Source organism: Xiphophorus couchianus, chromosome 17 (genome assembly GCF_001444195.1).
Source record: "Xiphophorus couchianus chromosome 17, X_couchianus-1.0, whole genome shotgun sequence".
In the NCBI taxonomy this organism is placed as follows: domain Eukaryota; kingdom Metazoa; phylum Chordata; class Actinopteri; order Cyprinodontiformes; family Poeciliidae; genus Xiphophorus; species Xiphophorus couchianus.
Window position 1 is genome coordinate 1,674,393 of NC_040244.1, and position 122,377 is coordinate 1,796,769.

At 45.0% G+C, this 122,377-nt stretch overlaps 8 protein-coding genes, 2 long non-coding RNA genes and 1 other non-coding gene across 33 annotated transcripts; 4 read left to right on the forward strand and 7 right to left on the reverse strand.

The window, feature by feature from the left end:
• Positions 1–6,133: 6,133 nt before the first annotated feature.
• On the reverse strand, positions 6,134–11,795 carry rpl18a (ribosomal protein L18a). The gene is made up of 5 exons (XM_028044483.1): positions 11,643–11,795; positions 9,697–9,876; positions 7,571–7,700; positions 6,372–6,481; positions 6,134–6,268 (listed from the first exon to the last, which is right to left on the reverse strand). The coding sequence occupies exons 1-5, from the start codon at positions 11,658–11,660 to the stop codon at positions 6,176–6,178; spliced, it is 531 nt and encodes a 176-aa protein (XP_027900284.1). The 5' UTR covers positions 11,661–11,795; the 3' UTR covers positions 6,134–6,175.
• On the reverse strand, positions 9,944–10,074 carry LOC114161295 (small nucleolar RNA SNORA68). The gene has a single exon (XR_003598979.1). It is a non-coding gene; the product is annotated as a small nucleolar RNA SNORA68 (small nucleolar RNA).
• Positions 11,796–12,511: 716 nt separating the features above from the next.
• On the forward strand, positions 12,512–20,026 carry xpot (exportin, tRNA (nuclear export receptor for tRNAs)). The gene is made up of 25 exons (XM_028044476.1): positions 12,512–12,705; positions 14,407–14,560; positions 14,649–14,731; positions 14,848–14,904; positions 14,978–15,047; positions 15,121–15,339; positions 15,410–15,594; positions 15,675–15,843; positions 16,016–16,252; positions 16,322–16,360; positions 16,438–16,500; positions 16,580–16,704; positions 16,776–16,920; positions 17,045–17,164; positions 17,235–17,329; positions 17,428–17,497; positions 17,582–17,820; positions 17,905–18,190; positions 18,256–18,445; positions 18,577–18,693; positions 18,777–18,892; positions 18,968–19,015; positions 19,085–19,156; positions 19,232–19,288; positions 19,355–20,026. Exons 2-25 carry the CDS (start codon positions 14,474–14,476, stop codon positions 19,379–19,381), a joined length of 2,916 nt encoding a protein of 971 aa, XP_027900277.1. The 5' UTR covers positions 12,512–12,705; positions 14,407–14,473; the 3' UTR covers positions 19,382–20,026.
• Positions 20,027–20,758: 732 nt separating this feature from the next.
• On the reverse strand, positions 20,759–25,045 carry rtcb (RNA 2',3'-cyclic phosphate and 5'-OH ligase). Its single transcript, XM_028044478.1, has 11 exons — positions 24,699–25,045; positions 24,166–24,244; positions 24,025–24,092; positions 23,703–23,959; positions 23,473–23,629; positions 22,859–23,018; positions 22,583–22,758; positions 21,481–21,669; positions 21,301–21,411; positions 21,105–21,224; positions 20,759–21,021 (listed from the first exon to the last, which is right to left on the reverse strand). The coding sequence occupies exons 1-11, from the start codon at positions 24,789–24,791 to the stop codon at positions 20,914–20,916; spliced, it is 1,518 nt and encodes a 505-aa protein (XP_027900279.1). The 5' UTR covers positions 24,792–25,045; the 3' UTR covers positions 20,759–20,913.
• A 1,609-nt stretch (positions 25,046–26,654) lies between these two features.
• Positions 26,655–41,289, forward strand: LOC114160608 (protein-methionine sulfoxide oxidase mical3b-like). Of its 9 annotated transcripts, none has more exons than XM_028043252.1 (35): positions 26,655–27,083; positions 28,266–28,607; positions 28,691–28,898; positions 28,970–29,086; positions 29,316–29,417; positions 29,498–29,653; positions 29,727–29,827; positions 30,154–30,411; positions 30,487–30,602; positions 30,668–30,794; positions 30,897–30,990; positions 31,489–31,636; positions 31,726–31,922; positions 32,036–32,136; positions 32,211–32,273; positions 32,390–32,548; positions 32,692–32,778; positions 32,977–33,063; positions 33,675–33,758; positions 34,215–34,374; positions 35,513–35,592; positions 35,663–35,723; positions 35,872–35,989; positions 36,942–37,084; positions 37,160–37,228; positions 37,857–38,408; positions 38,478–38,548; positions 38,826–38,909; positions 39,040–39,087; positions 39,150–39,392; positions 39,471–39,564; positions 39,712–39,762; positions 39,830–39,929; positions 39,997–40,070; positions 40,140–41,289. In XM_028043252.1, the coding sequence occupies exons 2-35, from the start codon at positions 28,344–28,346 to the stop codon at positions 40,313–40,315; spliced, it is 4,593 nt and encodes a 1,530-aa protein (XP_027899053.1). In that variant the 5' UTR covers positions 26,655–27,083; positions 28,266–28,343; the 3' UTR covers positions 40,316–41,289. The 9 variants fall into 9 exon arrangements, 5 of the variants coding, with proteins under 5 accessions (XP_027899053.1, XP_027899052.1, XP_027899051.1 ...); XM_028043251.1 differs by having other exon boundaries at positions 26,656–27,079; XM_028043250.1 differs by lacking the exon at positions 26,655–27,083 and adding an exon at positions 27,363–27,683.
• Positions 41,290–42,776: 1,487 nt separating this feature from the next.
• On the reverse strand, positions 42,777–47,857 carry lta4h (leukotriene A4 hydrolase). Its single transcript, XM_028043269.1, has 19 exons — positions 47,644–47,857; positions 46,796–46,926; positions 46,594–46,714; positions 46,214–46,282; positions 46,038–46,142; positions 45,859–45,911; positions 45,715–45,787; positions 45,483–45,623; positions 45,376–45,399; positions 45,213–45,283; positions 45,032–45,143; positions 44,806–44,950; positions 44,594–44,697; positions 44,095–44,165; positions 43,967–44,021; positions 43,434–43,532; positions 43,275–43,357; positions 43,095–43,199; positions 42,777–43,016 (listed from the first exon to the last, which is right to left on the reverse strand). Exons 1-19 carry the CDS (start codon positions 47,788–47,790, stop codon positions 42,878–42,880), a joined length of 1,848 nt encoding a protein of 615 aa, XP_027899070.1. The 5' UTR covers positions 47,791–47,857; the 3' UTR covers positions 42,777–42,877.
• A 9,755-nt stretch (positions 47,858–57,612) lies between these two features.
• Positions 57,613–68,625, forward strand: tbc1d30 (TBC1 domain family, member 30). 8 transcript variants are annotated; one of them, XM_028043256.1, is made up of 15 exons: positions 57,613–58,349; positions 59,618–59,782; positions 61,374–61,435; positions 62,237–62,302; positions 62,522–62,647; positions 63,047–63,232; positions 63,307–63,376; positions 64,541–64,639; positions 64,720–64,888; positions 64,963–65,068; positions 65,145–65,263; positions 65,354–65,493; positions 65,931–66,140; positions 66,212–66,298; positions 67,056–68,625. In XM_028043256.1, the coding sequence occupies exons 1-15, from the start codon at positions 57,929–57,931 to the stop codon at positions 68,000–68,002; spliced, it is 2,973 nt and encodes a 990-aa protein (XP_027899057.1). In that variant the 5' UTR covers positions 57,613–57,928; the 3' UTR covers positions 68,003–68,625. The 8 variants fall into 8 exon arrangements, with proteins under 8 accessions (XP_027899057.1, XP_027899059.1, XP_027899058.1 ...); XM_028043257.1 differs by having other exon boundaries at positions 57,616–58,349; positions 65,357–65,493; XM_028043258.1 differs by lacking the exon at positions 66,212–66,298 and having other exon boundaries at positions 57,615–58,349.
• A 188-nt stretch (positions 68,626–68,813) lies between these two features.
• On the reverse strand, positions 68,814–87,769 carry prkcq (protein kinase C, theta). 4 transcript variants are annotated; one of them, XM_028043265.1, is made up of 19 exons: positions 87,668–87,769; positions 81,931–82,273; positions 79,198–79,397; positions 78,239–78,299; positions 77,499–77,679; positions 77,385–77,416; positions 77,203–77,288; positions 76,988–77,117; positions 76,105–76,214; positions 75,511–75,594; positions 74,567–74,696; positions 74,325–74,491; positions 73,982–74,155; positions 72,967–73,058; positions 72,167–72,229; positions 71,935–72,073; positions 71,674–71,862; positions 71,113–71,241; positions 68,814–70,598 (listed from the first exon to the last, which is right to left on the reverse strand). In XM_028043265.1, the coding sequence occupies exons 2-19, from the start codon at positions 82,046–82,048 to the stop codon at positions 70,440–70,442; spliced, it is 2,244 nt and encodes a 747-aa protein (XP_027899066.1). In that variant the 5' UTR covers positions 82,049–82,273; positions 87,668–87,769; the 3' UTR covers positions 68,814–70,439. The 4 variants fall into 4 exon arrangements, with proteins under 4 accessions (XP_027899066.1, XP_027899068.1, XP_027899067.1 ...); XM_028043267.1 differs by lacking the exon at positions 87,668–87,769 and adding an exon at positions 82,394–82,468; XM_028043266.1 differs by lacking the exon at positions 87,668–87,769 and adding an exon at positions 82,358–82,447.
• Positions 87,770–90,054: 2,285 nt separating this feature from the next.
• Positions 90,055–91,622, reverse strand: LOC114160993 (uncharacterized). The gene is made up of 2 exons (XR_003598911.1): positions 91,500–91,622; positions 90,055–90,298 (listed from the first exon to the last, which is right to left on the reverse strand). It is a non-coding gene; the product is annotated as an uncharacterized LOC114160993 (long non-coding RNA).
• A 1,238-nt stretch (positions 91,623–92,860) lies between these two features.
• On the reverse strand, positions 92,861–118,514 carry sfmbt2 (Scm like with four mbt domains 2). 5 transcript variants are annotated; one of them, XM_028043985.1, is made up of 22 exons: positions 118,123–118,514; positions 113,108–113,240; positions 112,139–112,227; positions 110,514–110,754; positions 108,867–108,887; positions 103,530–103,618; positions 103,004–103,253; positions 102,782–102,879; positions 102,379–102,480; positions 101,393–101,623; positions 100,584–100,710; positions 100,395–100,508; positions 100,241–100,283; positions 99,748–99,809; positions 99,019–99,158; positions 98,834–98,943; positions 97,805–97,980; positions 97,505–97,656; positions 96,797–96,967; positions 95,978–96,103; positions 95,772–95,885; positions 92,861–94,448 (listed from the first exon to the last, which is right to left on the reverse strand). In XM_028043985.1, the coding sequence occupies exons 2-22, from the start codon at positions 113,163–113,165 to the stop codon at positions 94,311–94,313; spliced, it is 2,652 nt and encodes an 883-aa protein (XP_027899786.1). In that variant the 5' UTR covers positions 113,166–113,240; positions 118,123–118,514; the 3' UTR covers positions 92,861–94,310. The 5 variants fall into 5 exon arrangements, with proteins under 5 accessions (XP_027899786.1, XP_027899783.1, XP_027899784.1 ...); XM_028043982.1 differs by having other exon boundaries at positions 95,772–95,894; positions 118,123–118,512; XM_028043983.1 differs by having other exon boundaries at positions 95,772–95,894; positions 118,114–118,512.
• On the forward strand, positions 99,088–100,653 carry LOC114160994 (uncharacterized). The gene is made up of 3 exons (XR_003598912.1): positions 99,088–99,190; positions 100,290–100,386; positions 100,561–100,653. It is a non-coding gene; the product is annotated as an uncharacterized LOC114160994 (long non-coding RNA).
• Positions 118,515–122,377: the final 3,863 nt, after the last annotated feature.

The window sequence follows — 122,377 nt, forward strand, 5'->3', positions numbered from 1 at the left end:
ATGCTCGACTTGTCCTCCCGCCTGGATCCGATTCCAGTCGGCACCGGTCCGAAAAGCTGACTGCAGCTTTGATTCTGGAGGTTCCGAAGTTCTGCGAGAGGTTTTCTTTCCATGGCAGCTGTCATCGTTTAGTCTGAGACGTCAGTAAATGTCCATCACAGGTTCCTGCAGCCAAACTCCTCAAAGGCTCCAACGGAGCCCAAACATTCCTGAAAGTCCAACATGTTCCCTCCATTGGCTCCAGTTTTCCTGCTCCCAGTTCGCCTGTCAGAGGAGATGGGATGTCCATCCAGGAAGGTTTTTCTCTTCCAGGTCATGGATCCGTCAGTTTTCCTGAGGTTTCAGGCAGATTATACAGAATTAAAGGGATTTATAATCTGTAGATGTCAGGCAGGACCAGCAGGCCCAACTGCTGGTCCTGCCTGCAGTTGGGCCTTCATAAAATCAGAGTTTTATGAAGTTTGGAGGAACAGAACCGTGACTGTTATGGGGCCCGTTTGGTGAGTCGTTTAACCTTTCATAAGAGCAAGTCATATTATTACCATGTTATTCAATCTTTTACAAATGTCAAAGTAATAAACTACATTTTTAGTTAGCTAGTCAAATATTTAGCCTAAAGCTAAATATTTAAAAATTACCTAAATATATAACTAAAATATTTAGGTAATATGCAACTAAATATTTAGCTTGAAGCTAACTAGCTACATTCCTAAATCAATATCTAGTTATGATCTTGCCAAATATTTAGTTTGGCCAACAATATTACCTAAATACTGAGAGCTAAATATGTACTTGGACTGGCACTGGATCTTGATGCTGGGTCATTAAGTCCCAGCTGAAGTGGTTCTGGACTCTGGCCCAAACGGGTCAGAGTCCAGAACCTTTAGTAGTGTGGAACAGGAATGATCCTTGCAGGATTTGTTGTTTCTGTTCAGAGAACTATCCAGTAAATCCTCTCTGAGCTCTCTGCTGCTCACGCTGTGGTTCTGATCCAAACGATGATCGGTCCCACAGGGCCAGGAACTGGGCTGAGTTCGAATCATTGATCCTTTAATCGGGACGCAGAGCCGAGTTCTGAAATGTCTCCAGGTTCTTCTGGACCATTCTGGGTTTCGGTTCTGGTTGGCTTTCTTCCTCCTCCTCTTCCTCAGATCCAGTATCTGAACCGATCCAGATGGGCAGAAGGCCCAGATTACTTCAGAACAGAACCAAGAAATCAACTAACATGTTTTTATTTTATTCTGTTTATTTGGTGAATAAACAATAAAATAATAAATTTATGGTTTTTAGTTCAGGATGTTTACAATCAGAGCGGCGTGTGTGTGTGTGTGAGTGTGTGTGTGTGTGTGTTTGTGTGTGTGTGTGTGTGTGTGTCCTGCTGCCAGCTGATTGGCTGCCTCTCTGCTCCATTCAGGAAGCAGGAAGTGGAGGTGCATGTGGTTCTGATTTGGGCTGTTTTCATTGGCCGGCTGCCGCTGACAGACGCTCGTTTGTTCTCCGTCCTCTCCGGCTGCTAATTGGACCCAGTCCTCATTAAGGCAGGGCTAATGGTCCCGGTTCTGTTCCTGCAGGACCGTTTGCTGCTCACGGGGCTTTCAGCAGCAGAGGGAACCTCTGTTTGAGCTCTGCGGGGGTTCTGCTCATTCTGGGTCGTAAAACCCGAAGACAGAACATCCAGAACCCAGAAATAAACCGGCCGGACTTTAACTGCCGTCACACCTGCAGCGCCAACCGAACCGGGTCGAGACACTTTGAGAAGATCCACAACCTGACTTCTGCTTTATTTAAGACCATCAGAGGGAAGGTGAGCATAAATGCATTCCACACTTTTCAGATCTAACCTGTGACCTATGAACTGTCTCTGCTCTCAGCTGCAGTTCATGTGTTCATTCAGGGTTAATTTTAGACCGAGGGGTCAGAGGTCAGCGTTCAGAATCTGAGAAGAAGTTCTTTGTTCTGGTTCTGAAGAAGCAGAGCGGTCCAGAGTGGGCGGAGCATAAAGGTAAAGATCTTCTGGTTCCTCAGAGTGATGAGGTTCTGCGGGTCATGTGACCTGACCCAGTCTGCTAAAGGTGATGAATAAACCAAACGTTTGGACCTGAGACCATCCACTGATAACACAACGGTACCAACTGCAGTTCTAAAGGTAAACCCGGTCCAAACCAGGCGAAGGACCAGACCCCTGTTCCTTTAACTAGGCCATTCTGGGATCATCTGAATGAAAAGGAACAGTGGACGGTTTCTCCTCTCCTTCCCGTCTTCATCCCGAGACACTGAACGCTCATCAAAGCTTCATGACGCTGTGCAGTTTCAAACCACTTCCTGTCAGCGCCCGGCCACTTCCTGTCAGCGCCCAGACGCTTCCTGCAGACGCCGCTCAGGGCACAAAAACCCAACAGGCTCTGGATCACTTCTGCTTCATCCTCTGCAGGATGTTTACAGTCCAAACAGCATTATTAGTGATGACATCATGAGGATCAGAGGATCTGATTGGCTGATAAATTTATTTCTGCTGCTTCATCGTCTCGTCTGATGAGGTTTCCTCCCGTCTGCCGATCTGAGCGCTGATAGAGAGGAACAGAGGACGCCCTTCATCATCATCATCATCATCTGTTCTCGTCCCACATCGACTCCTCCCTCAGTCTGACCTTCAGCTGACCTTTGATCTGTCACATAGCACCTGCTGCATCGGACCAGAACCAACCGGGTCCAACCCGTCTGATCCAGTTCATCAGTGCAGAAACTTTCAGAATTTAATACAGTAACTAATTATGAAACAAACATTACATTTAGTCAAATATCATCAAATATATAAATATATTGATCAATGTTCCAGGTTATTAACCAAAGGCAGATCTACCAGCTTCAAACAAACTGAAGGCCCGCGGGCCAAATGCGGCCCGTCGGTCCTCCTAGAGCAGTGGTTCCCAAAGTGTGGGGCGCCCCACCTAGGACGGGCGCAGGATGACTGAAAAACCCCCAAGAAACAGTTACACAAAGTGTTTCACTGTAAAGATGGTTTGTAGTTTTGTTGCAACCTGAAAGTGAAATAAACTTCAGTGGAGTTTGAAAACAAAATGTGTGTTTAGGTTTATGTCTGGTTGAACGATTCATTTAAATTTTAACTTACAATCAGCAGCTGGTGGTTCTGTCTTCACTGACCTGAGTTGTGGTTCTGGTTCTGTAAGGCCCGGTGTCGGGGGGGTTCTGGGTGTGGGTGGACCCGCTCCGGTTCCTCTGTCAGGGCGTGGAGCTCGGCGCTGAAAGCTCCTCTTCCTTGTTTTGATTGTGAGCAGAGAAAGTTCAACTCTGCCTGGATCTGAGGCACGTCTGCAGGAAACGCCCAGACACAGCCTGAAGGTGGCGCCGCAGCGCAGAGCTCAGCAGTACCGTCGGTTCTGACTGGGTCTCACCGGGTCAGAACAGCAAACTACAACCAGACCTTCATCTGCAGCCAACAACCCCTGGAAAATGCTCGAAATTAATCATTTGGTCCAATGAGGAAAGAAACAGGAGTTAACGAGCTTCATGACCTAACGACCCCAACGAGCTACATGACCTAACGACCCCAACGAGCTTCATGACCTTAAACGGAACCAGAACCAGCTCAGACCAACTGGATCTTCCTCCTGCCGAATGCGGAGACGCTCCTCTTCCTCCTCCCCTGGGAGAACAGAGCCTCCTCTATTGAGGCTCCGCTGCCTCATTGGCGGCTGCTGACAGCCGGTGTCATCAGAATCGGATTTGTGGGCCCGGTTATCACCGGGTCATGCTGGCTGGTTCTGGGAGCGGCCTGGCTTCAAACGGACCGGTTCCTTAGAGCTCTGCTGTGACTGATGGCAACCTTTATGAAACTCAATCAACATCAGATCACCATGCTCTCAGGGGCCGCTCGGCCGCAGTACCGCGCTGCGGCCACCAGGGGCCACTGTTTCTCCTCGAGGCTTCCGGCCTGTTTAACATTTGGAACATTAACAGCGACGTGTTTCTGTGAAAACTGGAAAAATGTTGGGATGTTTGGTTCGGATTCTTCAGGGAACGTTTAGGTTCTGGTTAGTCTAAGCAATTTGATGTAACTGAAACAGCGCCCTCTGCTGGCCACACCTAACATCTTGTAAGTTACTTTTGGATAGTTTTTTTGTCTCTTCAGTAAATTATGAATTTATTCACACTGTGAATAAACTGAGTCTACTAACTAAACTGAGTTCACACTAACCCTGAGTCTACGGTGCCTCATCGCTGCCAAAACTCGTCACATAGCCGAGTTGGAGAGCAGGTGTGAGGTTGGCTAAGCAGTTAGCGAGCTAAAGCTTACAAACTGAAACTACACATTTATCTTGAAGCTAAATATTTAATTAGCAAACCAAATATTTAGCTTCAAACTAAATATTTCGATTGGAGCTAAATATTTAGTTTTTTTGCTCCAAAATATCTGGAGCTAAACTTTCCAACTAAATATTTAGTAAGCAAGTTAAGGCTTGTTACTTTACAAACGATTCCCCACAGATCTGCGTCCGACTCGACATTCCCATAAAACAACGGGAGAACCTCTGATCCTCACAGTCAGTAACGGCATAGTCCAATCATCTGTTCTGGCTGAACTGAAGCGGGTCGGACTGACGGTAGCCGTTAGAATCTGTTATTTTCAGGGTTTTGCAGTAATTCGTCTCTCTGCAGGGGGGCTCTAGGGCCAACAAGCTGCTGGTTCTGTCTGGATCTGATTCTGTTCACATACTGAAACGCTCCTGATCCAAATCAGTCCACAGAACCGGACCGGTCCGTCAGTCTGACTGGACCTGATGGAGAAACTCCATTTCACCTTATTCTGTTGGTTAAAATCTCCTGTTGATGTTGTAATTAGGCTTATTAAAACGTTTTTATATTTTATATTAATATATATTTGATGTTCCTCTGTTGACTAGAACCACAGTAACTAGTTACATTTACTCAATTACATTTACTTGAGTAACTTTTTTGAAAATGCTTACTTTTATAAGCATTTTTACTACGCTGCACTTTTTACTTTTACTTGAGTAATTTTATGAAGTATTTCTACTCCGAGTAAAATTTCTGGATTTTATACCCACTGAATGAGAAACAAAAACATTTTAAACCAAAAATAAAATTTTTTTTAATTGAACTGTTTTGGAAAAATGTCCTTTTGCCTGATTTTGTTAAATATTAAATGATTGATAATTTGATCACTTAGTACTCCAATAAACTTTTTACCAAATATTTTTTTACTCGAGAAACTTCTTGGACGGATACGTTTTACTTTTACTTGAGTAAAACATGTTGAAGTAGTTTTAATTTTTTAATTTTTGGTTTTCTGTCCAGCTCTCACTGCTCTACCGTTATGCCTTACAGACCAGCGCCTCCATGTGGACAGATGACGGAACTGCATCAGCCTCATTTCCCCAGGGATGGTTTTAGATGTGACCTTTATGGGTTTTTATTTTAATGATTAATATTCTGAATTAGTATCAATTAATTAATCAGAATGAATCAATTGAAATAAACTAATTTAGAAACTAATTAATCATTAACTGAAGCATAGAAACTTAAAAAGGACATTTGCTGAAACAGCAGAAATGAAAAGAAATCTGTAAAAAAGATAAACTCATTTAAATCTACCAGAAGTTTTAACCAGCTTCAATTAGAGAAAATCTTTTACATTCCTTTATTTCAATTTTCTGATGTATTTAAGTCTGTATGTACAGAATATTAATTAAATGTAAAATCAGCAGAATAACTGATTATTAAAATAACCGATAGCAGCAGTGACAATATTTATTATTTTGTAGATAAGTATGTGGATCAGTGATGAGATCAAATAAACTGCTCTTGATAAAAACTCAAAATTATCTTCAGAAACCAGCGACTAAAATACATTTAACCATATTTTCTAAATTATTGACGCTCATTGAATAAACAGTGGGAGAAATGATGAAAATAAACCAGATGGGTTTTTTTTTTAAACTTATCGTTAAAAAAGTTATCGAAACAAGTCAAAATTCTTCTGAAATTTATCAGGATAAATGTAATAAATGCCGTGGCTGCAGCCTCACATTAATCTGTCTGATATTTAATAGTGTGGACTGGATTACTCAGCTGCAGTAAAAACAGAGTCGGGTTTTTCTCCAGATTTCTTTATTCTCTGTATTTCTGCGTCTCCTCAGTAGAAGGTGTTGGGTCTCTTGGTGGTGAAGCGCGGCTTGTGCTGCCGGCGCAGAACCCGGTGGGGCAGCGGGAACCGGATCTTAGAGTCCTGGAACCAGAACCGTTCGGTTAGAATACATCAAGAACCAGAAAGGCTCAGTAGCCGGTTTCAGAATCGCCCAGGTCGGGTCGGTTTGGGTCGGGTCACTCACGTGGAACTGCTTGATGGCGGGTCGGCGGCACTTGTTGGCAGCGATGACCTGGACCTTCATGATCTGGATGGAGTGAGCGCGTGCACGGTGGCGGGCTCCCATGTCCCGGTCTGCAAACAAGAGGAAACGGGTCAGAACCGCCGGGTCCAGTCGGGTCAGAACCATGTCAATCCTAGGATTTCTCTGATTTAATATTTATAAGCTCCCACTGACCCGGGTTATACCATAAGATAAGATCAGCTACCATGACAACGCAGATGATAACAACTCTACATTATAATGTCATCAGGTGACCATTGACCCCATCCAATCACTGAACAGATGCTGAAAACAGAAATGTGTGGACGGGCCAAAACTTTCTGAACAGAAATTGAAGTTATTAAAGAGAAACGATCTAGAGTTATTGATCTAGAGCTATAGATGTAGAGTCGGCACAGGTTCAGTTCTTCCATCTGGAAACTAGAGATCAGACTGACCTCTGACCCTTGGGTTCCAAAGTGGGCCTTCTCCCAGCTGCAGAACATTTCCATGACCAGAGACTAAAGTCTCAGATCAGAGAAACTCATCCAGGCTTTAGTTTCTCTTTAGTGGCTTTGATTCCTGCAGCAGCGTCTTCACAGGTCTGATTGACAACCCAACGGTCCAGAACGCTGCTGCTGGAGTTCTGACTAGAACCAGGAGGATAGAGACACCACCTGGTTCTACATCATCTAGTTCTACATCATCTAGTTCTACACCACCCAGTAGTTTAAAAATCACTGAACAGAATAAAGTTCTGCTGCTGGATCAACCTGCTGGTTCTGCTCTGCATCAGAACCAGAACCAAATAGAGAAGCAGAATTTAGCTTCTAGGACCACAGATCTGGAACAAACTTCCAGAAAACTGAAAAATGGCAACAAAAGAAAAAACTGAGTTCCTTTAAATCCAGCTGGTTAGAGTTGCTATGGAAACATCATCAATGAAACACTGATCAATATCTGATCAAACTCATCAAAATATAACGTTTGATCAGTTGACTGACATTTTCTGTAAAACTTTGTAATTTTATGATGTCAAGCAACTAGAACCGCCTCACTGCTGAACCGTGTACACAAAGAAACCGATCGTCTCAGAGTGTGTGTGCCTGTGTTTCTCAGAGTGTGTGTCTCAGAGTCTCAGTGTGTCTCTGTGTGTGTGTGTGTGTGTGTGTGTGTCTCACAGCACTGGGTGACGGCTCCAGACGTGCTCAGGTCTCGGTACTCTCTGTACATGTTGTGCGTTCCGCTGCGGGAGTCGTAGCGCAGCCAGATCCCAAAGTTCTTCACCTTCAGAGGAGTCTTCTCATGGACCTGAACACACGGGTCAGAACCATCAGAACCAGAGCTGCAGCTTTCAGAACCAAACCAGTCAGCTCACAGGGCTAAACCAGGCCGGTGTTCTGTTTATCTGTGCTACCCGTAAAACCGTCCTACCTTGCGGTGATGACCTCATCGATGCTACGTCACAATCTGCTGACTCAGAAGATTTCTTATAAATACATCCTTTTTGTTTCATGTGTTTTATTTCATTTAAGATTACGGTAAGTTTTATTTAATTTATTTAATACCTGGCTTTCATTAAGCTGCTGTATTACTTCATGCTTTTACTTTACATGACAGGCAGCTTATAAATTTATCTATAAATGTCTTTAGTTTGTCGTCTGCAATGTTGTTACTGTAAACAAGTTATTATTTGGCGGTTAATCAGGCCAAAATACGTTGTTTTGTGGGCTTTTTTGTCTCTATATTTTAAAATACTTTAGATTAATTACACTTTTTTATTATTCAACTTTTCTAAATAGATGGTAGCGATGCTATGTGACATTGAAGCTATAATAGCCGTGTAATATTAGTGTATATTAATCATATCTCATCATTCCAGTGACACATCGTGGTTCTGCTGATAACAGACGGTATGAAATCAATTAATGTAGAAAAAAGAGTTGCGTTGATCTGTATTTATTTGTCTTTAATAAAGTCCAATAAAAACGTGTTTCTCTGTCTGATACCGTTTTATTCTTACTAACGCCTCTGTATTTAAAATATTTTTTAACCGGTAGGATATTGTAATAAAAGGATTAGTGCAAACACCTACAGCTTTTCATTTTAAACGGGTAGGATATTCAGATGAAGGAAGTGACCTTCTTGTGGTTTCGTGATGATATAAATTGTTCCGATGCTAAGCTAACCATAACCAAGCTTCTACTTCAGTCACTCAAATATTCTTATCCAATATATTTAACATTAATAACCCGCTATAGTTTGTAAACATGACAATAGCAGTTTTAGACGGGTAGCACCAACAGATAGACTTAGCCATCTATCCGAGCTATGGTAGGAAAATCTGACGAGGTAGCACTGATAGTCAGAACACCGGGTCTGAGCTGTGGCTCCCCCTGCAGGAAGCAGCTGAAACATCCTGATGTTTCAGATTGGTCCAGTTACCGGGCCTGGAACCAGAACAGAACCAGACTGAAGCTTTCCGTTTCACCCAACTGTAGAAAAATGTAGTTGAACTTTCTCTGATAAAACTTCTTACTGTCTCAGTTTCAGGTTTTTATGTTCAGGAAATAGTTTTGTTTATCCAGAAATGGAAACTATAAAATAATTCATGGATTATTTCATCCAGACGTTGAAAATCTGTTTCTAACTTTTACAGCTTTGGAAATAAAGTCAATACAATGAACTCCAGTCAGTTCCAGTTCATTATTATATGAAATAAATATCTGGTCCAACAGTAAACTCAACATTAAGGCTTTTAATTAGGACTGTCAACACAATTTGCTGAATGATTAATTTCCTCAGTGATTAATTACAATATTGTTGCTATGAGACCATTTTCAAGCAATATATTGATAATGACATAATACCAGTTTGTCCCTCAAAGACCAATTCTGATATAAGAACATTAAAAACCAGAAAATATTTTATGTTTCCAAAATACAGAAAAAAACACAAAAACAATAGAAAGAATTATAACATCTGTAAACAAATTTCCCTTAAAAAATTATTAATCAGAATAGAAATTATTGAGTTAATTTAATTTATTGTGTTATTAATTGACTTACTGGTTATTGTGACACTTAAGTTGAATTTCACTTAATTACCAAACTCTGCAGTTTATGAATAAAGAACTTTTAATTATTTAAACAGAAATCAAGAATTTTACAAACCTTGAAAACCTGATTTAAATTCAAACAAAACCATCAGAACCAGTCAGAGTGGAACCAGACAGATTGGACCCCCCCCGGTTCCCTTCTGACCAGGATCGGACCCCCCCCCCCCCCCCCGGTTCCGGTCCACTCACCAGGCCGCAGTAGACGATCTCTCCAGACGCCTTCTTCATCTTCCTCAGCTGGGACACGAAGTACCAGAAGCGGGACTTGGCCACCACGTGGTTCGGGGCGAAGATCCTCATGCGGTACAGCGGCGGGGCCGGGTTCTTGGTCGAGGGCAGCAGGCGCCCAATGACCTTATACTCCCGAAGCTGCGGGCGGAACCAGACGGGATCAGAAACAGAACCTCCCACACAGGACCAGTCGGGTCAAAGGTCAAAGTGTCGGACCAAGAATTCACTTTCAAAGACACCAGAGTCAGAGAAAGGCGACAAGGTTCTGGTTCTGTTTGCACGCCTGACAAAGTCCCGCCAATGGAGGACGGCGGGACCTTTGGGTTAGGCTGCAGGACCAAATCGGATGTTTGGGTCAGAACCTGACAGACCAGGACACAAACAGAACATCTCACTGATTCTTTGACTTTAAAAGGTTTAAACCGGAGATTTCTGAGACTGAAGCCAAAATCTGCATCATTTCCTGAAAAACTGATTTGATTCAGTAAAGAAACAGAAACAACAAAACTGATTCACCTGAAGGAGATTTAATGTTTACCAACAAATAAACCAGAAATTCACTGATTAGATTCTCTAACTCTGAGTGCAGCATCTTCTCCGCTGGTTAGCACCTCAAACACCTGAACTTTGACCCCTAGAGGCCTCCTCAGATTTGCTGGAACACTGACTGCTTCTGGAGATCTTGGATGATTTGAGTTAGTTTTAATTTTCCTTTAGGATACAGGTGTCAAACTCCAGTCCTTAAGGGCCACTGGCCTGCAGGTTTTAGATGAGCCACAGGTACAAAACCCTGGAATGAAATGTTTTAATCACCTCCTGCTTGTGTAGCTCAGTTCTCCAGAACCTTAATGACCCATTTATTCTATTCAGGTGCTGCAGCAGAGGCATATCTAAAAGTTGCAGGACAGCGGCCCTCCAGGACTGGAGTTTGACACCCCGGCTTTAGGATAAATAAAGTATTTTGGAAATGAATTTTTAGGATTGAACTGCATTTGAAAAGAAACCAGAAAGTTACCTTTCTTTTTTTTGTAAATAGCCAGAGTGCCTCTTCAGCCAACTTTAATGGTAAAATGTGTTTTACTTTAATTATCCTCACTTTTGGACTCAACAGAATGACTATAATTAAAAATTTAACCAACATAAGTTGAACCTTTCATGGAAACATAGGCTGGTAATAAATTTATCAACCCCCAGAGTATCTGAGTGATTATTTTACTGTTCTTCACTCGCCATCAAGCCTATTGTTGGTTATTTGAGCCGAACCGACCGTGATCTCCTCAACTAGCATCTGCTGGGTTCATGTTCCCCTCAGTGTTTCTGCATCTCGCCGGAACCGAACCAAGCCTTAAAACTGGAGATTTTTTAAAGGAGTTCTGCTGGGGATGCTAAACGTTTTCAAAACGATCCGCTCGGTTCCTGGTATTGCAGTTCCAGAACATATATGGGCTTTTTAAAGCAGGAGCAGAACTTTTAGCACTAATCTGCACTGATATAAACTATAATCCAGGAGCTGAAACTCGCGATACACAACTCGTTAAACTGGATCATGACGGCGGGTTTCTGCTTTAGTTACACACCTGAAAAATTCTAGCTTTGGTTGTGGACCAGGGCCAAGACCTGACCCAAACATTACTAGCCAAACAAATCCAAATTATGTGTTCATTTTAAACTTTGAGCCAGAAAGAGTCTCAGTTTATCTCTTAGCTGCTTTCCGTCCACATGGTGCCGCGGCAGCCATGTTGGAGCGGCAGCGGCGTGAAAAAAACGTTAATATTTCCCTTCTAAAGTTGATATTTGGCACAAATTCGCACAAGAACCGAACTAACATTACATCAGACTGCTATATGAGCCATTCGTAACCGTGTAAAACGCGCTAAAACTGCTAAAATGAAGGACACTCTTACTGTTCCGGACGCCTTCATGGTGTCTGTCGCTCAGCGCCACAGTGAAAGAGGAGGTAGCAAGGCGGATACTGCGCATGTCAAGTGGAAGGAGGTAATGAATCTACCCAGATACAGTTTACGACTCACACTGTGATAGGCTGAACTAATAATTACACGTTTACTAGTGTACATGTAATTGTCATTGGCTGAACCACGGACACGTGAATAGTTCGCCGTCTTAGTTTAAAAAATATATCTATTAATAATACGAGTAATAAATATAAAATTACACACATATGTCATTTTATATGTACGACTAATATTTTTAGAATTATGTTTTAATAATAATGATAAAATAATTCTGGTTCTGGGCGGTAACCGCCTACTAGATTACAATCGAACCCCCCCCAAAATGCATATTTTCAGGTAACGTTTTTTTTTTGTATTTTTTGTAGTTGAATTTCTCAGTTTTATTTATTTTAGCTCAGCCCACAGTTTTTTTTTACTTTGTCTAGTCAAAGTAAGCACAAACAAATGTGGCAATTACAATAGTGTCACTCTATAGAATGCATAGCAGAGGCAGACTTAGAAATGGGAACACAACAGCAAAATTGATATAAAAAATAAACTACGACAATGGGATTAATATTTTAGGATTAACATGCATTAGTGGGCAATTTCATTAATATTTCAGTCATGTATTCATATGTTTCAATACACTTCAGAGATTTCAAATATAACTGGAATTCAAATAAATAAACAAAAATAACTGGGGACGATCTTAGCACTTTGTTTATGAATAAAGAATTGTGTCAGACAAAATTACCAGAGTTCTATTTTGGGGTATTTTCAGTTAACGTTTCATGAATGTATTTGTATGTCTTTGGCTCAGTGCGCCCCCAAGAGGCCACAGTGAATATTACCCCCCTCCCTGGCCCTCCTGACCCGGATATAAACCCGCGGCGGACATGCTGGCTGCGCCGTGTGATTCCTGACGACATGCGGACGGTTTCTGGAGGGTCCCCCGTGATTCTGTGATAGCCCAGCGGGACAGAGAGCCGCGGAGGAGTCAGCCTTCAGTACGGTGAGTAGATCGGTTTCTCCGGGGAGACAATGAAGGGCGGAATGATCGCTTTGTGGGATGTTAGTGACCGACTGCAGCTAACGGAACCGGGCCGAGACACACAGAACTAAATAACACTTAGAAACTCCTGTGTCTGTCGGTTGGTACCGGCTCTGCTTGAACTCCGGGCTGATTTGAGCCCATCTGACCGCCTCTGGTTCCTACAGCAGCAGGTAAACCAGCTAGCCGCAGTCAGCTCGCTGTGTTTGGGCAAAAGTTTTAGCTTTCAGCGGTGATTCTGCGGCCTGAGAGGCTGATGGGGTGTTGATCCAGAGAGGGGACCTTGATCCAGCTGTCCGGCTCTGGTTGAACATGGAGGCCGATGTTTTCTCTGTTTACTGACTGTAAGCCCGGCAGTAAATGCCATGCTGCAGGTGTTGGCACCGTGTTGCATCATGTTGCTGTTAAAGCGATCCGTCTGTCCTGCCCGTCATCCAGAAACACGATCCGAACCGAACATCGACTGTCAGTAACTTCTGATCATATCCATAGAACCAACTACCGCGAACCGTCCAGAACCGGCGGTTAGAATCAGTGCAACAGTCCGCCTAAAGACCACAGAGTCCGGGATAAACAAAGTACCGGAGGCCGCTGACCCACCGGACACTTAGTACTAACTGCAAACTGTCATTAACTACCAATACAGACTAGTAACTGTCATTAACTACCGATACAGACTAGTAACTGTCATTAACTACCAATACAAGCTAGTAACTGTCATTAACTACCGATACAAGCTAGTAACTGTCATTAACTACCGATACAGACTAGTAACTGTCATTAACTACCAATACAGACTAGTAACTGTCATTAACTACCAATACAGACTAGTAACTGTCATTAACTACCGATACAGACTAGTAACTGTCATTAACTACCGATACAAGCTAGTAACTGTCATTAACTACCGATACAAGCTAGTAACTGTCATTAACTACCAATACAAGCTAGTAACTGTCATTAACTACAAACAGGCTAGTAACTGTCATTAACTACAAACAGGCTAGTAACTGTCATTAACTATCAATACAGGCTAATAACTGTCATTAACTACAACACAGGTTAGTAACTGTCATTAACTACCAATACAAGCTAATAACTGTCATTAACTACCAACACAGGTTAGTAACTGTCATTAACTACCAGTAGAGACCCATAACTGTGAGCTAACCACTTAGTAACCTGTGCATGGGTTAGATGGTCTAAGAACTAGTTAACCTTTTAGTGTTTTTCACTAAATATCCAAGATGTTTAATGGCCAGCTACTAACTATCCACTAACTTATTATATACAAAGAATGTTAAATAATCTAAGTAATGTTTAATAGCATGTCACTAACTACCCATCATGTAGCCTAAATACAGCTTTAACTAGTGGTGGTAACCAATACCAGGTTATTTCCCAGCCACTCGGTAACCATAGTAACCGGCACCAGGTTACTGTGGTGTGACAGCTGACCTTAGCGGTACAGTTGTTTGCTTCAGTAAACTAATAATAGTTCAGTCAGAAAGTTGGACTTCAGTTCTGGTTCTGATGAGTTGAGTCCAGCAATCACCAGAACTTAAAGCCCATAATTCATTCAGACGGGCCCAGAAATGGGCCCAGAACCCAGGAGTTGTGCTGACCGCTTGGGGACGTGGTTAACTCCCGGTTCTCCTGCAGATGTTCCACAGCTGTTCCGCTGCAGCACCGAGGAACCGAGCCCACCGTGAGGAGAGTTAACCCCTGCATGGCCTGCCAGTCTGTCTCTGCAGTCATGGACGAGCAGGCACTGCTGGGGCTCAACCCCAACGCCGACGCCCCCTACAGGCAGAGGGTGAGACTGCTCAACGGGCCGTTTTCTGTCCGCACAGACAGGGGGCGCTGTTCGCCTGCAGGGTAAAGCTTACTGTGTGTCTCTGCAGGCTTTGGCTTACTTTGAGCAGCTGAAGGAGTCTCAGGGCGCCTGGGAGGTCTGCGCCGACGCGCTGGCTAAAGGTATCTACAGGTGAGAGTCTGCTGAGAGCGCAGCACAGGATTCAATACTTCAGCTAAATCTCTGTTGCTCATCAAGGAAAGATTTACTGACACACACACACACCTGCTCACGGTTCTTCTCTGCAGCGACGTCCACGTCAAGTTCTTCTGCTTCCAAGTCCTGGAGCACCAGATCAAGTTCAGGTGAGGAGCAGCAGGTGTTCCTGGTGGGCTGTGGGCTCTGCAGGTCTTCTGACTCGTGTTGTTGTTGTTGTAGACATGCAGGTCTGAGCGCAGCTCAGCAGCAGCTCATCAGAGAGACGCTGATGAAGTGGCTGCAGACCCAGGTACCGTCACCTTTACCTAGGCTCCGTCAGAACCTGAGACATTCCTCCTGATCATGTTCTCCTCGCTCTGCAGCTGATGAATGCTCAGCCAGAGAAGGCCTTCATCAGGAACAAGGCGGCCCAGGTGTTCGCCCTCACCTTCGTCATGGAGTACCTCACTCTGTGGCCCAAGTTCTTTTTTGATATCCTGAACCTGGTGGGTCTGAACCCACACGGTGTCGACATCTACCTGCGGACGCTGATGGCCATCGACGCCGAGGTCGTGGACCGAGACATCGTGCACACATCTGAGGTGAGCATGCGCAAACGGGTAGGAGGCTCTGGTTCTGGTCCACACTCTGACCCGGCACCGTGTTCTGCAGGAAACCCGCAGGAATACGTTGATCAAAGACTCCATGAGGGAGCAGTGCATCCCCAGCCTAGTGGAATCCTGGTTCCAGATCCTGACGGCGTACCAGCAGACCCACCCGGAGCTCACCTGTCAGTGTCTGGAGGTGGTGGGCGCCTACGTGTCCTGGATCGACCTCAACCTCATCGCCAACGACCGGTCAGCGAACGCACCAATCAGCTGACCCGCTCGAGGAGATTCTGGATGGTTCTGTGGGTCATCGGTTCGTCTTGTTCTAGGTTTGTGAACCTGCTGCTGAGTCAGATGTCCATGGAGGACCTGAGAGAAGAGGCCTGCGACTGCCTGTTTGAAATTGTCAACAAGGGGATGGACCCGGTGGATAAAACCAAGCTGGTGGAATCGCTGTGCCAGGTTCTGCAGTCGGCCGGGTTCTTCAACATCGAACAGGTAGGAATCGTCCTCACAGCACCAACACAGAACCTCCTGGTTGAAGACAGGAATCTCCTGATATTGAGGGTGTAGGACCAGAACTTTGTCGTTTAGGCTCCAGGACCAGAATCTTATGGTTTAAGACCAGACTCTTCTGGTTCAGGTCCAATGATTTCCTCTGGTCCCTCAGGAAGAAGATGTGGACTTCCTGGCCAAGTTCTCCCGGCTGGTGAACGGGATGGGCCAGAGTTTGGTCCTGAGCTGGTCCAAGTTGGTGAAGTCTGGGAACGTGAAGGAGGCGACGGAGACTCTTCATGCGGTGGAGGCCAAGGTGCCGCTGCTGCTGCAGTTGCTGGTGCATGAAGACGACGACATCTCGACCAACATGGTGGGCTTCTGCTACGACTACCTGCACGTGCTCAAACAGGTGAGTTCCCCAGAGGAGGTGGGTCTGGATCCTTCTGCAGCAGGTTCTGACTCAGTTCTCTCTCTGCAGCTTCCTCAGTTGACGGAGCAGCAGAAGGCAAACATCGAGGTGAGTCACGATGGTTGAAGCTGGAGATGTTGGGGCTTTCAGCTACTGGTTGGTGTTAAAGCTCTGAGTGTCTGCAGGCCGTCATGCTGGCTGTGATGAAGAAGCTGACCTACGATGACGAGTACAACTTTGAGAACGAGGTGGGTGGTGTTCCTGTGTGGAGTTGGGGATGATGATGGTGGTGGAGTTGGGGATGATGATGAGGATGATGTGTTCCAGGGTGAAGATGAGGCCATGTTCGTAGAGTACAGGAAGCAGCTGAAGATGCTGCTGGACCGCCTGGCTCAGGTTTCTCCGGAGCTGCTACTGGAAGCCGTGCGCCGGGTCTTCACCAGCACCATGCAGTGAGTACAGGCGATGATGACGACGGCTCTGGTGCCGGTCTAGGTTCTGACCCAGTTCTGTGTACCATCAGGAGGTGGCAGACGGCGCCGTTCATGGAGGTGGAGGTGGCCATCCGGCTGCTCTACATGCTGGGCGAGGCGCTGCCGGCGTCTCATGGCGCTCACTTCTCCGGCGACTCGGCGAAGACGAGCGCGCTGCAGGACATGATGAGGACGGTGAGTCACATGACCCGACATCTGGAACGGATCAGAACCAGAACATCTACCGGGCAGGTTTCAGGAGGAGTGGTTCAGAACCAGAATCTCCTGCCGTCCCTCACTGCTCCCTGTCTCTCCTCAGCTGGTTTCCTGCGGCGTCAGCGGCTACCAGCACTCCTCCGTGTCTCTGGAGTTTTTTGAAACAGTTGTCAGATATGATAAATTCTTTATCGTGGAACCGCAGCACATTCCCAATGTTCTGGTGAGTCCGGCTCCCAGAGAACGGTTCTGATGATCCAAACTGCATTTTGATGTGGAAGTGTCTGTCTCAGATGGCGTTCCTGGACCAGAGAGGACTGAGACACAGTAGCCCCAAGGTCCGGAGCAGAGTGGCCTACCTGTTCTCCAGGTTCATCAAGACTCTGCAGTGAGTTCTCGGTCTGAAACGGGTCGTAAACGGGCCTGTCTCTGGGTCAGGACTGGGGCTCCACTCCCTGCTCTGACCACATGTCTATTTCTGTCCAGTAAACACATGACGGCGTTCATCGAGGACATTCTGACCCGGATCCAGGACCTGCTGGAGCTCGCTCCTCCTGTAAGCAGAGATACAGCTGTTCTCCTCTGACTGCCTTAGCCCTTCACCCTGACTACTTTGACTCCCTGACTCCTCCTCCTGCAGGAGAACGGCTTCCTGGCGCTGCTGACCAGTGACGACCAGCTCTTCATGTTCGAGGCAGCCGGGGTTCTCATCGTGAGCGGCGAGAGTCCGGTGGAGCGGAAGCAGGTTCTGATGAGGAGTCTGCTGGCGCCGCTGACGGACGCCTTCCGCCTGCTCCTCACCAAGCTGCTGCAGGAGAGCGTGGAGGAGCACCAGGCCGCGCTGGCCGACTGCCTGAGCCACGCCGTGGGATTCGCCAGGTCAGAGCCAGCATCTCTCCGGTTTAGGGAGGAACCGGCGGGCTCCTTCGGACCCGCCTGACTCCTCTTCCTTCGTCTCTGCAGCCGGACCAGCAAGGCGTTCAGTAACAAGCAGACGGTGAAGCAGTGCGGCTGCACCGAGGTCTACAGGGACTGCCTGCATAGCTTCCTGCCGGCGCTGAGCTGCCCCGTCCAGCGGGGGGCGCTGCGCAGCGCCGTGCGCTCCTTTCTGCATCGCATGATCATCTGCCTGGAGGAGGAGGTGCTGCCCTTCATCCCGGCCGCCTCGGAGCACATGCTGAAGGACTGCGAGGCCAAAGACCTGCAGGAGTTCATTCCGCTCATCAGCCAGATCACGGCCAAGTTCAAGGTACATCCGGAACCAGAACCCTGTGGTTCCCCGCGGCGCCTCGCTGACTCCTCCTCTCCCTGCAGCGCCAGGTGTCACCCTTCCTGCAGCAGATCTTCATGCCGCTGGTCCTGGCCATCTTCGAGGTTCTGGGCCGACCCGCGGAGGAGAACGACCAGACGGCGGCGCTGGAGAAGCAGATGCTGCGGCGGAGCTACTTCGCCTTCATCCAGACGGTGGCCGGCAGCGGCATGAACGAGGTGCTGGCCAATCAGGGTGAGCGCAGAGGCCACGAGATCACAACCGGTTCTGTTTGGGCTCAGGAAGCTGGAGGCGACCTGAGCAGCAGAACATTTGGGCTGGCGGTCCAGATGTTGGTCATGTGACCCGTTTGGTTCTGGTTCCAGGAGCAGAAAACATTGAGCGGGTTCTGTTCACCATCATCCAGGGCGCCGTGGAGTTCCCGGACCCGATCGCCCAGAAGACCTGCTTCATCATCCTGACCCGGCTAGTGGAGCTGTGGGGTGCGTCTCCGCACCGTGACCTCGGTTCTGGTTCCGGTAAGCCTCTGGGACTAATCTGTGTGCGGTTCTGATCCGATCTGCAGGCGGGAAGGACGGGATGGTGGGTTTCCCTGACTTTACCTATAAACACATCGTCCCAGCCTGCTTCCTGGCGCCGCTCAAACCGACCTTTGACCTCTCTGACGCCCAGACGGTTCTGGTGAGTCTGGAACCGAACCCAGTCTGAACCCAGTCACTCGACCCGTTTGGTTCTGATGGTTCTGTTGCTCCTCAGACGCTGTCGGAGTGCGCGCTCACGCTGAAGATGATCCATCTGAAACGGGTAAAAACGGTTTTGTTCGTCCCGGTTCTGAGGTTCTTAACGGGTTCTAAGGTTCTGTTTGCTCCTCAGGGGTCAGAGTTCATCCAGTTCCTGCAGCATGAGTACCTGCCGTCCCTACAGGTGACTCCGGAGATCTCACAGGTAGGATAGAACCAGAGCCGTGGTTCTGCTCAGATTCTGGTGTTGGTTTTGATTGCCATCTTGGTTCTGATCCAGGAGTTGTGCCAGGTCCTCCAGCAGCCCGATGTCAAAGTCCTGAAGAACTATATGAAGGTAGGAGGCGTTCTGACCCGGTTCTGGTGCCGTTGGGCTTCCTGTGACGGTTCCATCTGTCTGCAGGCGTTCTTCCAGAGAGCCAAGCTGTGATCCCGCCCGGACCCTGCTGGAGGTCGGAGCGCCGCTCTGACCGGACGACGAGCCGTCCCACAGAAACGGCTCCGAGGTTCTGGACTCGGATCGGAACCTGGGCAGAGCAGAACCCACTCCTTACCTCTGGAACCCAAAGTGGGAACGTTCCCGTGATCCGCTTGTTTTCGGTTTGCAGTGAAACATTTCAGTCTTCTGTCCGTCAGAACCAACGCCACTGGCTGCTCAACCAGGTTCTGGTTCTGGACGGTTTCTGATCCAACATAGGATCCGAGTGTAAATAAAAAAGATGTTAAAACTGTAAATAAAGATGCTAGCTTTAGTTTTTTTAAGAATTTGTCACATCTGGGAGCCTTGTACGGAAGCCCATCAATGCCAAGATAAAGATCCAGTTTATGAGGTAAAGAAAAAAAACTGGTGGCTGAACGTGACCTGATTTATTCTGGAAATGTTTACATAAAAATATTTTCTGTTACTAATTTAGATTTCAGTTAAACGCTAATAATCGGTTGAACTGCCAGGAGTTTTCATTTCTGATCTGTTTATTTATCATGTTTCTGTTTTGGTCTCATTGTCATTGCAGAATGTGTGACTCAGTAAATTTCCTGCAGATCTTATTTCATCATAAAAGCAGTTTTAAAAATATCTTTTTGTTTTTCTTCTACAATCTTTAAATATTTAAAACATCTGATTTAGTCTAAAATATTTTAACAGGAGTACAACTGATTTAAAAAGAATCAGTTGTTTTTAGATGTTTAAAACATCTCTATTTTATTACGCCACTGACTTTCCAAGCAGTTAAACTCCTCAGCCAATCATCTGGACAGAAGCTGGAAGCCTCTGCTCTGTCTTGTGCCCTCTAGTGGTGGTTTGACGCAATGACATCTTCATGTTTGGTTGTAGAAAATCCAAAACCTGCATTCCTGATGAGTCCTATATTTCTGATAAAATACCTCAGAGCAGAAAGTATTTCATGTAACTTGATCAAACCATCAGGAAAGGGAATATTCTGGGAGAAACATTGAATCAAAATAAGACATTCAGAGTTGGACAGGAAACCTAAACCCGCCTGGATGTTATGCAGAGTTTTCTGGTTAAAAATTTAATTCCCAGGCAGTTTTAGGTTGGGTTTAGGAAGAGACTGGTTTGAGATTAAGGTTGGGATTACATGAGGTAAAACTGGGATACATTTGAGATTAGGCTGGAATGAAGCTGGTTATTGATGAGGTTGAGTTGGGGGTGAAGTTAGAATGAGGTTGGGGAGGATAAGGTTAAAGGTGTGAAACCGTAGAGGTCGGGATGAAGTTGGAAAATCCTGTGGTGGATCTGGCAGGAGGATTGAAACAACGTTTATATAGTTCTGTATTATAAACAAACTTTTAAGCTTCATGTGATCGCTTTTATTTTGTAAACCAAAAACAGCTGGTCTTGGCGCAGAACCAGACTCTCAGCTTCATTTATAAACAGAAATGAACTGAACTGTTCAGAAGCAGAAAAAGGAACCAGTACAGAGTAAAGAGTCTGTAAGGTGCTCAGCCTTTGATCACAGCGATGGGCCTCAGTTTGATGGCCTTCTTGCTGATTCCTGCGTCATGACACGTGTTCACCACGTCCGTCACGTTCTTGTACGACTCTGGAGCCTGAAAGGAAACCAGATCAACAGTTTGCTTCCTCAGAGGTGTTTCTGGGAATGTTTCTAATCAAAGATCATTGTCTTCCTCACCTCCTCCATCACCAGTTTGGGAGACGCCACTCGGATAGCGATGCCCATATCAGCCAGTTTGTCCAGGACATCCTGGAAGTCCAGATTCCTGCGGGACTTTGCTCGAGAGAGGGCGCGACCCTGCAACAGAGAACAGAAAGTCAATCAAACATCCAGGTCCTCCCTGATGTCGGGAATCTCTTGATCAGACTCTTACCGCTCCGTGACACGTGGTGCCGAACGTTTCCGTCATTCCTTGATTGGTTCCTGTCAGGACGTAGCTGCAGGTTCCCATCGTCCCTCCGATGAGCACCGGCTGACCTGTGAGCTGAAGGAAGCAGGAATGTTTCAGAACAGCTACTAATGCCAGCGGCAGCGACAGGGGTCGGAAGAGTACCTGGTAGTCCACCGGGATCAGAGGATGGTGAGGAGGGAAGGCACGGGTGGATCCTTTCCGGTGAACCAGCAGCGTCCTCTGCTTCCCGTCCACCATGTGCTCTTCCACCTTGGCGATGTTGTGGGAGACGTCGTAGATGACGTGCATGTCCAGGTCGTCTGGCGTGGTGCCGAACACTTTGGAGAAGGCCTGGAAGACCGAATAAAGACGGACTGAGAAGATGTTTGGGCCTCTAAGTTGAACATAATATTAAAAGTGAAAGTGTTCTTCCTGTAGAAATGTTCAGATTTTCAGATACTCCATCTTTCACTCTTAAGAATTGTCCTCCAACTTGAACAGGAAGTGACCTCAGAAGGTTCCATCCAATCATCATTCTGTTTTGATCTACTCCCCTTGGACCAGTTGGTCATAGTTTGTTAGTTTGGCTGGGAACAAACCCAGCTTTTCATCCTAATCCACAGGTTTGAGGTCGAACCTTTGGTAAGGCGGTGCCAGGAGCTTAACACTGGCTCACTTCAGCCACTAAAACCCGTTCTGATTGGATCACGGCTCTGTTGGGACATCCAACTGTGCACCAGTTTCAACCAACCAGCTGTTGATTTGAAGTGCAATACAAAAAACATTTAGCTTTTAGTTAGTCACTCAAGGCTTGAGTCTTGGCAGGTTCTGGGTCGGTTGTGGACATCCTTTGCTCTGAGGTGGACCAGTTTGGGTCAGGTGTTTGAATCTTGGAGACAACTGGATGTTCTAACAGAACAATAATCCCAACTGGACATTTTCCTGGAATGACCATCCCAAAACTCCAACTTCAACCCAAATGAAAATTTATGGACTGCAATTAAAATCCAGGTCAGTACCAGAAAATCAAATATTATAGTCTGTAAAACTTTGACACTTTGTGGAGCCGAGCAATTAACTCAACCGAATGAGAACCAACTCGTTAACGATCGCATGAGTTATTAGAAACTTTGATCAATTCCTCAGATCAGCTGGTTGTGACTAGTCAGAGCCTACCTGAACTGACCCGTTAAGGACTAGTTAATCTTCGGGTAATCTAACCAAGCTGCTAGTCAGCAGGTGGGCCTCTGCCAGGTGAGCGTACCTGTCTGGTGAGGAAGGTCATGGAGGAGCGGTTGACCCAGGCGTAGTTCCCTGCAGCAGCCATTCCCTTCAGGTAGTCCTGGCCCTCCTGGGAGGTGATGCGAGCGCAGGCCAGCTGCCGGTCGTTCACTGTGATCTTATCCCGCTTCATGGCCTTCTCCATGGCAACCAGAGCATCTGTAAACAACAAACCCATTAGTGTCCTGATCAGGTCAAACCCAACTGGACCTGAGGTACTGCTGGGTGTTGACGCTGTCTTTTAGAAAACCGGGTGTACCTGTGGCGACCTGGTGTCCGAGGCCGCGGCTGCCGCTGTGGATCATCACGCACACCTGGCCCTTGTGGTCGATGCCCATCTTCTTGGCGGCGTACTCGTTGTAGATCTCGTCAACCACCTGGATCTCAGCATAGTGGTTTCCGGCCCCAAGCGTTCCCAGCTTCATCGCAGACACAGACAGAACAGCGGTTCGTACTTGTTACTCGCAGGTAAATGGTAAATGGCCTGAACGTGTATAGCGCTTTATCAATGGGACAATGGTGGCGACTGTGGCAGGAGTTTGTCTTGCAGTCTTGGACCTACTGGTGGAGGTCAGAGGGCCCGGTGGTGCCGGTGCACGGCAGCTTCGTCTCTGTCAGTATGTAGTATAAAGCACTTCACACTACATTCAGTCATTCATCTGTATGTCTGAATGGGTCGTATCGGGCTGCCAAGCACCGGCGCCACCGACCCTCTGACCTCCACCAGCAGGCAAGGTGAGTGAAATATCTTGCTCAAGGACACAACAACAGAGGCAGACAGAGCAGAGATTGAACCCACTGATAGCGAGGCGAACTCCTACACCGTCGCCACCATCATCCCAGTGACCTGTGGGGGCGGGGCCTGTGACGTACCTGTGGCAGGCCTCTCTTCTTGGCCTTGGATGACACCTTGTTAGGGTCAGCCTGTAGCATCCGGCCATACTCCTCGCAGTGCTCCTTGTCCTCGGCCCAGGCGTAGCCCTCCCTCAGGGACCAGTCCACCCCCATCTCCAGAGCCTCCTCCAGATCCCTGGGGACACACAGGTGAGACAGGTGGGCAAGGCCCGGCAGGGAACCCTGCCCAATTCTGGAGAACCACTCACTTGGCTCCCATTGGGATGACTCCTTTGGAGCCAACTCCGACCGGGATGTGGTCGAACAGGGACTGGGCCAGTTGCTCCTTCACCGGCTGGACGTCCCGCTCATCCAGGTTGGTCCTCAGGAGACGGACGCCACAGTTAATGTCAAAGCCAACGCCACCTGGAGACACTACTGCGTTTGGATCGTTCATGTCGAAGGCAGCCATGTTGCCGATGGCAAATCCGTATCCAGAGTGGACATCTGGGAGTCCGATGGACCTCTGCGGAGACATTTTAGATTAAGGTTTTGACTTGTCAAAGGTTCAAATCAATCAGTTGTACTCACATGAACAATTCCAGGCAGAGCTGCAACGTTCCCGATTTGCTTCATGGCCGGCAGAAACCCTCCGACACCTGAAGGCAACCAGGACAGGTGAGACTGAACACCTGGGAGACAGCAGGCGGCACGTGGCAGATCCAGACTCACCTCCCCCTCTGCAGGCGTTCCGGAGCTCCTCAAACATCAGCTTCTCCAGGGAATCATTCACATAGAAGACTCCTTCAACCTGAAGGGAAAAGGTCAAGGCAGATTCTGTCACACTTTCCTTCCACCAGTTTCCATTGTAAAGCTCAATGAAAAAATTGACATGGTTCTTATCTGTGGAGGACTTTAGACTAGAGCAGGACATTTACAGATAAACGTGAATCCTTAACGTTAGCCTAAAACAGCAGCCCAACTCTAATATCCAACATCTATATTAGCCCTTTACGAGTTCAGCAGCTGTCAGGCTGGACCTTCAGGCTGAACTCTGTTCTCTGTTTGTATCATTGTAATTTTACTTAATCAAACTGATGAAAACAAGCTTATTAAATTTAATTTTTTTCAAAATTTGTCTTTATTTTGGGGTCCTCCTTCTTTCGGCTTGCTTCTTAAAGTCGGCCTGGACCCAACAGAACCCTGAGGTCCAATTTATCTCCGACAGATCCCTCCCGGATTTTGTCGGAACCGAACCTGCTCACCTGCATGTTGGGAACAAAGCCCTTTTTGATCCTCCAGCTCGTGCTGCCCGTTTTCTCCAGAAACTGCAGCTCATCGTTGTAGTTTCGGCTCATGGTTCCGACCCAAACAGCTGCCGGTTCGACGCCACGCCGCAGGACGCAAAGCGCTACAGAAGCCGGTAAGACACAGACTGCAGGAATGACGCAGGAAGATTTAAATGTTCTTATTAAATGATTCCGGGGTGTTTATAAGCTAATTTAAGATCGGTTCGGGTTTCCTGTAGAAATTAATCCCTCAGCGTTCCAATATTTGTGATTTTCGTCTTCTTCTCTGGTTATAAACAGTGAAGCGGTGCTTCTGATGTCTGTGGGTTATTATGCTCTGCTGCCACCTGCTGGTAAGGAAAGTCATTACAAATTTTTATATTTTTATTTGCAATATCTTTTTAAACTTAGAGCTGCACAGAGGAAGGAAAGTGACTCTGAATTGAGGCTGGACTCAGGACTTTATGATTGGCTGCCGAAGGACTTTTTTTCCCCTCTTTTGAGGAAATAATTTTTAAAGAGGCAGAAGGAGTTTTAAAATATTCAGTGACGGGATTTTAAAATATAGAGTAGATTAATTTGCAGAAGTGGAACTCCGGAGATCCTGAGGAAACGTTTTCCATCTGGCAGCAGGGAAATCCTGGATTTTTCTCCAAAGAGGTCTGAAGACTTCAGTTCTCCTCTTAAAAGTTACATTTCCTGATTGAGAGATTTCAAAAGTACAGCATAGTAAAAAATACTCCTAAAAAAGCGTATCAAAATTCAAAATATTAAATTTGAAAGCTAAATAAAGCTAGATAAATATTTATCTGGTGAATTAAATATTTAGTTTGGAAATCTTACCTTTATAAATTTGTGACAGGTATGATCGGCCAAATTAAATCAAATTATTGCTTTTATTTTACTGTGTAACTTTACAAATGGCACCTCTAGCCTACGATAAAGACGGCTTTGATTTGATTAATAAAACAATATTTGAACACAAATGTTATTTAAAAGTTCTACTAATGTGGCCTTTTGTCTTGAAGGCGACAAAAATAGTTATGGTTAATAATGTATAAACACTTTTTCACTGAGGAACTTTAAAGGTATTTAAGGTTTTAAATTGACATTTGTAATCACTGTGACTGTATAAAATAGAAATTGCTCATTTATTGCAAGGGAAGGCAAAAGCAGAGAGAAAAATAATCCCTGTAGGGGGCGCGGTAAAAAAACTCTTAGTCATTTCCCCCGACAGGCTGAGGAGGATCTTTGGTTCAAAGTTGGGTCGCGGTTCCGCCTCCTCGTACCCCGGACCCGGCTGTGGTGGACAGGGAGTCCGGGTGGCGCCATGCGGGTTTGGGGCTGGAACCGTTCAGGTGGGAGCTGGATGGAGTCAGAGGAAGATTACAGGACAACCAGCCGCCCAGAACCAACTGAGTGGACCGGGCCGTGGACCGGAGAACCAGGCAGATTTAATTCTGAGGGGAAAAGTGGAAACAAAAAAAAGAAAAGAGTTAGATAGATAATTTATATTAGTTATTAAAATAAATTAAATATTAGCATGAATGTCATTAACTTTAATAAAAGATGCAATGATGAAAAGATTATTGAACAAACAACTTCAATGACTTCTGAATATTACTTTATATTCATATTAATATTTTCTGGTAATATTACAACTTCATTCTCGTAATATTGCGACTTTATTCTTGTATCATTTCGACTTCGTGATGAGGAAGTTCCGACTTTATTTTTATTTTATTGTGACTTTACTTTACTCTCGCATCGTTATGGATATTCTCATATTATTTCATCTTTATTGTCATATTACCAGAATAACAATATGACTTTACTCTGGTAATATTATGACTTTATTCTTGTGTCATTCCGACTTTATTCTGATGGTATTTGAGTTCATCCTGATGGTGGCGTTTTGGTGTTGTGACTCCTTACTACAACTCAGATCAGGATAAGATGGGATTGCTGCTTGGTTCTCGTTAAGCTCGTTAACTCAGATCAGAATTAGATCTCTGTTTGACACTGGTGGGCGGGACTAATGTCTGACCACGCCCCATGACCTTTGACATTGTGGTTGTTTGTCCTGTGAGAACTGATGTGTGTGTTTGTGCGTTTCTACTACGTTATGAGGCCCCTGTGCTCCTTATGGGGCCCAAAGTTGAGTTTGTTATGGTCGAGTAATGTCTGGGTTAAGCTTTAGAAATGAATAGAAACCAAGACAAAGTCCTTCCAGATAGAAAGGCGTAATGTGTGTGTGACAGAGAGTGTGTGTGTGACAGGGTGTGTGTGTGATTAGGGTGGATTAACAGCAAGCAGCAGCAGTCAGACGAGCTGCAGGCGGTTGGAGACGCTGACATGTGAGTACGTTTCACCCATTTTCAGACTTCAAGCTGAATGTTGACGCTCAGATCTTTTCAGAACTTCTTGATCCAAATGTTAGAAAGTCGAATCTTCTCAGAGCCATGATGAAGTTAAGGTTCTGACATTCACTGATGAGTCTTATTCAGGTAAAGATGAGTTGATCCAGTAGAACCATGTGGGTCTTGTCATGTTTTCTGTGAAGCTGGTTCTGCTGATGACCTGCAGAGATTCTCCATGTCAGTTTTCACTCTGCAGCTCCAGCAGGTCAGCGGAGGCAAAATAAGCTGAAGGTTAGCTCCTGCTGTCTAGACCTGGCTGACCCGGGTCAGAGCCGACCTCTGGTTCTGATGACCAGGAGACAGCGGGCCGGCTGTGAGCTGGTGTCTGGAACGGACGGGTCGGCTGCGTGTGAGAGCGTCTTTGTTTCTATCATGTGACCATCACAGCTGAGAGGGAAGCTTTATCTGCTTTATGCTGCTGAAAATCTCCAGATTCCTGAATGTTTGGATGTTATTCCTCTCAGTTTGGAGGTTAGAAATCCACCAGAGGAGGTTCTGGACACTGTCTGGACCAAAACCTCAGCAACTTGCCTTTTTTCAGGTGATTACTCCAATGCTGAAGCTACTTCACACAGCTGGACAGAACTTCTCCTCCATAAACCTTGGATCAGATCTGGCTCCATTCCTCTGGGACTGTTATACTACAACTGAACTTACAGAGGAATCACTTGTAGAATGAAAACTAATTTTATGCCTTTTACGAGTATTTACAGCCTTTGACTTTTCCTCAGACCTTTTTAGGATCCCTGTTTGGCTGCAGGAGTTTCGTCTGTCCAAGTCTCAAAACTTCACAAAGACCCTGAAATCTTACAAAGACTCTTCAAAGACTTTACCAAAACTCAGCAAAGACCCAAATAAGACCCTACAAACACCTCACAAGAATCCTACCAAGATCCCACAAAAATCTTGCAGACATCTCAAAATCCCTACATAGGATTATCTGCTTTGGCAGATTATATTACAGCAGAGTTTTAATCCAGCGTAAAAGGATTATTGGAGCGTGTTCTAAAGTTTCATTGGACTTGTCAAAATCTACTCCACACTCATTCGGAGTCACAGTGAAAAACCTAAAAGCCTTTGTCTGAAGGTTAGAAGTCTGAACTTTTCCTTCTTTACCTTTCAGCTGATGTCAGAAGAGGAGCTGGGACCCACCAACAGGTGACACCCTTCCCATGATGCCCTGCAGCCTTGAGGGATCACCATGGGAGATGAGTCTTACCCAGAATGCCAAGCTCAGGAGTTGTTTGATGAATTTGTGTCAGCATCGACCTGCAGGGCAGCGCTGCGCTGCTTCAGCCAGCTGTGCGAACATCTGCAGCTGGATCACAGCACCACTGAAAAGCCTCTCTACCAACCAATCAAACGGCGGCTCAACTACTGGAAGGCCAATGCTCTGTGGGCCAAACTGGACCGGAGGGCGGCACAGCAGGAGTACCAGAGGGGCCGGGTCTGCAGAAACATGACTGTGAGGCTTTACCGTTTTCTCTAACGATGCATTTAGACAAACTGTTTCTGATTGGTCAGCTTGTCTCCTCTCTGATTGATCAGTGTGTGATCATCGGGGCGGGGCCTTGTGGTCTCAGGACAGCGGTGGAGCTCTGCTTCATGGGAGCCCGAGTGGTAGTCCTGGAGAAAAGGGACTCGTTCTCCAGAAACAACGTGCTCCACCTTTGGCCCTTCACCATCTACGACCTGAGGAGTCTTGGGGCCAAAAAGTTCTACGGAAAGTTTTGTGCAGGCTCCATCGACCACATCAGTGAGTCTTTGACCAGCTGGTTCTGTCTGATGATGACTATAGTGTCAAAACCACCTCTCTCCTGTGTGCAGGTATTCGCCAGCTGCAGCTTGTTCTGCTGAAGGTGGCCTTGCTCCTGGGGGCCGAAGTTCATGTCAATGTTGAGTTCAAGCAGCTGTTGGAGCCACCAGAGGACCAGCACAGAAACAGTGAGGCCAGGGAGGTTGAAGGAAGAGGGAGTAGGCAGAAAGTACAACCAACCAGTTTTCATGAAGGACACTGAAGTATCTAAAGCTTTGTAGCCAAGAAAACAGTGTCAGACTCTTGTGTTAGTTTAAGCTTTTAAATCAACTAAAAGCTGAAACGTTTAGACTGAAAGGCTTGAAATTCAAGTTACATCTTTATAAATCAAACTGGTCTATCTGTCCTCATGTCCAGAGGAGGGCTGGAGGATGGAGGTGAGTCCAAAGTCCCACCCAGTCAGTCAGATGGAGTTTGATGTCATCATTGGAGCAGATGGACGCAGGAACACGTTGCCAGGTTTGCAAATATTTACATCTGTCCTTCTACTGTTTATGATTGGTACAAGACCCGGATGAGACAGATTTTCTGGTGATCAGGTTTCAGGCGTAAGGAGTTCAGGGGGAAACTGGCCATCGCCATCACAGCCAACTTCAAAAACAAAAACACCTCAGCCGAGGCCAAAGTGGAAGAGATCAGCGGAGTGGCTTTCATCTTCAACCAGAGGTTCTTTCAGGAGCTGCGGCAAGAAACTGGTTCGTCTGAACCTGCAGGTCTGACTGAGACACCTGGTCTGGAACTGAGTCTAACATAAACACCTGATTTCAGGTATTGACCTGGAGAACATTGTCTACTACAAGGACGACACACACTACTTTGTTATGACAGCAAAGAAACAGAGTCTCTTGGACAAAGGAGTCATTCTACAGGTAAGTAAAACACCTGAAGTCAATCGAGTCACTGGTGAGAGTTACCTTTAAGATACTTACAAGAAAAAATGATCACACCTGAGTAACTTTAGTGAAACATACCTGGACACATTATTACAAGTAATAATGACATACCTGGACTGCAGGCAATAGCTCACTATGACACATGTTACTGATAATCTCACACAGAACAGGTAAAATCACTCACCTGTAGCCACTCCACTGGCAGTAAGCTAGGTCTGTGGTCACAAAGCAAATCATCACACCTGGAATCAAAGATCAACAGAACTTTGGGTTGAAGGTATCATAAGACTGTCCTCCTTCAGGACTTTCCAGACACAGAGCAGCTCCTCTCTCGAGGGAATGTGGACCAGGATGCTTTGCAGGCATACGCCCGTGAGGCCGCAGACTTCTCCACCAATCACCAGCTGCCAATCCTGGACTTCGCCATGAACCACTACGGTCAGCCGGACGTCGCCATGTTCGACTTTACCTGCATGTACGCATCAGAAAACGCTGCCTTGATTCGCCAGCGCCACGGACACCAGCTGCTGGTCACATTGGTTGGAGACAGTCTGCTGGAGGTGAGACAGGTGTCTTCTGGACAAAGACATGCAACCAGTCGGTCATGGTTAGAACAGATCTCTGTCTGTCTACAGCCCTTTTGGCCGATGGGGACAGGTGTGGCACGGGGGTTCCTAGCAGCTCTGGATTCAGCCTGGATGATCAGAAGTTGGGCTCAGGGTAGAGCACCACTAGATGTCCTGGCTGAGAGGTAAGAGCTCACCTGGACACAATTTCTGATTTGCCTTATGATTTGACATGATCTTGTTTACCTAGGGAGAGTCTGTACCATCTGCTGCCTCAGATGACTCCAGAGAACATGCAGAAGAGCATCAGTCTGTTCACCGTAGATCCAGTGACAAGATACGTGAACATCAGCCCTCTGACCGTCACACCTGCTCAGGTGAACACGCAACAGACTGAGACGTTATTTCATGTTGTTGTCTTTAAAATAAAGGCACTGAAAACATTTTACCTTTCATGTTGATATTCTTTTGGTTGCCAGGTGAGACACCTGGTAGACACAGGTAGAGAGGCCGGACTAAACACAAGTGAGAGTGATATTATCCGGCTGCCTTCCCCCAGAATTTCAAGACAAGGTGACTTAACTTTCATAACCTTTGTTACCTGAATGTTCATCCATTGGCTCACTGGCACAGGTTTACCTGAGATCTGCTCACCTGGCTTCTCTTTGGTCCCACTGCCTCAATCACTGGGTCACCTGGTTTGTTTTGGCTCTGGTTGGGTCTTTAGAGGTAAACTGGTTCTTGATGAAACATCAGTTACAATCATTCTACAATGACTCCATAATCAAGTTCAGTCAGATCAGGTAGATCAGGGCCTCGCCTGGACTCAGGAACAACAGTAAGCACCAAGAGTCCAGACCTTTACCCAACGGTTAGAGCCGTTTACAGCCAGAAAAAACTGCATGGCACCATTTACCCGAGGACTCAACTGCTCTATAAGGATCCTCAATGCAGAGGTGCAGTGCTGGTTGGCCATAGATGAGGATCAACCTTAGATTCCCAAACCTTATTTGCTTTCTGAAAGTGTTACGTCTTTAATCTGTTTGGTCTCCCGTCTCATTTCCTTCTCAGAGTCCTTCTCTCAGTCCAATCAGCTGCTGACTTGGTGTCAGCAGCAGACTCATGGTTACAGAGGTGTCGCTATTTGTGACCTGACTACTTCCTGGAAGAGTGGCCTTGCCCTTTGTGCTCTTATCCACCGATGCCAACCAGATTTGATGTAACACACTAGACAGTCATGTTTTAAGGCTTGTGATTAAAACACAGGAGACTGCTTGTGTTCTGACCTGAAACATTGTCCAACCTCAGAGACTACGACTCTCTGGACGAGTCGTCAGTGGAGGAAAACATCCGCCTCGCATTTGATGTGGCTGAGCAAGAGTTTGGGATTTCACCTCTGATGACGGTGGAAGAAATGTCGTCTGTTGGAGAACCAGACTCTCTTTCTATGGTGATGTACCTGAGTCAGTTCTACCAGCTGCACAAAGAGTCACTGCACCCTGCTGGTGAGACCGAACATTGCAACAGTTTTTACAGTTTTAATCCTAACTGATGTGAGGTCAGATGAGTCCAGTAAACTCTGCATCAGTGAAACAGCTGGTGTTGGTGTTTGTTTCAGGCTCTCTGAGTCAGAATGCTGATCTGAGAGCAGCTCTCTTCACTCCAGTCTCCCTCCTCAGCAGACTGGGAACCAGTCCGTCCAGGAAGAGAAACCCAAAGGTACCAGTGGCTCGTCCTCATCATGTCTGATGCGTTCTGTCTCAGATTTTGGTATTGACCTGTTACCTCTGCAGGAGCATGGAGACGCTCTGGGCAAAAGGAGAAGGACGAGTCCAGAGAGCGGAGAGCTGCAGGAGGTCAGCTACCTTTGGATGGATGGATGGATGGATGGATGGATGGATGGACTAAAACATTTAGAATTTTTCCATCTAAAGTCTCAGATCTTCATCTCTTCCTGTTTTCTGTCTTCCAGTCACATGACCTTAATGGCGACTTTGATGAGAACTTTGTGGGCGGGACCAGCCGCTCTAGAGTTCGTCTGATGGCCAATCAGCTGCAGGCAAAGCTGGATGAGGGCTCTGCGACCTGCGTGAACTCTTCGTCTTCTTCTGCTTCCGCTCTACGTCAGCAGGTGGGCGGAGTCAGGCTCTGGGTCCGCGGTGCAACTCATGATGTTTACAGGAAACAGACTGGAGCTTCCCTCCATGATGTCACCTGTCCCACATGTCAAACTAACGTCTTGTTCTCAATAATGTAATTCCACCTGATAACCAGCAGGGGGCGCCATCCAGCCTCCCTTCCTCAGAGTCTGCAGACCCCCCGCAGGCCACGCCTCCTATTCAGTCGTCGTCATGGAGACCGGTAAAACCCAGTAGATTTTAAGCACAAATCCTGACATTGCGATGGGAATGTCTGATTCTTTTAGACAAGCTCATGTCAGGATTAATTTTTAAAGTGAAAAGGGTGAATTATTCCGGGAGGGGAGTGAATACTAGTTACCAGCAGAACCCACCCGGTTCGGGCCGGACTCACGGTTCTGCGCTGCCCTGTCTCTGCCAGAAGAAGCGGACCCTCCAGCAGGAGCAGATGAGTTTCCGCTTCAGGGAGAGGATCAAGTCTCAGTGGGCCGCCAGCCGGGACCAGCAGGTACCGGTGCTGGACGTGATGTGACATGACCCGGTCCGACCCACCGGGCCTCCTCTGTCTTCTGTCTCGTTGTGTCCTGTGGCTGAAACCGTCCTTAGCGCCGCATGTGACCCACAACAGCCAAACCCCATGAATAGTTCCTTTTGATGGGCCCGGGAGCCTGCCGAACCGCCCTGACAGCTGGACGGGTTGCTGACTGGGCACTTTGTGCAGCAGGACCCAGAAATTCCCAGAATGTTTCCACAATCAGAGTTTCACTTCATCTGCAGCAGCTTCCAGCAAAACTGGCAGCAGAAATTCAAAAATCAGCAGCAGGAGAGTCCAGACCAGAAGTCTGACCTCAGTAAAGATGGCCGCCATTGAACTCTTTGAATTAATGGAGGAGCCATCCTGATTGGCTCGTTTAGTTTGTCCTGTGAGAACAGAAACACTGATTGTGCTGCTGAAGATGGAGGACTTTAGATCGGTTAGCTGTGATGTCCCCCGTCCTTTCTGTCCCCTCATGTCGTCTCTGTCCCTTCATGTCGTCTCTGTCCCCTCATGTCCCCCGTCCTCTCTGTCCCCTCATGTCGTCTCTGTCCCTTCATGTCCCCCGTCCTTTCTGTCCAAAGTGTCTTCAGATGTACACCGGTGGAGTGAGCTCACTGGCTGAGCAGATCACCAGCCGTTTTCAGCGTCAGCAGCAGAGTGGCTTGGTAAGAAGGTTTCTTCATCTTTATGTGGAATGGCCACTAGAGGGCAGGAGTGGTGCCTTCATAGAAAGTTGAGTGGAAGGAAAACCATCAGCATCATCAGATCTGCTGGAGTTAAAGGTTGAACTGTTTCCCTCTGTGGTTGGAGGAGCAGTCTCCAGTGGAGACTCTGGAGGAGCTGCAGAGATCCGACCCGGTTACAGTTTGTTACAAACCAGCAGAACCTGGCAGCCTCTGGTCTGGTTCTGCTTCAGACCCAAGAAAATCTAGTTATTGATGTGGAGTATGAAGATATTTCAGGGTTTTTTACTTTGTTCTTTTTTAGTCTGGGTTCTGGTTCCTTCCGTCCTCCGGTTTTTGTCTCTCTGTTGTCCTCTGGTCCTTCCCTGTCCTCCGGTCCTTACCTGTCCTCTGGTCCTTACCTGTCCTCTGGTCCAATAGGTGTCTCTGTCCCTGCAGGTCTCTGTGGGAAGCGACGTCTGTTTCTTCTGCAAGCAGAAGGTTTATGTGATGGAGCGTCTGAGCGCCGAGGGGCTCTTCTTCCATCGCAGCTGCTTCCGTTGTGATTCCTGCAGCGCCCCCCTCAGGCTGGTCTCCTACAGCTACGACCAGGACACCGGTCAGTTCACAGATGACCTATGACCTTTTGGAAAAAGTATCTACATTTGTCACTAGTCTTTTTTTTAAAAGAAGGTTAGCAAGAGTTTCTGTCCTTCTGACCACGCCCCCATCCTGGCCACGCCCCTCCTGGCCACGCCCCCTTCACGTCTTGGCTCTGCGTTTCCAGCAGCAGCAAAAAGACGATTTACCTGCAACATCATGAAACCACAGCTCTGCTGGTCAACATTCAGATAATCTGAGCTAAAAATAGCAACCAGTAACTGGAACATACTCTGCTGAATATGGAGAAAAACACATCAGATTTAACTTTAGACTAAAAACCAGGCAGCTCTGCTGCTGCTTCAATATTCAGAAAACACAAATTAATTCATAGATTGGATCAGTTTTATAAAGTTCTTAACAGCGTCCCGCTGAAAACCTCCTGATCCAGATGACCACCACATGTGGAGTTCCTCAGTCTTCATAACCTTCTGCTCAGATTATCTCATCTACACTGAGGACACAAACTTATAGTTCTGTGATGAAACAAAACCACAGAATCCAAATCCAAATGTATTTATAAGGTCAAAGGTCAGGCTTAGCTGACATAATGAGGCTAACGCTACAACCATAAAGGCTGAAGATGAGCTCACTTCTGTTTTGATTCATCATCAGCTTTGTGAACTGAAGGTTCCCGTTTCCAAGGTAACAACAAACCGGGACTGTGTGGAGTATGAGGTTCAGGAACTATCGGGTCCTGACCTCTGGCCTCTGCAGAGCTGGGGTCGTCCTGAACCTATCTGCAAGTATGAGTGGCAGTTTTGAGGCCCATCTGGCCCCCTGCCGCCCGTGGGGCCCCACGCGGCCCCCTGCCGCCCATGGGGCCCCACACAGCCCATGCGGCTCCCTGTCGTCACAACAACCCGGCAGCAGCCACATGATGCCGTCATGTGAAGGACCTCGAGTCTCTGTGCTGCAGATCTGTGGGGTTTTTATCTGACAGGATTCTTGCTGTGTGTGTATGAAGCTCAGCAGCCAATGGGGGCGTGGAGGTCACATGACCTGTGTTTGTAGCAGGCATGCGGCTATAAAGGTGGGGCAGCTCCGTCCCAGCGCTGATGGACGGCTGATGACAAACTTCTTGTCTTCTGTCTCAGGAAGGTTTCGCTGCCTGCAGCATCCTGACTGCCAGCCGGCTGCTCCCAGGAAGAGAGCGACTCCCACGGGAACATCGGCGGTGAGGAAAAACCCCGCGCCTGTTGCTGCTGCTGGTTGCTATGGTAACCATGGGCCGTCTTGTCTTGCAGCCATCTCCGTCCTCAGCCGCGTCCCTCTCCGACTCTCTGAGCGAGCGGCGCCGGTCTTCAGGTGAGGCCGCCTCACCTGGCCACGCCAGTCTGCATACGAGTCGACACGGAGGCCGCCACTTTAAACCTCTGGATCGATGTGGGCTTTAGTGTGTGTGTGTGTGTGTGTGTGTCTGTGTGTGTGCGCGGCTGCGCTGCTGTGTCTGCAGCTGCATCTGTGATGGCGGCGACGCCGGAGCGGATCGAGCTGGAGAACCGCAGGAAGGAGGAGGAGGTGCCGGAGGAGGTCCAGAACCGGGTCAACCTGAGCCAAGGTGTGCATGTCAGGTGAGGGTTGGAGCCGTACGGAAGTCCGACAAGAGCAAAAGTATGTGTTTCTAGAGTCGCATTAAACTGAGAAACTGCAAAAAAAAAAAAAAAAAAAAAAAAAAAAAAAGAGTCAAATTCACAGGAAAAAACTCTGGATCAAAGATATAAAAGTTTAAAAAATATAATTCAGACTATTAGGATTTTCAGTCAAACCTTAACTGAAAATATGGAAAGAAACGTTTATGTCTTACATTTTTAGAAAATCTCTGAAAATAAACTGATTTTAAGTTTTTTGGGAGGATTTTCGAAGCTTTGCTGACTGTAACCAAACATCGGTGTAGTTTTGCTGCTAAAACTGAATTTTTCTGTTAGAAACTCAGTAAAAGTTCAATTTGAAAACAGTAAATATGAATCTGATTGTTAATGGACTTTTTAAAATTCTGAATTTAGCTTTGAAAAATTTAAATATCTGATCAGTTAATCATATCCAAATCAGATGAATAAAAATATATATTTTGAATACTGAGGATCTTAAGAACCAAAAACATATTTATATAGAAAAGTTGTATCACTTTTTGTATCAAACAGTTCAGAGGTTGTTCAAACTTAATTATATTTTTAATCAATTGAATTGCAGTAAAAATGTTTTAAAAATATGGCATTTACATTTATATTTTTAGAATATCTGAAAACTTCATAAATAAAAAGTTTTGAAAGTTGATATGAAACTCAGAATGATCCTGAGATTTCTCCTCAACAGAAACTTTATGAAAACATTTTCTGGCCCACTAAATGAAATTTAATGAAAAGTAAAAAGTGAATAATATTAAACACATTTTCTGCTCTCAGGTTTTGAAATTATTTTATTTCCTTATGTTGATCATTTGTCCAGTTTTTTATTTACATTAAATCTCATATTTAATGTAAATATTAATCTTCAGTAAATTGTTTGTGTGTTTCCTGCTGTCAGCTCAGAGGAAGAGGAGGATGAAGGTCCAGGCTGTGAGGAAGAGGAGGATGAAGGTCCAGGCTGTGTGACCTCACAGGAGGCGAACACTCTGAGAGAGGAAGAGGAGGAAGAGGAAGGCAGCGCTAGAGCCGAGTCCAGTGACGGTGAGTTCCAGTGTGTGTGTGTGTGTAGGTATGTGCCGCTTCATCGGTGTGTCTTGTGTCGCCCCCTGCTGGTAGAGGGGGAGTACAGCCCCTGGGAGACGGAGCGCCGCTCGGGTCTGTGGCTCCTGTTAGAGGAGGAAGCAGATAGAAACCCGACCAGAACCAGAACCAGAACCCTCCAGTCTTTAGTGATGGAGTTTCTGACATGTCTGACTGGTTCCATTCTGACATTTTAACAGAAAACTGAACTTTTCTTTAGGTTTATTCTCACTTTAGCTAAAGTAATAATACGTTAAAAAAATGCATAAAAAAACTACTTGTTTGCTTCTTTTTTATTTATTAATAATAACAATAACACTAATAATAATAACCACAGCTATAACCACAGCTATAAACATAATAATAATTATAAATACAATATGAATACACTTATTGTTGTTGTAATTAGATTAGATTTTATTATTATTTTTATGTCTAAATGTCATTTTTCCCCTTTTATTTTGAAATCCTCCGGTCTCTGTTACTTCCTGTAATTTGGAGTTTTTATTTCCACCACCTTCACATTCAAATGTTCCTTTTTGTTTAATAATAATAATTTACTTGTTATTATTACAGTAATTAGTTTTTATTATTGTTTTATTTCTGGTTTGTCTATTTACTTGTTTTATTTTGAAATTCTCCAGCCTGTTACTTCCTGTAGTTTGGGATGTTTCAGTCTGTGTTTCTTTACTGTAGCTGATTTAAAACTCCAGGTTTTCCTCCTCCCCCTCAGAGTTTCCTCCTCTCGGCCCACCTGTGCAGCGAGGCTCCGCCCCCTCCTCTCTGACTCCGCCCACTGACCCGACGCCCTCCACCGCCTCCTTTGTCACCTCATCTGACTCCACCCCTGACTCTGACATCACCAAAATTCCCCTCTCACCTGTGATCGTCATGGAGACGGCAGCGCAGAAACGGCCCACAGCAGGAGGGCGGGGCTCGTTTGATGACATCACACCTGAGCTGCCCCAGAAGAAGCCGCTGCTCCAGCAGGAGGACCGGGGGGCGGAGCCAGAGGAGGAGGAGTCAGGCGGAGTCAGGCGGCGGAGCCAAAGAGACGGTCCACACCCCACCCTCCCTCTGCTTCCTGGAGGTGGAGCTCTCTTCCTCCACCTCAAGAAGCTCCGGGAGGCTCCGCCCCCTTACCAGGTGGAGCTCGGTGGGGGCGGAGCCAGAGGCCTGTTGAAGGCAGTTCTACCCGGAAACAGAAAGGAGAAGAAACGGAGGGGCGGGACTTTACCTGCAGAGAAGTTCAGGAGGCTCCCGGCCAATCACAGCAGGAATACAGGTGATGATGCAATAAGGAAGAATGATGTCACAGTGATGATGTAATGACACTGCTTCCTGTGTCCCCAAGTCGCAGGAGAGGAGTCAACTCTGGAGTCTTCAACGCTGCTGCAGAGATGTTCGCTAAAACCCGGAAACAATGTGAGATCACCTGACACAAACCAGCCAATCGGAGATAAGATCACTGAACACATTAAAAATCAGCCAATCAGAAACAAGTAAACAATAGAAATCAGCCAATTTTAACAGCTTGTAACATAATAGGAACAGAAAGTGGGCGGAGTCAAATCTCCGCCTCCACCAGTTGGCAGAGGGATCAGACTAATACCTGGATTAACACAGACTCCAGTAATATAAATGATGTCGAGCAGACTGTGGATCAGACTAATACCTGGAGTGTGATGTTCTGGTCTTCCAGTTGCAGTTGCAGTTGTTCGACCTCGTGTCTGAACTGCAGAAAGTTTCCGTGGAGGAAGAGGAGGCTGAAGAGGAGAACCAGCAGGTAAGGACCGAGCGTCGGTTTGGTTGGAAACGGTCTCAGCCGAACCTGAAACCTTCCTTAGTCCGAGAGGTTCCGCTAGCTGGCTAACGCCTTCCGGTTCTGCTTACGTCCACTTCCGGTCTGTCTGCAGGTCTACGTCCCTCATGCTCTGGCCTTCAGGCGGTCGTATGGAGACAAGGTAAGAATCACCTGTCCTGTTAGCGATGCTGTCGTCCAGGTGTGAGCCGCCATTTGTTTCAGATTAAGAAGCGCGTGAGGGACAGCGTCCTGGACTCGGATGGACAGTCTTCCTGTCCCACGGAGGTTCTGGGCGTCCTGGTCCCGCCCAAAGAGCCGTCCAGCCTCAGCGTGAGGGAGACCATGTTCCAGAAACAGGAAGGGGACGAAGACGGAGATCTGGACGCCAAAATCACCCGCGGCGTCCAGAGAGCGGCCAGGAGGCAGGCCAAGAAGGAGCAGCTGAAGAGGCTGCACAAGGCCCAGGTGAGTTTATCTGAGGACAGGTGAGTTTGGGTGAGGACAGGTGAGGTCCAGACGGTGATCCCGTTCCGTCTGCTTCAGATGATCCAGCGGCAGCTGCAGCAGGTGGAGGTGAAGCAGAGAGAGCTGGAGGAGAGAGGAGTGATGGTGGAGAAAGCTCTGCGAGGAGAAGCAGGTGAGCCAGGCGGTAGAACACACCTGAACACACACCTGGATTTAAATAAAACCCAAAGTAAACCCGACCAGAACCAGCAGCTTCTACCTGAACTCACCTGAATCTAAATAAACCTGATCCTGAACTCTTGGTTCTGGTTCTTGTCAGACTACTGGGAGGACTCCAGCCACGGTCCAGACACGGAGCTTCACCTGGGAGGTGAGTGTCTGTTACCTGTAGTGTTTCCATGACGACGGAGCCTGAGGTGGTTCTGCTGCCACTGCAGGACTGGGCAAACTGGACAACCTGGTTCTGATGCAGCAGTGGTTCCGACTGGTCCAGCAGAAGAACTCTCTTGTCCGATACGAGTCGGAACTCATGATCTTGTGAGTATGTGAGCAGATTCGGATCGGAACCGGGTCGGGTCAGAACTGAAGGCGGTTCTGCTTTCAGCGCTCGGGAGCTGCAGCTGGAGGACCGACAGAGCTGCCTGCAGCAGGAGCTGAGGGAGCGGATGGCCGTGGACGGTGAGGCGACCCGAACAGAACCGGGTTCCGACCCGGACGGGCCGCAGTCTGACCGGCCCAATGTTTCAGATCACCTGAAGGGCGAGGAGCAGCTGGACGAGGAGCGGCGGATCCTGGAGGAGATGCTGGAGGTGGTGGAGCAGCGCGACGCCCTAGTGGAGCTGCTGGAGGAGCAGCGCCTACTGGACCGCCAGCGGGACCAGAACCTGGAGGTTCTGCTGGCCGGGGCGCTCAGCTGGGCCTGACGGAACCGGACCAGAACCTGGGGGTTCTGCTGGTTCTGATTCAGACGATCTGCAATATCAATAATCAAACTGATTCCTGAAGATTTTTGATCCAAATAATCTGAACAATAACTTAAAAACTACTCCACTGGAATTATGAAGGATTGTTAAAAAAGAAAAATTAAGTTCTTTTAACTGATGATTATAAAATAAAATACAAAACTAATTAATCAGTTGCGTTAACTAAGAATGATGAAATCATAAAAACTGCGTTAATCTGCTGAATACGTCCGGGTTTGATTCTAAAAAAGATTTAATCCTATTTTACTGATGAGTTGCATTTTAAATTGTGAATTATAAACATTGCAAAGGTTTTTTTAAAATTCAAATAAAAAACGTGGAATTATAAATATATCAAAACACTGAAAAATTGAACGATAGCCTTTAAGTTTTGAAAAAAGGTAAGAATGTATTAAAATATAAAGATCCTAACAAATGTGAAAAAAGAATTACTTTAAAAGATTTATTTAAATAAATCTGAATATGGTTTTTAAACATTAACAGAATAATCCCTGGCTATTGGAAACATAAAATAATTGAAGATTAAACTGTAAAAATGTAACAAATATGTACAAAAAATAAAAATGTTATTTTTAAACTACAGTATAAAACTGATGTTTAAAATATGTAAAATTACAAAACCATCCATAAGATAAAAAGGACAAATAATCCCTGATTATTCCAGTTATTTTGGGATTAAACTGCAGATTAATAGTCTGAGTTTCTTCATGCGTCACCATGGTAACCCACAGTATTATGGGATGAGCCAGCTGATGGTCATGTGACCTGAACTGAGCTTCCTGCAGAACCGGATTATTCTGATCACCGTCTGCCTTATTTCCTCAGCAGGTCTTGTAACTCTCTCTGATGTCACTTCCTGTGTTTAATAAAAACTGATTTTCAGCTCAAACTGTCGAGTGTTAAGAGAAACTTCACTGAGTGTCGGTTTCCGTCATCTAGAACCGGATTTAAAATGCAAAGACTGAAAACGCTTCGCCTGCTTCCTGCGGCTGGACGGGTTCTTCACTTCCTGCCGACTACAATCAGGTTTTAGTTCAAACTAGTTTCTGCTACATTCAGGTCCAGATTTTCAATTTGCCGTGCTTTTAAACCTTTTTAAATGATAAAGTTGGAAGAAAGTCCAAAGTATTTTGCTCTGCGTTGCCTTGGTGACGGGCGTCTCCGTGCTGATGCTAACTCTGCTAACAGGCTCAGACATCTTCCACTCTGAGCTGGTTGGAAATAACCGGGCCCAGTCGCAGCCGTGGGGAACTCCTGATGCTCCAGAGGATTCTGACCTCAGAGCATCAAGTAGTTCAGTGTTTTTCTTACCTTGCGTGTTTGAAGGCGTGTCCAGGCTGTTTCCTTGGTGATCATGTGTCACCTGAACTGCCCAGGTGTGTCCAATTAACCTCTGAACTCTGTGACCTCTGGAACCAGCTGCTTCACATTAATCATCCAAAATATTTGAGTTGTATGTTCTTTGGATCCAGTTTGGATGTTTTTATGAAACAAAGTTGATGGGAAAATGTCTAAGGACTAACTCTGTGGTTCATGTGAACTCTAGAAACGTTTCCTCACTTCCTCCTGATGAACAAACTCAGAATCTCATTTATCGCTTCTTGTTGCTTCACGCCAACAGGAAGCTGATGGTAAAACACGAGCTGGTAACTTTTACCTGTTCATCTTCGCTCTGCTCAGACATTAAAACCCAGAACGCCTCCATCACCACAGCATGACGCTGCCACCGCCGTGACTCACTGGGCTCTGAACACAAACTTCAGTCCAAGTTTTTGTTTGGGCCCAAAATCTTTTCCTGACTGAAAAAATAGTTTCCAACCCTATAAAAAAATCCTTAAGAAATATTCCTGATTATTTTTCAGACGTTCTTCTGTGAATATTTAGTGAAATTATTGCAAAAACACAAAACCTTAAAATTATTTTTATCTAGTTTCTAATAGAAAAAGCCTAAATTAAGTTACAAATAACTTGGAGCTTGCTTTAACGTAATTTTTTAACATTGATCCAAAAGTGAAATAATCTGTCAGTAGAACTAAACATTTTTCCATATAAGTAAAAGTGGTAGATTATTGTTTTAAGTTAATGTTAAGGAGTTATTAACAGCTGAAAAGTTATCTCTAACTTAGTTTTGTCTTATTTTAAGTTCATTCAAGAGTTTTGCAATAAAAGACCAAAAATACCTGCTAATATTTTTTACAGCGGGGAAAACAACCTGCATTTGTTATTACATCTTTATTTAAAGTTATTAAGGGCCGCTGTGGAAGGACCAGAGAGCCACTTATGGCCCTGGAGCTGCATGTTGGAGACCCCGGGTCTAAACCAAGAGGTGCACTCCACACCAAAGAGATGCAGAAAGTTGAATTTCTCCCTGCAGTTTAAAACAAATGACACGACTCGGCGCTGAGCTCAGAGATCTTTATAAAAACCTGATCTGGTCCAACAAGCTTCTGGTTCTGTGGTTTAATACTGCAGGTTCAGAACCGGGTCGGAACCGGGCGGGACTCAGCGGTCTCCAGTGCTGCTGGTGTCCACCTTCAGGTCCTTGGCCACCAGGCCGGAGGTCACCGGGTGCATGGCGGCGCGGTGAGCCATGAACACGCGCACGGCTTCCTCACGGTAATTCCCAAAGTTAAAAACCTCCCTGCAGGTCCAAAGATGGAGGACAGGTGAGAAACACGGCAGCGTTTACCTGCAGCTCACCTGGACCTGTCGTCGGTACCTGAAGAGCGGCCGGGTGAACTTCATCCTGCCCTGCTCCGTCGCCATCTTCAGAGCCAGAGGAACCGCCTCCTCCCACTGAGAGCGGACACACAGCCGCAGCCACCTGCACACACAGCAGCCAATCAGGACGCAGCGCCGCCATGAAGGGGCGGAGCTTAGATCTGAGCCAATGTGTCACCTGAAGCGGATCTCTGAGTTGGTGGAGGCGTTGAGATCATAGACGTCCTGCATCTTCTTCACATGAGACAGAGGGAGGGGCTTCTGAGGGACAGAGCAGGGGTCAAAGGTCAGAGGGGGACACAGAGGTCACAATGGGGACACAGAGGGCCTGCTTTACCTCCTGCAGCAGCAGCAGAGAAAGGAACTCTATGAGCTGGTGGGACGACAGTGTCTTCACGTCTGACTGGCTGAAGACATTCAGGTCCTGGTCTTTGGCCTGAGAGGACAGAGGACAGACGGCGGCTCAGAGGACAGACGGAGGCTCAGAGGACAGACGGCGGCTCAGAGGACAGACGGAGGCTCAGAGGACAGACGGCGGCTCAGAGGACAGACGGAGGCTCGGAGGACAGACGGAGGCTCAGAGGACAGACGGCGGCTCAGAGGACAGACGGAGGCTCAGAGGACAGACGGAGGCTCGGAGGACAGACGGAGGCTCGGAGGACAGACGGAGGTTCGGAGGACACACGGAGGCACGGAGGACAGACGGAGGTTCGGAGGACAGACGGAGGTTCGGAGGACAGACGGAGGTTCGGAGGACAGACGGAGGTTCGGAGGACAGACGGAGGTTCAGAGGACAGACGGAGGCTCAGAGGACAGACGTCTCGGTCCAAAGCCTTTAGGGGACGGGTCTGGTTGAGGAGCAGTTCTTACCTTGATCCACCTCTGAGTCAGAGCGATGCAGGCGTCTGCCAGCGTGGTGTCATACCTGGATCAGAACCAGAACTAACGTTTAGGACGGGTCTCAGGGACCAGATGGAGGACAGGGAAGGTTCACCTACTGAGGTTTGACCGGCGGCATCCCAGGAGTGAACATCCAGCCGTTCCAGTCCACCTTGTTCAGGATGTCCACCTGCAGGACGACATGTTGGCACTTTAGAAACAGGAACCACCAGAACCAAGAAGCCAACAAAACAAGGCACACCCCAGAACTAGGGACCCTGGGTTCATCCCCCCCAAATGTTCCCCACCAAAACAAAGGCCCCCCAGGTGTGTTCCTCACCGCAAAGGCCCCTGAATACATTAATCAACCCAAAAGGTCCTCGGGTAGGTCAACCCACTCCTTGGCTTTTGGGGTGATGGACCTAGTTGGGGGTCCTTAGGGGCTGTTTGACCAACCCAACCGCCCCTAAGAACCCCAAGTAGGTCCTCGACTACATTCATCACCCCAAAAGCCAAGAAGTTTGTTCGTCAAATCAAAAACGCCCAAGTAGGTCCGTAATGCCAGAATGTCCTGAGTAGGTACGTCACCCCAGAGGCCCCTCCCAGGTGTTTCCTCACCTTGTCCTTAAAGTAGGTGAACAGGTATTTCTTCCAGTCATCAGTGGTGACACTGCTGTAGGCGAATCGCTGGATGTAGGACTTCACGAAACCCATGAAGACCTCTGAGGGAGAGATAAGACAACAGGTGTATCAGCAAAGGGCCAGAACCAGGTGAGTGTGTGTGTGTGTGTGTGTGTGTGTGTGTGTGTGTGTGTGTGTCCAGGGGTCACCTGGCCCCCCCATCAGCTCCTCTAGGTGGTACAGCAGAGCGAAGCCTTTCTCGTAGGGCACACAGGAAAAGGCGTCGTCAGGATCGACCTCCTGCAGGCTGGGCACCAGGTTGGTCAGAGGGTTGTTTGCTCCAAAGGTGTTCACCTGAGCGACAGGTGAGGCAAGCGGTGAGAAGAAACACCTGCATGGTTCTGAGGAGACGTACTGATGGGTTCGGGTTCTCACCGAGTCCTGCAGGTCCTTCCAGCCTCCTATGGCTTTAAACTGCCTGAACTGCTCCCCCTCCAAACGCCTGTTGATCATCCTCTCCAGGTAGACGGTGTGACCCTCGTTCAACCTGGGAGCAGAACACACCTGAGTATCACACCCAAACCCACTGGATCCCAACTCGCTCCTGATTGGTTACCAGAAGTGTTCCCAGGTTCTGTTGGTCACCAGGTTTCCGGTCCAGCTGTGGGAGATCTCATGAGCGATCACCTGAGGAACACAGATACCATCCCACCTGGATTAACCTGTCCATTAAAGCCCCGCCCACACGGAGACCCAGGTGTGACCCGGGTGTTACTCACTCCAGACAGGGATTTGTCTCCAGCCTGAGGAGAGAGACAGGAAACAGCTGGTCAACAGGACGGTCACATGACGCGGCGCCAGGTGTGGTGGGCGTGTTCGGACTTACCAGCACAGTGGGCGTGGCGAAGGTGAGGCAGGGGTTCTCCATGCCACCGTAGGGGAAGGAGGGCGGCAGAACCAGGACGTCGTACTGACCCCAGACGTACGGGCCGGCCAGGTCCTCGGCCGTCTTCAGCATGGTCTCCGTCTGACGGACAGGTGAGATCAGAACAGGTGAGGCAGAGCAGCTGAACGGGCCCGGCCGCTCCGATCGGATTACGATTACCATGGCAACTCACCTCAGAGAACTCGGATGCCGCCTTGTCCACAAACTCCTTCTCAGACCAGACTCTGGACCTGGGACCGATCTCCCTGTAGACCAATCAGAGAGCAGAGGTCCTGTCACCTGGTACAGGTGGAGCCATGACATCATCAAACGCTACCTGCTCTCCAGAGCTCCCACCACAATGGCTATCAGGTAGGACGGCATGGCCACCTGAGGTCAAAGGTCACAGAGGGGTAGAGTGAGGTCACAGAGCTTGTGGGGCTGAATACTTTAGCCAGACTGTGAACACCTGAACTCAGGTGAGATGATGTCATCAAGGAAAGAGGCGTGGCTTACCGGCTGTCGGAACCTGTAGACGATCCGACCGCCGTCCTGAGGATCCACTTCCTGTCCATCCCTCACCGCACTCATCACCGCCACCAGCTGCTTCGGGACAGACACCTGGGGACAGGTGTGTGTGTTAGCTGTGCAGGTGTGTGTGTGTGTTAGTTGTGCATGGGTGTGGGTGATACCTGTGCATAGTAGGTGTGTTTGATGGATGGCGTGTCCTGACAGGGAACCATGCTCCTGCAGTGATGAGCCTGTCAGACAAAGCGCAGGGCAAAGATTCAGATCCTCATCAGTTTTTTGTTCTGTGGATGTTCGGGTTCTGTTGGACCTTCCAGACCGGTTCTGTGTGTTTTTCAGAGGTAAGACGAGGAGCTTCGTTAGAAACGGAACCAGAACCAAGAGGAAGTGGAGCAACCGGGCCGTTGCTCAACACTGAAGAAACATCAGTTTCCCCAAATCTGTGTCTCAACAGATGGAAACCACCAAGAGGAACCAGAACCTCTGCTGTTTGGACCCAACCTCGTCTTTCTAAGCCTTAGGTACGGTCTGACAGGTACGTCACCTGGCACTGGCTGAACAGGTAGGGCTGTTTCTTCCCCGCTGTCTGCTCAGGCGTGAGCCACTGCAGCGCAGACGCAGATGGAGACGTCTCATAGGTCACCTCCACGATCACCTGCTGGCCCCTGATTGGTCCAGACACACAGCCAGGTCAAAAAGATCACCGTTAGGACAGACAGGAGGCGGGGAGCTGGACGTAAGCTCACCTGGAGAGGTCAAAGGGCAGCGTGATGACCAGCGGGGTCCCCTTGAAGCTGTGTTTGGGGCCCAGCGTGAAGCAGGCCAACTGCTGGTTGACCGACACCGACGAGATGTTCAGGTCCCTGCTGTCCAAAGTCTGCAGCAGAAGAACTGATTTCATTAAGGGGTAAACAAGATAAAGCCACACCTGCTGATAATAGTCACCTGTCTGGAAACCAGTTGGACCAGTGTAAAGTTCACACATCACTGCAGCTCCAGTTCATTAACACAAGACACATTTATAAGATGATCCGAGCAGAAATCTGACGCTTCATTCTGCTGCTTCTGACTCAGATTACACTTCAGTAAAGTATGAAGAGTTCAGGTGAAAACACCTGACTCATGACGTCACACTCCAGGACTCCGCACAGTAGCAACTGGAAGTTTGGATGAGTCACAAATAAAGCATTTAAACACTTCCTGCGGTGTGTTTATGTTGCATTCGAGGAATTATTCACTCCGGAACCAAAGAACAAAATTCACCGTCTTCTAACAAAACTCCGCTCAGATTTAACTCCTTAAAATGATTAAATATGTGACGTAAGTGTGACCTTCATGAGCCGAATTAAAGAAGAACCTCAGCTGGATGACGAAACTTCACCATTTCAGCTGGACCTGCGGCTGTTCCGCTGCAGAACCAGAACCAAGCAGAACTCTGAGGAGATATTCCTGAGCTCCGTGTTTCTGAACCAGCCCCAGACCAGACTCCATGTAAATTACCTCTGTTTTTATTCGCCTCACTGCCAAGCTGCCTGATGTGAGCTCAGAGGCTAAGACCGGGTCGGTACCGGAGCACCGGATCCGGACAGCTTACCAGAACGGAGAAGCGGTCCTCCAGAGCCTCCACGGTGAGCTGGACCTTCCCTCTGATCACGTGTATGTCGAAGTCCACGTGTAGCTGCAGGTTCAGGTGTTTGGTGAGGCAGGTGGAGAAGGAGGAGAAGGAGCAGGGGTCCGACATCTTGATCCGTCCGCAGAGACCGAGCACTGAGAGGAGGCACCCCGACACAGCCGCTCAGACACCGGGGAGGGGGCGGGACTTCCGGACCGCCTTTCATAATAAAACCCCCCGTGGAATTTTATTTTGAAACCTGCATAAAAAAAATTAAACAGGGACTGAACGTTAATTTATGATTTGTTTAAAAACATTAAGATATTCCTATATTTTACAAGTTTGAAATAATTAAAATAATAAATCAAGAAACTAAATCAGTAGTCATGTAAAAATAATTTTAGATATAATTCTTGGAGAAAAAGAACTTTAAATAAATAAGTAAATCTGAATAAAATATAAATTAAGAAGGTTTAATAAGTAAATCAATGTCCATCCAGCAGGGGGCACTATTGGTGCAGCTTGGTTTTACTACAGGAAGCAGTCATCAGAACAGAATGTAAACAACAGGCTGGGTTGTGCAAGATAAAAGCCTTGACATATTAATATTGAATGAAACAGAAATATTAAGTAAGATAAATAATAGGGAAATGGATAAATGTAAAATAATAAATTGACTAATTTTAAAACCATGGATACAGAAATCATTAATAGTGAGATTTATAAATAAGAAGAAATTTCTATTTTAACTTTGAACCTTGTTGGACACTCACACAAAACTCCTAAATATAATAATTAAAAATAAGACTGAATCCTAGTCATTTGATCTGCTTCCTCTGTTGTTTTTACGTCTTGATTTACTTACGAAACTAAATCTGCTTCCTCTTTAAGTTCCTCTTTTCAATCAATGAAGTTGAACAAAATCGACACCGTATAAAATTGACTAAGATAACATAAAATATACCGCAAAATCTGTAAAGCGTTTCATTTAATGGGCTTGTAAAAATAAACCCAATGAAGCTTTACACGCCGTCAGTCTCCTCAAGTTGAGCTGAAAAATGGAGCGGATATATAAAATCAGGACTCGGTTACTAATCAGTTTTAGTTCATTTAAAGTTGGAAGTCCTTCAGTCTTTCAGGAACTTTTGTCTTTTATCGCAGAGTTCGTTTTTATCTGACCTGCAGCCTCATAATCAGGTCCAGAACCAGAATCTGGTCCGGATCCGGATGGAAATCCTCCATGAAAATCACGTCATGTTCCGCATCCATCCAGCAGGGGCGCTACGCGCCGGGACAGCGTGTTAATATTTACATTAGTGGATGATTACCTGATCCACATGTCATTAAACCAGCGTCATGTTTTAATGAAACAAAGATAAAAAGGAAAAACTGATGAAAGAAAGTGAACCCCGGACCCGGAGGATGTACTTTTTATTTCCAGTCAGAGTTAAGATGACCAGGAGGAAAACTCAGGTTTTATCCATTTAATCAACTTTATTATGTCTTATTATTTCGTTTATTGCTGATTATTTATATTATTTTACTTTTTAATCTTTAATGACTTTTAAAATAGTTTGGAAATATAAATGTAAAAAGTAAAACATCAGGCTTTCAGAGTTTTGAGCAATAAAGACAATAAAAATAATTTATAAATAGTATATTTCCATTTTCTTCTATCTGACATTAAATCAGATTCATGTTTTCCTCTTTTAGGTTATTTATGATTCTAAAATTTATTACTTTTTGTTGGAAGTGACTCGATGCTCTGCTGCTTAGACTTTTTAAACTTTGAAATGAATTAACTGAGTGTAACAGTGTTTAGGTTTAAGTTGTAGAATCCCACTTGCTTTATATGGATCAGTGCAATGGGGAAATAGCGCCCCCTCTCTGTGTGGCTGGTTAAATGTTGCTGGCTCCTGCACTCAGTGCCAGTCTGTGAAAGCTGCACGAGAGGTGAGTTGCGTTTTTCAGCACACAGTAGAAACGTGTTAGCAACATAATTTTCATTAACTTGGACAAATAGTGTGAAATTTATTAATTACTAGATGTGTGCCCAGCACCAATTTTTGTACTTTTAGTTTAGTTAAAATTATCAAACACTTCATGTGCTAAGCTAAAGGCTAACTTAACGCTCTGTTGTAGTGTGCTGAATGAAGCGGAGCCGTTGCACTGATCTGAACTCCCCATATGTTCCCATTCAGGAAATAAACTTGATAAACCAGAAACTTCTCGTCTTCATTAAAAATCTACACAACGCAGAGTCAAGGGGTTACTGGGGCCGGCCTGGTACAGTGGAGTGAAGCAGAACCCGGTTACATTGGTGCCGTGACCCGAGCTTCTGCGATCCTGTATTCAGCGGTGCTGTCTATTTCCTGGACGGTGGTTGGAGTCACCACGTGGACTGTGGGGAAACCCCGTGGGATTTCCCTCCTTCCCACCATTTGCTGTTTTCTGTTGGAACACTGAGGTGGGATTCTGTACATCTGGTTGTAAAAAAAAAAGACGAAGCAGATCTGCATCATGTCAGACTTTCCTGGTGTTGGCAGAGGGAGGGGTACAGTTAGTTTTAGCCCACTGCAGTCATTTGGCAGGGGTAGAGCAGGTTTGCTGGCAGCCCCAGTCTCATCCACACCTAGGCCCGTCTTTGCTGAGTTAAATGAGAAACCTGTTGATGGTGACTGTGATGATTCCCATCATTCTAATTCAGATACGAAACCTACCAAAGAGAGCCTTTATGCAGAGATAGCAACGCAAATTGGGGTTTCTATTGGAGAAAGCATTGCCTCTTGTATTGAGTCTCGCTTGGGCTGTGGACTGGGAAACAGTGTTCTTGGGTTTGCCAGTAATGTGCTCTCAGAACCGTCACTTTTGAATGTGATTGTGAAATCTGATGTTAAAGAACCTGTGTGTTTTAGAGGGGATGGTTGTGACACATGCAGTGTTCAGGAATGGGAGGAAATGATAATGACCTATTTGAAGAAAAAAGGGGTACAGACAGCTGAACAAGCTGATGAAGTACTTAGTAAACTGGCAGGGAGGGCAAGAGAGATAGTCAGGGTGGGCATACGTAGTCAGCCATCCTTGTGTCTTAAGGAAGGCCCGGAACCTATTTTTGAGATCTTAAAACAGCACTTTAGTGACACTGCCTGTTCGAGCATGCCGTTGGCGGATTTTTATGCGACATTACCTAACTTAGGTGAGACGCCTTTCGATTACTGGCTCCGGCTGAACAGAGCCATGGAACTCACAGAGGACTGTCTCAAACGACAGAATAAATCATTTGCGTATCTGACAAAAGAACTGACTGCAATGTTCATTCGTCACTGCCCAGACTCAGAACTGTCTCTTATTTTCAAATGCAAGCCGTTGCAGCAGTGGACGCCTGCTGATGTGCACGAGAAGTTGCTGGAGCACAGCAAAGATCAGAAGTGTGGCCCTCAGCTGAGTGCATCCAGTGCTTTAAGTTTTCAGCGACAGGATGTGCAACAGGTGACATGCAGCAGTAAATGTACCACACCATCACAGACCTCTACCTCTACTGGACTTAATGCACCGGCGCCTGCTGATCGTCTTGATCATGTGATAGCTCTGTTGGAGAGAGTTCTGGAGGGTCAGCCTCGACAAGCAAAGTCACCTGCTAAAGATGATGTCAGAGCTCATCGAAACCAAACACACAAAGTCATGCCCTGTGTAATTTGTGGAGACACAGCACACTCTACCTATTACCACTGTAGAGCCAATCAGCTGTGCTTCATCTGCTATGCTGCTGATCACACACGGGCTCGGTGCCCCAGGGCCGTGTCTAACAAAACCAGAGGGCCTGAATCAGCTGCCCAGCAGCTGGGAAACTAGTTGGCCTACATGTGGAGGGGGCAAGTGTTAGGCCTGAAATTGCGCCCCAAGAGACTGATTTTGATGATTTGGAGTCGGTATACCAAACTGTCTGTGAAGAACGACAGCTTGGTCATCGACCAGTACTTCAGAACACCCAAAGACTGCAACAACACGATAAACTGTTCTATGAAAATGTGACCCTTGGTGGCAAAGTGTCTGTTAAAGCAATGCTTGATAGTGGCTCCATGGCCTGCACCCTCAGTACCAATCTGATGCCCCACCTCTTAGATCATGCAGTGCTGCAGTCCCCCACCTTGCAACTCACTGACGTTGTACTGGTTGGTTGTGGTGGTTCAAAGACAATCCCATCAGGTGTGTGTGACATTACAGTGGAAATGTATGACTGCAAAGTTGTTGTACCTATGCTGGTGGTTGCAGGACAAAGTGAGGACCTTATCATAGGCAGCAACCTTATGCGGCATTTGGTCAATCACCTGAAGACAAAAGATAATTTTGGGGTGAAATGCAGCAAGAGTTTAAATGCAGAAGATGTGTCTGATCACAATGTGCTAAGTTTAATGTCAGAAGTGGTGGTTCCAGAGAGTGCAGGTGATAAAATTGGAACTGTCAAGCTAAAGAAAGCCATAACCTTGGAACCTTTGACAGAGCACCTGGTCTGGGGCAGGCTGCAGCTAGGAGACAATGAGGAAGTCGGCAGTGCTGTAGTGATCGAACCCACAGCAGCAAGGTCAAGGCCAAGGTCAGTTATGGTTGGAAGAACTGTGGCACATCTTAATAGTGATGGGTGGCTCCCGGTAAAGGTGTTGAACCCCTTTGACAAGCCAATGCCTTTAAAACGAAACATGAAGTTGGCTGATGTGTTTACCTGTGCAGCAGTGGAGAGCTTCAGTCCCACTGGCTCCTGCTTACAACAGAATATTCAACGGCCAACTACTGAATCAGCACAGTGCAATGATGTGCAGAGTTTAGTCACTGATGTCTCTACCTTGCCTGATCATCCATCTTCGGAGAGAGCAATGGGGGACAATAGCTCCTTACATGCAGTGCTGCAAAATCTGGGGCTGTCTGACATTGATATCAACTCGTGTGAAGTGTCACAAGCTAGCAAAGAGAAACTAGTTGATCTCATAGCCCAGTTTGAGTCCATTTTCTCGAGAGACAAGCTAGATTGCGGCAAAGCTACAGGCTATCTTCATAGGATTCGAGTAGTTGATGACAAGCCATTCCGGTTGCCTTGCCGACGTGTGCCACCGACTCATTATGACAAATTAAGACAAGCTCTGAATGAAATGGAGGAACGGGAAATAATCCGAAAGTCTTGCAGTGATTTTGCATCACCTTTGGTCTTAGTTTGGAAGAAGTCGGGTGATTTAAGAATATGTAATGACTTTCGCTGGCTTAACGCCAGAACTGTCAAAGATGCCCATCCTCTTCCGCATCCAGCAGATGCACTGGCTGCTTTAGGAGGAAATGGATTTTTCTCTACAATGGACTTGACTTCAGGCTACTATAATGTGGAGGTGCATGAACAGGACCGCAAGTACACAGCATTTACATCACCATTCGGGTTATACGAATACAATCGTATGCCACAGGGACTGTGCAACAGTCCAGCGACCTTTATGAGGATGATGTTGGGCATTTTCGGAGACCAGAACTTCCTCAGTGTGCTGTGTTATCTTGACGATGTCCTGGTTTTTGCCCCCACAGAAGAAGCAGCACTGCAGCGCTTGCATATGGTGTTCCAGAGACTGCCATGCTCACAATCTTAAGTTGGCCCCAAAGAAGTGCCACTTCTTGAGGCAGTCTGTGAAATTCCTAGGGCACATTGTTAATGCTGATGGAATAAGGTCAGATCCTGACAAAATTGCATCCATTACGTCCCTTGTGGAAGCAGACCTCATGGATGATGGTTCTAAGGTTCCATCCCAGCGGCGGATCCGCTCATTCCTGGGAATGGTCATGTATTATCAACAATTTATTGAGAACTGTTCATCCATTGCAAAACCTCTGTTCCGGCTGACATCTGGGGGCAAAGGTCCACGTGGTCCAGGGAGAAGGCGCCAGAAAGCACGTGCTAAGCTGTGTGAGGAGGACTGGACAGATGACTGCAGGATGGCGTTCTTCAAGTTAAAGCAGGCTTTGTTGGATCGAGTGCTCCTGGCCCATCCAAACTTCGAGGAGCCCTTCCTTCTATCGGTTGATGCCTCCAGCAGTGGCCTTGGTGCTGTGTTGTCACAAGTTCCGGCTGGAGCTTCAACATCAAGGCCAATCGCCTTTGCCAGTAAGACACTCAGTCATGCACAGTCCAAGTATCCAGCACATAGGCTGGAGTTCTTTGCCTTGAAGTGGGCAGTGTGCGATAAGTTTCATCACTGGCTTAGGGGTCATCGGTTTACAGTATGGATCGACAATAACCCTCTGACTTACATACTGTCTAAGCCAAGATTAGATGCATGTGAGCAGAGGTGGATTGCAAAGCTGGCACCTTTTCAGTTTGACATACAATACATCCCTGGTCCTAAAAATGTGGTTGCTGATGCACTGAGCAGGGAACCCTTTGCGCAACCAACTGCCTCCCATCGTCTCATAAGAGTGCCATACAATGATCTGCTGGTTGAGGCAGAGGTAGTTGCCACAGGCGGGGTGCAGGAGGCCTTCAGATGGACGGTTCACTCACCTGAGGAGACCCAAGGCGATGACCAGCCTATTGTTTCTCAGTGCACAGCTGTTGTACAGGCCGAGGGGCTGACATCTTCTGAGGTGGGCGCTGTTTTCCAGGTTCATACAGAACATGAGTCCAAGGTGTGGCCACATGCTCTCCTTCTGCCTCAGTTCTCTCAGACTTTGCTCACACCAAACCAAACAGATTCTGAAATCTTTTCGCATGACGAACTAGTGAGGCAGCAGCGGTGTGATGATACACTGAGTAGGGCAATCTTCTATGTAGGAAGGGGGCGTAGACCATCAAGGAGCGAGCGTGCCAAAGAAGCGACTGATACAATTAGACTTCTGAAGGCATGGAACAAGTTGACTGTGAAAAATGGTGTATTGTGTCGAATCTCCAAGAATCCTGTAACAAAGACAAAAACCTACCTGTATGTTGTCCCGCCTGCCCTGCGTCCTGCTGTACTGAAGGGAGTCCATGATGAAGCAGCCCATCAAGGCCAACAACGAACTCTTTACCTGGCCAGGCAAAGATTTTATTGGTCTGGCATGGCTAAACATGTGGCAGAGTATGTGAGGTGCTGCAAGCGGTGCATTGTTAGCAAGTCACCGGAACCAGAGGCTAGAGCACCTTTAGAGAACATCAAGACATCAGAGCCCCTTGAACTAGTCTGCATAGACTTCTGGTCGGCTGAGGACTCTGCAAACAAATCAGTGGATGTGCTTGTGGTCACCGACCATTTTACAAAGATGGCGCATGCCTTTTTATGCCCCAACCAGTCTGCCAAGGCAGTGGCGCACCAACTGTGGCATAACTATTTCTGTATCTACGGCTTTCCAACACGCTTACACTCTGATCAGGGAGCGAATTTCGAGAGTGCACTCATCTCTGAACTATTGAGTGTTGCTGGTGTCCAGAAGTCCCACACGACTCCATATCACCCGATGGGTAATGGTTCTTGTGAAAGGATGAACCGCACCTTGGGCAATATGATTCGTGCCTTACCTCCAAAAGCTAAGCAAAGATGGCCTGACGCGCTGAAAGCCCTCACCTTTGCATACAACTGCACTGTCCACGAGACAACTGGCTTTGCTCCATTTCTGTTGATGTTTGGCAGAGTACCAAGACTCCCAATTGATATAATCTTTGGCTCTGTCATTGACCATCATGACGTCACAGATTATGACCGATATGTCCAGACGCTAAGGAAAGACCTTAAGGAGGCAATGGACATTGCACAAAGAACGGCGAGCAAACAATTGCAGCGCCACACAGATCTCTACAATCGGAAGGTCCGGGGATCCCCAGTGGAGATTGGAGACCGTGTTCTTTTGGCCAACAAAAAGGGGCGCGGCAAGAGAAAACTTGCTGATCGCTGGGAGAATGTTGTCTATACAGTTGTGGACAAGAATGACACCAGTCACACCTTTAAGTTGCAGAATGCGTCCACCGGGCAGGTGAAGGTTGTACATCGTAACCTGTTAATGCCAGTGAACTTTCTGCCTGTCGAGGATGCTTCGCTGCAGGATGAAGTGGATGTGTCTTCTGAATCTGGCTCGCGGGTGGTGGATAGCGATGGACAGGCTGTGTGTGGTGTGTCTGTGGCATCTGCTGAGTACAGGACAAGGGCTTGGGTTTCTGACTTGCCATCTGAAGTGTCCAGTGAGTTGCCGTCGACTGAGGATAATGAACCAGAAGACACGGTTGTGGAGCATCAACTGGCCTCCACCTACGTCACCTCTATTGACACTGATGTACATGAAAATTTGACCAGTGATGAGCAACAATCTGACTTGGTCATATCATTGGATCCAGCTACACGCTCTTCTGCTTTGGAGGCAGCAACGACTGCTGAGCATGATCTGAACTGTTTGCCTTTAGTTACGGTTCCTGTCTCACCTGAAACTGTTGTGCCCACTGGAGACCATACTGTTGTTGACAGGGTGGTGGGTACTCGCACAAGATCAAGGGTGGGAAGGTTACTTAAGCCTGTTTCCAGATTGATTGAGATGATGCACCAGAAAACGGAAACAGTTTGAGTCTTGTTAGAGTGAGGAGAGAGTTTGTTTTATTGTCCTTGTAATAGACAATAGTGTTTTAGAATGAACAAGGTGCTTTTGTTTTAATTTGTCTGTATCAGGATGGCGTATGGTTATAAGATGGAAAAATATGTAATCGGCATGTTTTGGGTTTTTTTTTTATGCTTCCCACACGTGTGATGAAGAGGTCTGGCCAACTTCTTCTTGCACTGATTCTTTTGAGAATAGTCGTCTGACTGGACTTTATTTGTAACTGTACTGCCTGGACTTTGCTGAGCAGAATTATCACATTTCAATGGCTGTGAAGATGCTATTGAAATATTGTCTAGAATATTCATTTTGTTTTTGTTCTCTTTTTCTCTTCTGGTTGCTGTGGTGTACCTGTTTTTTTTTTTTTTAGAGGGGATGTTGTTTTTGTTTGTGATGTTTGTTTATTTCAGGGTGCAAGTGGAATTCAGCAGGGGGGAATGTAACAGTGTTTAGGTTTAAGTTGTAGAATCCCACTTGCTTTATATGGATCAGTGCAATGGGGAAATAGCGCCCCCTCTCTGTGTGGCTGGTTAAATGTTGCTGGCTCCTGCACTCAGTGCCAGTCTGTGAAAGCTGCACGAGAGGTGAGTTGCGTTTTTCAGCACACAGTAGAAACGTGTTAGCAACATAATTTTCATTAACTTGGACAAATAGTGTGAAATTTATTAATTACTAGATGTGTGCCTAGCACCAATTTTTGTACTTTTAGTTTAGTTAAAATTATCAAACACTTCATGTGCTAAGCTAAAGGCTAACTTAACGCTCTGTTGTAGTGTGCTGAATGAAGCGGAGCCGTTGCACTGATCTGAACTCCCCATATGTTCCCATTCAGGAAATAAACTTGATAAACCAGAAACTTCTCGTCTTCATTAAAAATCTACACAACGCAGAGTCAAGGGGTTACTGGGGCCGGCCTGGTACAGTGGAGTGAAGCAGAACCCAGTTACATGAGCTTACTGTTTGATGATCAGTTGAAATGTATTATTATTGAATTGACATAGGTTACTGTAAAAAGTCTGGAGAAATGTGTTGTGAACTGTAGAAATAAAACTTAAATTGAATTAAATGCTACATTTTTTACTCATTTGCACTTCGCTGTTTTCATAACTGCGCAGTAATTATGTTATAAGTACTTTATTCTTCTGTTTTTATCAATTTTATTTTATTTTTTTAAATCTTTGTGTGAATCTACATTCTGTGATCTGCTGTACATCTGAATCACCGATGGACAGTAAATGATTTTATTCTAATTTTAAATTATTAAACATTTACTTAATTAATAAAACTACGTGTTAAAGTCTGAAAAGTTTCATAAACTTTAAGCAAAGTGAAAAACATCCTGGTACTTCCTGCTCAGCTGGCTGCTCACCACAGGAAGCTGATTGGTCGATCATTTTCGGCTCGTTTCTGATTGGCTTGCAGGAACACCTGTTGCACCTGCCTGTGGAGCAGCAGAAAGTTTGTCCGTCGCTCAGGAGTCGCTTTGGACCGGTCCATTGTTCCGTTAGAGAGGGGGGATCCGGGAAGTCCGGCCCGGAACCCGGAGGCAGGCAGCGGGAGCGGCGGGACCGGCCCACCTGCCGCGGGGAGCCGTGGAGTCTTCCACGGACTCAGACAAACTTCCACTCCGCTGATAAACCCGCTCCGGATCGGAACCGGTCCAGCGGCCGGAAACATGGCAGCGAGGCTCGAACCGAGCCGGGAGGAACTTCTGGAAGTGAACATATGTGATCGCAGCGTGGGCTCCGAGGAGGAGAGCGGCGTGTTCAGCCACTCCGCGGAGGATTTCTGCGGCTTCCAGCAGTGGATCCACAATGACACATCATCATCCTCATCCTCACCTTCACCACGTCCGGCGGAGCTGCGGGACCCGGAACCCGCGGCCCCACGCAGCTCCATCGTGGACTGTCTGCTGGTGGAGCTCTACGACGCGTTCAGCGGCGGCGGCGGGCGGCGCACCGCGGACAGCTGGGACAGCTCCACCGGCTCCGGCTCCGACACCCTGCCGGCCCGCAGCAGCTCCGGCTGCGGCTTCCTGCAGGAGCTGCAGGAGCGGCACACCCGGCGGCTGCAGATGACATACCTGGCCCAGAAAGGTGAGCGGGGCCGGGCGGGGGCTGGCGGGCCCTGCGCGGCCCGGAAGGGTCTGCTGCCTGGGTCCGACCAGAACCCGGTACTGAAGCTGAAACTGCAGAAAGTAATTAATGTGTTTAATACATGAATGATTAAAGTGAAATCAGACAAAATTCTGTGTTTTGTGAACTAAAAATAAGACCTGAAACATCTCAGAGTGACATCAACTAAACATACATGCAGAATGAGAGGGAGGGATTAAACTAATGAGGCAATATAATAATTATCATGAAGCAACATTTCATTTATTTAGTCTGAAAAAGGAGTTCAGAAAGAAGAGCGCCCCCTGCAGGCTGGATGCTGCTAAAGCTCCGCAATATTAACTTAACTATAACTCGATAACTATAATAATGTTGAGCTGTTTAGTTATTTCCTGGTTAGTGGAGCTGATGGGTCGTCGCCTTGGAGTCTCGCCTGGCATGCAGCGGCAGGATGTGTTTGCCCTACACACACACACAGAGAGCACACACACACGCCCACACACACACACGCCCACACACAGACACACACTCTGCCTGCTGAACAATGCAGAGTCAGGAAAAGGAAACGGTCCGATAACGGTTCTGGTGTTTTCCTGCTGCTCTGCTTTCAGCAGCTAAACTTCAAAGTTTCCTCTTTTACAGAAACTGAAAATATTATGAATATTATAATTAGTTTAATGAACTTCATGTTTTCTGCTGTAATGCGCAGATTGAGACGGAAAGATCACTGATCACATACACGCTCAGATCAGACCCGCTGACCCGGTTCTGTTTGAGCAAAATGGGAGGAAAAGTCCATCCATCCATTTTCTGTTCACCCTTTGTCCCTAATGGGGTCGGGAGGTTTGCTGGTGTCTATCTCCAGCTACGTTCCGGGCGGGAGGCGGGGTCACCTGGACAGGTCGCCAGTCTGTCGCAGGGCAACACAGAGACAAACAACCATGCGCGCGCACACACACACACACACACTCACACCTAGGGAGAATTTAGAGAGACCAATTAATCTGACGGTCATGTTTTTGGACTGTGGGAGGAAGCCGGAGTACCCGGAGAGAACGCACAGGGAGAACATTCAAACGCCATGCAGAAAGACCCCGGCCGGGAATCGAACCCAGAACCTTCTTGCTGCAAGGCAACAGTGCTACCAACTGCCAAGGTGTTGAATCAGGTTCTGGTTGTGATTCTGGTTCTGGTTCTGAATCGGGTTCCGGTCCTGGTTCTGACCCGCTGTGCTGCTCTTCTCCTGTCAGACCTGCAGGAGCTGCGCTCCATCATCCAGGAGGTGAAGCACCGCTCCGGCCTGCAGTCCACCAAGCTGCTGCGGCAGCTGAAGAGGCGGGACCGGCTGGTCCACAAGCGCCAGAAGAACTATGACGTCATCACGGCGTGCCTCCAGGCCGTGTCCCAGAAGAGACGTAAGACCAGAACCGTGTCTGTTTGGGTCCATGAAGTTCTGCTAATTATTCCAACCACTTCAAAGACCTGCACATTTCTGCAGACATAAAAGCTCATTTTGTAGATGATCGTTTTGATTCGGACCGCAGGTCCGGAACCGGTACCGGCTCATGAACCAACATTTTCTCAGAAAGTTTGAAACCAGAACTAAAACTAAGAGCTGAGTTCATAACGTTATTCTGCAGGAAAAAAATAATCCGTAATAATCTCATTGTTTCCTTTCTGATAAACATTAGATCCAGTTTTACTGTCGAACTTTATGGACCGGACCGGACCGGTCCTCCTTTAGCTCCTCTGTCCTCCGTCCCTGCGCCGCCTCCTGGTGACGTCAGAGCGGAGGAAGCGGAGGAAGAGTGCAGCATCAGCAGCATCCACCACTTCCTCCATCTCATCAGATGCTCTTCGGTACCGGTACCGGCAGGTTGTTTGGACCTGGTTCCTGTTAGTCCGGAAGCAGCGCTTCAGAACCTGAACCGGCTTGAACAGTTCGGCTCGGCTCGGTTCCGGATGGGCTGCGGTTCGTAAGGCGATGAGCGCAGAGTCCGGTCGGAGCGGCCTGTTTCCGGGATGAGGCAGGAGCGGCTCCCCGCCGGCAGGAGGCCCCGGGCGGTCGGCCGGCAGCGGCCGCAGGGCCCGGCGGGGGTCGGCGGCATCATCAGCAGCGTCCTGCGGAAACGCAACGGGATCTCCCGCAGCGCCCCGCGGCTGCTCTGCACCCTGGAACCAGGTCTGGACCTGCGGTTCCGACCGCCACTCCGCATGGACCTCCTGCTTAATGTTTAATTATTCTGAGTTCATTTGGACATTTTGCTCTGTTTATTTTTAGGTTTAATCTCCGACACCAAAATATAATTTAGATTGAAATCAGAACATTTAAATGTCATAATTCTAGATTTTGAAGAAATGAAACATTTCTCTGTAAATGAATCTGATCCGTCTGGTTTAAGATTCAGTTTCCTTCCTTTCTCTCTGCCGGCTTTTATTTTGTATTTTTCTGTAATTGTAAAGCGCTTCCGGTGTAGTCCCGCCGCTGTAATCTCGGTGGGCGCTGTCCCGGGTGGGAATATAATCCGGTACCGGGAAGTGGGCGGGTTCTCCCCGGTAATCCCCCCCCCCCGAAGCCGCGCAACGAACCGGCGCTGGAGCGGAATGGCGCAGGGGAGCCGAACCGAACCGGACCAAGCAGGTCAAACGAGATTTTCTAACAGAATAATAATAGTTAGAAAGGTTCCGGTTGGAGGAAACGGGTTCGGTTTGGTCTGGTACGGTCGGAAAGTTTTCCCTATTCGGTTCGGGTCCAGTTCACTTCCTGTCGGTGTTTAGCGGTTCGGGACCGATTCAGCACCACCGGAAGTGGACAGCGAAAACGGACCTTTTGGATCAGATGATCCTGATTCATAAAAAGATGAAAAAGCTGGAGATGTGACTTTAATTCCGACTCGGTTCTGTTGATCCTGAAGTCCTGATGGAACTTTTCTGTGTGAAAGTTGATTTGTAAGCCGGTTCTGATCCGGTAGAAGCTGTGGTGCTCAGGCTCCTGTTTGTTTCCAGGTGTTGACACCAGGCTGAAGTTCACCATCGAGCCGTCGCTGGGAAACAACGGCTTCCAGCAGGTGAGGGCCACCCAGGGCCGGCCCCAGGCATCTGAGAGCTGGGGGCCCAGGGCACCAACAACATTAAATAATACACTCTAAATGCTCTTAAACATGGAAAAACTATTTATTTATACAGAAAGATAATAGTTAATATCTTCCTGTTTTCTGCTGCTTCTGTAGTTAATAGTTAAATAATGACATGCTGCAAAAACATTTCACAGAAGTATTTTTGGTTTTGTTTCTAGTGTAAATATCTTATATTAGATAAATGTAACTTGAAATAAGATGAAATGTAAAGATATAGGAGCTTAATTTAGGTTAATAGTTCCTTCATATTGATGGATTATTTCATTTCTAAATTGGGGGGAAACAGTTTCTCATCAATATGAAGAACTTATTGACTTCATTTAAGCTCCTATATCTGCTGGAAGGTAGTTCAGGTATTTACACTTGGCCAAAATGACTTGGTAGGATTTAGAGTTTTTTCAGTGCAGCATTTTGAAATGTTTTTTATTTAGTTTATTCTATAAGGTTAAAATCATAATAATACTGATTAGAAGTGATGCTAATGCTAGCAGCTCCACACAGAGGAATGATGAAGAGTCCCTGTCAAAACCAGCTGGTCTGGGCTGAACTCACCGTGAAACATGGTGGTGGCAGCATCATGCTGTGGGGATACTTTCTTCAGTGGAGGATGAAGATGAGAAGTTTTCTATTAGCTGTGGGGTGTACTTACTTCTGAACGAGTTTTCCTTATAGGAACCAGAAGTTTACATACAGTGAATAAAGGACATTAAGTGTTGCGTCTCTGTTCCTCAGTGGTACGATGCGCTGAAAGCTGTGGCGCGGCTTCCCACCGGGATACCGAGGGAGTGGAGGAAGAAGGTACGCATCATCATCATCATCATCAGTTATTGTTATTGTTGTGACGTCAGTCAGAGATCAGAATGATGGAGAACCTTCAGCTCACGTTGGTCAGAGATAAAATCACACTGGTACCTTCAAATAAATGAGCAGTTTAGGGTTCAGTGTTTGGACCCTCTCTGGGTTCTGAAGGTTCTACTGGTTCTGGAGGTTCTGATTCACTGTGGCGTGTCGTTGCAGGTTTGGCTAACGCTAGCGGACCGCTACCTCCACAGCATCTCCATCAACTGGGACAAAACGCTTCGCTTCACCTTCAACGAGCGCAGCAACCCGGACGACGACTCCCTGGGCATCCAGATCGTCAAGGTAACCAGACTTTATCTGTGATCTGATTGGCCGAGGAGGGGAGTCAGTTAGCGTCTGATAGGTCGATTCCAGGTGAACTGATGTTTGCGGGTCTCATTGAGCTTCATGGACCAGGAGAACTTTCTACAGCTCTACGTTTTCATGCTAAATGAATATCTGAATCTGATCTCCAGTTTCCTTCTGACTGGGAGACATGTTGACCTTCCTGGACTCGTTTGTGTCACTTCCTGTCAGAAAGCAACGTTCTGATTGGAGGAAATTCTTGGTTTTAACCCATCCTGGTTCCCTTTCCATGCAGGTAAAATCACATAAACAGAACCGGCAGCAGCTGGGATGGTGTCGTCATGGAAACGGGTGAGAGGGTCAAAGTCCGCTCCTGTGTTTCCCTCTCTGCTGCAGGATCTGCATCGCACCGGCTGCAGTTCTTACTGCGGCCAGGAGGGGGAGCAGGACCGGGTGGTTCTGAAGCGGGTTCTGCTGGCCTACGCCCGCTGGAACAAGTCGGTGGGTTACTGCCAGGGCTTCAACGTGCTGGCCGCTCTCATCCTGGAGGTGACTGAAGGAAACGAGAGCGACGCGCTGAAGGTGAGTCCGGCTGACGGGTCAGCCACCTGGAAGGTTCTCCAGAACCTCACCTGGTTCTGCTGTTTGGGTTTTAGGTGATGATCTACCTGATCGACAAGGTTCTGCCAGAGAGCTACTTTGCCAACAACCTGCGAGCGCTATCAGGTAAACCCGGCTTCATGTCTGAAACCGCCATGTTTCAACATGGCTGCCGTTTTTAGACCTACTAAACAATTATTGCCATAAAATGTTCCACATATTCATAACTTGGATTAACTTTGTCGCATCATGTTTTAGTCGTCAAATTCATACAACTTCATGATAATATGAAGCAAAATCAGAAACTTTCTGTGTGAGTCTCACACCAGTCAACAGGGAGGAAGGGAGGCATCTTAATGGTTAGCGTTAGCTTCCGCTATTTATTTGTTTAGTGCTAGCTTCTTTCGTTTTGTGTTAAGTGGTTCAGTGTTAGCTTATGCTAAATGTAATGTGTTTAGAGGTTTAGCAATAGCTTCTACAAATTATTTTTCAGTTGTTTGGATTTAGCGGTTTAGTTAGCTTCTGCACATTTTTTATGTGATTACTAGTTTACTAATGTTTTTTTTTTTACGTTGACTCTCTAATTTATTTGTCTGTAGCAGTTTAGGGTTAGCTTTGGCTTTTTTAAAATGTTATTTTGGCTCTAGCTGCCTTTATGTGAAAGTGTTATGTTAGGAAAGTAATGAGAGAGGGAAACCATGCGGCAAAGGTCACCGGGCTGGAATCGAACCTGTGACTGCCGGGTCAAGGACTAAGCTTTGGCTTCTTTTTTTTAATGTTTTCTGACTTTTGCTAATTTTGTGCTTTAGCGTCCAATTTTTTTACAATTTTTTTATTTAGTAACTTAGTGATGGCTTTTGCAAATGGTTTTGTACGTTAACGTCCATTTTTTTAGTGTGTTTAGCGGTTTTGAGTTAACTTCCGATAATATTTTAATGTGTTTAGCGTTAGCAGAGCTAAAATTGATATTCAACGCCTGAGTAGTTGGTGAATCTAACTTTCTGGTTAGCTGTGGCTAATGGCTACTTCCAGTTTTAGTTCATACATATCTTACATACAATACAACCATTGCGACCATTTTGATTAATTGTCTTGTTCTAAGCGAAATGAGCTACTATATCTTAAAGTTAGTTTTGCCCTATTTCAAGTGTCGTGAAACTAGACAACTTACTTGGTGAGCCACAGAGGTAGGAGGCGTGTTGCAGGCAGCTGGCCGGCAGCGTGCAGCAGCGGGTGGGGGAGGGGCAGCAGGCCTTCAGTAGTGCTGAGGATGTGTCTTCCTGTCTCCAGTGGACATGGCGGTGTTCCGGGACCTGCTGCGGCTCAAGCTGCCCCGACTGTCTCAGCACCTTCATCACCTGCAGAAAGTAGCCAATCGGGAGGCTGGAGGTAAGTCATCATCATCACCATCATCATCATCATGGGGGTCGTCATGGTGAATCAGGATGAAGGAGCCTCCTGTCCTGCAGGCAGCTACGAGCCGCCGCTCACCAACATCTTCACCATGCAGTGGTTCCTCACCATGTTCGCCACCTGCCTACCGGCGCCAACCGTCCTCAGGATCTGGGACTCGGTGTTCTTCGAGGGGTCCGAGGTTCTGTTCCGGGCGGCGCTGGCCATCTGGGAGCGGCTGGGGGAGTGAGTGGAGCTGCAGGACCAGGGGTCAGGGGCCGGGGGAGCCCAGCTGAAGCCTGTGTGTGTCTCGTCTCCAGGAGGATCGAGGACTGCCAGACGGCGGACGAGTTCTACAGCACCATGGGCGGCCTGACCCAGGAGATGCTGGAGCAGAACCTGCTGCACCCGGCGCAGCTCATGCAGGTAGTGGCAGCATCAGGAGGGGCATGGCCTGCAGCCGGGGGCGTGGCCTGCAGCTGAGGCTCTGTTTGCTCTGCAGGACGTTTACTCCATGGCGCCGTTCCCGTTCCCCCAGCTGGCCGAGCTCAGAGAGAAATACACCTACAACATCACGCCGTTCCCCACCGCAGCCAAGGTCAACACCAAGGTCAACGCAAGGTACCGTTTCCATGGAGACCACGTCGGCCAGCCGTTCCTTCCTGGTGTCCTTTAAGTCTTCCTCCATCCTGACCCAGTTCTGTCCTCCAGCAGCGGTCCGTCCGGTTGGGACAGTGAGGAAGACGCCGATGTGGACGATGACGACTCTGTGGCGGCGGCCCTGGGCTGCTTGGGGCCCCTGGGCGGCCTGCTGGCCCCTGAGCTGCAGAGATACCAGAAACACCTCAAAGGTTGGCATGACAACCACAGACCAGTGCTGACCCGGTACCTCCAGACAGAAACAATTGGACCAAAAACCTTTTCAGTCCCTAACACCTTTACTCTTTAATCTGTTGATCAAACTGTTTTAGTTCCACTGGAAGATCATTTCTCTTCTAATATTTTTCTCATGTTATAAATGAATAAAATATTATTGATGAAAAACTAATAATTTTTCATCAATATTACATTATTGATTTGAACCAGCTGATAACTTCAAAGTTTGTAAATTAGTTTTATTTAAGTGCACTAAAAACTTCACCAAAAATACTTTTTACAGTGTATGTGACAAACAGCAGAAATGGAGCAGAATGAATCTATATCAACGTTTTCTGTGAAAAGAATCTGAAAAGTGTGGTGTGCATGTACAGTCGATACCTGAGGCCGTCTGTCTGTCGTGTTCCTCTAGATCAGCGAGTCGAGCAGGGCAACATCGCCGAGCTGAGCCCGGGCGCCGTGGGCGGAGCCGCCACAGGAAGTGGTCGTGCGGAGCATCAGGCGGCCGTCAACAGCATGATGTTGGAGCGGATGAGCACCGACATCACGGCGCTGAAGAAGCAATATGGCCGCATCAAGCGGCGGCAGCAGCAGCAGGCCATGCGGCTCTGCATCCGCACAGGTGAGGCGGCGCCGCCGACTCCGACGCCCCGACAGGAAGTGCATAGTTTAACCGCACTGTGTGACTCGTAGGACCCGGACCCGGCATGGCCATTAGTCCTGGGGTTCTGCAGGACCGTCTCAACAAACCCGGCAGCGGTTCTGACCCGGAAGCTCACGGTACTCGGGTCCAAACGGCAGAACGGCTCAGACTGGTGGCGGGGCGACACTTTAGGAAACAGGAAGTGTTGGAGTGACTTTCTGTTTCTGTTCAGGAACTGGATCCTCATCCAAACGTTGATTTATTCCAGCAGAACAATAAAAATCTAAAAATGATTTCATGAAGAAGCTGCTCCAGACATATGCATGGAAAGTTGAGTGGAGGGAAGAAATGTGATGGAAAATATACCTGAACAAACATTAAGGACTGTGAAGCTTCCAGTCACGTTAGCCACTAACAGTACCAGTACCTGCTTTAATCACCATGGTAACCTGGGCTGGTCTGCATTGACGCAGTAATCAGCCCAGACCAGAACTGAACGGATTGATTATTGATCTGATATTTGGTTCCGATTCTCTGAACGCTCCAGAATCATCAAATAAACAGAATTTTACTTAAAGTCGCTGAAATGAATCAACTTTTCGATGAAGTTCTGGTTGGTGGAAACGAACGTCGCTACTGGATGTCAGCTCATCCTGGTCCTGAGTAAAAATGGCCGACTTGGCGAGCAGCGGAACCTCTTGGTTCTGATGGACGTTCAGTAGAGGCAGAAGTTTCTGACCCGGTACTTCCTGCTTTAACTAACCAGCTGCTAACATCCTTCCTCCAGCCGGTTCTGGGATCTGATTGGTCCTCCTGTGGCGCCCTCTGCTGGCTGCAGCCTCTCCCTGCAGCCTGTTTTCACTCTCTGCCATCTTTTCTTCTTCTTCTCCTCAGATAAATGTCTCGCCACGCAGGTTTTGGCCTCGCAGCTCAACCCGTCCAGTGCCGTCATCAACCACCTGCTGCTGGGCCGGAAGCCCCGCGGCCCGTCCAGAACCTTCCGGCCCGGGTCGGCCGGCTCGCCCTGCAGGCGGCGCCGCGCCTCCAGCAGCACCGGCTCCCCGGGCAGCCGCAGAGGCTCTCCGGGGCGGAACCACGCTCGGCAGCACCGCAGGAACCCGGCCCGGGTCCGGGCCCGGATTGGGGTCCGAGACTCTGAGGTGAGGGAGGATGATGATGATGAAGATGATGAAGAGGAAGGGGAGTCAGGATGTGAAGAGGAGGTGAAGGTGGAGGAGGTGGAGGTCCGGCTGGACTCCCTGGACCTGGAGAACCAAGCAACCCAGAACTCCCATACCGACCCAGAACCAGAACCTGATGAAGAGGCGAGGAGAGCTGCAGCTCCTCTTCCTCCTCCAGACTCAGACCGACCCGGAGAGCCAGACTCAGCCGGTTCTGATGGACCTGATGCAGAACCTTCAACATCATCTTCCTCCCCCGGTTCTCCTCTACCTCCCTCCTCTTCCTCACTCAGTCCTCCTCTTCCTTCCTCCTCTTCCTTCCCCGGTCCTCCTCCTCCTCCCTCCTCTTCCTCCCCCGGTTCTCCTCTTCCCCCCTCCTCTTCCTCTCCCGGTTCTCCTCTTCCTCCCTCCTCTTCCTCCCCCGGTTCTGCTTCTCCTCTTCCTTCCTCACTCAGTCCTCCTCTTCCTCCCTCCTCTTCCTCGGCTCCCCGCCAGCCTCTCTTCTCTCCGTTTCCATCCATCAAGCAGCCCAGGAAGTCTCTGGCGGCTCGGAACCTGGGCCTTTACGGGCCGACATCCAGAACCCCCACGGTCCACTTCCCCCAGCTGAGCCGCAGCCTGAACCGGAGCAGCGCCGCCGGGGCCACGGGCCGGCGGTGAAGAGCTCAGCGGGTCGGAACCGGGCTGCAGTATTCCCCGGTTTGCACTACAGCCATAAAACATTTCTATGCCAAGTATTTATCTGCACAGGATGGATGGAGACCCGAAAGCATCCTGACCCGACGTCCTCCAGAACCTTCTGCTTGTTTCCTATCACTCTGTTCTGGTTCTGTAGAAACCCAGAATGTACCGTCTCCATCTGTCGTAATGAAAGAATGAAAGGAAACATTCAGCTGTGGCTCGTTTCTTCTGTTCTCAAAGATCTGAACCAGTTCTCTGACCTCAGATTAAACAACTGAACCACTTTTTCCTTCCACTAAGCTTTCCATTAATATGGTTGGATCCAGCTCTCTGATCTTCTGCTGCTTTAGCATCTTGTTCTTCTTCTTCAGCCAACCATATTGATGGAAAGCTTAGTAGAAGGAAAAAGTGGTAGAATAAGTTGTGATCTGAAGCAAAGCCTCCAGAATCCAATCAGGGTTCTGACAGTTTTCATGTCTGAGACACAAATTTCCAGATGACTATTAAGTCATCGTATATAATTACTTTTGATGACAATTTCTGGAATATGTAGCTTGCAGAGTGGATGGAGATTATTGGGATATGGAATAAAATCTGGAAAATAGCTGAATTTACTTCTGTTCTTTTCCAGATTCTGTTCAGTAAAGACAGTCAACACCTGATGGATCCGGTCAGACGTTCAGCTTCAGCATTCGTTTCTATTATTGTGTAGGAAATTATCTTCCTACTTCCTGTTTACATGAAAGGAGGCGGACAGGCAGAAACAAGCGGTGATGCTCAGAGTTCACTCAAACATTTAAAAACAAACTTACTTTATTAATATTAATGTTCAGGATCTGGAGTGAAACCATCCACATGACTACAGTACAACTCACTTATTTACATCCAAGTTTATCTCAAGCCAAATTCATCACATGTAAGTTTTATTTACACATTATGAGGAAACAGAAACCCTCCTGAGACCCAGAGGAGAAAAGTCTGACATGTTTCATGAACATACAAACGGAGGAATAAACTGTCTTAACCTCAGTCATCAGCACCACATTCAGGCTCTTATTTTACTTTTAGAGGTATTTATTTCCCGTAACTGCGGTCCAATGTGATCCATATGGTCCAGTAAACCAGCTGAAGGAGAGTTGTCTTGTTACTAGATTAATGCTAATCCAGAGTTACTCTGTTAGCTAATGCTAACCGAATAAATAGAAATATAGTTGCGGCCGCTAACAGCAGCTGAATATCAGACCGATTATTGTTTTCATTTTAGGCTCGGGACTTTAACGCGTTATTGTCGATCATTAATGACGGATTTTAACGCGTTAAATATGTTAGCCGCATTTTGTTTTTCATACGAAGGTTCCGGCGACCGCGCGTTTCTGGTACGTCCGTAAATCTGACGCACAAGCGACATTCGCTAACAGCGATGGACGACAAAGCCGCTTCTCTCGGCCCACTGGCGGTTAATTTCTGTTTCAAGCAGACATGATGGGACGCTGGAAAAGACTATTGTTGTGTTTAAATTGTGCTAAAAGGAGTTAGCCTATCGGCGAAGCTTTTTAAGCCTTAAGTAGCATTTCCATGCTAAACATGTAGCAGCAGCTCAGACGTCCCTAATAATGTCAGCTTCTGCATTCCTACAGAATTATTTTTTTAATTAGTTCCATGAATCAGTTGAAAGCTGATGGTTTAATAACCTAAGAGATTACAAACTATATATGTGTTATTGAGGTTATATGTCTATTTATTCAATAAATTAGCAGCAAAAACTGCTTTTGAAATAATAATGTTGCATATTTGGTAGATACATCTGTAATTAAATGTGATTAATTACAAACTGTGCTGTAACTCGATTAAAGTTTTTCAAGTCCCACTAATTTACTCACTTTTGAACGTCTTGTGTTAAATTAGAAAAATTTGTTTTCATGTAAATTGTCTGGAACATTGATGTAGACCCCTTTTCTAAATCAGTCCTGCTACTTTAGATGTGTCTGTGCTTCAACACACCTGGATTCAGAGAAGGATGTGACGCAGCTGGAGGAACATCAGTTCAAATGAACAGACCGCTCTCCCCGAGGAAAACATGAAATCCATGAATAAATGAGAAATTAAAGCCTTCAGGGTTCTGAGGCGGTCTGGAAAAGAAATGCATTGAGATTCATTATAAGTCCATAAACAGTTCTAATGAGGAGAAAATGGATCTGGGTCTCAGGAGGATCACAGTTAGCAGTCAGCAGGAACCTCAGAACAAACCGGACCTGCCTGGTTCCACAGTCCAGTCCCAGTGGGGCTGACGGGTTCTTCAACCCCACTGGGGTAAATCTCCATTCACAGTCTGGAGATTTAGTTTGACTCTGTTTCAGTAAGTGTTGGTGTTTTGGGTCAGCGGGTGGCGATGTGGGTCGACCCTTTGTGTTTTGGGTCAGCGGGCGGCGATGCGGGTCATCCCTGGGTTGACGAAGGAGAAGTTCCTGAACATGGTCTGGTCCACGCTGTTGATGAGCGTCCGGTCGGCACACGACAGCTTCGGCTTCTCGTTGATGAACTCTTTGTCAAAGTTGCTGCAGTCGCTTGGTGACGTCTGAGAAAATGGAGGGAAACATTTTCTTAGATGGTAAAACTGGTTTCCTGTTTGCATCACCAACTGGTCTGAGTAAAGACATGGACATCCATCCATCCAGCGGTCATTGCAGGAGAGGCCAGGTCCTCCTCTTTCATCATTAAACTTTTCTGTTTTTCAGCAGAAACCAAACTACAACAATCTGTTGCTATATGAACACAGGAGTACCTCAAGGCTCTGCTCTGAGGTCACTCTTTTTAGTTTAAATGTTTGACCACATTCATGTTCAGGGTTTCAGATGAAAGCTGATTATTTTATATATGAAGCTTCTGAAGATATTTTTGTTTCTGTAGCAACATAAATGATGTCAAGTATTTGACAATTTGATAAATGTATCAAACTTCTCAGTAGAAACATTACTCAAAAGCCAAAATGAACTATAGTTCAGAAAAAATAACTCCCATTAAACCTGAATATTCCCTCCATAATATAATAAATAATACTTCCAAACACCTGGAGCTCCTCTTTAACTTACCAGCGTGGGCCTGAAGGGCGGCGCCACCTGCCGCTGCTCCAGGGCGCTCCAGTCCATGCTGCTGAAGAAGCCGTGCTGCCGGATGCTTCCCTTCACTCCCAGTCGTTCCTCTGGCTCCCGGACAAACAGCTGAAGAAAACCAGGTCAGACAAACCTTTACTCGCTGCTAGTCGCCATGACGACGGGACAGATTTACCAACAGAGCCAGAAAGTCTAATTATTCTTCATTGGAAAAGGTTTAATTAGACATTCCCTGTGTCGGAACAGGAATTTCATCAGATGCTTCCTGTATCAGCAGGTCTTCCAACAGAATTCAGTATTTATTAATACAGGTAAGATAAACACAGCTGGATGTTTAGTTTTAGAAACACAGTTTGGTTCAGTTTCTGTAGAAAATTGTACTGTAAATAAAAGTTTGGGAGAAAATCTGATTTCAGCTCCAGGAAGGTGGATCTGGACTGAAACAGAGGAAAAGCAGGAAAGAAGAGGCTGAAGACGTTAATCAGAGTTTAGCATGTTCTCTTAGACAGACTGGACTGGTTCCGGTGGTCTGAGTCTCACCTTGACCAGAATGTCTTTGGCCATCTTGGTGAGCCAGCTGGGATAGACGGGCGAGTCGGTCCGGATGGACTGGAAGAGCTCCTCCTCGTCGCGGCCGTGGAATGGCGACTGACCGATCAGCATCTCGTAGAGCAGAACCCCGAAGGACCACCAGTCCACCGAGCTGTTGTACTTCTGGCCCAGCAGGATCTGTAGGCACGGCAACAAGCATCAGCCTCACACACCAACCAGAACCTCCGACCCAAACCCGCGGCCGCTCACCTCCGGGGCAATGTAGTCCGGCGTCCCGCAGAAGGTGGAGGTCTGCAGGTCGTCCTGCATGTTCTCCTTACACATCCCGAAGTCGGCGATCTTTATGTGTCCGTCCGAGTCCAGCAGGACGTTGTCCAGCTTCAGGTCTCTGCAGGGGAGAAGCGCAGAGTCAGCCTGCTGTCCAAAACTCAACCGGCGCCGCAGCACGACGCCGCAGCACGACGCCGCAGCATGGCCCCACCTGTAGATGATTCCTTTGGAGTGCAGGAACTGGAGGCCGCAGACGATCTCGGCTGCGTAGAACCTGCAGGACAAAAACAGATCAGATTAATTCAACAGAATGAGATTTCATTGTTTCTGGGCTCCACCACTAAAAACACACATCTTACAGCAGAAACCATTCAGATATGACAGATTTAACATAAGTAGCAATAAAAATTTAATACAGTTAATAAAAACTGCTGTTAAACTTATAAAATATACAATAATTAACCATTCCAGTAAGTTGCTCCTAAAAGTTTTTCAGTTTCTTTTTAAAAACAAACTTCTGTTCAGCTTTAATCAGAGCTGGAGGTAAAGTCTTTTACTGCTCTGTAAGTTAAGGTGCATGACAGAAACGTCTGGCGGCGTAACCACGGCAATTTAAAATGTTTTGTAACTAAAACCAAAAACGTTTTCATGCTGAGAAGAGCAGGGAAGCTAACGCACCATCATGGACTTTTGGCCTATACTGGTAAATATTAATGATATTATCAAACCTAGGGAATAAAAATGCCTGTTTTAAAATTATATTTTAATTTATTAACAGAAAAAGATAAAGTAATCATCCCCGAAACCGAGTCGGAACCAGAACCAAAACCTCAGTTTGATAAAACTGAAGCTGAGGGTGATTACTTTTCAGCACTGAAATCCATTTTGTTTTTATTCAGATACTAATGTTTGTCGATCTGGAACACTGAGTTGTGACTGCAGACATTTCCCAGGGTGTAAATACTTTTCCCAGCTCGGTGGGCTGCTGGCTGCGTTAGCAGGAAGACCTACGTGGCTCTGTGCAGGTCGAACTTGTGGCAGGTCTGGATGTGGAACATGAGATCTCCTCCGTTCAGATACTCCATCACAAAGAAGAGGTTCTCCTGGAGAAAAACAAAATGGCGTCATGAGAAACTCTGAGCCACATGAAGGCGAAACAGCTGGACTGCAGCTGGCTGTTTAATAACATTTCTAATATCAGGCAGGAGATAAACTACAGACTGAAACTTTACTGTAGTGCAGTTCAACATGAAGGGATTATGAGACTTTCAGCTGCTTCCATTCACTACAGCCTGGTTCACTACAGTCTGATAATTCAGATTGGAATCTGTTCTGTAAAGAACCTTGAGATGATATTTCTAGTTCAGAACCGGAACCACATCAAAGATCAGACCGTCTCTCTTCATGTCTGACCCTTTTATATTTCAGATCCAAACAAGATCCAAACAACCAGACACTGCAAAAAAAAATATACTGGAACTGCAGGAAACAGAACCAAAATCTACAATTAAATTCTACATTTAATTCAAACACTTTATTGGGAAATTAAAAGGAAATAATAAAATCAATTTAAAAACAAATCAAAAATTCTGTAATAAATAAACAAAAGGCTGCAGCCACAGGAAATAGGAGCAAAGGGAAAAATGCTGCAATTCTAACAAAAACAACAGTAAGAGTGAAACTCGCTCCACAGAACAGAAGTCCTCCAGGCCACCAGGAGGAGTCGACCAACAAACTGGGACCAGACGCTCAGCGAGGACTTGAAGGAAGAACTTCATGTCTTTTTCAAAACAGTTTTTTTTCAGCTGCATTTTTACATAGGAGATATAATTTACTCCTGACTCCCCCTGGTGGCCTGGAGGACTTTCACCTTGAGGAGGGAATTGCAGCTTTCATACTTCCTGTTGTTTTTGCAGCTTTGACACCTCTAGCTCGTGCTTCCTGTGTTTACAGCTGGTTTTGCTGTTTGCACCAGTCAGAACTGGCAGGGCCTCGCTCTGACAGGAGCCCTGTCTGTGGTCATCACCTTGGTCTGGAAGGTGCAGTACAGGTGTGTGAGGAACGGGTTCTCCCAGGCCAGAGACAGAACCCTCCTCTCCACCAGCGTACACTCCACATCGTCGTCCATCAGCACCACGTCCTTCTTCAGAGCCTTCACAGCAAAAAACTTCCCGCTCCTCTTCAGCTCGGCCAGAAACACCTGGAACCACAGGAAGACGGGGTCTGAGGTTCTGCACAACTCTGGACGGATCCGCCTCCACCTGCTAACCAGGTGACAAGTTTCCGTGGAAACAAGCCTGACCACAAGCCTGGCTGAAGTGTGAATGAGTCAAAGTGTGACAGAGCAGCTGAAGCCAACGGCGCCGCACCTTTCCGAAGCTTCCTTTGCCCAGCATCTTGTGCAGGACGAAGTCGTCGATGTTGAACTTCGGCTGATGGTCCTTCTTTGGGACGGCGTACAGCGGCTCCTCTGGGGCCGCCTCCAGGGCCGGCCTGCTCACCTCGGTCGGCCCCTCCCACAAAACGCCCATCGGATCTGCCGGCGAACGGAAACCTCCGGTGAGACATTAGCTAGCACAATGGGGAGGTGATGATGTCAGCGGCGGCGTACCTTTGCTAGCAGGCACCTGTGTGACGGGCAGACCCGGTACCAACCCGGACGGCACCCGCACTACGCCCGGCTGGCCAATGCCCACCGGACCTTCTCGACCCATGATGTCACCGTCTTTAGTACTTCTCGCCTACAGAGGGAAAATAAAACCCAACAGATAAATAAATTAGACAATTATTATCCTTAAAAATTATTTTGTTTTACTTTTAAATTACTGGTGAAACATTTTTGGAAACTAAACTTTTCTAAAAATCCTCAGACAAACTTTGTCATTAAAAAAGTAACCAGCAAGTGAATTAGCATATTAGCTAAATATTTAGCTTTGGCTAGCTTAGTCTAAATATTTACATTCCAACTTGGCTTGCTAGCTAAATATTTAGTTTGTAAACAAAAAAATTAGTTTACATATTTGTAGTTTGCAAACTACAAATATTTCATTTGTAAATTAAATATTTCTACTTTAGAGCTAATTAATATTTTGCTAGCTCTAGAGCTAAATATTCAGTTTGGAGCTAGTTAGCTTGCTAATCAGACATTTGATACTGAAGGAATAAATAACAGAGAAAAATATGTCAGGCTGAATAACCCAAATCATTGCTGTTAATAATTGACTGTAAATTTACAACATAAAAATGTTTGGAGAACATTTGCAATTTTCATCCATTAAATATTTTTCCCTCTAGCAGAAATATTGTGGAGAGTGACTGTTTGTTCCAAATTAAATAATTGGCGAATAATAATTAATTTGCTTCATAGAGTAAATGTTAATTCTGAGATGTCCAGGAAAGAATCCGGCCGGTAGAAGAGATTTATTTTACAGCTAAATGAACTGATTTTTTATGTACAATGATTAAATTTAAAGAAGTGTAAAAATAAACAATTCAGTTTCTGAAGAAACTTTTATCAGTACACAGAATCATGACTCATAAAACTGTTTCTATTACCAGGAAATCTGACTCATTATGAGACGATTTTGCAGCCGTGTGAGGCGTTCCCTTCTCGTAGGAGTCGGGTAGATTCTGCTGCTTCTGTTGTAATAAAAAACGCAACTGTACATTTTCAGTAAAAATGCTGGTTAGAACCTTAAACTAAAGCAAAAATTGGTATCGGACAAGAAAACTGCTGAGTTTGACGGAGTTTCAGAAGGAAAATAAAATGACTTTGGAGGAACAAATTTCCACCAAAAGCAAAATTGCTAGATTAATTGCATGTGTACAAGAAAATTTTTTTCCAAGATTAAAACTAGAATATTTCACATTTAGTCAGAAATTTGTGGATAAAAACAGCAGAAGAGCTAAAAGAGTCCGGTGGTGAATTCAGGAAATGTTTTAAATGTAGAACTGGGATCTTTTTCTGGATCCTCTCACATTCTGGAAAATATTCATTTTCTCTAAACATTTTAGGGTTTTTCTCTTAGAGATGTCTGAATTTATAACATCATGGAGTTGTAATATTTATGCCTTCATCTTGACTTCTCTAGATCAGAGACCGTTTTAGTTTTCCTGGCAGAACGTAGAAACATCTGCCGATGTCCTGACCTGCTGCTGGCTCCCGATGACGGCCAGAGCTTCAGCCATCAGCTTCTGGTTGACGCCGCAGAGGTTCGCCACCTTCTTCTGGCATTTATGGTGAATGTTCATGCTGCACTCTGCACATAAAACAGAAAAAATAAAACCTGCAATCACATCTGTAACAATTACTTTTGGATTCTGTTTCAGATTCAGATCATAATGCTGAAATCTCTGGAAACTAAATTTGTCTTAAAGTGTTTAAATGATGCATTTGATTCACACTTTTAGAGAAATGAGGCGTTTTATGGATGATTTTTGTCTGTAAACGGGAGTTTTCAGCTGCTGGATCATATTTCTGATGAGAAATGAGCAGCAGCTGCACATGATGCAACGCCGAGACCTAAATCATGATAATTCCTCCTGCTGCACATGAAATTATCTTTATGGGTTTGGAAAATAAGCCTCTTATGTTACATAAAGCATCTAAAACATCATCTGGTTCGTCGTGGGAAACATTTTGTGTTCCTGAATCTGATTCAGTTCAAACAACTAATGTCCAAAACCTGTTAAAATCTACAGCAGCAGAAGATTCCCAGTCTGAGATACTAACTGGGACCAGTCAAATCGACTGGCCCGCCTACGGAGGAACATCTGTGACCGAATTAATTACAGCTGGTACGATTTCATGGAACAAAGAAATAAAGGAACAGGGAATCAGGCCAGAGCGGACGGTGAAGACGGGAAGGAGCAAGAGGAAAATACAGCCAGAGAATGGCCTAGTCAAAGTCTAGACGTGAATCCAGCTGAATCCAGAATCAGTGGGAAGATTTGAATATTTAGCCAGTCTGATGCTAATCGAGGCGTGGCGGCCATGTTGAGCCGTGTACATGCGGTGCAGGCGGCGTCTCACCCTCACATTTCAGCCCCTGCTTGGCCAGCCCCCACAGCAGGGTGCCGCAGTGCTGGCAGAAGGTGGGGCTCTTGTAGTTGTACACCTTGAAGCGGTGCGGCATGTCGATCTTGAAGCGCTCCTTATGTATCTGCAGAACAAGAACCAGAGTGCAGCTTGACTCAAACGGCCAGAAACCAGAAAAAGAACCAGAATCAGAACCTGTATTAACTCACCATGGTCTCCTTGCTGTTCACCGCCGACCCGGTGCATTTGGCAATGACCTTGTCGATGCATTTCTTGTGGATGGCAGCGTTGCATTCTGGGAGACACACAGAGACAAGAGGGACAGAGACATGGAGGACACCGCCGCAGGACGGCCGTCTCCTGATGCATCATGGGAAACACGGAGACTCACGTCTGCACTGGTAGCCCTGCTTGTTCAGACCCCTGCAGAGCAGAAAGAGAGATCAGTCAGGAACCGGTCCAGGTCCTGGTCGGTCCAGTCGGGCTGGTTCCAGCCGGTTCTTACCAGACGAACTCCTTGCAGACGGAGCAGAAGGTGGGCTGAGGGAAGAAGGTGGCGCTGAACTCGTGACACTTCACCAGGTGAATTTTGGCCTGCTTGATGGCGCCGCGCCGCTGATGTAGGGTGAACAGGCCGTCTCTGCCGCACTCCGAGTCCGGGTCGGCGCCGGCCAGACCCGCAGCGTCTGAAACACACCAGGACACGACCCCATGACCCCTAGGGTCTAAACACACCAGGACACGACCCCGTGACCTCTAAGGTTTTGAGATTAATCTTAGAAATTTTCTAAAAAAAAAACTAGGAAATTTCTAAGTTTGAAAAATCAAATATTTCCACTGAAAAATATTTTGGGACAAAAATCTTTCAAGGAAAAGTCGAGTATTTTCATCTTTTGAAACTCAGAATTTTTTTCTGGAACATTTCTGATATTAATTTGAAAAATTCTGAATTTTTTGTCAGAAAGTAACTTTTTTTGTATCTACAGTGACCTTCATACGCCGCTGGATTAAACCAGGAAGTGTTTTTGTACTCTAGCCTGGATTCTGTTTTTGCTGCTTTTCTAGTTTATAAAATAATCAGCAAACTCATTTAACAAAAAACAACAATTTAAAGTTTTGAATCTATATTTCTGTTTATTAAACATTTATTCTGTTTAGTAAATATTGTATTAGTGAAGATATCTGCTGGTAGAGTTATTGATGGTATCAGGTAAAGTTTTAGTTTTGCTGTTTTTGGAGACTCACCGCTCTTCTCCAGGTAATACCGGGCCTCCATCAGCAGGCGGCCCTGCGGCTTCATCTCCAGCTGAAACACAAAACCAGCACAAATAAAACCTTCCATCTGGAGGAGGCCTGGGTGACATGGTGCTGGGAACAGACTCGGCTCGGGCAGAACAAACAGCCTGGAGGATTTTAATTACAGTTTGTGTTTGTTTGGGAAGGAAACGGTTGGCAGAAAATCTCTGATCTCAGCAGGAGATAAAAACTCCCCACAAAAATAGAAAAAACTCATTTTAACTTTCAATAAGGACAAAATGTTTCTGAGATTCATCTGAAGAAAATTTTACATTTCTCTGATTTTTCTACTTTTTAGTTTCCAGGTTTTATTGGACTAAATTATAACTGAAACAAATTCTCCTTCAACCATTAAATTAACAAAAACCTGACGTTTTATCAGCTTAATTACGTCATGTCAAATATGACTGAAATAAAATTTTGCTGATTTAAGCTCTTGAAATTGGGCCTCTGTCTCTTTAAGAACTCCTGCTCTTTCTGAAGCTCCGCCTCCAGGAAGTCACATGGCTCCTCCATTAACCCTTTAACGTTTTTACCAGCGTTGCTCTGAGCAGCAGCTCCTATAATGAGCTCAGTAGCTGATTGCTAATTGCTGCTGGCTAGTCTGAAGGAGCTGAGTGGGGGAGAAGCTGCGTCTCGGAGGCGAGGCTAGGTCCACCCAGATGTTTAGCAGCTGAATGGTTGCCATGGAGACTAAAGGATTTCTCAGGTTTGTTTATGATGAGGTAGAACAGAGCATGACACAAAGCTCAAAGCCCATTTTAGATGGTACCGGCCCTTTAAGGCTCAATCTCTGTGGCCCTCTGGACCTGTAGCTTTAATCAATCAATCAAAACATTAATCGACGTTCTGAGTGTCCTCTGAGCGGTGCGGTCCGGTCCGACCCGGTACGGTTCTGCTCCACCCACCCAGATCTCCAGCTTGCCGTTCTCCTTCTTGCAGCGCGTGGCCAGGGAGTCCAGCGCCACGGTGGCCTCGGACCGCAGCTCGGCCGTCCGGTCCTTCACCATGACGTGCATGATGCGGCCGCGGTGGACGTGGGCGTCGAACGTGGAGCTCCACGGCGGGTACATGGTGGGTTTCTTCTGCTTGTACACCTGTCCCTTCTCTGCACACACACACACCCAGGCACACACACACACACACCCAGGCACACACACACACACACACACACCCTGGCTCAGGGTCGTCTCAGGGGAACCAGCACCAACCTGCACGGCTTCAGTTTCACTTCCACACAGTAGACAGGCTCTGATTTGATTCTTTGAGTTTCATGTTTTTGTTTTTTAGATTATTGCTGTAGCATAATTTGATCGTTACTCATTAACTTAGATTTAGCTTTAAACTTTTAATATCGGAACAAGACCTAAAGAAACTCCTTAGTTTAATAAAACCAGGAGAACCAGTCACTAGTTTCTTACAGACTACTTATTAAACACGGGGAACCAACATGTAGTTTTACACTTTTACGTTTCTGTTAGTTTATAAACTATGGAGTACTTTTTGTTTTCCTTTTATTTTGTTTGTATTTCCTCTAATTCATGTAAAGCATTTTGAATTGCCTTGTTGCTGAAAATGTGATATATAAATAAAATTTCCTCCTTTGGGACTTTTTATTAAATTAAACTTCCACACAGAGAAACTAACGTCTAGAGCTGAAACGATTAATCTGATCAATCGATATTCATCTAGTTTAGTCATTGATTAACTGAGAAAACAAACTCAGAAGCATAATTCAGCTAAAACATGTATACACTTTGGATTTAAGATTTTGCAGTTTCTGCAGCGTTTTCTACCCAGATATTAATCTGTGAATCCAGAAATACTCAGTTATTTCTAACATGGTGTAAAAAAGCCTTAAATGAAACATCAGCCTAATTTTTATGTATTTATTTTATGTTTTTGTTTTATTACTGATCTGAGTTTTTTTTATTATCTTTTAGCAAATAGATTTTTTGAGTCTGTTTACTCCAGTTAATTATTAATTAATAGCTAAATTAGTTAATTATTCCAATCAATCAATTAATCGTGATTAATCGGACTGTAAAGTCCAAAACAAATCTTCTTGTTGCACTGAAACTAGTTCAGTTATTTCCAGACTAATTAGCCAAAATGTTTCCAGTAAAACCCGTTAAACTATCAAAGTTTCCACTTCGCCTGCAGCTGAACATCGGAGCCGTTTCTGGGCCCAGAACCCGTCCGGTTCTGGTTCTGTGCAGCCAGATGAGCCAACATGTTGTCAGAGTGACATGTGAGCCAGTTCCTGTGTGATCTGCTAAAAACGAAAAGGTGACGCTCAGAAAACGCTGACTTCCTGTCGTTTGCCCTCCTGTTTCTTCTGAGTCAGAACCGGTTCCGTCTGAAACGACGGGTTTTCTGTCAACCAGAAGACTGAACGTAGCGCCTCGGTTTTACTTCTGTATTTATCATCTTCATACATGACTGCTAGTAAGCAAACAGCCCACATATGACAGAAAGTATGATGAAGGTCAAAAATACTGAAATACAGAGAAATGAAGCTTTACCGGACCTGATCAGTACCAGCAACGCCGTTACCATGACAACACATTAATAACTGGATGTCCTGTTGGATTCTTTACTTTTTAAATTTTTTTTATTATGACCATAAAACGGAAAACTGTTTGAAAATGATTACAAAGTAAAAAAAGGTAAATTTATCTCCGTTCCTGAACAGAAACGTTTCCTACAGAAGGCAGCCATTTTTAACTCTGCCCTCGATGACATCATCAAAGCAGCCATTTTTAACTCTGCCTTCAATGACATCATATTTCCCATTAATGCTCATAAAATCCAGAACCATGTTCAGTCAGCGATCAGCTGATTTTCCTCCTGATTCTCACATGAAACCCATAAAATAACTGAAATGATGAATCTGAACATGATGTCATTTCCTGCACATTAACAGGAAATTACAAAATTTCTATTTAGAATCTGAGCAAAAATATTGACAATAGTTATTGTAGAGAAACTTTATGGGTCCTTCCTGATCAACAGTTGAAAACTCTGATGTTAATGCGACGTGTCGTTACATTATTAAAAATAATTATTTCCTCCTGTGACTTGAACTACGCCTTTCTTCTTCTTCTGCAGGCCAAAATGACTCCAGATTGAAATGAAACACTGATAAAGACTTTTTACTGAATCCTGGGTGTACTTACTTTTTATCTTCATCTTTATTTAATAAGTGAACCTGATTGTTATTTTCCAAGAAATTTAGAACCCAGACAAAAACAGCAGGGTGTATTTACTTTTAGGGTGTATTTACTTTTAGGGTGTATTTACTTTCCTGTCTGCCTTCCCAGGTCCAAACTGTTTCCTCAGATAGAAACGTTTTTACTGACGGATGTTTGCATCGTTTCCCAAAAGAGATGAAATATTGATATTTGAACATTTCCTTTAAAGGAAGCAAGTATTTAAGTTAATAATTCATTTTTATTTTTATGACTTTAAAACATTGGAAGCACAGCAGCTTCAGAAGTTCATTCTGGGTCTAGTTAACTAATTAAACTCTTTATTGTAAAACCCGTCTGACAGCATGAAGTAGGCTGGAAGGAGTTTCAGATCCACTTTAGTCGTTATGGAAAAAATTACAGTTGCCGTAGCAACCAGGAGCCACTGACCTGTGTCCACGGCCTCCTTCATGTAGACGGCGCAGTACGGGTTCAGCACCTCTTCATAGTACGCCAAGCTGGGATCGATCTCAAAGTTGGAGAAGCCGATCCGCAGGAAAGGAGACATGTCTGATGATGGCTCCTCCAGGAAAAATCAGGATGTTTCCAGGTTAAATCAGGAGTTTCCCAGGTTAAATCAGGAGTTTTCCAGGTTAAATCAGGAGTTTTCCAGGTTTCCTCGCAGTGCGTGCTGCAGCGTGTCGCCGTCTCTCTGCAGGCGGCTGGCAGCGGGCGCAGGTCGGCGACAGGAAGTGAGCGTTTTTAAAGTTTTTCCGACCTCGTATCAAACGACCTGCAGAGGAAGAGAAACATTTCATCATGAAACCCCAAAATCCGTCAGAAACAAATTCAGTCAAAGACCCAGAAAAACACAGACTGGTGACATCTTTCAACGCTCAGAGGCAGAACCCACAGTTTGATCAGAACCAGAACCTCAGAGGAGTCGGCACAATCTGACCGGCTCCCAGTGAGTACTGGACCTGGTTCTGTCCCAGTGACACCCAAGTCACTGCTGGATTTAGAAGACCGTGTGTGTGTGTGTGTGTGTGTGTGTGTTTGTTTCTTATACCTTGTGGGAACCATTTTCCTGAAACACTACGCTGTGGGGACCGAAGCCTGGTCCCAACAAGGGGAAACACTGTTTTTGGGTCAGGGGTCAGATTTAGGCCTACGGTGTGAGTTGAGTTTTGGGTAGGGTTAGGTATGTAATGGGTAGGGTCAGGGTAAAGGTCAGGGTAAAGTTTAGGCTGTCGAAATGAATGGAAGTCAATGGAAAGTCCCCGCAAAGATAGCTGGCGCGCGCGCGTGTGTGTGTGTGTGTGTGTGTGTCATCTCTATTAATAGAGATGAAATCCTAAACGCAGATGAGGAACCAACACTCTGACCAGAACTGGTTCCAGGACCCGGAGCTGGTCCAGTCGGCTTTTAGCAGCTTAAACTCAGAACCAGAACCGGGCCTGAAGCTCCGACATTAATCCTAAACTCATTTCCATTTGGTCTAATTAATAAACTGTTAAAATATTTTAAAAATAGTCGTCCGTTTTCTATAACTTCTTTACATTTAGGATTTTTTTTGCAATTAAAATCAATATTTTTTGTGGAGCTACTTTAGAAATTTTTGCAAGAAATTTTGATGGTAAATATTTAAAGTTTGAATTCTTCACATTTTTATGACGAGAACAAAATGTTTTAAATTAATTTGACTGTGAATGTATTGAGATTTGAATATGAACCACCTAAAAAACATTTTGACACATTCCAGGAAAACTAAAGTCTTCCAGCAATTTGTTGCATTAGATTTTATTTAAGGGCACCAGAGTCCAGGGGAGCTGCATAGAAACCGATCAGCAGGATCATCGTCATCGACAACAGATAAATAATCATTAGCTGGTCAAAGAGAGCAGAAATAACGAGCCGGAAAACCAAAACCAAAAACAGATGTGAGCCGGGAAAACACAACGGAGCAGAACCGTACGGAAACGGACAGAACCGGACAGGTTCACAGAATCGGTGATGAACATCAACATGATTAAACTGAGATCCACTAAAACAGCTGCTGCAGCGTCGCATGGAGCTGCTGCTGCAGCGTCGCTGCGACCTGTTGATGTGTTTGAGTGGGCGGAGTCAAACTTCCGGAGTTCACGGCACTAAACACCAACCACACTTCCTGTCTGAGCGTTTTCCTTCTCCGTGGGTTTGATGCAGTTTCAGCCAGAGATCAACTTTACAGAAAAGAAACAAAATGAACCAAAAACATTGAATATTAAAATCTTCTCACAGAATTTAGTTTATTAAAACAAAACAAAACTTTATTTTCTGCTTACAGTCGGTGCAGATGAATCAAACAAACTTTACTTTTGCTTCTGAATTTTTCTCTTGAATTTTTAAACTTTTGGTTCATATAAAAATTAATTTCTCATTGAAAATCATTTCAAACATGGACATAAAAGTATTTCATTCCTCAGGCAGACGCGAGCATCTGAGAATATTTAGAAGATTTTCCATATAATTTATTAACTTATCAGTGTTTAACATAATGGAGGTTAGATATTTAGTAGTTTTATGATAAAACCTTTATTTTATTCCTCATGTAGACATACTGGGAATATTTAATTCATTGTCTAAGTAATTTTTCTGAATGTAGTTGATTTTTTAAAAAAAACAAACAATGATCTAATATTTGTAATTTTTGAATCTATATCCATGTTTATAATTTTGGTGCACTGCTGGTTTGTTGATAAATATATTTTTATTAATAAGGAATGGATATAAGTTCATATAAATGATAACTGCTCACAGTTACAGATATTATCTCAGGTTTGGTGGATTTCTTCCCGCTCTGCCTGCTGGGCGTTCCTCAGCGCCGCCGCCTCTCCTGTTCCTCCTATAATCAGTTTAAATGTTTCATTTCGTATTTTCACAGATTTTAACGTTAAATTTCAGTGTTTTTATAACTTCAGACAGACGGACAGCGACCGGATTCTGTTCTCTGCAGTTCATCTGGAAAACCTTTTTATTCACCATAGCGCCGTTCTCCCTCCGGAAACTTTAGGAGCTTTTTAGCCGAGTTAGAGGTCAGAGTTAAGGAGCTTAGCACAATGAAATTCTCCTGTGGTCATCAGAAAATGAGTAAAAAGTCGATCCTGACTCCGGCTTTCAAAGATTTAAAAAACGTTTTGCTGTTTTAAGAGAAGAAATGAAGCGATTCAGGAATTTTGCACAGAATCGTTGATACGGACAAGAGATGACCAGCCAATCGATGCAAAGGCTGAAAAATGTACAGAAAGAAAAACCGTCTCAGTTCATCCTGGAGACTGACTGCAAGGAGTCTGAACATCTACACCTGACCTCTGACCTCTGCAGGAAGAAGGCCTGTGAGCCGTGAAACTAATCAAACATCTTTAATCTGCCGTTTATCCTCGCTGCTTCTCTCCCTTTTAGTAAAAACTCTGGATGAATTAATCATCTTCCCAGTGAAGCTGAAGCATATTGATGGATTTTAATCTGAGATTTTATGGTTCCTGCTCATCAGCTGAACTTCAGGTTGAAGTCTGGAGCGTTTAGAAACGTTTGAACTGATGAGATTACAGCAGCAGCCAGATGTTCCTCCGGCTCATCCAGAACGTCCAGAGTCTGGACGTTTCTGCTGCCGCCGCTTTAATCCGTCTGCCGCAAAGCGCCGCCTCTGCAGGAGGGGATTCAACCTGGAGCAACACGACACGCTGAGCTGGAAAAACACCTGCGCAACAACCACAGGACGGGTTCTACTGGTTCTGTTGGACCAACTGGACCATCGCGCTGGTTCTGGTGCCACTCAGAGGTTTACTTCCTGAAAGTTTTACTGTGGTGGAAGTTTTCACTCCATATTAGAGCAGATTTAAAAATATGAATATCAAACCTTAAAATAGAGGATGGATGGATGGATGGACGGACGGATGGATGGATGGATGGACAGACGGACGGATTCTGTCTGAAAATAACAGGAATAATCCTAATCCTATGGATTAAAGGAGGATCAATAAATGGATCTTTGATCTTAAATCAGTTTCAGGTTCTGAGTATCAGGAGAAAATATTTCTCTCTCTCTCTCTTTTTTTATCGTTTTCTTTTCCTCCTGTGAAGAGCCATGGAGGTGAGGAAGAGGAGGACGAGGAAGGTCACCCCCCTCTGAGTCGACCTCAGATCAGACGAAGGTCGCGGCGGCGTGGCGAGCCGCGACCTTCAGACCCATCATCTGAACGCCGATCCATCAGAACTCAGTCAGGACCTTTGTTCTCTGAGAGGTCTTTGACTAGACCCCAGACCCGACCAGAACCAGCACCGCTCACCTCCACCCACACAGTCAGAACACTTCTGATCCACCCGACCAGAACCAGAACCAGAACCAGAACCAGCTGCTGTTCTCTTAAACATGGCAGCAGTAATTGATCTTTAACTACAGAGTAGGAGAAAAGTTTTCTAGGACGGAGATCAAAAGATACTGCCTACTGACAAACGCTCAGCGGTTTAAAACCGTCTCTGAACAGATTCTGATTCCTGCCGTGGTTTGAATCAGTTCAGCGGCCGGAAGGTGGGACTGGTTGCCTTACAGTGTCAGATTCTAACACAGCTTCATGGAAACTCACCAGTTTTGAAACATTTTCTTGTGCTTTGGTTTTGGCTCCAATAGAAACTTTTTCTGATCAGATGATGAACAACAGGATCTTACTACTGGAGGAAACGAAGAAGAAGACGACGACAGGAAGTGGAGCAAGATAAAGAGCTGCAGGTTTTTAATAACGTATCGCTTCAACAAACTTGAAGTGAAAATGTGATTTAAATTTTTTTTTCTTATTTAACAGAAACAGCATTTCCAAAATTGTGTTTTTCCACATTAACAAAATATATATATATTTTTTTCTCCGAAGAGTTTTTGCGGCGCTAGTGGCTCGTATTTTTTCAGGAAGGAGGGTGGAAGACATGCAAAGGTCGTCGGGACCGGGAGTCGAACCCGTGACGTCCGCGTCGAGGACTAAGGCCTCCAAACGTGGGGCGTGCTAACCCGCTGCGCCACCACAGCACGCCCCCTTAACAGAATATTTTAAAACATTTTGTGCGTGTTTGTAATCCCTCCAGTTTTTAGTTATTTTGTGATCCCTGCACTTTTTACGCTACTGCATAGACAAAACTGTGATGCTAACTCCCACCTGCAGGCGGCGACATTTCTTACTTCTACTCCTCTGTTCCCACTTTACTGGATGTCAAGTTATCGTCTTACATGAACGCAAATACTGCAAAATTTCCCGCAAATATTTCTAAATTATCTCCACACAAATCAGTGAAACAACCATGAGTTTAAAGAAATACATATTAAATGCAGAAACGTCTTTTAAAATATTCCAGCGGGTTTTATTAATACATTCTGCAACAACCGGCCCTTTAAGAGCATTCATGATCTGGATGTGGAAGAAAATTAAAATAAGTTAAAGCATCGATTTCCTTTATAGTTTGTTTATCTTTCCATAGAAATGACTTCTGTGTCAGGAATCAATAAAATCTTATAAATGCTACATATAGTTATTTATGCTGTACATTTCATTGGTGCTCTATAAAGAACATGTATTGTGTATTTATGAGGGTTTGTTTTACATTTCTTCTGGTTAAATTGAGGTTTGTCGTCTCCACTGTCGCCTCATGCTTGCTCTTCCTCTGCTGCTTTCCAGTCATTTTAGCCTCTTTCAGCCTGAGCTCACAAAACCTACCAGACACTTTGAAAAAGACTTTTTATGTTTTATAGACGCCTACCGGAGGAAACTGATTATTTGGTGGCTAAACAACAACTTCATGTCTATTTCAGGTTTGAGAACAAAGACAAAACTTTGTACCAAATAACGGAGGAAAGCATCTGGTTTATAGCCTAAGAACAGAAATGTAGAAAACTATTTCACAGAAATGGTTCGTGTTTAAGAAAAACATGAACTAATGCTTTACAATGCGTAAAGTATCTCCTTTTATTTAAAACTAAATCTTACAGTCTTAATAAAACTGAGCCGGTCTGACGACAACCAGCCAGTTTTCATTGCGGGAAACGATTCAGCTGAGATGTTTTAGCTTCAGCTGAGATGTTTTAGCTTCAGCTGAGATGTTTAACTAACTTTGGTGAAATGTGAGGCTGATAAAGGTCGTAGTAACAGCTCAGAGTACTCACCTCCCGGCGGACTGCAGCTTGCTGCCGCGGCTCTCACTGAGCGGAGGAAACGGAGCCGCAGCGTTTAAACGGGCTGCGTGACGCGTTCACGGACCGTAGGAATGTTTACTCACCTCCAGCCACCGCCTCTCATCTGAACTAAACCAGAGAAAGAGAGAGGTTTTTGTTTCCTGTTTACCCTGGGAGTGTTTACATCAAATAAAATCGCGGGTCGCCGTAAAGTCTAATTTATAATTAAATATTTTTATTTATTAACAGAAACAAACAACATAGATTTTTAATTTTTTTTTAAATAAAACCCACAAAATATGTTGTGGTTTTATTTTATCAACTTTAGCACTTAATAACCTTTTTCAGAGGCTGGATAAAGTTTTTAAACGAAGAGCAGCAAATTCTCCCTTTAGTCTTTAAACGCAACACTCAGTCAAGCTTCACATCGAAACAGAAACTAAATTTATAAATTTTCTTATGTTTAATAAATGTATTAAACATAAGAAACAAAACTCTTAAAGTAGCTGGGTTTGCATATCTCTGTTTCTGTGTTTAATAAAAACTAACAAAGATTAACATGATTTTAAATATGATCTGTTTTTGTTAGGGTAAAGTGTTTGTTGCAGATGGATGTGAAACATAAAATGTTCCTGCAGATTTTTGTTATATTTTGTATTTATTGGCAGAATAATAAGTTTACGGCTGTATGGCTCTGAGCTTCAAAAGGGTTTTTACATTATGGCAAACTGGTTTCACATTAAATCTGAGTCTGAGTGGATCCCTGTTATTGTTCAGAAAGTGATCCTGGTTCAGTTCAGTTAATCTGTTTAACGGGTTGATCACCCTGGTTCTGGTTCTGGTCTCATCTTGTTAAGGAATCATTTCTCCCCACTATCGCCACATCCTTCCTTTAATAAATAATAGGCATTATAAACTGGAAGATATCATGAAATATGGCTGCTTATGCTGTTATATTTGATTCTTACCTTCATGTTTAAGTTTGATGTTGAAGTTCTTCTTATTTGCTGTGAACTGAAACTATAATAAAATTAAATGCTGAGTCAGTTTTTATTAAATGAAAACTATAGAAAAGATTTTAATATTTTTCTCTCTGTTCCACATGTAAAGCTAATTTGGTGCTTGAGTAAATATAATTTCTTCTTTCAAAACATAAAATAATTATTTTAATCACGGATAATGTAAGGCGGACAGGAAACATAATTTATATTAAATTTAATACAATAAAAGTTCCAGCCTGTTTGTTCTCCTGCTTGCTGCTGCTTTATTTTCACTTTTTCAATAGAAATAAATAAAATACCAAAAATCCGGTTTCGGTTTTACTTCCTGTAATCTTCAGCAGGTTTAAATAGCATTTCATAGCTGTTTTAAAGTTATAGTTCATTCATTTTATGACTCGTTAAGAGGCCAAGTTGCTGCTGTGGCTGTTTTCATGTCCGCTGCCTCGGTTCTCCACCAGGGGGCGCCACCGTCCATGTTATGACCTTTTCAGTCCAAGTGAAACAGGCGGAAAGGAAAAATGTAGTTTAAGCATATAAAACATGTCTGTGATAATTTCTGGGTCTATATGTGATGATTCTCCAAGCAGCAGCAACTCTAACATTTTATTCATGAAGTTCTTTTTAACTTTTGATTAATCCTGTCACTAATTCAGCCACAAAACAAATAGTTTCTATTTTAAGTTTTAATTTGGGCTCTAACTTTTCCTAAATTATTCTTTTCTCTTTTCTACTCCTCTTCTATTTTTTGTTTTTAGTTTTGCTGCAGCGGCTGATGAATGAATGAGTCCATGAACTCCTTCCTGCTGTGAACTTTAACACATTTCTGCCTCTAATTGGTCTCGGATCCGCGGTCTGTGGCTTTTCTGCAGGTCGGCTGGATGCACCGTCCGGCCGCTGCCTGCTGGGGGCGCTGTCCTCTGCTCCCTGAGGAGGACAGCGGTTTTACTGGAATTAGCAGTTTGCAGTTTTTGAGTGAAATCCTGAATGCTCATTCATTTCATTAACATAATCCTGCTACCTTCCCAGTTATTGTAATAAAAATGTTTTCATGTTCGTTATGAAGCTAAAACAGGAGAAACAATAGAAATAACCTAAAACAACAAATGGATTACTTGGTGGAAATTTGACACAAACAGTTTAAAATAATCCAGTTGGTTTCTCATGCAGTTTTTAGTTTCTTATATTTTCTGTTCCTTTGAATGTGTCCTGCTTTCTCTCCCAGCTGTTCTTCATCGTCTGATTAACTCACCTGGTTCTCATTTTTCTGATCACATCTCCGTTTTTATTGCTGATTGTTTCCATGGATACCGTCCTGATTCCTGCAGGGTTTACTTTCTGCAGTTTATTATTTATAAAAAATGTTTCACAGAGTTTTCATCCTTTAACTTTTTTATTTCACATTCAGTGTTTTTATTGGATGATAACATCAGGAAGTCAGGATGCTGCCACCATGATGCTGGTGGTGGCAGCATCATGCTGGGGGATTCTTTACTCCAGCAGGATCAGGGGTTGACAGGTGAATCCCAACATTTTTCAAAAAGGTGCAAGTTCTCCCCCTGATGGTTGCCATGGCGATTCCCATCATTTTCAGGGCCGATGTGAAACGACAAACAAGCAACTTCTGTGAGAGAAAGACGAGTCGGATTTAAAGGGAAAGCAACTCAAAGATACAACGGCGAGTCGGGACATAAATTTTCTAGAAAAAACATAAAGGTTTTCTGAGTAAAGTCAAATATTTAACTTTTCTAACGCAAAAATTTCCAAGTTTTCTCAAAAAAAATTCTGAAATTAATCTCAAAATTTCTGAGTTTGTAGTGAAGGTTTTTCTAGCGGCTTTAATAAAACCCACTTCACACACCCGATGGCGTCTTTGTCGCTGTAATCACTTCTAATCATTAGAAATAATTAGATCTGAAAAGGGCTATTTATCTAAAAAGTGACGTTTCTCTCAGAACAGGAACCACCGGCCCGATTCGACCCGACTCTGTGATTTTCTCTTTAACACCAAACAGAAAAATAAAACCTCATTTCCTCTCTTTCTGCTGGTTTTTAAAAACTTTGTCTTTAAGTGTTTTTATGTTTGATTTCTTCTCTGAAATGTTTATTGTTTTGGTTTTCTGCTGGCATTCAGGGAAACTGAATGCAGAAATCTGAAGACGCATAAATATAGAAACATGAAGTGGGGAAGTTTTTACTTTTTAATCACATTTAAATGTTGCACAACAACAAACAGATATTAATATCAAAGTTAACCTGATCAAAGATGAATTAACTTTTGTGAAAAAGTAATTACAACAGCAGCCATCTCATTATTATTTATTTGTGATGAGTTTTCAATTAATCTGCTTATTTTATGATAATTAGGATTTAAATATTTGTATTCAAGACTTTATGTTTTATAAAAATCTTTTGTTCAGTGGATGAAGACAGGACTGAGAGCCAGCGCCATGGAAACCAGCAGCCAATCAGCTGCCGAACTGCAGTTTGCAAACCAGAGCATGGATCAGATGGATGAAACCCAGATATTCATCTCCCACCTGAAACACACACACACACACACACACACACACACACACACAGCCTGCAGCACATGCACTACAAACGCAGCGGTTTGTGAAGCGCAGCGACAGGAAGTGAGTCAGCTTTATGCGAGCAGCAAAGCCGCAGGAAGTGAGCAGGTGAAGAGAAACAAGTCAAAGTTTAGAATCAGATCAGAGGAGAAAATCATTTCATCACTTCAGCTGCTGAACATCAACTCAACAAACAAAAATGTTCTGACACACAAACTAAAAAACTTTAAGGAAGAAGAAGCGCAGATTTACTCTGACAGTTTGCTGGTTTCAGTCTCCCAGCTCTCCCAGTTTGTTTTGTCTTGTGGTTTCTCCAGTTTACGACGGTCTGATCCCTCTGAGTCTGTAATCACCTCCCTCTGCAACTGCACTAAAATAAGAGAGACAAAGTGTGTGTTTAGATTTAGAAACAGATGCTTTTGGAAAACACACTCTGTGTTTTCACAGAATCCTTCCAAACAAACTGCAGAAAGGAAGTGAGGTCATCGAGTCTTCATGACACAGGAAGGAGTTCAGCTGGAGCCCAGAGGAACGTCTGCTGAAGAACCCAACTCCACTGGGAGGCACGGCAGAGGCAGCATGGTGCTGTGGGACTGAATGAGCGAGCACCTTACATCTGAAAACAAAGATCCAGCGGATCCTACGACCTCCGACCTCAACACTGAAAACATCCAAATACAACCAAACAGTTTCTGCTGCAAACATCTCAGTGCAATAAAAATAAAACTAAATTAACCCAAAAACAACTTTTCAGCAAAGACAAGAACTCGCTTTGAGTCAGTTGCTTAATATTGATGACAAAACTGACAGATTTTCACTTTTAGCATAGAAAAATGTTTTATTATAAAATCTGTCAGTGGAACCAGAACGTCCAGGAATTAAGACAAAAACAAAACAAGCTCCACTTTGCTCCTGAAAAGTTACTAATGAGTCAGTTTTGTCTTATTTCAGTGGAATGTGATATTTGCAAGAAAAACTTGGTAAGATTTTGTGTTTTGTGGAAGAAAAAGATGATCAATAATTATCCTTCATGTGGAGTAAAGTTTGAGTTTATGGAAAATGTTCAGAATGAAGTTTTCCTGCAGCGACAGACGAACAACCTTTTTTTAACATTTCATTTATTTTATTATGAAACTCCATAAAAGCGTCGGTTTCATCTCAGACACAACCTGAGTCAGGGTTCCTCAGCCTGCAGCAGAAAAAGTCTAAAATCAGCCGTAAAGTTTTAGATTTCAACCAGTTTGGTCCCAGTAGAGAAACTGGAACCAGCAGAGAGAGGGGCTGTCTGAGCCTCTTCGTCATTCTGCTGCTCCTCCTCCTCCGTCTGACCCAGATTTCAGGTGATGGTTTGTGTGTGAAAGTGAGAGGAAGATCTCCGTCTGGTTAACCGAACTCACTTCTTTCACCGCTGACCTGAAACTCCTCAGCTTTACAATCGATTAAATTCTCTCACAACTAGTTTTAGATTGATCAATACTTTACAGATGAACTCCACGCAGCATACAGGGATTTTTTCCCTCTTTACAGATTTTTGTTTCATATCAACATTTTTTGATCTTAAACATTTAAATGTGACAAAAAAGTAACAACTGAATAAATATGCAGGGTGTGAATACTTTCCTCTGAGATGAGAATCGATTCCAAATGTCTGGAAGCTGCTGATCATATTATCTACCTGAGAGGCTAACAGTTAGCTTTAAGCTTCAGTTTGGTCTGATCTGACTGAGAGGCTAACAGTTAGCTTTAAGCTTCAGTTTGGTCTGATCTGACTGAGAGGCTAACAGTTAGCTTTAAGCTTCAGTTTGGTCTGATCTGACTGAGAGGCTAACAGTTAGCTTTAAGCTTCAGTTTGGACTGATCTGACTGAGAGGCTAACAGTTAGCTTTAAGCTTCAGTTTGGTCTGATCTGACTGAGAGGCTAACAGTTAGCTTTAAGCTTCAGTTTGGTCTGATCTGACTGAGAGGCTAACAGTTAGCTTTAAGCTTCAGTTTGGTCTGATCTGACTGAGAGGCTAACAGTTAGCTTTAAGCTTCAGTTTGGTCTGATCTGACTGAGAGGCTAACAGTTAGCTTTAAGCTTCAGTTTGGTCTGATCTGACTGAGAGGCTAACAGTTAGCTTTAAGCTTCAGTTTGGTCTGATCTGACTGAGAGGCTAACAGTTAGCTTTAAGCTTCAGTTTGGTCTGATCTGACTGAGAGGCTAACAGTTAGCTTTAAGCTTCAGTTTGGTCTGATCTGACTGAGAGGCTAACAGTTAGCTTTAAGCTTCAGTTTGGTCTGATCTGACTGAGAGGCTAACAGTTAGCTTTAAGCTTCAGTTTGGTCCGATCTGACTGAGAAATGGCACATAAAACATAAAATGGCACAAAATATGAGTTTGAAAAACAAAACCTCATTTTTTCACAGCAGATAAACAAAATCATATAATTCACAGAAAGTCTGATGCCGGAAGAGTTGAGCTTTGGTCGAATCACCTTTGACCTTTTTGCTTTTTGGAAAGGTCAAAGTTGATTTTCTTCTTGTTTCTAGAACACAACTCTAGAAAATGAACTGTTCAGATAAATAAAAAGACTAAAATGGCATCAATAACCAGTTCATCATGCATCATTGAAAAACAGCTAAAACTACAAATCCGTAGAAATGTATTTTATCAAAAATATCTGCAACACAATTGCATAGATAAACACAAAATAGCTTAGATTATTTTTCTCTTTTCTGTAACAATAAGGAGAGAGTGCAGTAAATCAAGCGTTCCAGATTCTTCTTAAATACCAGGAAATAATAAATATCTCACAATATATTACTCCTTACGACTTTTAGATTAAATGTTTAGGGAACCAATCAGACGAACAGAAACAAGCCGAGATTTCCCTACGAATAAAAAGGAAATTAAACAATTCTTCACAGATCGGCAGAGCAAATCGAACAGGAACAACACCAAAATAAATCCTTCCAGAGATCGTCTCTTCCTCTTTGTGCTTCAGGTTCAACAGATTCAAACAAAAACAGAAATGATCTAATGCGTTGTGGTAATGTGGCGGCAGCAGGCAGCAGGTCTCCAGTTCAGGCGAACTGCTTGTAGAAGGCGACCTTAACGCGCTCGATCTGGTGGCACAGCTTGATGGCCGGGCCCAGCTTCAGGTCCATGCACTCCTGGACGGTGGGCAGCGTGAGCAGCAGCAGCGCCTGGCCGTCGATGTCCTGCACAACCACAGGACACAGGCTTCATAATCCAGACATACGGGATTATTCTGCTCAGATTAACAGCCTAATTACAGCATGAAGGTGGATACGTTGAAGACACTTCCTCTGTTTTCATTCCTTATGTCACATTTAAAAATGTTTGTTATTCCTGGTGAACAGTTTATGACCCCTGAACGACCCAACATGGCCACCTTAGCACTCTATTTACCACTGTAAAGATGGTCGCCGCAACGTGTCATCATTTACCTCAGTAACGATGGCCGCCGCAGCGTGTCGTTATTTACCTCAGTAAAGGTGGCCACCGCAGCGTGTCGTAGTTTACCTCAGTAAAGATGGCCGCCGCAGCGTGTCGTTATTTACCTCAGTAAAGATGGCCGCCGCAGCGTGTCGTTATTTACCTCAGTAAAGGTGGCCACCGCAGCGTGTCGTAGTTTACCTCAGTAAAGATGGCCGCCGCAGCGTGTTGTTATTTACCTCAGTAAAGATGGCCGCCGCAGCGTGTCGTTATTTACCTCAGTAAAGGTGGCCGCCGCAGCGTGTCGTAGTTTACCTCAGTAAAGGTGGCCGCCGCAGCGTGTTGTTATTTACCTCAGTAAAGATGGCCGCCGCAGCGTGTCGTTATTTACCTCAGTAAAGATGGCCGCCGCAGCGTGTCGTAGTTTACCTCAGTAAAGATGGCCGCCGCAGCGTGTTGTTATTTACCTCAGTAAAGGTGGCCACCGCAGCGTGTCGTAGTTTACCTCAGTAAAGATGGCCGCCGCAGCGTGTTGTTATTTACCTCAGTAAAGATGGCCGCCGCAGCGTGTCGTTATTTACCTCAGTAAAGATGGCCGCCGCAGCGTGTCGTTATTTACCTCAGTAAAGATGGCCGCCGCAGCGTGTCGTTATTTACCTCAGTAAAGATGGCCGCCGCAGCGTGTCGTTATTTACCTCAGTAAAGATTGTGTGTTTTTCTAAGCTTTTTCACACAGGGCTGGTTGTTGTCATTCGGTTCTGGTCTGTCATGTTTCTTTGCTTCAAAACTTCTTTTATAGTTTGTCAGTTAAAAATATTTTAGTTTTTTCGACTCAGATTTACCACTTCAGCCCCTAGTGGCCGTCTGTGGTATTACATGTTCAGATTAGGCTAACAGATAATTTATTGAGTCATTCTGTGTGTTTCTCTGTGTGTTTGTGTCTCTGCATCTGTGTGTGTGTGTGTCCGTGTGTGTGTCTCTGTGTGTGTGTGTGTCTGCATCCGTGTGTGTGTGTGTCCGCGTGTGTGTGTTTGTGTCTCTGCATCCGTGTGTGTGTGTGTGTGTGTGTGTGTGTGTGTGTGTACCTGCTCCTTGAAGATGTTGGCCAGTGATGCGCAGTCGGTGGAGTTGATGAACTGGATGACTTCGTCGACGCTCCACTCCAGCGGGTTCCGGTCCAGAACCAGCTGGCCATCCTCCTGCTCCACCTGAACGGATCAGAACGAGACTCTGACTGCCGGGTTCTGGTTCTGTTTGGACCCGGACCTGCAGGTTGGTGTTCCTGTCTCACCTTGACGTCTTTCTGTTGCTGCCTGTTGTTCTGGCTGCAGGTGGACAGGGAGCGGGTCGAGCGCCGGTGCCCGTCCAGAGGCTGGCGGTCGGCGCCGAACGGTCCGGAGCCAAACGATCCAAATGCCTGTTACCATAACAACAGTTACTGGACGATAAATTTACACTATTGCCATAAACAATAATATTTTGGTTTAAACTATTTTACTTGAATAAAATAGCTTATTCAAAAAACTTTTTTTAACCAACATTTTAAAAATCCAAACTAAATAAACAAAACAACTAAAAGAACCAAGATGGCCGCCAGCACTGAGCCCAGTTCTGGTTCTGGTTCTGCTGGAGGTTTCTTCTTGTGTCTATATGCCCAGTATGGGAGACTACTGTAAAGTCACTTGTCGCCCCCTGCTGGACAGGAGGACTAAATGCTGCCAATCTGGTGAGAAACCTTTTAAATTCATTTGAATAAAATTCTGAACATAATTAAACTGATTGTTGGAATTATCCCTGCGACAGACTGGCGACCTGTCCGGGGTGTACCCCGCCTCTCGCCCGGAACGTAGCTGGAGATGGGCACCAGCAACCCTCCCGACCCCATTAGGGACAAGGGTGAACAGAAAATGGATGGATGGATGGATGTTGGAATTATGCGACACTGAATTGAAATAATTATTTTTTAGTGTTCTGACATATTTGCTGTGAATTAGAAATAAACTGAAATACTGAAGTTTCAAAAAGTGACTAGCTGAGAGCAAACAAAATGATGGAAATGGAAATTATCGATAGTATTAATTGATTTATTGATTAATGGTCTCAGGCTCACCGCGGCGCTGAAGGCTCTGCGCAGCGTCGCGGCCCGGCGTGGCCGCCCGCCGCCGCCGCTGGTCGCCTCCACAGACGAGGCGTCGGTTTGATCGTCTCGCGGCTCGGAGCTGCTGCCCTCGCTGCAGGACTGCATCAGCTCTTCATCCTCCTCCTCTTCCTCGTCGCTGTCCTGACGGACGGAGGAGAAATCAGGGTTAAAGTTCAGCTCCACAGCCCGCAGCATGACACTTCCACTACTAGCAGGTCATTTTAAAGAACCTCCATTTTATACAAACATCGATTGTATAGAGAGACATGATGGAGATTGTTTTATATCAATAATTCATTAATATTGATTGAAAAACCACAAGACATTTCCACATTATAAGTCAAACATCTGCCAGTCAAACTTTTGTTTTTTAATCAATTATATATATTATATAAATAATGAATTATTTCTATAAAACAAGTTCCTTTATTTGCAGGATTTTTTTTCTTATTTTAAGTGTACTGAGAGATTTACAGTAGAAACTAGACAGAAATACTTGGTAATATTGTGTTTTTACAGTGTGTGTGTGTGTGTGTGTTTTAGTTTCCTCAGATCAGATGGATTTTATAGCAAACTGTAAGTAATTAAACTTCGGCTAAAATAAAATCTGAATTCAAACTTTTATAATGAATCAGTTTCAGTGAATCTGTTCGTTGCAGATGAACTAGTTCCTCTGACCTGAGGAGATCCTGCAGCGGTGTAGTCCATGTTGGACGAGCGTCTCTTCTTCTGGACGAAGATGGCCTTCCTCTTCCTCCGTCGGCGCGCCGGCTTGGCCTCGTCTCCAGTCGCCGCCTTGGGGAGCCGCCTCTTCTTGCCGTAGTAATATGCTGCAGCAGAGGACAGAATGATGCTGCAGCAGAGGACAGAACGGTGCTGCAGCAGAGGACAGAATGGTGCTGCAGCAGAGGACAGAATGATGCTGCAGCAGAGGACAGAATGATGCTGCAGCAGGACAGAATGGTGCTGCAGACTCACTGTATTTGGTCTTGGTCTGGACGGAGCAGTTCTCGGGGCATTTGTCGGCCATGAGGTCGGGGCCCAACAGGTTGGGGCAGCACTGCAGCTTCACACAAACCTTCCTGCAGAAATCTGGGATCTGCTCGGCCAGGCGAACGATGCGGACAGTGGAGCGATACGTTTTCCCCTTGTACCTGAGGAGAGACGCAGAATGAGTCGAACCCTCTGAGCAACGGTTTCTAGTGGAAATGTCTTGGTGCTCAAAACTTCAGTTTGTTTAAATATTATTGTCAGATTATTTCAGCTATGCTGTAACTGAAATAATCTGACAATGAAACTAGAACTTTTTATTCAGTAGAGTAAAACTAGACCACGTGTGTCAAACTGGAGGCCTGGGGGCCAAATCTGACCCGCTGTAGCTTCTCATGTGGCCCTCTGGACTAAAAAGATTAAAGTTCTGTGCTTTAATATTTTATCAATCAAATCAAAGCCGTTTTTATCTGTTTGATGCTGAATCACATCAATCAGTTCCTTCAGTTTTTAAATTCAGGTCAAATCAACAGAATTTATTCAAAAATGATCAAAAACGTTGGAGTTAAGTGATGCTAACTCCGACCTGCAGGGGGCAGTGCATCCTGCTTTTACTCCACTGCTGCTTCAGATTTTCTTGATGCCACGTTATCGTCTGTAATATGATTTACTGTCATTCATGAACGTAAATATCAAAATTTATCACAATTATTTCTAAATCAGAAAATAACCAAACAGTGGAGTCCAGAAGAATCTGATTTGTTTCAGATTATTGGATCCATACGCAGCTTTTTATTGATTTTAAACTGGTTTTATTTCGGCCCTTTAAAAACACTGAGGATGATGAGATGAAGAAGAGTTTTCCTGTGCCGCTGCTCCGTCGCTCTGGAGGAAAACAGTTCCTCCAGCAGGTTTTTCTGAACAGCAGCAGGGAGCGATGCCACTGACCCAAACATTAAACCCAAACATTAAATCCTGACCGTGGTGAGGAAGCGAGGTGCTGTGAGTTTGTCCTACTTGGCTTTGAGCGTTTCCTCCTGGCTGTCCCAGCCAGGCTCCTGTAGCTGCTGCAGCTCCTTCAGGACGCGGCCCGGCTTGTAGGCGGCGTTGATCAGCATGCTGAGCAGCTGCAGCACAAACAACCAAACGCCGGTCAGGAGGAGGAACTGTGGCTGAGCGCGGCGCCGTCGGCTGCGGCTCACCTCCTTCAGCACCAGCGAGCATTTCCCGGGCCCCACTGAGCGCGGCAGCTCTGCGATGCGGCCCTTGTTCAGGTACGGCCCTGAGAAGCAGCGGTGGTTCACAAAAACCCGGGAGCAGCAGAAGCGGCCGTTCGCTGCGCCTGACCAGGAAATAGACGGACGTTAGCAGAAGGTTAGCATTCATTCAGCCAATGAGATATTAAAACGTTTTAGTTTCATGTTTTTCAAGCTGAACTTTGTTTCCTTCTGAATCAGCAGGAAAAACTGGATGAACAGATGGAATGTCGAAAAAACAAGAACAATAACTAATTGATGGATGGATGAATAAATCGATGGAAGGATGAGAAAACTAATTAAAAAAAATTCAATGAATGGAAAACAAAAAAACAGGTTCAGGTTAGGATATTTTTTCTCCATCAATGTTTTAAGAACGGCCAAATAAACTAAAATGTAGTTTATTAAAAACAAACAAAATCTAAAGTAATCGATGGCCCTTCTGGTCTTGCACTGGGAACCTGCAGATCCCTCCAGCTGAACCCAAACTGGGACTGGAATGACTCGGACCAGTAAAGATAGAACCGGGGCCAGAGCCCAGGCCACGCCCACCGATTATTCAGGCTGATGAATATTAATGAGGAAGTGGGCGGGTGATGATGATGATGATGAACTTGTTTAACCTGAAGAGTGATTTTCCCTTGAACTCGTTACATTAATTGCTGGGTAAATTACCCGTATCCATGGCGACGGGCTGGCAGGCGTTAACAGGAGGCGCTTCGGCCGGCGGAGCCGACCTGCAGAAAAAACAGAACAAGTCAGAAAGCAGTGGGGGAGGGGCGAGGAAGATCTCGTGTTTCTCCTACAAACAGAAAGTGATTTTATAATAATAATAATAATAATAATAATACTAATAATGAGATAAAAAGTTAAATGTGAACCACGGGATCCATCTGATGACAATTTATTGCTGGACTAAAATACCAAAAATATTAAATACTGAAATGATTACGCATCACTTTAACACAATATATCCAATATTTAGTTGTGTAAATAATAAATTGTTGACATATTTTAATAATTTTAGACACAATTTGACCTAACATTATTAATTTTCCTGGAATCCTTCCTAAAATTTCATCCAGAAATGTTTTCAAACTATTTCAAGTTGAGTTTGGGTCTGCCTCGTTCCTCCAACCCGTCTTTTGAACGTGGCGCCGTTTCTTACTGTTTCTTCGGCTGAACGACGGCGACCTTCTTCTGCTTCTGGCCTGCAGGACGACAGAAACACAACAAGGAGACGACGTCTTAATGCCACAGAAACGGAACAAACAGACAGTTTAAAGCGACGGCTGCTGCTGCGTTACTGTGGCGGTACGTACACACGGGCCTGAGCGGCGGGGTCAAAGGGTAAGCGTTGGCCTCACACCAGCCCACTGGGAAGATATCCATGGACTCCACATCCACGATGCATTCTGACTGCGGCTGCAGCACGCCTGCAGACAGGTGGCGCTGTTTGTCATGGATCTTTTCTAATTCCTCCTCCAGAGGGAAGTGAGCAGAGGGAATACCTTCCAGCCGCAGCCACAGCAGGCGGCCGCGGACCCGACTGATCCGGGCCACACACACTTCCTCCGGACGCTCCGGGTTCACCGCCTCCAGCCACATGTCCTCAGCAAAGCCTCGAGTGTCTCCGGTCTGACACACACACACACACACACACACACACACACACACACGGAAAGGAGGCGATTAGTTCAACTCTCACAGCAAGAATCTAAATGAGTTTTTCTATGTTTAGCAGCAAACTAACTCTTTTCTTCATGTTACTCTGTACGAAAAGCTAAATATAAAATTTTATGAATTTAATTATTTAACACATCAGGCTGAGAGTTTAATGCCAATGAAAACATGAAGAGATATTTAGATTGTGTTTCATTTCACACTATGACTGCAGCTCAACATGGAGTTTATAAAGAGTCAGAAATTAGTGGCAATAATTCAGATTATTCTCAGATTATTCAGCTTGAGAGAAAAACGGGTTTTCATTTTTCACCATGTTATTCATTCATTCATAAATATCACAATTTCAAACCAAATATTTCATAAACAAGCTAAGTATTTAACTAAAACAGCTTCAAACCAATTATTTTGTTAGCAGGCTAAATATTTAGCATCTGACTAAATAATAATTAGGCTAAATAGTTAGCTGCTGTTCCTGCTGTTCTGTTATTTTCTCCCTGAGGGTTTTAATAGAAATATATTTGAATAATTTTTTGCTTTTCCTCATAACTGATGATAATTTTGAGTTAGTTTTTAGTTTCTCAGTGAGAAATGTTTGATGATATGAGGGAACATGATCCGTTATTCCCGTCCTTACATCAGGAAAGCAGGCGTCTGGCGCTGCCTCGGAGCCGCTCTGCTTCAGGTAGTCGGCCCAGTCAAAGTCCGGGCCCTCGTAGCCCCCGGGCCGCTCCAGCGCCACGCCGTTCTTCAGACACCACTGGACCGGCAGGATGCCGGGCGAGTTGGCGTGGCACACGGTGGAGCGGGGCGTGTCTTCGGCGCAGAGGTCGTCCAAGGTCACCTGGAAGTAGGTGTCACTGTAGACCTGGACAGGAAGCAGAACCGGGATTTCTCAGAGCTACTGGACTGGAAGCTGCTCATCTTATTAATCTGGGTTTTGATTTTTATCTCAGAGTGGCCAACTTTCTATTATTCCTATCTCAGTTTGACACAGCAGGAGCTCCGGTCTGTTTAAAGTTTAATCCGTTGTTAATGTGTCCAAATGCGTTTTAACTTTTGACTTTTCTTGAACCTCGGGAAAAGCAGCCGTTGTCACGGCAACTGCTACTGGAAATCCAAATAATCTAACTTTCCTGAGCTATTGCTACTTTTGCTTGGTGGATTTTGCACTTAAGGAAATTTAAGGATAGATTTCAGAGATTGGAAACATTAGATTCTTAGATTATGAGCTAATGTTTATGCTAATCTGAGGATTATTAATCTGACTTTTTACTCCAGCTGAATTCCTCTGGACCAGGAATGTTTCTGACAGAGTGGGATCAGTTTCACTGGCCTGATTGTTTTTACCATGACTAGTATCAATAACTTTGATTGTGTGATCTGGAACTCAAAGTGGGAGACGTCTCTGTTCGTCAGAGGAAGTTTCTGGAACAACGTCATTATGAGATGAAAGGCAGAAGAACTTCCCTCCTGATTCATTCTCTGGAATCCAACGGCGTCAGGAAGGAGGCCGACTCCACAGAAGCATGCAAAGAATCCTGGAGCGCAGCCTGAGAGGCTGCTGCAGCTGCTGCAGCACGGCTGCGCTGGGCCGTGCCTCAGGGCGCCTCTTTAACTCACCTTGGTGACGGAAACAGGCCGGATGAGGAGCTGCTCCCACGGAGAAACCATCTCCAGCTTCATCCCGGTCCTGAAGGCGTGTCTGGGCAGGTCCGCGTGGTCCTGGTAACCATGGCAACCAGCCAGAGGGTTAGCACAAACCGGCGCCATGTTTAACAACGCACACAGGAAGGTTCAGGAAATCGAAAACAAGGCGGAAAAACAAACGTCTGGGACATCAAGACGGCAGAACTGTGTGACAATTCTGCCACTTCCTTATCGATATTTATAGAATTATAAATAAAGTTTAAAAAAATACAAAAATTAACAAAAGCATCTCAACAAATTCTTAAATTGTTTTCTGGGAATTAAATACGTTTCCCAAAATGGCTGCCATGACTGAGCGGTAACCATGGCGACTGACCTTGAACACCTCCAGCGGCAGCGCATCCTTCTGTCCGTCCGCCTGCGCGTCCCGCAGAGCCTGCTGCCAGTCATGGTCGCTAAGCAACGGCCTGAGGTCTGATTGGGCAAAGCAGGATGATGTCATAGGTCACCGTCTGACCATCCAATCAAAACATTTTCCTACCAAACAAAGCCGAGGTCCAGAGCCAGCAGTCCAGCCCGGTTCTGACCCGGTTCTGACCTGCGGGCGGCTCCAGGGTCAGCTGGTTCTCCAGGGCCCAGCCCAGGGGGCGGAGCCTCACGTCCAGGTAGAACAGCCAGGTGTCCCGCGCCCGGTGCCGCTCGCTCAGTCCGACGGGCCGCAGCCGGAGCCGGCCGCCGACGTTCTGGACCACCCGGACCGGCCAGTACAGCAGCGGGTCCGAAAGGTTCTGCAGCTCCAGAACCGAGCCGGCCACGATCAGATCCACCGTGTTCTTCCCTCGCAGAGGCTGGAGGAACAATGACTGGGTCAGGACGGACCGGTTCTGATCAGTACGGGTCGGTTCTGACGTTCTGCTGGTAGAACTGGGTCCTGCTGACATCAGAACTTCATGCTTGTTATTTTGGTGTTTAAACTTTAATAATCACTGAAAAGTGACTGGAATATTTTCAATTTTTTGTCAAAAATAAAATCAGTTAAAATCTGATCTGGTCTGAAAAACTGATGTTTTAAACCTTGATGATGTCATAAAACAAACAGTTTTTATGAGTGGAAAGTAACTCACCCCCTCCAGCAGGTTGGCCGGCGCCGTTCTGGACCCGGTCAGGTCCTGAACCAGGAACTCTGTCCAGTCGCTGTATTTCTCCCTGATGGCTGCAGAAAGGTTAGCATCAATAATTAGTTATTAAATAACTAAAACACATCACAAGAGATAGTGAATTATCATGAATTATCATGAATTATCATGAGTTGTCATGAGTTATCATGAGCTATCATGAATTATCATGAGCTATCATTCCCATCTTCCCATTGGTTTGCTGCAGACATGTTCAGGCTTCATGGAGGAATGGAAGCAGGAAAACTGAATCTGGAACGTTTTAGAAAACGGCTTCTGATGAAACGACGAGCAGAAAAACAGCAGCTGATCAGAAATGAAGTTTTCATTCTGATCAGATCAAACGTCTCAGATTCATCCATAAACATCCCAAACACAAAAGAATAAATGTTGATTTGAGAGTCAGAATGAAATGAGACGAATCAGAAACCAGATCTTCAGGTGTCAACACAAACAAAACTTCAACTGATAAAACTGAAATTATTTTATTTTGTTCCAAAAGTATCAAACATGTTTGAATAAAATGATTCTTTTACTTTTTCAAAACCTGATAAATGAAGTTTTAATCAGATGAAATCAGAACAGAAGATCTGCAGTTAGCAGCAGATTGATCTCCAAACAGAAACAGGTTAAAGTTTAGAACAACGAACATGAGAACCAGAAAAACTGAACATGTTGCAGTTTAAACACCAAACCAAACCAGCTGAACGGCTCCGTTAAGTTTGGTTTGGCAGCAGTTTGCTTCCTTTTGGCAGGAAGAACCTGCAGGGATGCAAAAACCAGCACGCCAGGAGCTGCATTGTTTTTTAACGTTTGTAGATTTTTTCTGCATGTTTCCTGAATGTTTATAGATTTTTCTGCATGTCTCCTGCAGCCTCCCTGCAGCTCGGCTCTTTCATTGGGAACCAAGTCGCCTCCATTCAGCTTCCTCATATTTGCTCCCAGTTCTCCGTCTCTTACTGGAAGTTATTGAATGCGGCCGCGCTGCGTCACTCAACTGAAGTGTTTTTCAGATTATTTTTCCTCAGAAAACAATCTGACTAATCTGAGAGGAAATGTTTTACTCAGAAACATCCCCAGAAAACCTTTTTGCCGTATTTTTACAAGAAAATGAAAACCATTTCCTCTTAAATGTTAGATTTTTATATTTGAAATGTTTGTTGAGAGTAAAGTGAAACTGAACCAAATTCCTTATTTGTGAAAACAAAATGGGCCAAAAAAACTGATTCTGATTTATTGAGTTTAAAACAGAAAAAACTCAAACTGTGGAAATTTATGGCAGATTTTTTAATCTGTCTGGAATAAAAAGCAAAAATATGTATATGTTTAAACAACACAGTTAGAAATTATTAGTTTATTATCTACAATTTTATTAATTCTTGTCATTTATTTAGATTTTTGATTTTTTAATCTTATGATTTTAAAAGTTATATTACTTGAATCATTTTTAATACCGGCGGATCATCAGGAGTTTTAATTCCTACCAAAATAAAAGGTTCTGCATACAGAACCAGCAAGAAAAACCCAATCGGATCGATCCAAACCAGAGCCGAAATGAACAGAATCCATTTACTTCCTGTCCGGCTGACAACTTGGTTCCCAACCAGAGAGAAGAACCAGACTGTTCCGGATCAGAACCAGATCCAGAACCACAGGCCCAGAATCAGGATCAGAGCCAGATCCAGAACCACAGGCCCAGAATCAGGATCAGAGCCAGATCCAGAACCACAGGCCCAGAATCAGGATCAGAGCCAGATCCAGAACCACAGGCCCGGTCTAATAATAAAAGTGTTTTTATTTTCAGTTTTGGGTAATCGTTTCTGTTTGCAGACTCTTCCCGTCTTTTTCTCACTTTGCTTTTGTTCGTGTGAACATTTACTGGAACAGCCGTGCGTGTGTGTGTGTGTGTGTGTGTGGTGGTGTGTGTGTGTGGTGGCGTGTGTGTGTGATGTAATCATCAAGTGAGAAGTTGTGGCTTTTAAGAAGCAGTTGTGTTTTCACACTCAGACATTTAACGTTTATTGGTGATAAATTCAGTGAAGTTTCTTCGTTTGGCTCCAGTTTGGCGTCGACTCTAAAAATCAGGATTTTAAACGAAATTATTTCAGTTTAATGAATCAATAAGTTGAGTAACAAGCAGCTGGTTTTCCTGACTGCAACGTTCTGCTGGTTAGTAGGAATTTTATTTTATCTCCATCTGCAGACTCGTTCAGAAATAGAAGAACTATTTTTACAGATCCTGTCCAGATTATCAGCTCAGAGAGAAGCTGCTGAAATTAAAGATGATCTAATCTGAAATAAACAGATCAGTTCTCACAGTGAAGATGCGCAAACCACAGCTTGAACAGCTCATCCTTCAAGCAAACTAAGGAAGATCTGCTTCTGAAACAGTTTGCATGGTTTTAAATAAAATGTCCAGAAAAGTCACAGAAATTTGTGAAAAGCTGCAGTTTCCTGTGCAGGAGGTTTGAAGAAGATGTTAGTGATCTGGATGTGAACAGAGGAGTTCACAGTGTTCAGGACTGGCTCACCTCCCATTTCATTTCCACCTAGGATAATCTGGGAATCAAATATTAGTGCTTTATGAGAGCGCACAGATAACGATTACCTGAGTTAATCTCAAAGTTGGTAAACTTTCAGTTTCAAGCATCTATCATCCTGATGTGAGTGAAACCTCTTCACATCACACTGAGATTGATCTGGTTATTTCTGTTATAACTGCATCAATAAGTTCCAATCATGGAAATCATTCTAAGACTGGGGATGAGCATTTATCGCATCGATTATCATTTATCGTGATAAATGATTTTTAAAAAGTACAATAAATTCCAGTTGATGAAACAAAACAGTTTGTATTGTCTGGATTATTACAGGTACTAGTTTATGTAACATCAACATAAAAACCTCAGGCTGAACATCAATATGGGAATGATCTGGGGATTAATTATTGATTAGCTGATTAATAACTGGATATAAATGTTGATTAATAGGATGTTTTTTACAGAACCAGTGAAGCTAAAACTGCATGTAGTTTAGTTCTGACTCAACAGATTTACAGACAATGTTTTTATTTTGTAGTTTTGGTTTAATATCTGTTCTTTCAGCAAATGGTCCGTTCACTCCAGTTAATGATTCATCTATTAATAAATTAGTTGATTACTTCAATAATTTATTTAATCCTATTTTATATTCTTGTTTTTAAGATAATTATAATTTTGTCTCTTTCTGCTGCTGTGAAAACTTTTTTCCCCCATCATGGAATCATAAAGTTCATTGGATTTAATCTAATCTTAAATTATGGATTAGAGTAACATCCTGTGCTGCTCACTTTTCAGGGAATGAAAGAAAAAATAATGTTCCCAATGATTTCTGCAGCCAAAATATAAATATAAATACATATAAATCACTGAAACTGAGAAAACTTTAAATCCTGCTGAGGTTAATAATAAAGTTTGAACGAATGAAATTAAAAAATCAAATCAATATTTGACTGATGTGGAATAATTTCTGTGTTTATGCAGAAATGTGAAAATCAAAGATGGCCGCCGTTATATTCTTCCTCACAAACAGGAAATGTTTTCACAAAGTTTCTGGAAATAAAATCAGCTCAAACAGCAGCTAAATGTTGAATTCTTTATGACACAAAACATAATTTATTACTTAAATGTGAATTAAAACTATTTAATTTCTCTGTTGTTTCCAGGCAGAAATCAACTTCCTGGTTGAACAGGAAGCAGATCAACCAGTTTATGAGTAATTAGCTAAATATGTTCAGCTTAAAGTGCAAAGAAAAACCCCCCATTTCAGCCGTGCACACACACATCCACACACACACACACACACACACACACACACACACACACACACACACACACACACACACACACACACGTGCAGCTCTGGCAGGCAGGAAGCCGTGTGGTGAATTCATTATGCAAATCCTCAGTCAAGAGTTTTTCTGCAAGCAGCTACTAATGGAGCCTGAAAAATTAGAAATCTATGTCCTAAACACACACACACACACACACACACACACACACCCCCGCCCACACACACACGCACACACCAACACCCCCGCCCACACACACACGCACACACCAACACACTTATGTCTGTTCTTGTCTAACGCTGCAGCGGCGCCTCAACCTGATTGGCTGATCCTGATGAATGAGGGAGCGAGTCAGACCGGAGAGCATGGTGCATTCAGACCGACTGCCTTCTCCCTCCTAACGTTCCCTGAACACATCGCGCTGCGTTCAGTTACTTTATTTTATTCCTGAGTATTTCTTGAACAACTGTTTCTTAATTTTACTTGAGTAGAAATAATAAATTTTTGGTTCTACTCTCACCTGGATAAATTTGTATTTTTTAATTAAATGATCAGATTCTTAAGTTTTCTCAGGTTTTCTTTGATACTAAAATAATTTTTTGGTCTGAAAAATTGAAGTGAAATGTAAAAACAAACAAAATCTGGAAAGGGGAGAAAACTTTTCTCAGCTTTTTTTACTGCCATTCAATACTAATTATGAATAATCTGAGGAATTTGTCCTGAAACAGAATCGTCTGTTACAAATCTTTGATTATCTGCAAATGTTTATTTACAGATATTTGTTATTTTACATAAAAGTCTGAATTTCTAGACACAAAGAATATTTTATGGTGATTTCTACTGAGATATTAATATTCATTTATGTTTTGTTTGACTTCTGGATCCATTTTGTCCCAAAGAGAAACAAATAAAACAATCCATGTTTCAGTGAGTCTGGAGAACAGAAACAACGTCACGTTTTCTGTTCTGTCTGCGTCTCTGATGTGATAAAATGAGGGAAAACCTTCCAGGACCTTCTTCCTGCGTCCGCACAAAACTGATGCATTATGGGTATAAAAATGAGAGAAAGCTGAGAAAAAAACCACAAAAAGAAATCCAAAGAATCATTCACCTTAAAACGTACTTTTTATTTTAAAATCCTCATTTTAAATGGTCCAATCAGAAGCTACCAAATTCAGCTCAAACTGGAATCAAGCGATCTGATTGGACGATCTCTCGCTGTTTGACTTCAGACAGGAAGCTGTTTATTTTTATTTATTTTTTATCAGAGCTCCACGTTTCTGTCTGAACCGCCTCGCTTTATCACCGCAGCACAGCAGCGTGTGTGTGTGTGTGTGTGTGTGTGTGTGTGTTATCTCAGCTAAGACACTCGCTCAGCACTCGCCTACAGAGCATGCAGGGAGAGGAGAGCAGTGAGGAAGAGGAGGAGGACGAAGCATGCAGCTGGAGCAGCTTACCTGTCCTCAGGTAAGAGTTCTCTGAGAAGTGAAAGAACAAAACGAGACGGAAACAGGTTAACACAGCTGTAAACTGTCACACACACACACACACACACACCCCACCCCCACACACGCCTACACACACACACACCCGCGCATGCACACACACACCTGAATATAAATTTATAATACGAGGTATTTTAAAAACAATAATAATATTTTTTTCTACCAAATCAAACTGATCGATTAATCAATAATTGGACTTTGAGGCTGAAAAGGGAATTCGCTGAAAGAAAAACAGCAAAGTTTTATTTGCCAATTAAAATGTTGACAAAAATATCAACATTTTACATTTAAATGAAAAACAACCTTTAATCAGAACTTGTCTAGTCACAGCTTTAACATTTTGTAAAAAAATCTCCTATTAGTCACCTTTGACATCCAGTTACTAATCAGTTAATCAATAATTAATGGTCTTTGCTCTCTATTGCTGCTCAGCTTCTCTCATGTTGATGGATTTTTAGCTGCAGATTCAAACATTCAGTGAAGTGATGCTGCTGTAAGAAAAACATTTATTTAAAACAATCAGCCAAAACCAAAACCAGAACCAAAACCAGAACCAGAACCGCCGGCTGAGCAACTGGACCTGAAGAACTAGTTTTTTATCAATTAATCAACAGTTGTCGCCTTCATGCAGCCTTATCGGGGCTTTAATGAACTCCTAATCTGTTGACCTTTGACCTCTTAAATCAGCTGAACTGAAAGCAGAACTTTTCAGAACTGATGGAGAACCAGCGGCTCCTGTCACTGAGCTCAGACGGCGTCACGGCGGAGGAACTCGATCCGTTATCAGACGTTTTTCTGAGTCACTTTTGCCTCATCGGCAGAGACGTTGAATTCTCCAGCGAGCCGACCATCGGGTCAAACCAACGATGAAGCCAGAGGAGGAATGAGGAGAACAAAGTCTCACTGGATGTGAACGCCGAGCAAAAACTGGTGAATAATCATATAAATTATTCCGGCTTCAGGAAATGGAAGATTAGGATTCAGGAAAATAAACATTAGCATAAAAATATGCTTAAATGTAAATACTGCAGTTACTGCAGCACATGTTTTCATGCTTCCATAGAGCTACCATTCCAGTTTGCACACATAAAATCAAGCTTAACTACCTTCAATTATTGATCTTTGATTTGACCATCATTAAGAGTTGTAATGGCATTAAATGGGATGTTTTCTACCTTCACACAGAGGAACATGTGGTGGTCTGAACATGAGGTCGGCTGCAGAACTTTATCCATTTACTGCGTTATTCCAGACTCTCTTTGGGTTTTGGAAATGTAATAAATCATATTCTGTCCTCTAAACGCTCCGAGTAACGGCTGCCAGGATTACATCTGACAACGTCTCATTATATTATTTTCCTCTGAATTTCTGACCGCAGCGCATCAGCGACGACGAACCGCGGCCATGTTGACAGAGGTTTGGTTCCTCCAGATAATGGGCGCGAACTTCAGGACAAACAGTGGCGGCCGATTGGCGAGTAGATCACCAACCCGCTAGAATAACTGACTGGTGGCGTCATGTCGACTGATCCTTCCGTGAAATCGACTTATTCATCAGAAACCAGCAGCCGTTATGTGAGGAGCCAGTGGGTGGCCCTACCTTCTGGAGGCGTCAGCGTCTTGTGGTTCTGGGCGCACCAGCCCACCGGGTGCAGCTCGGCCGTCATCACGTCGCACCAGAAGTCGGCCCTGCGGTCGTCGCCGTAGCCGCTGTAGCGCAGCAGCAGCAGCTGGCCGCAGGTGGTGATGATGGTGGCCACCCAGTAGGTCTCTGGGCTGCTCTTACTGGCCACCTCCAGCTTCATGCCAGGCTGGAAGCTGCTCTGCAGGCTGACCTCCACCTGCAGGGGGCAGCAGCGAGAGGAAGTCGCCAACGGACTGGTTTTAGCTTTTACCTTTACTAGAAGGTTAAAAATGTTTCTGAAACAAACTGCTGCTGATTTAAAGCTAAACAGAAAACAGAAAAGTGGTGATATTTATTATTTTAAAGTGTTTTAGGCATTCAGTAAAAATCACAATAATCAGTTTAACGTTTATTAGTGTCTCATGTTGCATTAGAAAAAAACCGCAGAATAACTTATTAATTATGATAAATTATTAAACTAGAACAGAAAAGTTGGTGTTAATATCTGACAGAAATACACTCCACATATTATTTAGGACTGAAACAATTAATCAATTATTAAAATAATAAGAATTATGACTTTTTAAAATAAAAGTGAAATGATGGAATATTTCAACAATTTTCTTTATAAAGTTGTTCTTCTTACAAAAATCACTTTTCGTGACTTAACCTGGACTTTTACATTTCTGAGTCATATAAACCTGAGAAATTAAATATTAAAATCAAATTTGGTGAAATAAGACAAATAGCAAACAAAACTAACAACACAATCATTTTTCATTCATGAGTTTTGTCAGGTGAAAATGGAAGAAGGAAAGTTAAACAGATTCTACTGAAAATAATTGAGATTGTGGTCAGACTGAGGTTTCAGCAGCAACATGAAGCGTTTAAAACCGTCTGCCCAGAGAAAGGAAAACCGAATCCAACAATCTCAGGAATAAACAATACAGGCCACTTCCTGCTGCAGCGCCGACTGTCTGTGTGTGTGTGTGCGTGTGTGTGTGTGTGTGCGCCCAGGAGTCAGCATTGTTTCAAGCAGACAGAAGAACGAGGGCAGCTCTTCACTGAGACTCCCAGTAACTCGTTTAGCCCCGCCCCCTCGCCCACAGAGAGCCAATCACCACGCAGCTCATTCAGCATCAGGACCCACTGCGTCTCCTCCATCGCTGAAACACCAACACACCTTTTAAAAACCAAACCAGGAAACCAGCCGGAGTCTGGTGGTTGCTATGGAAACGCAGTGACACCAATTTCACTGGATTTCTATTGAAACTAAATGTTTGTTTTGCAGGAGTTACTGGATGTTGGTGTGGAGCTGGAAGAAATCCAGAGCTGGTTTATCACCCAGATCATAGAAATGCAATAACAGATTCTATTTAATACTTTTTATAAATAAGTTTTGTGCTAAAGTGGAAAAGACGGTGTTTTATCTTGTTAAACTATTTTAAAAAACGAATAATCACCATTTAGAAATCTAACTGAGGTGATGAACGGGACTGTGTTGAACAGAGAAAGTCATAAAATGCAATTCCACTTGGAAAATAGTTTACAAACAGCTAAAGGTCACGGGGTCAAGCAGAAAGAGCGCGGCGTCGGCGTACATGTCTGAAGATGGTGTGTGGGGCAGCGGTGGCTCCCGTCTCCTCCAGGTACTCCTCCCACATGAACTCTTCCTCCATGGACTCGGCACCTGAACGCAACATGAACACACCGCAACTCAGTCAGCATGAATAACACAAAGATTATTCCTTTCATTAACATCACATTTCACAAATATTCAGGAGTTCCTAAACCTTTAAAACTGGTTTTAGAGATTAAGACATTTTCTTTCATTTTTTCTCTTCCAACAAATGAGCCATAAATGAGAAAAAACATTTAAAGGTGATTCTGCTACTGCAAACTAAATTTAACGACAATTTAAAAAATCTTTTTCCTTCTTTTATAATTATGATCCATGTTGTTTCTATCACAGCCTGAAGAATATTTAAGTAGTTTCATTAACATTCTGGTAATAATTTCCATAATCTGCATCTCTTAACATAATAATTCACATAAACGTCCTGACGATGCAGGAAGGAATGAGTCTCCCTGTTGCAGCTGATACACCAGCTTGCTGCAGCCGCTGCAGCTTTTCTGTTGGTTTGTTAGAAAAGTTGAACCGTTAAACTACTGAGCCAAGTGGAAATGCAAACATTTTTTTTTTTTTTTTGGAGTTTGCCGCCTGCATCAGAATGATTTTTCTTTGTTGCGGAAAAGTTGAGTATTAACAAAATGTTTGTGTTTGGAGACGTTGCCATGCTCAGTTTAGTGTTGCGTAACAGCGGCAGGTGGTGAGGCGTTCAGGAAACCCCTGAATTTCAACACTTTCCAAGTAAATTCTGTGAGAAACGTGCTGACAGTCTGCAGGCGATCAGAGCTGCTGCAGAGCTCTGACTCAGTTTGGCTAAATGCAGATGCAGGCCACACTTTTCAGATTTGATCAGAAACTGTTGAAAATGGCTCCTGATCAATAAAATCCAGCTGAAGTGAAGCCGATTCTGGTCCTGGCTTCCTGCAGTTACTGATCTCACCTGTGGTCACCTGTTGCTCCTTCCCATTGGTCGGTTGATCCTGAGCGCCCGTCTGCATCCTGCCGCTTTGACCTTTGAACTCTCCTGAGGCTTCGGTTCGGCCTCAGAGCATTGCTTCACGTCCCGATCAGACCTGCAGGACAAAAGTTCAGACTGCAAGTTTTTTCACAGATACTGCAAACAATTTTTTACCAAATTAGCATTTTGATATAAACCTCTTAAAAAACGTTTTTCTGACTTTATATGCAGATTTTAATTGTTTGAATTTTCCTACTTTTTGTATGAATGTTTGTATTTTGTATTTGTTGTATGGGTACATATTGAAATGAGCATTTAGATAAATCTAATACATCTACATTCATCATTTATTAATGTAAGGGATTTTTTAAAAAATAGACATAAATACATTTCACAACCAGAGCAGCAAATGAAACGTTTGATCCAACAAGATTAATCTGTTCAGTCAGAGAAATCAGGAGTGAAACAGCAAATGGAAAATAAATAAACTGACAAAAGTCTGACTAAAAAAACTCAGCAGGAATAAAAGGAGAATTTCCAGTTTCTTTAGAATAAAATGAAAAAGACGCAAAGCAAAAATCCTGCAGACATTAAAGAGGAAGTTAGTCTAAACTCTGCAGTTATTTATCAGCCTGTAATTGCAGCCTCTGCAGCGCAACGTCTGCCTGATGTCTGCACGCCTCAGCAGAAACTAAACCAATCAGAGTCACAGGAAGCAGAAAAACTGGAAGGACGCGACCGAGGCGACAAAACCCATGAGAAAACGTCCACGCATGACGGAGAACCAGGAGTGACGAAAATCAGAAAATATGGAAACAAAACATGAATCTGACACAAACAACAAACTGACTTCCAGTTTTCAGCTTCGCTGGATGCAGATCCGTTCCCGCCGTTGCCACGGTAACTCAGACCCCAACAGGTAGAGCATGTAAGTGATGATGATGAAGGCTCTGAGCTTCATCCTCTTCATCGCTGTGACTTCCTGCTTTGTGTGAAAGGTCAAAGCAGCAGAGCAGATGTGAAGCGGGAGAACTGGTTTTTAAATCTTTAAACGTCCTAGTTCAAGCACTTTCCTGTAGGTCTCAATGGGCTCTTCTACATTTCTAATCCCGTACAGCAGGGGCGTCCAATGTGTGGTTTGGGGGCCTTTTGTGTCCCCTACAATGACTATGTGCGGCCTCTGAAAGCAACTCAAGGAAAATATGGCAGCCACCGACAGTTGATTTAATTAGGCCAGAAATTAAACCAATAAATTTCAACATTTTTACAAAATATTTATCCGAATGAACCAAAGAATGGGTCGAAACCCACAAAGCCTGGCAGCGCGTCAAAGATGGCTGCTTCATCAAAGCAACTCTGAAACCGATGGAGGTGATTCACGTCGCAGCTGCTGCCTGTTAGCATAAACGTGCTAGCTGTTAGCCTAAACCTGCTAGCCTAAACCTGCTAGCTGTTAGCAGCGTTCTGAGAGGAAAACCTCACAGATCACAGAAACCCGGATAAATGGAAACACTCGGCTGCTGTTTGGGCTCAGAGGGAGTGTGTGCAGAGCGGTACAAAGGCCGACAGTCTCCACACACACACACGCACCCCCACACACACACACACGCATCCCCACACACAGATCCTGTTGTGTAAACACTCTGGCCTAACGTGGCTCACATGATGCTTTTCCTCCTGAAGAGTTTGTTCATTTTTTAAAAACATGCTTCAGTATCTTCCACGTTTTTTGGTATTTTTATCTGGATTTTGTTAAACTGACCCTGAACACACCGTCCCCATCATGGTGGTGGCAGCATTATGCTGAGGCTGTTTTCTAGCCAGTGGAAGCTGCTTCAGAGCTGATGGAGAGAAATCCAGGAGATATTTTAACAGAAGTGAACAAAAACAGTCCAGATATTAATTCTGACGTGAATCTGATCACCATTAGATTAAAAATAATTGTCCACTAATTTAGCAATCAATCATTAACTGGAGACTCAAAAATGGTATTTTGTTGAAAGAATAACGCTCAAACTATTAGTTTTAGTCTTATCTTCATCTGGTTCAGATTCACTACAGCAGTGGTTCCCAAAGATTTTCTGGGCCGTTTGGATTACAATAAAATCCCCAAAACAGAAAAAATAAATAAACTGGTCACACACATCGTTCAACCAGACATAAACCTACACACACATTTTGTTTTCAAACGCCACTGAACTTTATTTCACACTTCAGGTTGCAACAAAACAAACTACAAACCGTCTTTACAGTGAAGCACTTTTGTGTAACTGGTTTTCTTTTTTTTCTTTCATCCATACCGCTTCCTGCGCCCCCCTGCAGTGGCACTGCGACCCTCTAGGGGGCGCGCCCCACACTTTGGGAACCACTGCTCTACAGGAATGTTACTATATTTGTTAAATGTTTATTTTCTTATTTTAGAATGATTTAACTGCTGGTTTATTTGAATATCAATGTGTTTCTAATACATTTTCTAATACAAAAAGTTTTAACTGATTCAATGAAAATCTGCATAATGTACAGATTTTGTTTTATTTCATTAATCAATTAATCACTTAAAAATATAGAAATTTAATTTTCCCTCTTAAACCTTTTGGTACAATAATAGAAATACATTAAAAGATGCAAATAAACAAATAGTTAAATTTCTTTTTTAAATAAAAAAATAAACCTTTTTTTTTTGCCTAAAATGTAATTTTCCTTCAGTGAATCTGAAACAAATGAAGATAAAACTAAAACTTTACAACTTCAGAAGTTTTGGTTAAAATATATTTACAGACAAAAAGTTTTCATCTTAAATTGAAAATGTTTATATTTTGTAATTTTTGCTGTTTTTTTCACCAGATGGCCTTTTTGAGCCTCCAGCTACAAATTAATTGATTACTGATAATTGATAATTACTGTAATAACTGATTAATCATGATTAATCGTTTTCAGTGCAACAGGTTTTGGCTGAAGAAGAAACTCTCAGATACGATTCACCTGCATGAGATTTGGTCGAACATTTTATTGATGGGATGTTTACGGAGTTTTCCAGCCTCATTCCCAGTTTGCCTCCATGACCCTGTGGAGCGCCCCCTGCTGCTCACACCTCTCATTACAATCTGGTACAGAATCAATCAGCCAGTCTGCACTGATCAGCTCTGGATGGTAAGGCTCCTCCGTTAAACTTGTTTCCTCCAGGTGTTTGGTTTCCAGGTCTGGTTTCCAGGTTTGGTTTCCAGGTCTGGTTTCCAGGTCTGGTTTCCAGGTTGGGGCTCAGTGGCGCCTCCTGCAGGAAGCTCAGGGCGGATTAAGCGGCCGCTGCCGTTAATCTGAGCGGGTCGCTGGAGGCCCCGCCGCCTCAGATTTAGAGTTTTTAATTGATTGGCCCCAGATGGGCGCCGGGCGCCACGTGCTGCCCTTCTGCCATCCACCACAGATTTAATGAGGGATTAGGAGATTAACTCCCACTGCAGGCCTGGCTTACTGCCTACTGGGCTCTGCTGTTCCCGACTCGTCCAGAGCCGGTTCTGGTTCTGGCTCTGGATGGATCGACACAGACGACCCGACAAGAGCCAACAGAGTCACAGGACTAAAGATCTGATCCGTCAAAGTGAAAAAACTTTTGGGTGATTTTAAACCAAACTGGATTCTGAATAATCTCCTGTTGAGATTTTCACTTTTCATCTAAAACCTGCAGGTTTTTCCTCGTCTTCCTTCTCCACATCGAAACATTTCTACAGGAAAAACTGAAAATATATGAAAAATGGAACCAGAAGTTGCATGAAACCTGTAGAGTACTGCAGGTTAATGAAGATCAGACTGCTTCTGATCAGATCAATAAAAATATTCAGTTTTCAAACGATTTTCTGATCTTTCAAACCCAAAAAAACAAACTTTGGGTGTTTTTTTCTCTTTCACAATACTGGACTCTAAATGATTAGTTCATTGAACAATCATTCAGGAAAATGTAGTTTCTAATGTTTGTCTGAGAAAAACTGGGATTATTGAGTTTTTGACCAATCAGAGCTGATCCTGGATAAATTGGCGCATCCTTCAGGATAATCAGAAAAATCAGAAATAAGAACTTCAGAAACGGATCGATATTCAGCCTGACTCTCTCTGACTCTTTTGCTTCCGCTGTTGGATCTGGAGCAGGAATCTTCTGGAAAAATGACCAGAACTCCCAGCCAGAAATATTCTGGATATTTCCCGGAGTGCGCGGGGTTTGCGTGGGGTGCTGCGTGACGGCGTGCCACGCTGAAAGAGCGTTTTGGGAGAAAAGTGAAAGAGGAAACGCGGCGCGCTCAGAGGAAGATGAGGCTGGGTGGAACCAGCCGCCCTGCAGCTCTTAGACTTTGCACACTAAAAAACTGCAGCGGAAAAAAACTCCCACGGAGATGCCCCACGCACACTTCGGATTTAATTGATTAAATCTCGCGTGTGTCCATCAAAAGAAACCGAACCGGAGCCGGTCGGAGCCGCGGTTCGGTTTTTTCCTCCTTCAAAGATTTTCGGAGGCAGTTTTCAGCTCTTCCACTCGACCAGCTCACGGCCCGCCATGTTGAGACTGCCGTGACATTTCCACACTGTCCGGTGCTTTCCCACGGACTTATTTCTCTCACGGCTGACGAAGAAAAATGTCCCGCGAGTCGCGTCATCGACAAAAACACACCAAGAAACCATTTTTACGTCGCGAGGAAATTCAACTTAAACCCCACGTTATTCGGTTTTTATTTAATTTCCTGTTTTTCCTCAGCGTGGAAAATAAAATGAAACATTTTTACCGGTTTGCGGGGTCCGCTGAGGGGCTGGGGGCAGGAAGAGTCCCGCAGAAACTAGTTTATCGCTTCTTCCTCCTGCAGAAACACACCGACTCGCTCCGAGAGCGTCTAAAAGCAGCAGCAGGAGGAAAGAACTCGCTGCGTGGGTCCGCCGCGTCCACGCAGCGCAAACCGGAACCTACGGAGGTAAAGAAGCGTCGGGAAGCGGGCCGGGGCCCTCACCTGTCTTACCTGTCCCGGTTTGTCCTCCGCAGACCCCCCCTCCTCCTGTCTCAGCTGCTGCCGCCGCTGCCCCCGTTTCAATATGGCATCTCCCCACTGCGCATGTCCGCAAACATGTAGAGATATTTTGGAGCCAACTCCTCCACTGACCTTTCAGCGCAGAGAGAAACGGCGCAGAAAAACCCAAAGATCAGGCTGCGGCGAGCAACTGACGCACACGCAGCGTCAGCGCACGCTCAACCAGGAAGTCCGTCTGTTCGGTCTGCGCGAGCTTCACAGCAATAAAACCAACAGACAATAAAAGCAACAATAAAAGATTTTATGGGAAGTTTTTCTGTTTCCATCTCTCTGCGGGAGTTTCTCCTGATTTGGAACTAAATTGTTTTTGGGTTTTGATTGAAACTTTGGTTTTATTTTATAGTTTAATGTTGATTAATCAATTCGTTTCAACAACTTAATTCAGTATTTATTTTATTACTGAGTCAGTATATTTGTTTAAAAGCCATTCTACATTAATACATCTGTTAGATAAACATACAATAAAAACTTTATTATTTATTTATTTATTTATTAGTGTTTCTCTGTTTCTTTATTCTCTCCATACCCGGGTCATCATCTGTTCTCTGACCCGTTTCCTGTCACTTCGTGGTTCTGTCTGATCTCAGATGGCCGCTGGGTTCTGGTTCTGGTTCTGGTTGAGGTATCCTGTCCACTGTCGCCACATGCTTGTTCATAAGGACTGAATCAGAACCAAAAGATTCTTTCCATTCTGATCAGTTTTAGGATCTGATTGGTGAATCTGATCGATTATTTTAATCTGTTTTTCTTGTAAAATGATATTTTGTTGTGAGATTAATCGATCACCTATTTACTGAGTCTCGGTTTATTTTACCTGATATTTTGTTCTTTTGGTTCCATATTTTCATAACAGATGATTTTTAAATCCAGACATTCATTAATCATCAGAACCGCCTTGTTTTGTTTTGTGTTTCTGATTCTTTGAACCAGATTAAAATAATCCAGTTTGGATTCTTCTTCTTCTTTTTTATCATATTTAGTTTGAAGCTTTGATCTGGATCCATTCAGTCTGTTGACCATGAATCTCCTCCAGTTTGTTTTCTTCATAATTTCCATGTTTCATTTTGTATTTTATCATTTTAAAAGTTGTTTTTTTTCCACATCTTGTTTCTTTGTTGTTTTATTTGAAGCCACATTTTATTGATCATTTATTTCATGCATCCATTTGTTTTTGTCTCATTAATTAATGTTCAGTTTATTGTTTTTATCAGTTATGATTAAACTATTGATAATCTCATAAAACAAATCATTTTATTTAGCAGTCAGAGAATCAACATGTCAGTCATTTTTCTCCCTCAACTCTTTACTGGTTTATTTTTTCTCCAGGTAATTCAAATGGTTTTATTTCAATATTTTTTTCTTTGTGTTATTATTATTGTTTTTTCTTAAATCTCACTTTTTCTCTTTACACCTTCAGTGTTTCCAGTATTCGCGGCCCACAGCGCCCCCTTGTGGCTCCACGCTGCATCTTCTTCCTTCACGAGGCTCTTTGCTAAACTATAAACAATCATTAAACCAAACTTGTAATTTTCACCGATGAAAAATGTGACTTTGTAAAGATGTTGATCCACCAGGAAGCTGCTGCAGGTCTGATGGGAAATTTAAATATGAATAAAAATAAATCAGTTCCTCTCTGGAAGTTTGACCTTTGGAAATGATTATGAAACAGAGAGATTATGATTTTAATGTGTTTCCCAACAAAATCCCAGTTAAATGATTGACAGAGTTTAAGGAACAGAAACTGAATAAAGTTCAGCCGACAGACAGATGGATAAATAAAATAAATAAATGACGCTGGAAAGATTATAACCTATTTTTAATAATCTAAATGTTTTTATTTTAAATAAATAGATGTGTTTTTAGCTCCAGCTGAATGATTTCCTCCGGCTGGGAGTTTCTTTGCGTGGCCTGGACCCGTCCAGAACCAGCAGAGGAAGCTGCCGGTTCTGCAGGAACAGATGGCCGAAGCGTGGCTCCGTTTAATCTGCACAAGAAGGAGCTTTTCCGGGCGCGCGGGAAGAGGATTAGCCTCCAGAGCGCGCAGGCGGACACGTGCTTCTGTTCTCCACCGAACCCAAATATCAATATTCATGTTCAGAACTAACTAGGCATTCTGTCATCAGCGAAGAATGAAGGGTGTTGTCTAAAACCAAACCCTGATTCATAACTTCATTTAAGGGTGTCCGACTAAAATGCATGCCACACTTTTCAGATTTCCCTGGAATGATTTTCGCTGTGCCTCATAAAGTCTCACTAAAATCTCTGAGAGTTTAAACAAAGGAAACATGGGAAGGTTGAAGGGTGTGAATACTTTCTGTGTTTCATCAAATCAATCAGAATTTTATCCATCCATCCATCCATCTTCTTCCGCTTATCCGAGGTCGGGTCGCGGGGGTAGCAGCTTCAGAAGGGAGGCCCAGACTTCCCTCTCCCCAGCCACTTCTTCCAGCTCCTCCGGGGGAATCCCGAGGCGTTCCCAGGCCAGCCGAGAGACATAGTCCCTCCAGCGTGTCCTGGGTCTTCCCCGGGGCCTCCTCCCGGTGGGACGTGCCCGGAACACCTCACCAGGGAGGCGTCCAGGAGGCATCCTGACCAGATGCCCAAGCCACCTCAACTGGCTCCTCTCGATGTGAAGGAGCAGCGGCTCTACTCTGAGTCCCTCCCGGATGACTGAGCTTCTCACCCTATCTCTAAGGGAGAGCCCAGCCACCCTATGGAGAAAACCCATTTCGGCCGCTTGTATCCGCGATCTCGTTCTTTCGGTCATGACCCAAAGCTCATGACCATAGATGAGGGTGGGAACGTAGATCGACCGGTAAATCGAGAGCTTCGCTTTTTGGCTCAGCTCTCTCTTCACCACGACGGACCGGTACAGCGCCCGCTTGACAGCAGACGCTGCGCCAATCCGCCTGTCGATCTCCCGCTCCCTTCTTCCCCCATTCGTGAACAAGATCCCGAGATACTTAAACTCCTTCACTTGGGGCAGGACACCCCCCCTGACCCGGAGAAGGCACTCTACCCTTTTCCGGCTCAAGACCATGGCCTCGGATTTGGAGGCACTGATCCCCATCCCGGCCGCTTCACACTCGGCTGCGAACCGATCCAGCGAGAGCTGCAGATCACGATCTGATGAAGCCAAAAGGACCACATCGTCTGCGAAAAGCAGAGATGAGATCCTGAGGCCACCAAATCGGATCCCCTCAACACCTTGGCTGCGCCTAGAAATTCTGTCCATGAAAGTGATGAACAGAATCGGTGACAAAGGGCAGCCCTGGCGGAGTCCAACTCTCGTTCACCGGGGTAAACCCCAACGTACAGGCGCCGAGATGGGGAGCAACAAGTATGCCCACTCCTGCCCGACGTCTCTCTCCCTGGGCAACTCCAGAGTGGAAGTATGTCCAGCCCCTCTCAAGGAGACTGGTTCCAGAACCAGAGCCATGCGTCGAGGTGAGACCGACTATTTCTAGCCGGAACCTCTCGACCTCACGCACTAGCTCCGGCTCCTTCCCCACCAGAGAGGTGACATTCCACGTCCCAAGAGCCAGTTTCTGCAACCGAGGATCGGACCGCCAGGGTCCCCTCCCTTGGCCGCCACCCATCACACAGTGCACCCGACCCCTTTGGCCCCTCCCACGGGTGGTGGGCCCATGGGAGGGGGGGCCCATGTTTCCTCTTCGGGCTGAGCCCGGCCGGGCTCCATGGGTAAAAGCCCGGCCACCAGACGCTCGCCATCGTGCCCCCCCTCCAGGCCTGGCTCCAGAGTGGGGCCCCGGTGACCCGCGTCCGGGCGAGGGAACACCAAGTCCAAGGGTTTCCTTCATCATTGGGGTCTTCGGGCTGCTCTTTGTCTGGTCCCTCACCTAGGACCTGTCTGCCTTGGGTGACCCTACCAGGGGCATGAAGCCCCAGACAGCATAGCTCCTAGGATCATTGGGGCACTCAAACCCCTCCACCACGATAAGGTGGCAGCCCATGGAGGAGCAATCAGAATTTTAATTTTTCCAAATTCGATGTTTTAATGTATTTTGTGGTTTTTGGACATTTCTTCTCATTTTCAGGTTCTGGGAATCTGGACTCGGTCAGACAGAAACTCAGAGAAATGATCAGCTACACAGAATTATCCTTGATTTATCCTCACTGGTTCTGGTTCTGGTTCAAGTCCTGGTTCTGGTTCTGGTTCTGGTTC

Coding starts and splice junctions, on each gene's coding strand:
- rpl18a (XM_028044483.1), bottom strand. Junction 7,701..9,696: donor AGATCGTCTACTGCGGCCTG/GTGAGTGGACCG, acceptor CCGTGTGTTCAG/GTCCATGAGAAGACTCCTCT. Junction 6,482..7,570: donor TGGAGCCGTCACCCAGTGCT/GTGAGACACACA, acceptor TCTTGTTTGCAG/ACCGGGACATGGGAGCCCGC.
- xpot (XM_028044476.1), top strand. CDS start 14,474: ATGGCCTGCCAGTCTGTCTCTGCAGTCATGGACGAGCAGGCACTGCTG. Junction 16,361..16,437: donor AGCAGAAGGCAAACATCGAG/GTGAGTCACGAT, acceptor GAGTGTCTGCAG/GCCGTCATGCTGGCTGTGAT. Junction 17,330..17,427: donor AGGTTCATCAAGACTCTGCA/GTGAGTTCTCGG, acceptor ATTTCTGTCCAG/TAAACACATGACGGCGTTCA.
- rtcb (XM_028044478.1), bottom strand. CDS start 24,791: ATGAGCCGAAACTACAACGATGAGCTGCAGTTTCTGGAGAAAACGGGC. Junction 24,093..24,165: donor GAACGCCTGCAGAGGGGGAG/GTGAGTCTGGAT, acceptor GGTTGCCTTCAG/GTGTCGGAGGGTTTCTGCCG. Junction 21,670..22,582: donor TGACCTTCCTCACCAGACAG/GTACGCTCACCT, acceptor TCGGTCTTCCAG/GCCTTCTCCAAAGTGTTCGG.
- LOC114160608 (XM_028043252.1), top strand. CDS start 28,344: ATGGGAGATGAGTCTTACCCAGAATGCCAAGCTCAGGAGTTGTTTGAT. Junction 39,763..39,829: donor CACGGAGCTTCACCTGGGAG/GTGAGTGTCTGT, acceptor CTGCCACTGCAG/GACTGGGCAAACTGGACAAC. Junction 40,071..40,139: donor GGAGCGGATGGCCGTGGACG/GTGAGGCGACCC, acceptor CCAATGTTTCAG/ATCACCTGAAGGGCGAGGAG.
- lta4h (XM_028043269.1), bottom strand. CDS start 47,790: ATGTCGGACCCCTGCTCCTTCTCCTCCTTCTCCACCTGCCTCACCAAA. Junction 46,927..47,643: donor AGGACCGCTTCTCCGTTCTG/GTAAGCTGTCCG, acceptor CTTCTGCTGCAG/ACTTTGGACAGCAGGGACCT. Junction 46,283..46,593: donor ACCTGTTCAGCCAGTGCCAG/GTGACGTACCTG, acceptor TTTGTCTGACAG/GCTCATCACTGCAGGAGCAT.
- tbc1d30 (XM_028043256.1), top strand. CDS start 57,929: ATGGCAGCGAGGCTCGAACCGAGCCGGGAGGAACTTCTGGAAGTGAAC. Junction 64,640..64,719: donor AGCCAATCGGGAGGCTGGAG/GTAAGTCATCAT, acceptor CCTGTCCTGCAG/GCAGCTACGAGCCGCCGCTC. Junction 64,889..64,962: donor ATCTGGGAGCGGCTGGGGGA/GTGAGTGGAGCT, acceptor TCTCGTCTCCAG/GAGGATCGAGGACTGCCAGA.
- prkcq (XM_028043265.1), bottom strand. CDS start 82,048: ATGTCTCCTTTCCTGCGGATCGGCTTCTCCAACTTTGAGATCGATCCC. Junction 77,289..77,384: donor GCAGGGCTACCAGTGCAGAC/GTGAGTCTCCGT, acceptor TGTGTCTCCCAG/AATGCAACGCTGCCATCCAC. Junction 74,492..74,566: donor ACAGGTGCCTGCTAGCAAAG/GTACGCCGCCGC, acceptor GTTCGCCGGCAG/ATCCGATGGGCGTTTTGTGG.
- sfmbt2 (XM_028043982.1), bottom strand. CDS start 113,165: ATGCAGACGGGCGCTCAGGATCAACCGACCAATGGGAAGGAGCAACAG. Junction 108,888..110,513: donor GACGCTGACGCCTCCAGAAG/GTAGGGCCACCC, acceptor TTCACTTCTCAG/AGAACTCTTACCTGAGGACA. Junction 97,657..97,804: donor CCAGACCAAGACCAAATACA/GTGAGTCTGCAG, acceptor CCTCTGCTGCAG/CATATTACTACGGCAAGAAG.